Raw genomic sequence first — 126,657 nt, forward strand, 5'->3', positions numbered from 1 at the left:
GGACCTGCCCTGAGGACCCGCCCCACACATTCTATAGATACACCCAGGCACCATACAGCTGCTTTTGCATATAAATGGCCTGTATTGTGGCAGATTAATGAAAGAAATTGCAGCTCCAGCAAAAAACCATCAAGTTCCAAACAAAGAGGACAAAACTGTAGTTCTTGTGGTAGCTCCTGCTGGGTTACCTCAGACAGTAGCTGAACTGCACCCCATTGGAGATCCGGAAACTAGTGTATCTAGTGGTCTGTGTGAAACGACACCAGATTTCAACTACTCTCATAAGGGACACATTCAAGAGGCAGACTCAGTGAGTACCAAAGACCTACAGGAACAAGTCCTCCCCCATAAACATGCCTCCAGCACAGCAATTCTTCCATTATAGACACAGCAGGTCCCCACAGTAAATTGGCCTGGTGGTCATTTTCCTCCAGTGACACCAACAACAATCAAGACTTAACTACAACGAGGGTATACACACAGTCCACAAAGGGGTGCACCAAGAGTGTCCACATCAGGCAACTGTGAGGCTGACCCATTGAACCATATAGAACACCCAGGCCCACAAAGCGACCTACTAACTCAGGGAAACAGTGAAAATGAGGAGAAAAGGAAATAGATGTCAAACAAAAGAAATGGAGAACAAAAGACCTGGAGATAGAGTTTAAAACCACAGTTATAAGTGGTTATAACCACAGTTTTTCAAGAATTTCCTAGAAAAGGCTGATAAATTTAACAATACCCTCGAGGATATGAAAAAGGACCAACTAGAAATTAAACATACACTGACTGAAATAAAAAAAATATTATACAGAGACCCAACAGCAGACTAGAGGAACATAAGAATCAAGTCAAAGATTTAGAATACAAAAAGGCAAAGGACAATCCTCTGCAGAAGCAAGAAGAGAAGAGAATCCAGAAAGCTGAAGATAGTGTAAGGAGTGTCTGGGACAACTACAAGCGTACCAACATCAGAATTATGGGGGTGCCAGAAGAAGAGAGAGAGCAAGATACTGAAAACCTATTTGAAGAAATAATGACTGAAACTTTCCCCACCTGGTGAAAGAAATAGATTTACAAGTCCAAGAAGTGCATTGAACCCCAAACAAAAGGAATCCAAAGAGTACCACACCAAGACACATCATAATTAAAATGCCAAGAGCAAAATACAAAGAGAGAATATTAAAAGCGGCAAGAGGAAAACAGTTAGTTACCTACAAGGGAGCACCCATATGACCATCAGCTGATTTCTCAACAGAAATCATGCAGGCCAGATGGGAATGGCAAGAAATATTCAAAGTGATGAACAGCAAGAACCTACAACCAAGATTACTCTACCTAGCGAAATTATCATTCAGAATTGAAGGGCAGATAAAAAGCTTCACAGATTAGAAAAAGCTAAAGGAGTCCATCACTACCAAACCAATATTATATGAAATGCTAAAAGGTGCTCTTGAAAAAGAGGAAAAAGAAGAAAAAAGTAAAGACAAAAATTATGAACAACAAATACATATCTAGCAACAAGTGAATCTAAAAGTCAAGTGAATTAAAAATCTGAGAACAGAATAAACTGGTGAATATAATAGAATCAGGGGCATAAAATGGGAGGGGATTGACAATTCTCAGGGGGAAAGGGGTGTCTGTGTGAGGGATATGGGAAGAGACTGGACAAAAATCATATACCTATGGATGAGGACAGCAGGGGGTCAGGGGGAGGAGGTAAGGGCAAAGGGTGGGGTTGGGACCAGGTGGAGGAGAGCTATGGGTGGGTGGGGGGAGAAACAATTGTAATAACCTGAACAATAAAGATTTATTAAGATTAAAAAAGAAAGAAATAAATTCACAGCTCCTGGCCAGACCTTCTGCCCATGGTCCTAAGGAGCCCCACCTTTTTACCTCCCCAAGAATATTACCTCAGGTTGTATTTCAGCTCCAGGCCCAGAAAAGTAGCAAAAACAGACAAGTGACGCTATGGCAGCCTCAGGACCAGCCTTTACCTCTCAAGTGACTCAACAGGATCGCTCTCTTTTCCTCTTTACCCCTTTATCATGTGCTGTGTCACTAATCTTTTGCAGAGCATAATGCAGGCATTCAGCATTCACCAACCTGAAAGTGGGAGAGAACCTAGCATCAGAATCCTTGAGACTCAGGGTAGACACCCCTAACGATGCCCCCTCTCAGCTGGAAGTAGCTATGGAAGATGGACCTCCAGCCCCTGACCTTGCCCGGATTCTCAATTTTTAAAAATATAATATATCAAAAAGCCTGGGATGTGAGATCCTCCCTCCCCCCAACTGGTGGGCAGAGTTATAACATTACTGGTATCTGCTGCCGAGACATCCCCAAGACACTGAGCTACCAATCAGCGCGTTCCGAGTGCTCTGGGGCCCACCTCTTCCTATTCCGCCTTGGATCCAACCCTTTCCTGTTCCTCCCCTCAAAAGGCTCTTCACCACTTCACGTGTTGCTGTTCTCTCTCCATCTGCGAGTCAGCCCGGTTGGGTCCCTCCTTCCCCGCGCCCCCCCCCCCCCCCCCCCCCCGCCTTTAATCCTGATTTCTCTACCTCCGTAATGAGTCCCGCTCGTTACTGGGAAATAAACCTTCCTTTAATATGTCTTGGTAGTTTCCAACTCCAGTTTCCGGTGCCTCAAACCTTACAGTGGCAGTCAGGTGGTGGCTGGGCAAAAGTCAGTTCAAAAGTAGCTCACTTGGATGCTGGCCGTAGACAGAGCACTTCTTTTTATTTTTTTATAATATATTTTATTGATTTTTTACAGAGAGGAAGGGAGAGGGATAGAAAGCCAGAAACATCGATGAGAGAGAAACATCAATCAGCTGCCTCTTGCACACCCCCTACCGGGGATGTGCCCGCAACCAGAGTACATGCCCTTGACCAGAATCGAACCTGGGTCCCTTGAGTCCGCAGGCCAACACTCTATCCACTGAGCCAAACCGGTTTCGGTGACAGAGCACTTATATCTATGCTGGACATTCTAACCTCTTGGCAGTTGAGGTTCAAGAGCAAGAGCCTCCAAAAGAATAAGGCAGAAATCATATCACATCATTTCTGTTATAGTCATAGGCTGCTCAGGTGAGAGGGCAGGACAGGTGAGTTCCACCTGTCAATGGGACAAGTGTCAAAGTAGATAGATTGTAAGAGCACAGGGACGGGGATATATTGCTGTGAAATCTACAGTATGCCCCGGGAAAGAAGGGTGCTCGGCCATGGGGAGCAGCTTCCAGAAGGACTCTCGCCCAGGCCTGCACATGATAGGGTAGCAGCAGTCTTTTACCCCCAGGTCCCTCTGGTCCACACCTGTGGAAAACTGGTCTGTTTGAACCAGCTGGCATCCTGCCAAACCCCATAACCAGTCTATTCCATCCTATTCCACTTAGGCGTCCACAGACCTTCACTGACCACTGTGGCACCAGCCTTGTCTTGGGGGAGTCAGGGGAGATGATTGTGGGTCCATGGCTTAAAAGAATGCTTAGGAGAAAATGGAGATGGACAGGAGGAAAGCAGCACATGCCAATACACCCCTTTCTCTCTGAGAATTGTCAGTCCACTTCCTTGCTATGCCCCTGATTCTATTATATTCACCAGTTTATTCTGTTCCTCAGATTTTTTGTTCACTTGATTTTTAGATTCACTTGTTGATAAATATGTATTGGTTGTTCATAATTTTTATTTTTACCTTTTCCTTCTTCCTTTCTTAAAAATACCTTTCAGCATTTCATATAATACTCGTTTGGCAGTGATGAACTCCTATACATTTTGGGAAGAAAGTCACATATGGGGACCTTTATGAGTTAGGACCCATTGTCTGGAAAAAGGATACAGGAATGTTTTCTATAAAGATAACTGTAGTAGCTTCCTATGGTGAATATCTGAGCCGGGCAGCAATAGATTATTTGCTGTTGGGGCATAACTACAGGAGTGAGAAATTCAAAGGAATGTGCTGTTCTAATCTTTCTAACAATTCTCAATTGACATAAAATAGCATTCATCAAATTAGGGAAACTATCTCCCAGGTAAAATAATGAGAAGGATTTTTTGGATTTTACTTATCCATGTTAACCTCCCAGCTACCCAGGAGATTAGAATTCTTTTTGTAGGTATTCCTTTGAATTTTTCTCATGTTTATTTTTGTAGTCTGATTGCTTGCTATTGTATAGGAAACAGGCCTCAGTGATCCATCTCCAACATAGTCAACTTTATTATTTTTTAAATTTAATAAATCTTTATTGTTCAGATTGTTACAATTGTTTCTCCTTCTCCCCTCCCCCCATAACTTTCCTCCACCTGGTTCCCATACTCTGTTCTTGTCTCCCCCCACCCCCAACCCCCAGTCCTCATCCATAGGTGTTCGATTTTTGTCCAATCTCTTCCTACATCCCACATACAGACATCCCTTTCGCCCTGAGAATTATCAATCTATTCCCATTCTAAACCCCTGATTCTATTATATTCACCAGTTTATTCTGTTCCTTAGATTTTTAATTCATTTGACTTTTAGATTCACTGGTTGATAGATATGTATTTATTGTTCATAATTTTTATCTTTATTTTTTTCTTTTTCTTCCTCTTCTTAAAAAATACCTTTCAGCATTTCATATAATACTCATTTGGTGGTGATGAACACCTTTAACTTTTTCTTGTCAATGAAGCTCTTTATCTGCTCTTCAATTCTGAATGATAACTTTGCTACGCAGAGTAATCTTGGTTGTAGGTTCTCCATATTCATCACTTTGAATATTTCTTGCCACTCCCTTGTGGCCTGCATAGTTTCTGTTGAGAAATCAGCTGATAATCGTATGGGTGGTCCTTGTAGATAACTGTTTTTCTCTTGCTGCTTTTAATATTCTCTCTTTGTCTTTTGCCCTTGGCATTTTAATTATGATGTGTCTTGGTATGGACCTCTTTGGATTCCTTTTGTTTGGGGTTCTGTGTGCTTCCTGGACTTGTAAGTCTAATTCTTTCACCAGGTGGGGAAAGTTTTCAGTCATTATTTCTTCAAATAGGTTTTCAGTGTCTTGCACTCTCTCTTCTTCTGGCACCCCCATAATTCTGATGTTGGTACACTTGAAGTTGTCCCAGAGGCTCCTTACACTATCTTCAACTTTCTGGATTCTCTTCTCTTCTTGCTTCTGCAGAGGAGTGTCCTTTGCCTCTTTGTATTCTAAATCTTTGACTTGATTCTTGCGATCCTCTAGTCTGCTGTTGGGTCTCTGTATAATATTTATTTCAGTCAATGTATGTTTAATTTCTAGTTGGTCCTAGTTGTTAAATTTATCGGCCTTTTCTAAGAAATTCCTGAAAAACCTTATAACTGTGGTTTTGAACTCTATTTCCAGTCTTTTGTTCTCCGCTATTTCTTTTGTTTGACATCTATTTCCTTTTCTCCTCATTTTCGCTGCTTCCCTGAGTTGGTAGGGTGACTTTGTGTGCTAGGTGTCCTATAGGGTTCAATGGGTCAGCTTCCCAGTTACTGAGGTGGACACTTTTGGGGCACCTTTTTGTGGACTGTGTGTACAGCCTTGTTGTAGTTAAGTTTTGATTGTTGGTGTCACTTGGGAGAAATGACCTCCAGGCCAATTGGCTGTGAGGTCCTGCTATGTCTATAATGGAAGAATTGCTGTGCTGGAGGCACGTTTATGGGGCAGGACTTGTTTCAGTGGGGCTTTGGTGCTCACTGAGTCTGCCTCTTGAATGTGTCACTTATGGATGTAAGTAGTTGAAATCTGGTGTCATTTCACACAGACCACTAGATACACTAGTTTCTGGATCTCCAATTGGGGTGCATGTCAGTTACTATCTAAGGCCACCCAGCAGGAGATACAGCAAGAACTACAGTTTTCTCCTCATTGCTTGGGATTTGGAGGTTTTGGAGTTGTTTGCCTGGAGCTGCAGTTTATTTGGTTAAGCTACCACAAGGCTGGCCATTTATATGCAAAAGCCGCCGCTGGGAGCTTGGGTATGTTTGTAGACTGTGTGAGGCAAAGTCTCAGGAAGTCACTAGGCTGAGGCATGGCAAACAGTGATGGCTGCAAGTCAACCGTCTTTGCCTTTCCGTGTTTCCAAGTCCCTGCATCCTGTGCCGCAATAAACAATGATTGCTGGGCACTCCTCTGCAAGAAAGTCACCCTCACTTTTGGACTTGATGGCCAATAGACCAGCTTCTCCCCATAGGCACCTGGGTCCCCCGCATCTCCCCAGAAATTGGATTTCAGAGTGATCAGGAGATTGTCTACCTGTGGGTTGTAAAAAAGCAGTACTCCCAGTCTCCCGCCATCAGCCCGATTTGAGTGCCTCTGTACCTCAGCTTTTCAGCACTTGTGCTCTCTTTCCTTCTAGTTGTAGAACTTCCACTCAGCCAGTTTTCCCGTGGTTCTGAGTGACAGACATTTTGTCCTTTAGTTGTAGTTTTGAAATTATTGTGCGAGGTGGCAGTTTAGCTGTTTACCTTCGCCACCATCTTGAATTCTCCCCATAGTCAACTTTTAATGAAAATGGTTACTGAATTTTTCCCAGGGCAAACAGAATGTAGGGAGGAGGGAAGAGGCTATAAGAACAAAGAGCTGTGGACATGAGCCAGCATCATGGTGGAAACCCCTGAGGTGCCTGTCTCAACTAGACAGAGGGAAGTAGAGGCAACTAGAAAAGGCCTCAACCTAATTTTTAAAAAATGACCCAATGGGAGACAATAAGACTTGGTAACATGTGAAGAAACAGGTAACCCCATAATACTCAGCCAATGAGGAACCTGAGAAGGGACTGGATAAATAGGCTGTGCTCAGTACTACAACTGGACAGACACCTGCTCTTGAGAACATATTAAAAGTCTAGTTTTCTCCATACTTGTGAATTCGGACAGGTGAGCATTTCTCACATGCTATATTCAATGTATTCCTCTTTTTTGATTTGCTGTATTCCATTTTCAAATTGCTTTCAAGGCAGAAGCAAATGCAATCCAGCAGGATGAAACTTTTAACCTAAAACTAATCTCATAGATATGAGATGATAGAAATAGCAGTGGTGAATATCAGAGGCAGAAATAGAATAGTGGGTATTAGATATAGATATAAGAAATATTAATCATGCTCTGTTAATCATGATCTGTTCTGATTAGAGAAAGCACATTCTGACCTGGCTCAGAGTTGTAAACCCTGGGACTTGGGAGCTGACCTCCAAAGGCGGTCCATTCACCTTAGGTGATAACTACTTATCATCATGGAAAGATTAACACCCTTGTTGCTGAAACAATGGAGTCCCGGAGGCACTCACCCTTTGCAACCCCTACTCTTCCCGAGACAGAATTGCCTATAATCTATAGCCATTTCATCAATTCTTATTCCTTTTGCCTACTTCCCCATGTAAGCAGCTGGATTATGGGGGAGGAGGGTCAGAGCAGAGTTTCTTGGATGACCTGCTGTTCTCTCATACTACCAGCATTATTGGAATAAACACTCATACATGATTCAATCCTGCTTCTGCTTAATTGTCTCAAGTACTGACAGGCAGCCTGGACCCATTTGTTGTCCTATTTCAATAGGGGTGTATCTATTCTTTCAGATTAGACTTTCAAGTTTCTTCAGATAAATTCCCAGAAGTGGACTTAGTGGGTTATAAGACAGTTCCATTTTTATTTTTTGAGGTAATTCCATACTGCTTTCCACAATGGCTGCACCAATTTGCATTCCCACTGAAGCATATTAATCCCTCCTTTGGAAAAACTGCTGTTTGAACTATTCTGTTATTCTCTGTCTCTTATTCTGTAGGTCAATTCTGTTATTTTTAGACTATAAAATGACTTTGTTTTTAGCTTGAATAATAGAAAAGGTAAATTAAACTGATTGACCTTGCAAGCTAGCCACCAAAAGGGGCTGATACACGGATACTGATAATAATTCCCATATTCTACCAAGTATTTGTTCATCCAAGGTTACATGCTACTTGATATCAAACTATATTACAAGGCCATAGTAATCAAAACAGCATGGTATTGGCATAAAAACAGACATATAAATCAATGGAACAAAATAGAAAGTCTTGAAATAAACCCATAGCTGCCGAAACCGGTTTGGCTCAGTGGATGGAGCATTGGTCTGCCGCCTGAGGGGTCCAAAGTTTGATTCCAATCAAGGGCATGTACATAGGCTGCAGGCACATCTTCAGTAGGGGGTTTGCAGGGGGCAGCTGGTCGATGTTTCTCTCTCATCGATGTTTCTGGCTCTCTGTCCCTCTCCCTTCCTCTCTGTAAAAAATCAATAATATATATATATATATATATATATATATATATATATATATATATTTTTTTTTTCTTTTTAAAGAAATAAACCCATAGCTTTATAGAGGAAGGAGACAAAACCATACAACAGGCTAAAAATAGTCTGTTCAATAAGTGGTGTTGTAAAAATTGGACAGATATATGCAAAATAAAAAAATCTTACTTATTTTAAAGTCCCTGTGTTATAAACCCAATATCTGGATCTCCTCTTTCTATTACTTTTTTTGTCTTAAGATTTTGGGTCAGTTTTTCCTGTTTCTATTTTACTTTATTTTATTCCATTTAAAATAATTCTTTTAAAAAATAAATTTTTATTGCTCAGATTATTACAGGTGTTCCTCTTCCCTCCCCCCATAGCTCCCCTCCACCTGATTCCCCACCCCACCCCATGCCCTTACCCCCTGCCACTGTCTTCATCCATAGGTATAAGATTTTTGTCCAATCTCTTCCTGCACCCCTTCCTCCTGAGAATTGTCAGTCCACTCCCTTTCTATGTCCCTGATTCTATTATATTCACCAGTCCATTTTGTTCTTCAGATTTTTTATTCACTTGATTTTTAGATTCACTTGTTGGTAGGTATGTATTTGATGTCTTTTTATTGTTCATAATTTTTACCTTTACCTTTTTCTTCTTTTTCCTCTGCTTAAAGAATACCCTGCAGCATTTCATGTAATCCTGATTTGGTGGTGATGAACTCTAGCTTGTTCTTGTCTGTGAAGCTCTTTATCTGACCTTCAATTCTGAATGATAGCTTTGCTGGGTAGAATAATCTTGGTTATAGGTTCTTGCTATTTATCACTTTGAATATTTCTTGCCACTCCCTTGTGGCCCACATAGTTTCTGTTGAGAAATCAGCTGATAGTCATATGGGTGCTCCCTTGTAGGTAACTACTGTTAGCTGTTTTTCTCTTGCTGCTTGTAAGATTCTCTCTTTGTCTTTTGCTCTTGGCATTTTAATTATGATGTGTCTTGGTGTGATCTTCTTTGGATTCCTTTTGTTTGGGGTTCTGTGCACTTCCTGAACTTGTAAGTCTATTTCTTTCACCAGGTAGGGAAAGTTTTCTGTCATTATTTCTTTCAATAGGCCTTCAATATCCTGCTCGCTCTCTTCTTCTGGCACCCCCATAATTCTGATGTTGGTTCACTTGAAGTTGTCCCAGAGGCTCCTTACACTATTCTCACACTTTTGGATTCTTCTTTCTTTCTGCCTCTCTGGTTGAGTGTTTTTTGTTTCCTTATATTCCAGATCTTTGGTTTGACTCTTGGGGTATGTTGATCTACAGTTGAGTTTCTGTATATTCTTTATTTCAGACAGTGTATGTTTAATTTCTGACTGGTCCTTTTCCATTTTTTTGGCATTCCCATTAAGGTTTTTGAAGGTCTCACTAAGCTTCTTGGAGGTCTCATCAAGTTTCTTAATGGTTTTTAGAAGATTCTTGAGTAACCTTACAAATGTGATTCTGAACTCTGTGTTGTCTAGTAGTTTACTTTCCTCCATCCTCCCATTCGTGACATGCTTCCATGTTTCCTCATTTTGGCTGCCTCCCTGTGTTGAGGAGTGGCTTTGTGTGGTCAATGACTTATAGGGCCAGTAGTTCAGCTTCCCTAATCACCTGAGATGGTCGTTCCTGGTACACCCCTTTGTGGGCTGAGTGCAAAGTCTTGGTGTAATTAAGCCTTGATTGCTGTTGGTACCCTGGGAGGAATTGACCTCCAAGCCAATTGGCTGTGAGGATCCACTGTGTCTATAAAGGAAGAACTATTCCACTGGAGACATGCTTATTTTGGTGCTCACTGAGTTCATCTCCTAAATATGTCACTTATGGGTGTGAGGAGTTGAAATCTGGTGTCTCACACTGACCCCTGGGTACCCTGGCTTCTGGATCTCCAATGGGGTTCAGTTCAGCTACTGTCTGAGGTCACCCTCTAGGAGCTACAGCAAGAACCACAGTCCTCTCCTCCCTGCTTGGAGCTTGGAGGCTTTGGAGCTGTCTGCACCAAAGTTTTAAGTTTGCTAGGTTATACTGCACTAGAGAAGGCCATTCATATGCAAAAGTCGCTGCTTGTAGCTTGGGTGTGTTTGTAGATTTTGTGGGGCGGAGTCTCGGGATGGAGTCTCAGGGCATCACTAGGCTAGGGTGTGGCCAACAGCGATGGCTGCCTTGCTGTCTCTGCCTGCGTCCTCGAGTCTCACGCCCCCGCACAGCAAACAATTATTCTTGCGCACAGCTCTGCAAGCAAGCCACCCTCACTTTCCGACCCAATGGCAGTCTAGCTTCTCCCCAGAAACTGGACCTCAGAGAGATTGGGAGCTTGTCTCTCTTCAGGTTAAAGAAAGCAACACCCACCTCCAGCCAGGATCTGCAGCCAGCCCGTATCACGCCCCTGTACCTCGGTTTTTCAGTGCTTGTGTCCTGAATGCTCTTCTCTCTCTCAGTCTAGTTTTGAGCTTCTTCTCAGCCAGCTTTCCTTGGTTCTGAGTGATAGATATTTTGTCTTTTAGTTGTAGTTTTGTAATTGTTGTGCCTGGCAGCAGTTTAGATGCCCACCTACACCACCATCTTGGATCTCTCTAAATAATTCTTTATTGTTTAAAGTATTTCATATGCCCCCCCATATTCCCCCATTAACCCCCTACAGCCCACCTCTGCCCCCATCCCTCAGACCCTCACTGCCCCATTGTGTCTATGGGCCATTCATATATGCATACAAGGTCCTTGGTTGATTACCTCCCCCACCCAACTACCCTTCCCCACCTTCCCTACAAGATTCCGTACTCTGTTCCATGCTTCCAGTTCTCTGTATCCACTCAGTTTATTAGTTTATTTTGTTACTTAGATTCCACATATGAGTGACATCATGTGATACTTGTCTTTCTCTGACTGACTTATTTAACTTAGCATGATATTCTCCAGGTCACTTCATGCTGCCTCAAAGGGTAAGAGATACTTCTTTTTATAGCTTCATAGTATTCCATGGTATACATAAATGTTCTACAAGTTTTTATACACTTATCTACTGATGGACACTTGGGTTTTTTCTGATCTTAGCTATTGTGAATTGTGATTCTATGAACATAGGGGAGCATATATTCTTTCTGATTGGTGTTTCAAGTTTCTTAGGAGATATTCCTAGAAGTGTGAACACTGGGTCAAATGGAAATTCCCTATTTGATTTTTGGAGGAAACTCCATACATTTTGCATAATGGCTGCACTAGTCTGTATTCCCACCAGCAGTGTACTAGGGTTCCTTTTTCTCCACTTCCTCACCAGCACTTGTAATTTGTGGACTTAATGGTAGCCATTCTGACAGGTGTGAGGTGATACCTCATTGTTATTTTAATTTGCATCTCTGATGATCGGTGACTTTGAGAATTTTTTCATATGTCTCTTGGCCATCTGTATGTCCTCTTTGGAGAAGTGTCTATTTAGGTCCTTTATCCATTTTTTAATTGGATTATTTGTATTCCTTTTGTTATGTTGTATGAGTTCCTTATATGTTTTGGATATTAACTCTTTATTAGATGTATCATTGCCAATATGTTCTCCCATACAGTGGGCTCCCTTTTCGTTTTGTTGCTGGTTCCTTTTGCTGTGCAGAAGCTTTTTATTTTGATGTAGTCCCACTTGTTTATTTTCTCCTTAGTTTTCTGTGCCATAGGACAGTGGTCAGCAAACTCATTAGTCAATAGAGTCAAATATCAATGGTACACCAATTGAAATTTCTTTTGAGAGCCAAATTTTTTAAACTTAAACTTCTTCTAATGCCACTTCTTCAAAATAGAATCGCCCAGGCCATGGTATTTTGTGGAAGAGCCACACTCAAGGGGCCAAAGAGCTGCATGTGGCTCATGAGCCGTAGTTTGCTGGCCATGGCCCTAGGAGCTGTATCTGTACACATATTGCCAATGAGAGATTTTTGCTGCCTATGGTTTCTTCTAGGATTTTTATGGCTTGCATTTAAGTCTTTTATCCATTTTTAGTTTATTCTCATTTTTGGCGTAAGTTAGTGGTTTAGTTTCATTTTTTTTTGCATGAATCTGTCCAATTTTCCCAACATCATTTATTAAAGAGACTCTCTTGACTCCATTGTATGCTCTTGCTTCCATGTCAAATATTAATTGAGTGTAATGGTTGGGTTGACTTCCGGGGTCTCTGTTCTGTTCCATTGATCTATATGCCTGTTCTTGTGCCAGTATCATGCTGTTTTGATTATGGTGGCTTTGTAGTATAACTTGAAATCTAGTATTATGGTTCCTCCAAGTTTGTTCTACTTTCTCAAGATTGCTGCACCTATTCAGGCTCTATTTTTAGAGTATTTCTTCTAGATCTGTGAAATATGCTGTTGTATTTTAATAGAGATTGCATTGAATCTGTAGATTGCCTTGGGTAGTATTGACATTTTAATGATGTTGATTCTACCAATCCATGAACATTGTATATTCTTCCACTTTGCTTATATCTTCCTCTATCTCTTTGTTTCAACATCCTGCAGTTTTTTCTTTATTGATTAAGGGATAACACATGTGTCCTTATCCAACCATTGCCCCCTACCCCACCCCCTACTCATGCCCCCCCCCGCCCCCATATCTGTGTCCATTGGTTAGGCTTATATGCATGCATACAAGTCTTTTGGTTGATCTCTCCCCCTTAACCACACCCTCTCTTACCTTCCCTCTGAGGTTTGATGATCTGATCAATGCTTCTCTGTCCCTGGATCTGTTTTTGTTATCAGTTTATGTTGTTCATTATATTCCACAAATGAGTGAGATCATGTGATATTTATTTTTCTCTGGCCTATTTTGCTTAGCATAATACTCTCCAGTTCCATCCATGCTGTTGCAAATGGTAAGAATTCCTTATTTTTTTAAAATTTCTTTATCAACAGCCCATTTCTTTTTTTTATGTTTTTATTTTTTATTTTTACATATTTTATTAATTTTTATTGCCCCCCTTCCTCCCTCAGACACATCCCCTCCCTCCCCAGAGTTTTGTGTCCATTGGTTGTACTTATATGCATGTATACAAGTCCTTTGGTTGATCTATTATCTCCTCCAGATCTTCCTCCCCTCCCCACTGTTATTTGACAGTCTGCCTGTTGCTTTACTTTCTCTATATCTGTCTCTTGGTTTATCAGTTTATAATGATCTTTATCATCCACCAATGAGTGAGGTCATGTGGAGTTTCTCCTTCATTGATTGGCTTATTTCACTCAGCATGATGCTCTCCAATTCCATCCAGGTTGCTGCAAATGATGAGAATTCCTTCTTTTTTATGGCAGCATAGTATTCCATTGTGTAGATGTACCATGGTTTTTGGATACAATCATCTGCTGACGGGCACTTGGGCTGTTTCCAAATTCTGGCTATTGTAGATTGTGCTGCTATGAACATAGGGGTGCATATATCCTTTCTGATTGGTGTTTCTAGTTTCTTGGGATATATTCCTAGAAGTGGGATTACTGGGTCAAATGAAAGTTCCATTTTCAGTTTTTTGAGGAAACTCCACACTGTTCTCCACAGTGGTTGTACCAGTCTGCATTCCCACCAGCAGTGCACGAGGGTTCTTTTTTCTCCGCAACCTCGCCAACACTTGTCGTTTGTTGATTTGTTGATGTTGGCCATTCTGACAGGTGTGAGATGGTACTGCATTGTTGTTTTGATTTGCACCTCTCAGACAATTAGTGACTTTGAGCATGTTTTCATGTGCCTTTTGGCCTTCCTTCTGTCTTCTTTTGAAAATGTTCTATTTAGGTCCATTGCCCATTTTTTAATTGGATCATTCATCTTCCTTTTACCAATATTTGTATAAGCTGTCTGTAAATGTTGGAGATTAAACCTTTATCGGTGGTATTATTTGCAAATATGTTCTCCCACACCGTGGGCTTTCTTGTTGTTTTGTTGATGGTTTCTTTTGCTGTAAAAAAGCTTTTTATTTTGATGCAGTCCCATTTGTTTATTTTCTCTTTAGCTTCCATTGCCCTAGGGGCAGTATCATTGAAGAAGTTCTTTTGGCATACGTCTGAGATTTTGCTGCCTGTGGATGCTTCTAGTATTTTTATGGTTTCCCGTCTGACGTTTAAGTCCTGTATCCATTTTGAGTTTATTTTTGTGAATGGTGTAAGTTGATGATCTAGTTTCCTTCTTTTGCATGTGTCTGTCCAATTTTCCCAACACCATTTATTGAAGAAACTGTCTTGACTCCATTGTATATTCGTGCCTCCTTTGTCAAATATTAATTGAGCATAGTGATTTGGGTTGATATCTGGGTTCTCGATTCAATTCCATTGATCTATATGTCTGTTCTTGTGCCAGTACCAGGCTGTTTTGAGAACAGTGGCTTTGTAATATAGTTTGAAGTCTGGTATTGAGATCCCTCCTACTTTACTCTTCTTTCTCAGGATTGCTGTGGCTATTCGGGTTCTTTTATTGTTCCAAATGAACTTTTGGAGAGTTCTTTCTAGGTCAGTGAAATATGTCGTTGGTATTTTAATGGGGAGTGCATTGAACCTATAGATTGCTTTAGGAAGTATGGACATTTTGATGATGCTGATTCTACCAATCCATGAACATGGTATGTTCTTCCATCTCCTTACATCTTCCTCTATCTCTTTTTTCAGTGTCTTGTAGTTTTCTGCAAATAGATCCTTTACTTCCTTTGTTAAATTTATTCCTAGGTATCTTAATTTTTTTGGTATGATGGTAAATGGAATTGCTTTTTTAGCCTCTGTTTCTGTAGTTTCACTGTTGGTGTATAGTAATGCCATGGATTTCTTGGCATTAATTTTGTATCCTGCTACATTGCCAAATTCATTTATTAAGTCAATTAGTTTTTTAATGGAGTCTTTTGGGTTTTTTATGTACAATATCATGTCATCTGCAAATAAGGATAACTTTACTTCTTCTTTTCCAATTTGGATGCCTTTTATTTCCTCCTCTTGTCTAATTGCAATGGCTAGTACTTCCAGTACTATGTCAAACAGGAGTGGTGAGAGTGGGCATCCCTGCCTTGTTCCTGTTCTTAGAGGGAATGGTTTTAGTTTTTGCCCATTGAGTATAATGTTGGCTGTGGGTTTATCATATATAGCTTTTATTATGTTGAGGTATGATCCTTGTACTCCCACCTTGTTAAGAGTTTTTATCAGGAAAGGGTGTTGGATTTTATCAAATGCTTTTTCTGCATCAATTGATATGACTATATGATTTTTATCTTTCAATTTGTTAATGTGATGTATCACGTTTATTGATTTGCGGATATTGTACCATCCTTGCATTCCTGGAATAAATCCTACTTGGTCATGGTCAACACCCCATTTCAACCCCCACCCCTCCCAACTCATGCCCCCACTCCCCTATTGTCCATGACCACTGGTTGGGCTCATATGTGTGCACATAAGTCCTTTGGTTGCTCTCTCCCTTTTATCTCCACCCTCCCTTTGAAGTCCAACAGTCTGACCCATTGCTCCTTATCTCTAGGTCTGTTCTTGTTAATCAGTCTATGATGTTCGCCATTTCCCCTAGATGAGTGAGATCATGACCTACTGGAAATATAAGAATCAAAAATGAGACAAGCAATAATGGTTATGCTGAAAGGCAAATGAAGCAGTCTCCAGTGAGTTTCTTTCTGGGCCAACAGTTCTTTTGAGACCCAATTTCAATGTCAAACAGTTCCTTATGTCAGCAATAATATTTCAGTTCTGGATGGTGGACAACTGGTGGTAATGCAGGTCCGACCCTCTTTGGTTGGTCCCGGGCAACCTGCAGTGAACACAGCTGCTGACTGCTATTATTGCTAGGCGACGTCAGTGTCTTCCATCTCTGGACTGATTCTCTTCTGTCTTCATGATTGGAGTAGTCCTGTCAATTCCTCTCTGTTGCGGAATCCACATGGTCTCGGATTTGTTTTCTGAAAATATACAAACATATACTCGACCAAAAGTTAATAAAGAAATATTTCCTATAAATTTGACTTGGGATCCTTTTTCAATTTTTGTCCAAATGATTTTCTTCTGGCTGTTTGTTTTTTAAAAATAAATATTTATTGTTCATATTATTACAAATGTTCTTCATTCCCCCCCCCCTGCCTCCATTGCTCCCCTCCACCAGGTTCCCACCCCACCATCTGCCCTTTCCCCACCCCCATTTTCCTCATCCATAAGTGCACAGTTTATGTTCAGCCTCTTCCCGCACCCGCCCCCCCACTCCCCTTTTCCCTGAGAATCGTCAGTTCACTCCCCTTCCATACCTCCGATTCTATTATATTCACCAGTTAATATTGTTCATCAGATTTTTTAATTCTTTTATTGATAGTTAAGGTATTTGTTGTTCATAATTTTTATCTTTTTTTTTTTCCTCTTCCTAAAGAACCCCCTTCAGCAATTCATATAATTCTGGTTTGGCAGTGATGAACTCCTTTAACTTTTTTTTTTATTATTATTATTAGTGAGGCTCTTTATCTGGCCTTCGATTCTGAGTGATAGCTTTGCTGGGTAGATTATTTTTGGCTGTAGGTTTTTGCTATTCATCACCTTGAATATTTCTTGCCATTCCCGTCTGGCCTGCATGGTTTCTGTTGAGAAATCAGCTGACAATCTTATGGGTGCTCCTTTATAGGTAACTACCTGTTTTTCTCTTGCTGCTTTTAATATTCTCCCTTTGTCTTTTGCTCTTGGAATTTTAATTATGATGTGTCTTGGTGTGGTCCTCTTTGGATTCCTTTTGTTTGGAGTTCTGTGTGCTTCCTGGACTTGTAAGTCTAATTCTTTCACCAGGTGAGGAAAGTTTTCTGTCACTATTTCATCCAGTATGTTTTTGGTATCTTGCTCTCTCTCTTCTTCTGGGACCCCCATAATTCTGATGTTGGTTCGCTTGAAGTTGTCCCATAGGTTCCTTACATTATCTTCAACTTTCTGGATTCTCTTGTCTTCTTACTTCTGCGGAGGAGTGTCTTCTGGCTCTTTATGTTCCAAATCTTGTACTTGATTCTTGCGATCTTCCGTTCTGTTTTTAGGACTCTGTATAATATATTTTTTTAAATTTCAGACAATGTATTCTTTATTTCTAGTTGATCCCTTTTTATTTCTAGTTGATCCATTTTCATATCCTCATAAGTCTTATTTATTTTATTGGCCTTTTCTAGGAAATTCTTGAAAAACCTTATAACTGTGGTTTTGAACTCTATATCCAGTCGCTTGTTGTGCTCCATTTCTTTTGTTTGTAATCTGTTTCCTTGTCTTGGCATTTTTGCTGCTTCCCTGAGTTAGTAGGGTGGCTTTGTGTGTTAAGGTGTCCTATATGGTTCAGTAGGTCAGTCTCCTAGTTACCTGAGGTGGAAACTCTTGGTGCCCCCTTTAGTGGACTGTGTGTACAGCCTTGTAGTAGTTAAGGCTTGATTGTTGTTGGTATCACTGGGAGGAACTGACCTCCTGGTCAATTGGCTGTGAGGATCAATTGTGTCTATGCTAGGAGACAGCCTTATTTGACTAGACTTAGAAAATTGCAAAAGCCTCTGTGCTCAGCTTGGATGGGGTGGAGTTTCAGGGTGGAGCCTACAGCCTTTGCTTCCATCAGTCCCGCCCTATGAGGTTCCTGAGTCTCAGTGTTCCTCAGTGTCCTTTGGTACTCACTGCAAACACCTCTGAGAGAAAGGTGCCCTCGAGTTTCACCTGCTACCAAACAGTCAAGGCTCTCCCCCAATGAGTCCGGAACTGGGGTTCAGAGCAGTTGGAAGTGGGGTTCAGAGCAGTCTGGAGCTTTTGTCTCCTTCCCGCTAGGGCAATCCAGTGGCACAGTCAACAGTCCATCCTCTGCATGCAACATGTGCGCCTCTGGGACTGCCTTTCGCTGCTCCCCTGAGCTTCTGCCTTACAGCCCAGACTCTCTGTATGAGCCTGGGTCCTCAGGGTCTCGCCCAGAACTGGGGTTCAGTGCAGTCGGAACTGGGGTTCAGCACATTCTGGAGCTTTTATCCCCTTCCAACTAGGGAATGCCAGCCAGGCACTCAGCCTCCCCCTCCTCTCCGACTCCATCCTCTCCCCATGCACACACTGTGTCTTTGTACCTTAGGCTTTTACAGCTCCTCTGATTTTCCTTCTGGTTTTCTCTTTCCTTCTAGTTTTAGAATTTCCAGTCAGTCAACTTTCCTGTAGTTCTGGATAATGTCCATTTTGTATTTTAGTTGTATTTTTTTGAAATTGTTTTATGAGGATGGAGTTAGGTGTTTACCTATGCCATCATCTTAGTTTCTCCTGTCCTCTGGCTTGTTTTGACACCATGTGTGTTTTTCATAGATGTCTTGCTGTTAGCATTACAATTAATTTTCTAAAGTACAAATTTTCTAGATGTAATTTACTTACAGGATATTTTTCCTTACATGATATTCTTCTACTTTCCCCCCTTTCTTGATTTAAATTTTAGGAAGCTTTTGAAAATTTTATAATGTAGTCTTGATAGCTTTTAAATTTAATTTTTTGCAGTATAATATGACTGCTTTAGGTTCATTTCCTGTTGTATAATTTTATCATGAGATGAACTGCCAATAAAATTTTAGTTAACACCTTAGGAACAGCTTTTTGTCCAGTACAATTAATTTTTCTAGAATATTTGCTTATTTCAATTAGCCAATTTAAATTAGCCTGGAAACTTGTCTACTATTTTACTGTCAAATCTATTACTCTAAGCGTCCTCAAACTTTTTAAAGTTGGGGCCAGATCACGGTCCCTCAGAGAGCTGGAGGGCCGGACTATATGAACTACTAATTCCTACTGTAACACCTTGGCTGCGCTCACTGCTCAAAAAACCTGGCGGGCCGGATCAGACTCCTCTGTGGGCCGCATGTGGCCCACGGGCCGTAGTTTGAAGACCCCTGCAGTCTAAAACAACCTTATTTTACCCTGGAAATATTAGTGGAAAGGATTATTTGCCTTCTTGAATAGGCCCTGAGCATTCCTGGTGGTAGGCTGGATTTAGATATCAAAAACCCACTTCCCCACACCATGGGTACAAGACAACTCAAACAAGTCTTGTAGTGAGAGGGCAGCTGCTGTCAGCCAAGTCTCTGTCTGTTACCCAGGTCCCAATTTGAGCTGGGCATGGGAAGTTAAGCAGCCATGGGGGTAGGATGGTTCAGGAAGTTAAGTAGCAGGGGTGAGGGTTCAAGCCCCTGCAAAGTTGGGGGGTGAGGGTCTGTGCCCCACCTCAGTTGACCCCCAAGTTCTCTCCTGATAGCCCCTCTTTGATTGTGCCTATCTTAGGTTGTTCCTTCCCTAAGGAATTTTACCTGTCTCTGGCTAACCAGCCATCCTCTGGGGCCAAGCAGAGTGATGTGAGATTCAGTTCTGTCTCCTTGGTACCCTATGTCCCTGTGGCTTCCACACAAGAATTCCTTCATTTTTACTGCAGTGTAGTATTTCATTATGTAGATATATCATCCTACAGTTTTTCTGAATATAGGTCTTTTAGCTCCTTGGTTAAGTTTATTCCTAAGTGTTTTAACATTTTTTTAAAAAATTTATTTTTATTTATTTATTTATTTTAATATAATTTATTGATTTTTTTTGCCCCCATCCCTCCCTCCCACACATCCCCACCTTCCCCAGAGTTTTGTGTCCATTGGTTGTATTTATATGCATGTATAACAGTCCTTCGGTTGATCTATTATCTCCCCCAGATCTTCCTCCCCTCCCCACTGTTATTTGACAGTCTACTTGTTGATATACTGTCTCTATATCTATCTTTTGGTTCATCAGTTTATAATGATCTTTATTATCCACAAATGAGTGAGGTCATGTGGTGTTTCTCTTTCATTGATTGGCTTATTTCACTCAGCATGATGTTCTCCAATTCCATCCAGGTTGCTGCAAATGATGAGAATTCCTTCTTTTTTATGGCAGCATAGTATTCCATTGTGTAGATGTACCATGGTTTTTGGATACAATCATCTGCTGATGGACACTTAGGCTGTTTCCAAATTCTGGCTATTGTAGATTGTGCTGCTATGAACATAGGGGTGCAAATACCCTTTCTGATTGGTGTTTCTAGTTTCTTGGGATATATTCCTAGAAGTGGGATTACTGGGTCAAATGGGAGTTCCATTTTCAGTTTTTTGAGGAAACTCCACACTGTTCTCCACAGTGGTTGCACCAGTCTGCATTCCCACCAGCAGTGCACGAGGGTTCCTTTTTCTCCGCAACCTCGCCAACACTTGTCGTTTGTTGATTTGTTGATGTTGGCCATTCTGACAGGTGTGAGATGGTACCGCACTGTTGTTTTGATTTGCATCTCTCGGACAATTAGTGACTTTGAGCAGGTTTTCATGTGCCTTTTGGCCTTCCTTCTGTCTTCTTTTGAAAATGTTCTATTTAGGTCCATTGCCCATTTTTTAATTGGATTATTTATCTTCCTTTTATTTAGTTGTATAAGCTGTTTGTAGATGTTGGAGATTAAACCTTTATCAGTGGTATCATTTGCAAATATGTTCTCCCACACTGTGGGCTTTCTTGTTGTTTTGTTAATGGTTTCTTTTGCTGTAAAAAAGCTTTTTATTTTGATGTAGTTCCATTTGTTTATTTTCTCTTTAGCTTCCATTGCCCTAAGGGTAGTATCATTGAAGAAGTTCTTTTGGCATACGTCTGAGATTTTGCTGCCTGTGGATGCTTCTAGTATTTTTATGGTTTCCCGTCTGATGTTTAAGTCCTGTATCCATTTTGAGTTTATTTTTGTGAATGGTGTAAGTTGGTGATCTAGTTTCCTTCTTTTGCATATGTCTGTCCAATTTTCCCAACACCATTTATTGAAGAAACTGTCTTGACTCCATTGTATATTCGTGCCTCCTTTGTCAAATATTAATTGAGCATAGTGATTTGGGTTGATATCTGGGTTCTTGATTCGATTCCATTGATCTATATGTCTGTTCTTGTGCCAGTACCAGGCTGTTTTGAGAACAGTGGCTTTGTAATATAGTTTGAAGTCTGGTATTGAGATCCCTCCTACTTTACTCTTCTTTCTCAGGATTGCTATGGCTATTCGGGGTCTTTTATTGTTCCAAATGAACTTTTGGAGAGTTCTTTCTAGGTCAGTGAAATATGTCGTTGGTATTTTAATGGGGAGTGCATTGAACCTATAGATTGCTTTAGGAAGTATGGACATTTTGATGATGTTGATCCTACCAATCCATGAACATGGTACGTTCTTCCATCTCCTTACATCTTCCTCCATCTCTTTTTTCAGTGTTGTATAGTTTTCCGCATATAGGTCCTTAACTTCCTTAGTTAAATTTATTCCTAGGTATCTTAATTTTTTTGGTGCGATGGTAAATGGAATTGCTTTTTTAGTCTCTGTTTCTGCAGTTTCTCTGTTGGTGTATAGAAAAGCCATGGATTTCTTGGCATTAATTTTGTATCCTGCTACATTGCCAAATTCATTTATTAAGTCAATTAGTTTTTTAATGGAGTCTTTTGGGTTTTTTATGTACAATATCATGTCATCTGCAAATAAGGATAACTTTACTTCTTCTTTTCCAATTTGGATGCCTTTTATTTCCTCCTCTTGTCTAATTGCAATGGCTAGTACTTCCAGTACTATGTCAAACAGGAGTGGTGAGAGTGGGCATCCCTGTCTTGTTCCTGTTCTTAGAGGGAATGGTTTTAGTTTTTGCCCATTGAGTATAATGTTGGCTGTGGGTTTATCATATATAGCTTTTATTATGTTGAGGTATGATCCTTGTACTCCCACCTTGTTAAGAGTTTTTATCAGAAAAGAGTGTTGGATTTTATCGAATGCTTTTTCTGCATCAATTGATATGACTATATGATTTTTATCTTTCAATTTGTTTATGTGATGTATCACGTTTATTGATTTGCGGATATTGTACCATCCTTGCATTCCTGGAATAAATCCTACTTGGTCGTGGTATATGATCTTTGTGATGTTCTTCTGGAGTCGATTTGCTAGAATTTTGTTGAGGATTTTGGCATCTATGTTCATGAGGGATATTGGCCTGTAATTCTCTTTCATTGAGTTGTCTTTATCTGGTTTTGGTATTAGGGTGATGCTGGCTTCATAGAAGGAATTTGGAAGTGTTCCTTCCTCTTGGATTTTTTGGAATAGTCTGAGAAGGATAGTTTTTAGTTCTTCCTTGAATGTTTGGTAAAACTCTCCTGTGAAGCCATCTGGCCCTGGGCTTTTGTTTGCTGGAAGCTTTTTGATGACTGTTTTAATTTCTTCCCAAGTCACTGGTTTATTGAGATTTAGATTCTTCCTGATTGAGTTTTGGAAGATTATATTTTTCTAGGAATATGTCCATTTCCTCCACTGGGCTTTTCTTGCTGCTCTTTTTCTAACTCTTTGAGTTGTAGAGTTAGATCATTTGTTACACTTTTTTCTAGTTTTTTGCAATAGGCTTGTAAGGATATGAACTTCCCTCTCAAAACTGCTTTTCCTGTGTCCCATAGATTTTGGATTGTTGTGTTTTCATTGTCATTTGTTTCCAGGATGTTTTTAATTTCTTCCTTGATTTCTCTGGTAACCCAGTCCTTGCTTAATAGCATGCTGTTTAGTCTCCATGTGTTTGATTTCTTTGGATTATTTTTATTGTAGTTAATTTCCAGTTTTATGCCATTATGGTCTGAGAAGATGCTTGATATGATTTCTATCTTCTTGAATTTGAAGAGACTTTGCCTGTGTCCCAAAATGTGGTCTATCTTTGAGAATGTCCCATGTGCATTTGAGAAGAATGTATATTCTGTGGCTTTGGGGTGGAATGTTCTGAAGATGTCAATTAATTCCATCTGGTCTAGTGAGTTTTTTAGGATTGATATTTCTTTGCTGATTTTTTGTTTAGATGATTTGTCGAAGGGTGACAGTGGGGTATTAAAATCTCCTACTATGATTGTATTGCTGTTAATCTCTCCCTTAATGTCCTCCAGCAGTTTTTTTTTTTTTTTTTGGGTGCTCCCGTATTGGGTGCATATATATTTACCAGGGTTATTTCTTCTTGTTTGATTGCTCCCTTGAGTATTATGAAGTGGCCTTCATTGTCTCTTGTTATGTCCTTCACTCTGAGATCTAATTTGTCAGATATAAGTATTGCTACCCCAGCTTTCTTTTCATTTCCATTTGCCTGGAAAACCTTTTTCCATCCCTTCACCCTCAGTCTGTGTGCATCTCTTTTTCTGAGGTGGGTTTCTTGTAGACAACAGATGTATGGGTCTTGTTTTCTTATCCAATCTGTTACCCTATGTCTTTTGATTGGAGCATTTAAACCATTTATCAATACATTTAATGTTATTAATGATAGGTACTCATTTGATGCCATTTTTATTCTATACCCCTGTGTTCCTTCTTCGCTTCCTATTTCTTTATTTTTACAGTAGACCCTTTAGCATTTCTTGCATTGCTGGTTTGGTGGAGATAAATTCCTTTAGTCTTTTTTTGTCTGTGAAGCTCCTGATTTCCCCTTCAATTTTGATTGATAGTCTTGCTGGGTACAGTATTCTTGGATTCAGACCCTTTCTTTGCATGACTTTATATATTTCATCCCATTCCCTTCTGGCCTGATAAGTTTCTGTTGAGAAATCAGTTGTTAGTCTGATGGGGGTTCCTTTATATGTAACTTTCTGTCTCTCTCTGGCTGCTTTTAAGATTCTAACTTTGTCATTGGTGTTTGCCAATTTAATTATAATATGTCTTGGCGTCGGTCTTCTGGGATCCATTTTGCTTGGGACTCTGGGAGCATGTTGGATTTGTGTGGGTTTTTTCTTCTCTATCTCAGGAAAATTTTCTGTCATTATTTCTTGAAATACGTTTTCCATATCTACCTCGGTTTTCTTTCCTTCCGGAACCCCTATATTCGAATATTGTTTTATTTTGCATTGTCCCAAAGGCTCTCCTCCTGCTTTTTAATTTTTTTTTCTAGAAGCTGCTCTAATTGGGTATTTTTTTCCATCTTGTCTTCTAGCTCACTGATGCGATCCTCTGCTTCTTCTAGTTTGCTCTTGATGCTTTCTATTGAGTTCTTCATAGTAGCGATGTCATTTTTCATTTCATCTTGAGTCATCTTCATTTCCTCTTGGGTTTTTTCATTTCCTCTTGGGTCTTACTCATATTGTCAAATTTTTCTTCCATTCTTTTTAGCCATCTTAAGATCGTTACTCTGAATTCTTGCTCTGGTAGGTTGCTTGCCTCTATATCGTTCACTTCCTTTTCTGGTGAAGCCTGCTTTTCTTTCATATGCGGGCTGTTTTTTGGTCTCCCCATGATCTAGGATGTCTGGTTGTGTAGTTCTCTCTCCTGCTTTGATTTAAAGGCACAAAATACAACACAACCAGGTACAACACACAAGGCACTGAATAGAAATGTGTTTGCAATATTAATAACCACCAATAAGGGTGACTAGAACAAAAACATACAATCAAACAGAAAGCATAGGCAAATCAATCTTATAAAAGAAAAGCATACAACTTCAGTAAAGTTAACATTCAACATACAACTTCAAAGAGTTAGAGAGAAAGACTGTTTTGTTTTTTTTGTTTTGTTTTGTTTTTAGGACAACTGCGAGGGAGGTGTGAATGGGTTTGGAGCAGGTAGTTGGAAATTAGATATATACAAGTAGGGTGAAATTTTAGGAGGGGGTAGACAGAAGGAATGGGGGAAATCTAGAGCAGGAAAGGGTTAAGATAAACAGGGTATCAAAGGAAAAGATTGGAAAGAGGGTGAAGGCATAAAGGTAGGGTTGAGATAGAATAAAGCGTTGGAGAAAGGATAGATAAAGACTGTAGAACAGTAATCCTGAAAGTTAAAAAAAAAATATATATATATATATATATATATACAATATATATATATATATAAAATCAAATGAAATAAAAATAATAAAAATAAACAAAAGAAAATAAGATGAAAAAGGTAAATTAGTAGTAGTAATAATGTTGATTACATATACAATGTAATAATTATCAAGATAAAATCAAGTGAGGAAAAAGAAAAAAAATAGTTTCTTGAGTAAACGTTGCAAATAATGAAAACAAAAATAAAAAACAAAAATTAAAAAATTTAAAAAAATAATAATAAAATTTTAAAAAATTAATTAAAATTTGCAGTAATGAAGGTCATTCGCTTCCTCTATTGTTATGATCTAGTCCTGATTTTTAGGCAGGTTTTGCTTTGTTTTTATTACACTAGAGCACATGTGTCAAACACAAGGCCCGTGGGCCAAATCCGTCCCGCCAGGCCTTGCAATGTGGCCCGCACCAAGCTGTCATCACTGCACTCCGCTGCATTTCCATCACAATGACAGTTTATGACTGTTCAGTAAACCATTCAGCCAGTGATTTAGGCTGGATTTTAGATTTTGGCCCATTCTCTGATTGAGTTCGACACCCCTACACTAGAGTCAATTTGTGAATTAGCCTCTGGGGGCAGTGTTTCTAGGTTGACTTCCAGACTCTAGACTAGAGCCTCTCCAGGTTTTTTTTTTTTTTTTTTTTTGTCCTCTCTGAAGCTGGAACTACGGAGGGGGGAGGGGGCAGGTCTGAGCAACTGGAATCTCCCGCAACTCTCCGATATCCCTCTGAGCCAGATCCAAATGTGTTGCTCTTTAGATATCTCCCCTGTTAGGAGCCCAGTCCACTTTCAAGGGTGACAACAGCCCAACAGCGGGGGCTTCTACTTGTAATCACCGCCCTTGTCCTCCAGCTTCCGCGAGCGTGCTCTGTGCGCGCAGGCTTTTTGTTTTCGCCGCGAGCGCTCTCCACCCTCTCCCCGCGAAATCTGACCTTTTCGCTGAGCAGTGGGGCAATCCTGTGAGGGCAGGTGTTCGCGCCGCCTGGGATCCGCGTTCTGGGGGTCACAGATGCTTGGTGGTCTCTGCGGCTGTGGATATTCAGGCCTCTGACACGATCCTATCTTCCTCTCAAGATGGCGAGGTTTCCCCCATATTTTAACTTTTTTTTATTGCAATGGTAAATGAATTGCTTGTTTAGTTTTTCTTTATGAGAATTCATTATTGGTGTATAAAAAAGCTATTGATTTTTGGGTGTTGATTTTGTATCCTGCTACATTGCCAAATTCATTTATTACATCTAGTAGTTTTTTGGTGGAAAATTTGGGATTTTCTATGTACAATATCATGTCATCTCAAATAATGAGAGTTTTACTTTCTCCTTTCCAATTTGGGTGCCTTTTATATTTTCTTCTTACCTGATCACTGTAGCTACAACTTTCAGTACTATGTTGAATCCAAATGGTGAAAGTGGACATCCTTGTATTGTTTCTGTTCTTAAGGGAAATTGTTTTAGTTTTGCCCATTGAGTGTGATGTTGGCTGTAGGTTTGTCATATATGGCCTTATTTTTTTTGCATATATTTGATATGCCACATCTATTCCCACTTTGCTGAGAGTTTTTATAAAAAATGGGTGTTGAATTTGGTTTAATGCTTTTTTTGTATCAATTGATATGGTCATGTGCTTTTTGTCTTTTATTTATGTGATATATCATGTTTATTGATTTGCCAATATTGTACCAGCCCTGCATCCCTAGAATAAATGCCACTTGGTTATGATGGATGATCTTTTTAATATATTGCTGGATCATATTTGCTAATATTTTGTTCATAATTTTAGCATCTATGTGATGATTTTAACATCTATGTTCATCAGGGATATTGGCCTGTAATTCTCTTTCTTTATAGTTTTGGAGTTAGCATAATGCTTGCTTCATAAGAAGTGCTTGGAAGAGTTCCTTCCTCTTGGATTTTTGGAATAGTTTGAGGAGTATAGGTGTTAGTTCTTTTTTGAGTATTTGGTAAAACTTCCTGTGAAGCTGTTTGGACCCAGGCTTTTGTTTTCTTGCAGGGTTTTTTTTTTTTTTTTTTTTTTTTTTTTTTTTTTTTAAATTACTGCTTCTATTTAATCAGTTGTTATTGGCCTATTCAGGTTTTCTGATTCTTCCTGATTCAGTTTTGGGAGATTATATTTTTGTTAGAATATGTCCATTTCCTCCACATTGTCCAGCTTGTTGGCATATAGTTGTTCATAGTATTTTTTTTTGAAGGGAATTCTGGCCTTCACATTTATATATATATATATATATATATATATATATATATATATATATATATATATAAATTATTGATTTTGTACAGAGAGGAAGGGAGAGAGTTAGAAACATCGATGAGAGAGAGTCATCGATCAGCTGCCTCTTGCACACCTCCTACTGGGGATATGCCCACAACCAAGGTACATGCCCTTGACCGGAATCGAACCTGGGACCTTTCAGTCCCCAAGCCGACGGTCTATCCATTGAGCCAAACCAGTTTCGGCCATAGTATTTTCTTATAATCCTTTGTATTTCTGTGGTGTCAGTGGTTATTTCTCTGCTTTTCTTTTTCATTTTGTTTATTTGGGTCCTCTCTCTTTGTTTCTTGATGAGTCTGACTAACAGTTCATCAATCTTGTTTATCTTTTTGACGAATCGGCTCTTGTTTTCATTGATTTTTTTTGGTATTGATTTTTTAACCTCTATGTCATTTATTTCTGCTCTAATCTTCATATTTCCTTCCTTCTGTGTACTCTGGGCTTTTCCTTTCTAGTTCTTTAAGTTGGAGGGTTAAATAATTTATTATTGATTTTTCTTGTTTTTTGTTTTGTTTTTAGGTAGGCCTCTAGTGCTATGAACTTCCCTCTCAGGACTGCTTTTGTTATGGCCCATTGATTTGGGATAGTTTTGTGTTCATTTTCATTTGTTTCCAGGAATTTTTAAAAATTTATTTCTTGACTTCATTTGTAACCCGTTCATTGTTTAATAACATGCTATTTAGCCTCCATGTGTTTGAATGTTTTTGAGTGTTTTTACTATAGTTGACTTCCAATTTCATTCCATTGTGATCTGAGAAGATTCTCAATATGATTTCAATTTTCTTGAACTTGTAGAGACTTGTTTTGTGTCCTAACATGTGGCCTCTCTGAGGATGACCCATGTGTAATTGAGAAGAATATATATTCTGTAACCTTGGGGTGAAATGTTTTATAAATGTCAATTAAATTCATCAGATTCAGTGTGTCATTTAGTTTCTATTTCCTTGTTAATTTTTTTGTGTGGAAGATCTATCCAGTGAAGTCAGCAGGGTATTAAAGTCCCCTACTATGATTGTATTGCTCTCAATCTCTTCAGATTAGGCATGTTTCTGCCATTATTTCTTTAAACGAGTTCTCTATACCTTGTTCATACTTTCTTCTCCTTCTGACATACCAATTATGTGAATATTGTTATGTTTCATATTGTCCCACAGCTCCTTTATGCTGTCCTCCTGGGTTTTATTTTTCTTTTTGGTTCTCTGATTGTTATTTTTTTCTACCATGTCTTCTAATTCACTGATATGATTCTAATCTGCTATGTATACCTTCCATTTTCTTTATTAGTGTTATGTCATTTTTAATTTCTGGCTAGTCTTTTTTTACAGTTTCTTACATATTTTTTCTGATTCTGTTGAGCATCCTTTTAATCATTATTCTGAACTCTATATTTGAAAATGTTATCTCTACTTTACTAGGTCTTCTTCTGGAGAATTCTTTTGTTCATTTCAGGCTTGAGTTTTTGTCTCCTCATTTCAGCTGCCTGTTTGGGTTTGTGTCTGTGTATTAGGTAGATATGCTACAACTCCCAGTCTCTAGTACAGGGCAAAGTCAAATGCTGATTCTAACTAGCCCTGAATACCTATGAACTAGCCCTGGTACTCTTTTGGTGCTATCAGCAATCCACAGCTGTGACTCCCTCTGCTGGCTCAAGATATGCACCAAGATATGCACTAAGGCCTGCTTTTCCTAGCCTAGGGCAAAGGAGATCAGGCAAAGATCTTGCAGTGCTGGTTTGGTGGTGAAAAGCTCCATTAGCCTTTTTTTTTCTTCTTCTTCTTCAATCTGGGAAGCTCTTTATTCAGTACCTATTCCAGATTGCCTCTGCCTGCAGTCTGATATTTATTCAGTTTTGATTAGTCTTAGGATAGCTACCACAGCGAGGCATAGACTCCACAGGGTGGTGTTAGAGGTTTTCCAACTGGGTGAGGCAATTCCTCCTCCTGCCTCTCCCAAGGCAAACCAGGCAAACAAGGCAAAAGCTGCCCAGATGGTAATGGTCTGCTGGAGAAAGAAGTCCTCTGCAGTATGAGGGAATGACCCAGCACTGGAGACTGGAGTGGCTGCTCTTCAGGCTCCAACCACAGAGCTCCCAATCCTTCTTCCACTGCTCTAATCCACTATCTCTTCCCTCTGCTGGAGCCCAAGGTGAGTAGCTGCATACAAAATTTTGTGTGTTGGCACTTTAAGAGTGTGCCTGCATTTCCAGCCATCTCTCCTTGGCAGATAGTAACCCTGCTGCTGTTCACAGTCATATGTTATGTGGACACCTTTTTCAGTTCTGGTTCTTGGCTAGGGAGCCCAGATTGGAGTTTAGACTCAGAATTCTCCCTGGCAACCCCACACATATGAGATATCTCTCCAGTACTTCAGCTGCTATCTATGGGAACCCAGCCAGCCCTCTTGTGCCTCTACACTTCCTACCAGTCTCTATGCCATCTCCACTTTATATCCTTGGTTATCAGGGCTCTCTATAGCTAGTCTTCAATTGATTATTCAGGATTTTTTTTTTTTTTTTTTTTTTTTTTTTTTTGCATTTTAGTTGTAATTCCAGTTTGGTCCTGGGAGGAGTGTAGCTTCCACTTACACCACTGCCATTTTGGAACTCCTGGATGGGGAGTTTCTTAAATGTCTGTTCTATCCATTATCTAAAGTGGGATGTTAAAGTTCCTGATTATTAATTGTCTACTTATCCTGAGAAAGCTAAAAAGGGCTAATTCCAATATAACTTTGATATTTGGGGGCTAATGATCTGAACCCATGCCAGAAAGCTCAGTGTACATTCTTGATAAGCTATAATTAAGTCACTACCTCCTTCCCAGATACTGGTCTTGCAGAACCTGTTACAGAGGCCATAAAACTGTGGCAGTGCACTGCCCAAAGGGAAGGTTATTAACGCTGAAGCCAGGCCAGACCATCAGATATGGCCTGAAGACCCCCAACACCTGGGGCCTTCTGGTAAGGCCTGTGAAAAGGACCGGAAGCATAATCCATATTTGCGGGACAAAGACCACAGAAAGATATAAAGAGAAACCCCCTTCATGTTTCTTCACTCAGATTTGGAAAGTTATTCCCTGAGTCCGCCAGCATATTACACAGTGTCCCTCCTTTTCTTTAAAGCATCACTTGGTTTTCTTGGTCTTCTGCAACAATCCCTTCAATTCTATTAATTTTTGGCTTAATGTATGCTGGTGCTGCTCTGTTTTTAGGCATATATCTTACCTAATATTAGACAAACACATAAATTGACCTTAACTCCGCTATGCCTCGAGCCAATCAGGACTGATATGTAAATTAACCCAACAAAGAGGGTGGTTAATTTGCATACTCAGGTGCTGAGTGACAGGGCGGGTGGGATGCTTGTGTCGTCATGGTGACGGAGGCATTCTTCCCCATCCCCATTCTCTCAGGGCCTCTAGGCAGTGTGGGAAGGTGGGGCTGAGCAAAAAGGGGCTGGGATGGAGTGGAAAGGCAATGTGGGCAGCCAGGGAATCTTCGTGCATTGGGCTTCTAGTATGTTTATAATTGTTAAATATTCCTGATGAATTGGACCTTTAATCATTATATAATGGCCTTCTTTATCTCTAGTTACATGTTTTTTATAAATTCTAGTTTGTCTGATATTAGTATACCCACTGAGCTTTCTTTGTTTTTTTTTGTTTTTGTTTTTTTTACATAAAAGATCTTCATTCATATCTTTATTTTCAGTCTACTAGAATCTTTTTTTCTTTAATTGATTCTAGAGAGAGAGAGGGAGGAAGGAGAGAGGAGAGAGAAACATCGATGTGAGAGATTAATATCAATCAGCTGCCTTCTACATGCTCCCCAAACAAGTATTGAACTTGTAACCTATGTAAATGCACTGACTGTGAATTGAAGTCTCACCTTGTGGTATACAGGACATCATTCAAACCACTGAGCCACACCAGCAAGGGCCATCTTTTAGTATCTTTGAATACAAAGTATGTCTGGTAGTCAGCAGAGTTGGATCTTGTATGGCCATCTCTGTCTTTTGGTCAGATTGTGTAATCCACTCGCTTTAGTAATCCTATCTAATAAAAGTAATATGCAAATTAACCACCACTCTGCTACACCCACAAGCCACACCCACAAGCCATGCCCACCAGCCAATCAGGAGCGATTAGGCAAATTAACCCAACCAAGATGGCTACAACTATGGAGACAGCAGGAGGGAGGCTTGGGTTTTTCTGGTGATGGAGAGGCCCAGTGCATGAAAATTCATGCACTAGAGGGGGGTCCTTCAGCCCAACCTGTCTCCTCTCACAGTCCAGGAGCCCTCAGGAGCAGAAAGTGACCTGGTGATCAGGGGAAGACGATGCCCCATCACAGTTCTGCTGCTGCCACTGCCAGTAGTGCAAGTCTCATCAATCCCTGGTTACTTGAGTCTCTGGTGGCCCTGGGCAGCTGGGCAGCTGACACCTGAGGCTTGCCTGCACTTCGGGCCGGCCCTGGGAGGACTCAGCCACGTGCATCAGCCAGCCCTGTGGGGCTGAAGGGATTGGGTGCCCTCAAAGATGGTAGCACCCAGGGCCAATAAGGAGGGAATACGCTAAATTATGGCCCTGCCCTCAAAGATGGGAGTGCCCACAGCCAATATGGAGGGAATATGCTAATTGACTGTCACACTCTCCAAGGTGGTGGCACACACAGCCACAAGATGGCGGCACTGGGCCTTTAGTATGTTAATATCTACCTAATAAAAGAGTGACATGCTGATGGAGAATCCAAGATGGTGGCATAGGTAACACCTAACTGCAGCCTCACACAACAATTTCAATAAAATAACCTAAAATACAAAATGGACATTACTCAAAACTACAGGAAAGTCAACTGACTGGAAATTCTACAATGAGAAGGAAAGAGAAAACCAGAAGGAAAATCAGAGGAGCTGTAAAAGCCTAAGGTAGAGAGACATGTTGCGCACGCAGAGAGGACAGAGCCGGAGAGGAGGGGAAGGCTGAGTTCCTGGCTGGTGTTCCCTAGCTGGAAGGAGATAAAAGCTCTGAACTGTGCTGAACCGCAGATTCGACAGCACTGAACCTAGTTCTAGGCCAAACCCCAGGGACCCAGGCTCATACAGAGGGAACCTAGGCTGTAAGGCGGAAACCCAGGGGAGTGGCGAAAGGAAGTACCAGAGGCGCACACATTGCGCGCAGAGAATGGGCAGTTGACTGTGCCGCTGGATTGCGCTAGCGGGAAGGAGACAAAAGCTTCCGGCTGCTCTGAACCCCACTTCCATCTGAACTGAACCCCAGTTCCGGGCTCATTGGAGAAGAGCCTCGACTGTTTGGTAGCAGGCGAAACTCGAGGGCACCTTTCTCTCAGAGGTGCTTGCAACAAGTACTGAAGGACTCTGAGGAACACTGAGACTCAGGAGCCTCATAGGGTGTGGCTGACAGAAGCCAAGGCTATGGTCTCCACCCTGAAACTCCACCCCATCCAAGCTGAACACAGAGACTTTTAAGGCTACCAACTCAGGGAAGCTGCGAAAATGCCAAGACAAGGAAACAGATCACAAACGAAAGAAGTGGAGGACAAAAAGTGACTGGATATAGAGTTCAAAAACCACACTTATAAGGTTTTCCAAGAATTTCCTAGAAAAGGCAGATAAAATATATAAGACCTAAGAGGATATGAAAAGGGAGCAACTAGAAATAATAAGGGATCAATAAGAAATAATAAGGGATCAACAAGAAATAATAAGGGATCAATAAGAAATAAAGATTACATTGTCTGAAAAAATATTATACAGAGTCCTAAAAACAGAATGGAAGATCACAAGAATCAAGTCAAAGATTTGGAACATAAAGAGCCAGAAGACACTCCTCCGCAGTAGCAAGAAGACAAGAGAATCCAGAAAGTTGAAGATAATGTAAGAAACCTCTGGGACAACTTCAATCGAACCAACATCAGAATTATGGGGGTCCCAGAAGAAGAGAGAGAGCAAGATACCGAAAACATACTGGATGAAATAGTGACAGAAAACTTCCCCCACCTGGTGAAAGAATTAGACTTACAAGTTCAGGAAGCGCACAGAACCCCAAACTAAAGAAATCCAAAGAGGACCACACCAAGACACATCATAATTAAAATTCCAAGAGCAAAAGACAAAGAGAGAATATTAAAAGCAGCAACAGAGAAACAGGTAGTTATCTATAAAGGAGCACCCATAAGATTGTCAGCTGATTTCTCAACAGAAACCATGCAGGCCAGACGGGAATGGCAAGAAATATTCAAGGTGATGAATAGTAAGAACCTACAGCCAAAAATAATCTACCCAGCAAAGCTATCACTCAGAATCGAAGGCCAGATAAAGAGCTTCACTAAAAAAAAAAAAAAAAAAGCAAAAGGTGTTCATCACTGCCAAACCAGAATTATATGAATTGCTAAAGGGGATTCTTTTGGAAGAGAAAGAAAATAAAGATAAAAATTATGAACAACAAAAACATAACTATCAACAAGTGAATCTAAAAACCAAGGGAATTAAAAAACCTGATGAACAATATTGACTGTTGAATATAATAGAATCAGAGGTATGGAAGGGGGGGTGGACTGATGATTCTCAGGGAAAAGAGGAGTGGGGGGTGTGGGAAGAGACTGAACATAAACTGTGCACCTATGGATGAGGACAATGGGGGGTGGGGAAAGGGTAGAGGGTGGGGTAGAAACCTGGTGGAACTTTTGTAATAATATGAACAATAAAGGTTTATTAAAAGTAAAAAAGAGTGACATGCTAACTGACCATACCTTTGCAACACCCACCAACCAATCAGAAGTGAGTATGCAAATTAACCCAACAAACATAGCAGGTTAATCTGCACACATGGGTGATGAGAGGCTTGGGGCAGGGTGGGACTCTTGCATTGTCACCATGGCGATGATGCAGGCATTGCACACCACCCCTGGCAGCTCCGGGCCTCTGAGCAGCATTGGAAGGCAGAAAGCCAGCTTTGGGCCAGAGCGGAAAGGCAGCTTGGGCTGGAGCGAAGGTAGTGCCGGCAGCTAGGAAAAGAAAGGTCCATTCGGGCAGGAGTCGTTGTGCATTGGGCTTCTAGTATTATCATATTCTAGATTGCACATTGAAAGGAAATTAATTAGAAAGTGGCTGGCAGGGTGGGACTGAGCAAGACGGGCTGGCGACTCCCTGGAGCCAACCTCCCGTGGTCCCTCCCTGGCCAGCTGCACCTGGGGTGGTGTCGTGGCTCAAAGGGCATCTGCGGAGTGAGCAGGGTTCCTCCAATAGGTGGGGTCCCTTGGCCTGGCCAAAACTGGCTCTCAAACATCCCCCAAGGGGTTCTGGATTGCCAAAGGGCAGTTCTTGGGTGATGCACTCCAGAATTGGGCTCCCTCCTCTTTGTTTCCAGAGTGCGTCACCCAAGAATAGCTATTGCCACGTCACCACAGCTCGGCAGCTCCTGCATTGAGCATTTTCCCCCTGGTGGTCAGTGCTCATCTTACCTACCAGCCAGTCGAACAGTTGCTTTATATATTTCTATATATATATATATATATATATATATATATGTGTGTGTGTGTGTGTGTGTGTGTGTGTATATGTTTGTTTATATAGTCATATGTTTATATATTATATATAATGTTTATATGTGTCTATATAAGTCACAAATCCAAAAATACATTGTTATTATTCATATATTTGTATTTTTTAAGAAGCAAAGAGAAGAAAAATGGAAGTATATATTTATAGAGTTTGTTATTTACCAACTAGAGCCCAGACCACAAATTCATGCACCTTGAACTGTGGGCTACGAGGCTACAGTGGGCACAGGGGCAGGTCTCGGCCCATCCTCTGTGCTCCTCCTGCTGTGGCCCCTGGTCCCCAGTAGCCCCACTCCTGCCACCGTTGCTCCCATGCACTGATGGCGCTGGCCCCAGTCACACCTGCTGACCTTGTGGAGCGACAGGGGATGGCGCCATCAGGAGTGTGAGAGAGGTCAGTGCCGTCAGTTGGTTTGAGCAGTGGCTGCGGCTCCAATTGCCCCTCAGGAGTAGGGGGAGGTGGAGAAGCCCTTAGGGGTGATCAGGGCCAGCAGCTGCCACTCACACCTGCCAACAGTGCTGAGTGATCAGGGCCGGCACCAGGCACCAGCAGGGGGTGCGAGTGGCAGCTCTGGCACTGGCAGCAGGTGTGAGTGCTGGGTGGGACCATGGTGTGCAGGAGCAAAGAATTTTCAGTAACCACCAGAGGCTCGCCCTGATGACAGTAACCAGCGCCCCTCCTTTGTCTGCTGTCCTTGCTTACTTGCTCCACCATCCCACCACGGACAATGCCCGCTATGTTCTGTGCTCTGCTTCCTGTTGCCAATGCCTGCCATGTTCCACACATGTCCCATGGTGGTCAGCGCACATCATAGCAACCGGTTGTTCAGTTGTTCTGCAATTCAGTCTATTTGCATGTTAGGGTTTTATATGTATACTAGAGGCCAGGTGCACAAAATTCATGCACGGGGTGGGGGGTGGGGGGGGGTGGGGGGAGAAGGGGCGTCACTCAGCTCAGTCTTCACCATCTCCAATCTGGGATCCCTTTCACAATCCAGGACTGCTGGCTCCTAACCATTCACCTGCCTGCCTGCCTGGTTGCCCCTAACTGCTTCCACCTGCTAGTCTGATCACCCCCTAATGGCTCCTCTACTGGCCTGATTAACACCTAACTACTCCCCTGCCAGCCCAATCATCCCCAATTGCCCTCCCCTGCCAGCCTTGTTGCCCCCAACAGCCCTCCTCTGCCAGCCTGATCTCACCCCCAATTGCCTTCCCCTGCCATTGCAATTTTGCCCCCAACTGCCCTCCCCTGCTGGCCTGCTGGCCTCCAACTGCCCTTGCCTGCCAATATGATCGCCCTTAACTGCCTCTGCCTGCCTGATAATCCTTAACTATCCTCCCCTGCTGGCCTGATCTTGCCCCTAACTGCCCTCCTCTGCAGGTACTATCTCCCAGGGAGGGCCATGAACCAAGGGGAGGGAAGGGACAGGCTCTCCCAGGCAGGAGCAGCTAGTGGGGATGTCCTAGCCTTCAATGAGAATCTGCATTCTAGCCTCCAGAGCATTCTGCACCTGGCATCTGACTTCAAAGGCTCCCCTGAACTGGGCCTGGCCCTGTTCCTTCAGCTCTCTAAACCTGTCATGATGGGTGCTCAACCCAGGAGTCTCAGGCGCAGCATGGTAACTTGGCCAATGCCATGCTGCAGCCAGTGCCTTCTGGGCAGGTTATTCAATACAAGGAATTCCACAAACCTGAGCCCTTTGCTGAGAATGTGTGCACCCATGCCCCATCTGTCACCTCCTGCATTTCTGAGAGGGCTTTGGGCACATATTCAAAGACCCCCTTGGCAATCTCTACACCCCTAATGGGCTTCAAGGGGCCTCCTGTGGGCATTGCACTCTCTTAGGTTAGGTGGAACGAGGCAAAAATAGCAAAAAGGCTGTGTCCCTGTCCTCCAGCTAATTGGAATGAAAAATAACACTGGCCAAGGGTCCAGTAATAAAGCTGTGAGAGCCTCAAGGACATGTCTTTTAGCTTGGTCTTGGTAGTGATCACACAGGTGTGAACATGCACATGCACATGCAAACTCATCAAGCCATCCACTTAACATATGTGTACTTTAATATACATATATGTTACACTTTAAAAATTTTAATTAAAAATTTTTAAATATATATGTTAATGTAGCCTTGGCCTGGAATATTCTGGCTCATCTTCCTCTGGCCTCCTGGTCATTCATCTTCCTTATACTCACTTCCTAATAGTCCCCTTTCCCCATCACTAAGTTAGGCCCCATGTTTACCCACCTCAGAGTACTGATACTTCTTCTTCATGGCACTTATCAGTGTCTTCTTCCTTATCTGATAAAAGCCTCTCTTTCCCACTATATGGTAGGCCCCTGAGGGCAGGGAGCACATCTTCTGTTCCCCACTGTATCCCCAACACTGAGCACAGTGCCTGCCACAGGCATGTGTCCAGTGAAGATGGATCGAATGGATGAATAAATAAATAAAGCATCACATTATTTTACTTGATTAGGCAAAGCCCTTAAGTTGCCACACACTCTGTCCTATTCAGGTGGAGCAAGAGGATGTGGTGCAGAGTGGGCTGTAGAGATGGGTAAACCAGGGCCTGCCCTCCAGCACTGCTGTTTACCCGCTTGGGCCTCTGAGTAACTTCACTGCTCTGAGCCTCAGTTCACACGGCAGTAAAATGGGAACAGTCCCACCTCAGGATGACAGGGGAATTACAGTCGTATGCAAAGGGCTGGCACACAATGCTCAGTCTTCTTTCTAGGACGCTCACGAGAGGGGCGTGGCCACATCCCAGGGCCTCTCATCGCCTGGGCAGGGTCCGCTGCTGCAGCCCAGAACAATGGTGGGGATTGTTCTGGTGGGACTGCTCTGGAATTCTCAGATCTGGTGCCGGACCATCTTTGCTCTCAGTGGTCTCAGAGTCACAAGCAAAGGGCACGTTTTACTATCCCCATTTTTGACTGAGCTGCATGGGGCACCCTCATCTACTCCAAGCCGGCCTGCTACCCTCACCGGTGCTCAGGTGACTCTAGCTCTGCCTCAGGCTTGTTGGAGAGAGGGTTCTAAGTCCTTGCCATTCCTGTGCCTTTGTCAGCTTGCTCAGTTAAAAAGGGGGTAACTTTTTCTCATACCCCTCTCTCCTGGAACTACCAATAGGGATAAATAAATAGAGAAAACCTGACATGATTGAAGAGCACTTCCTGGCACAGACTTATGCCAGGTAAGCCTTATCTGTTTCACTGTGAGATGTGAGACCGTCGGTCTAGGACAGTGTTTCCCAAAGTGTGGTACGCGTACCCCCAAGGGTATGGGAAGAGTTTGGTGGGGGTAGCGTTGTGCAGAAGTTTGGTGGGGATATGCACTGCACTGTGCTTAGCTGCGCCTAATTCTACATTCTCATGAGTACGAGGGGTACTCAGCATTACAAAAATTATAGAAGGGGTACACATATGTCAAAAGTTTGGGAAACACTGGTCTAGAATATAGTATCTGAGCAGAAGGAATGGGGGTGCCAGCCCCTGGGCCATAAAAAAAGTGACTGTCCTCAAGGGGTTGGCACTTGAGTCATCAGTGAAAACCCCTGGAGTACCTTCAGGATGTGTTTAGAGCTACAAAATGCACAATCCAGTACCTGAGTTTTCCCAGACTATTTCAAGGGCCAATGTTGACCCTGCCCATTCTGGTAAGCCTCTCCTTCCTGCTCTGGATCACCTGAACCCTCAAACTAAACCCATTAGCTTTGGGTTCTGCAGAATAGGGGTCTTCCTGCCTCTGTCTTATATGTCCAAATTCAAAGCCAGACCCAGAACCTGGGCCAGAAGTGCTATCTTCTGGCAATGCACCCCCTTTTGCCCTCTCTACCCTTTTAAAAAATATACTTTATTGCTTTTTTACAGAGAGGAAGGGAGAGAGATAGAGAGCTAAAAACATCGATGAGAGAGAAACATCGACCAGCTGCCTCCTGCACACCCCCTACAGGGGATGTGCCCGCAACCAATGTTTGACCAGAATTGAACCTGGGACCTTTCAGTCCACAGACTGACGCTCTAACACTGAGCCAAACCGGCTTTGGCATCTCTGCCCTTTTTACCAACACCCACAACACCTTTAGAATTCAGCCCAGGTAGAACTTCCCCAGTAACCCTTTCTCATTCCTCTGACCTCCTCTGCAGGCTGGTGGGTTGTCCTGCAAGGCTCTCTTGGCACTTTCAGCTACTAGGCCTCTCTAGGTTGGTCTATCTGCTTCACTGAACTGGAAGTGCTCTGGACAGTGCCTGGAACACAAAGTTTGGAAAGTGAATGAGTACAGGAAGGTTAAGCATATATGGCAATGGGAATACATGGGAACGGTTTTTACTTTCTGCTCAATTTTGCTGTGAAACTAAAACTGCTCTAAAAAAAATAAATAAAGCTGATTTTTTCAATTAAAGTTTACATTTAATATTATTTCATACTAGTATCCTGATGCATAAATTCATACACATTGAAAGGAAATTAATTAGAAGAGATATTTTAATATTGCTATTCGCATCTTGCAAATGAAAAAATAGGATTCTACCAAGTCTCCTATCTACCTACTCCAGGACTTCTGTGAAGATCAAATGAAATGAAGCATGGGAAAATGCTTCACAGACAGTTGGTTCAACTGTAAAATGTTTCCACTTGGCTATAAAGCAAGTCGGGTTCCTGGGCTGAAGAAACTCCAAGGAGGCTAGGCACTAGGGAGAGGAAGCTGGGCGATGCTATGTGACATGATTACCCAGTGCCCACAGTAACTGTTTCTGGGCTGGGCTGGGCTGCGGGGTCTTGGCAGCATTGGCTGCGATTTGGTGGGGTGTCGCTCGGGGCGGTGGCAGACCTGTGCCCTTGGGGGAAGCTGAATGTTGGTCTGTTGGTACCAGGTCTATGGTGCCGTTTATTTTTAAACTAGAGACCCGATGCATGAGATTTGTGCATTTGGGGTGTGGAGGTCCCTCAGCCTGGCCTGCGCCTTCCCCAGTCCAGGGCTTTCACAGCCTGGACCCCTCACCCCTTACCGCCCACCTGCAGCAGAGGTGGGATAGGCTCTTGCCACAGCTACTGTGATCACCAGCCATGAGCAGGGCTTCTGGCTGAGGAGTGCTCCCCTGTGGGAACACACAGACCACCACGAGGAAACTCCTGCATTAAGCGTGTGCCCCCTGGTGGTCAGTGAACGTCATAGCTACCTGTATGATGGATGGACACTTAGCCTTTTATATATAGACTAGAGGCTGGTGCACAAAATTCTTGCACAGGGGGGAGGGGAGAGTGGAGGGGAGATGTGTCCCTCAGCCCAGCCTGCACCCTCTCCAATATGGGACCCCTTGAGGGATGTCCAACTATCCAATTAAGCCCAATCCTATTGGGATTGGGCCTAAATGGGAAGTTGGACATCCCTCTCACAATCCAGGACTGCTGGCTCCCAACTGCTTGCTTGCCTGCCTTCCCGATTGCCCCAACCGCTTCTGACTGCCAGCCTGATCACCCCCTAACCACTATCCTGCCAGCCTGATTGATGCCTAACTGCTCCTCTGCCAGCCTGTTTGCCCTAACTGCCCTCCCCTGCTGGCTTGGTCACCCTTAACTGCCCTCCCCTGCAGGCCTGGGTTCCCTCCCTCTCCCAAATGCCCTTCCTTCAGGCCCAGTTGCCCCCAAGTTCTCTCCTCTGCCAGCCTGGTCATCACTAACTACCCTCCCCTGCAGGCTTGATCGCCCCCAACTGCCCTCCCTTGCAGGCCTGGTCCCTTCCAACTGCCCTCTCCTGCTGGCCATCTTGTGGTGGCCAGCTTGTGTCTACATGGGGGCAGCCATCTTGTGTGTTGGAATGATGGTCAATTTGCATATTACTCATTTATTAGATAGGATAGAGGCCTGCTGCATGGGTGGGAGCAAGCTGGTTTGCCCTGAAGGGTGTCCTGGATCAAGGTGGGGGTTCCTTGGGGTGTGGGGCGGCCTGAGCGAGGGGCTTGTGGTGGTTTGCAGGCTGACCATGCCCTGGTGACCCAGGCAGAGGCCCTGGTATCTGGAATTTATTTATCTTCTAAAATTGAAACTTTTAGCCTTGAGTGGAGCCAAGTCTCCTGCTCGCTCTGTGGTGGCAGCCATTTCTGTTGGAATTTATTTATCTTTTATAATTGAAACTTTATAGCCTTGAGTGGAGGCCTGGGCTGGCCAGGGTGTGCAGAAAGCTTGGCTTCCTCCATTGCTAGGGAAATCCAAGCCTCCTGCTTGCTCCATAACTGTAGCCATCTTGGTTGGGTTAATTTGCATACTTGCTCCTTATTGGATGGTGGGTGTGGCTTGTGGGTATAGCAGAGTGATGGTTAATTTGCATATCACTCTTTTATTAGATAGTATTAGTTTCAGGTGTACCACATAGTAGTTAAAAAATCATGTACTTTACAAAGTGTTTCCCCTGATATTTCAAGTACCCACTTGGCACCATACATAGTTATAACATTATTATTGACTATATCCCTATGCTGTACTTCGTTGTTGTTTTTTAAAATATACTGTTATTGATTTCAGAGGGGAAGGGAGAGCGAGAGAGAGATAGAAACATCAGTGATGAGAGGGAATCATTGTTTGGCTGCCTCCTACACAGCATGTGCCCTTGGCTGGAATCAAAGCTGGAACCCTTCAGTCTGCAGGCTGACACTCTATCCACTGAGCCAAACCAGCTAAGGCCCTATGCTGTTCTTTACATCCCTGTGACTATTTTGTAACTACCAATTTGTACTTCTAAATACCTTCACCTTTTTCACCAAGCCTCCCTCTCATCTAGCAACTATCAGTCTGTTTTCTATATCTATGAGTCTGTTTTGTTCATCCATTTATTTTGCTCTTTAGATTCTACATATAGTGAATTCACATGGTATTTGTCTTCTCTGTCTTTAAAGTCTATTAATTTTTAATTTTTAAAAAATGAATGGAGGTCCAGGAATAAAGAAACATAGTCAGCCTTTGATGATGCAACATTGGCCTGCAGAGGCCTCAGCTTGGTGCCAATTCTCTGCTCATCCACCTGTGATGCAATAAGTCAAGGGCCCTACAAAGGCCATCTGAGCTTTGGACCAGGCCCTCCACTATCTGTGCAATGGCAGTTGACCCACCCCTGAATGCCAGATTAGCCTGAGACTCACACCCTTCATATATTTATGATCCTGCAGACTGTCTGCTCCGAACCTGGAGTATTCCAACTTCCAGACCACCACAGTCTCTCCAGAAGCTCCACAGAGACTGAGCTGGAGTCACGGCAATATCTGTAGACCAGGGGGACGCTCCTGGCTCCAGGATATTTGCCATTCAATTTCTCGGTCTTCCTGTTCTTCAGTCATAGAAAGGGGACAACTCAATGGATGACCTGTTTTTACTAGAAATCCCCTGCTGTGGCCACTGCTCCCCTGGAGGTCCAGGGAGTTCACGGAAGATTGCAAAAGAAGACGGGGGCATCCACCATGTCCCAGCTGCCCCCCTTCCCTAGCCACTGCTCACTTGCCAGTCCTGAGAGAGGCCATACAGAGACTGCAGGGACAGCCTGGCAAATGGTCAGTCACATTCCAAGACCAAAGCCATCCATCTGTTTCTCCACTTGGTCTCTTATTTTGATCTTCCTCCAAAGCCCTGAGCCTGGAGGCAGTGTGACCCACAGAGAGAACAAGAAGACAACAGAGCTTCCCCGCTTAAAAGCTGTGAGACCTCCAGGAAGTTAAGAAATCCCTTTGCCAAGGCCAGTTTGGCTCACTGGATAGAGCCTCAGCCTGTGAACTGAAGGGTCCCAGGTTCAATTCTGGTCAAGGGCACATGCCCTCTCTGGCTGCAAGCCCAATCCCCAGTAAGGGGAATGCAGGAGGCAGCCGATCAATGATTTTTTTCTCATCATTAATATTTCTATTTCTCTCTTTCCTCCTTCCTCTCTGAAATCAATAAAAATCTTATATAATAAAAGGTTAATATGCAAAGTGTCTCCTGGACTGGAAATTCGACCAGGAGTTCAACCAGGGGGCGGGGCTGGTTGGCCAACCTCCCTCGGCCCCTCCCCTTGGCTGGCACAGCCCGTTTGGACCCCACCCATGCACTGGGCCTCTAATATATTTCTACTCTCCCCTACAATATATATTAAAAGAATTCCCTTGGAGCCTCAGTATTCTCATCTGTCAAATGGGGCCAATAATGTCCTCCTTAGAAACTGCTATGAGGATTACATTATAAATGACTAGGAGCCCAGTGTATGAAAATTCGTGCCTTGGGGGGTGGGTCCCTCAGCCCGATCTGCACCCTCTCCATCTGGGAGCCTCAGGGGAGCCCTCACCAATCCGGGAGTTTCTGTCTGTCTCTGCAATCATATGAGCGAATTGTCTGAGACCCCAACCCACTTTGGTTTGGTGCTCATAGAATAATATAGATTTTGCCGGGACCGGTTTGGCTCAGTGGATAGAGCGTCGGCCTGCGGACTGAAAGGTCCCAGGTTCGATTCCGGGCAAGGGCATGTACCTGGTTGCGGGCACATCCCCAGTAGGGGTGTGCAAGAGGCAGCTGATCGATGATTCTCTCTCATCGATGTTTCTAACTCTCTATCCCTCTCTCTTCCTCTCTGTGAATAAATCAATAAAATATATTTTTTTTTTAAAAAGAATAATATAGATTTTTTTTTTCTTTGCTACATTGGTGGAGATTTCCTAGAAGTTGCAAGATATATTCCCTTTAATTTTTCTTAGACACTGTGACTTTACTTATGTCTCTCACCTTTGCGTTCCCTCCATCCCACCCGCAACAGTAACTCGCTCCAGGTGTACTTCCCTCTGGTGTTCTGTATGTAAGATGACCACACATACAGATTTACCCAGGACAGACAGACCCAGTTGATGCATATCATCCTGGCACAATTATTGTCCCTTTGCTCTCGTGTCTAGGAGATTCCACAATGCGTCTGCCACCAGAACTACGATTCCCAGCATTCCTGGTGCTCCCAGCACTCTGGGCTTCCGCTTCTGGTCGAGGAGCTGCATAAACCAAGAGGACTGTGAACTCCAGCTGCCCCAGGCTGGGCTGACAGGACTGGACACTCCAGTGGTGTCCCCGGGACCCCAGCTGCTTGGGGACAGTGCACGTGTGCACTGGCCACAGGCTTAAAGCAGGTGGGAGTCCCTGCGATGAGGAGGGTGAGTGGGCATCCCGTCCCAACCCTGATCGCTCTGCGCCTGTTGCTTGTGCGCTGCCCACAGGCCCACCAACTTTGTTGGGTTAGTTTACATACTCACACCTGATTGGCTGTGGGTGTTGTGGAGGTACAGTCAACTTACATATTTGTCTATTATTAGTATAGATGGTTGTTACCTCATAGGGCATGGTTGTTGAACTGTACTTCCCTCTGGTGTTCTGTATGTAAGATGACCACACATACAGATTTACCCAGGACAGACAGACCCAGTTGATGCATATCATCCTGGCACAATTATTGTCCCTTTTGCTCTCAGCAGTGTCCACTTTGGACAATAAAATATATGGTCAGCCTACCCAGACCGTTTTTTAATTTCCAACTCAAGTCTGGCCTCTGTGAGCAGCACCACCCATTTCTTTTCTTTTTCTTTCTTTTTAAAAAAATATAATTTATTGATTTTTTACAGAGAGGAAGGGAGAGAGATAGAGAGCTAGAAACGTCGATGAGAGAGAAACATCGACCAGCTGCCTCTTGCACACCCCCTATTGGGGATGTGCCCACAACCAATATACATGCCCTTGATCAGAATCGAACCTGGGACCTTTCAGTCCACAGACTGATGCTCTACCACTGAGCCAAACCGGCTTTGGCAGCACCACCCATTTCTACTCTCCCCTATGACAGGCCATGTCTTGGTTCACAGTTAGAAGAATTTTTATATTCTCTCTGAGCCTCAGGTTCTTATTTTTTAAATGGGGATAGCAATGCCTACTTTGGAGAATTTTTAGGAGAATTAAATGAAATAAGGTATACAAAACTCATATCTGGCACAGGCCAGGTGCCAGATAAATATGAGTTCCCTAATATGGCCTTCTCTCCCAGGTTCCTGTCATGCCAATTTCTCCCCTCGAGTGGAACTCCAGAACTCAAGAGTACAATTTTTCCACCCTACCAAGAGTACAATTTTTAGAAGTTACAGGTGACATGTCCCGACCTGCGGGGCAACAACGGGGGCACGCAGGAACCACCTAAGAGAATGAAGCAAACAAGGAACGCGAAAGAATGGAGGCAAGACAAGGTTCTGATCAAGCCTCAATTTTATTCTCTGAAATGGCTGTATTTATACAGCAGAAACAAAGGGGGGCAGGGTTGTCTATGCAGAACATTCCAAGGTGCAACATTCCAAGGCTGGGCTATCTAAGGGGAAGAGGAAGTGGCAGGAAGATGCTAAGCAGGAAGATGCTAAGTTGCAGGTTAATCTTATCTTCTGGCCAAGCCCTCAGGGCACCGCATAACTTCTGCTAAAAGGAACTTAATTCTATTTCCTTAAGACTGAGTTGCTTGTCCCAACTCTGATGGCTCCCAACAGTGACATATCAAGCTCTTAAGCTATGATCTTTCCCAAGAACAAGTAATGATTTTCACTCATCCCCACATTCCATTACAGGCTTTGAGGGGTGGCCTAGCTTCACCTTCCTGCATGCATCCATTTGTTTTTGATCATGCTGGCTGCTTCCAACCCCATCTCTCTACTCTGAACCCTCCAGCCTTCACCTATTTTTTCAGGCAAGAAAAGGTACCTTTGGACTCTCCCTACTCTTATAGGAATCCAGAGGCCTGAAAGAGGGTCTGCAGGGCCTCCAATATCCAGCAACTTGCCATGTGGGCCAGGAGGCAAAGGTAGCCATATACTCCCAGAATGTAAAGCCACCATCATTTAGGCCATTGCAGCAGGTGATGTCATGCTCCCAGATTACACCTGGATTATCAGCACATCATCCAAAGGCCCTGAAACTCAAATCTCCCATCTGCTTCTTGCCCTCATACCTACCGACTCCTAGCATTCCTTTGCTATTAAACAACAGGCAGTTCTGGCCAGATTCTGCCCATTGCCTTGCCACAAGAGGTACCCCAATTGCCTTGAACATTGTAGAATATTTGATTCCACCAGGAAGGTCTCAATGTAAACAGCCTGTCAGTCACTAGGATCTGACTCCAGGGTTCTTTATTCGAAGGCAGTTGTGTGACATTTTCGTACTGTCCTAGAAAATATGTATGAAGGAAGCTTTAAGAAAAAGGTAATGAAGCTAATAAATTGGGGCTAAAAAATCAGGTATCTGGTGATGGTGGTGTGTGTGGTGGTGGTGGTGGTGTGTGTGTGCTATATGTGTGTGATGGTAGTGTGTACATGTGGCAATGTGTGTGTGGTGGTGTGAGTGTGGTGATGTGTGTGTGTGGTGGCCGTCTTTGTGGTGTGTGTGTGGTAGTGTGGGTGTTTCGTGGTGGTGGTGATGTGTGTGGAGATGGTGGTGACTGTGTGTGTGTTTGTGGTGGTGTGTGGAGATGGTGGTGATTGTGTGTTTGTGGTGGTATGTGTGGTGGTGTGTGGTGCATGTGGTGTGTGAGTGGTGGTGGTGATAGAGTGTGTATGTGTTTGGTGGTGGTAGTGCTATATGTGTCTGGGGATGGAGGTGTGTGGTGGTAGTGGGATGTATGTGGTGGTGGTGTGTATGGGATGTGGTGAAGGTGGTGTGTATGGGATGTGGTGGAACTGGTGTGTATGGGACGTGGTGGTGGTGGTGTGTATGTGACGTGGTGGTAATGTGTGGTAGTGTGTGTAATAGTGGTGTGTGGTGGAGGGGTGTTTCAACATATTCCAAAGGGTAAATGCTAATGAGATGGGAGCTTGGTTCTAAGACAGCAGCCACCTGTTTGGTAGTTGTAGGGCAGAAAGAGTGACCCTGACATTCCTGTGTATAAAATGGAATTAAATATCCTAGTTAAGTCTATCGTGGTTCTGTTGTGTTAGGAAAGTGAAATAAAATCAAGGAAACTTTTTGTAGTACAGGGAATACACAACATATACAGGGTTTACCCCCCAAAATTATTCAAAGTTTGTGTATACATTTTTGGGACACCCTATATATAAAACCTAATATAATCTGGGGCTCCCTGTGGCTCAGTACTGCACAGATCACACTCAAAGAAGCACACACTGGCAAAGGAACCTAAAGGATCCCAATCTTTACTTGGGTCTCTTGAAGAACATCAAAGTGTCTCCAACTCACAATCCTCAGCAACATTCATCAAAATGTCCCTTCATACCCCAGACCCATCTTCTTGTCTCTCTTAGCAGCTCTGACACTCTACCAGCTCATCCCAACTGTGACCCACTCCTGGCTGCCGACATGGCTCTGCTGCCACTCCCTGAATGTAGGCTCCTCTCAGCATTTTGAGTTAATAGAGTCTCTCTTGCTTTAATTTCTTACCCCCTTTTCCCATTATCTCAATCCGCCAAGAAAAGATGACTCTAGGACCAACCCCAAAGTAGGGCTCCTTTCTTCTTTCTTCCCATCTTCTCAGTTCTGTACCCCAATTGGCTTTTTCTTATTTTATACTACAAAACTAGAGTCCCAGTTTAGGGGGATCAAGCCTAAATGGGCAGTGGGACATCACCCCTCTCACAATCCAGGACTGCTGGCTCACAACTGCTCACCTTTCTGCCTTCCTGTATGCCCCTAACTGCTTCTGCCTGGCAGCCTGATAACCCCCTAACCAATCCAATGCCAGCCTGATTGATGCCTAACTGCTCCCCTGCCAGACTGTTTGCCCCCAACTTCCCTCCTCTGCCAATCTGGTTACCCCTAACTGCCCTCCCCTGCAGAGTTGATTGCCTTCAACTGCCCTCTCCTGCTGGCCTGGTCCCTCCCAACTGTCCTCACTTATTGGCCTGATCACCCACAATTTTCCTCCCCTGCCAGCCATTTTGTGGTGGCCATCTTGTGTCCACATAGGGGTGGCCATCTTTGACTACATGGGATTGGCCATCTTGTATGTTGGAGTGATGGTCAATTTGCATATTACTTCTTTATTATATAGGGTATAGGATGAGAAAGTGGCACAATGGGTATCAGCCTGAGTTGGCCAGGGAAGGCTTTCCAAAGTAGGTGCTACCCAGACTCACAGAGCATGAGTAAGAGTCAGCCAGGTGAAGCACGGCCTTCCAATTAAAGCATCAGCATGTGCAAAGGCAAGAAGCAACAGGACCCCATCAAGGTTGTCCTGTCTGGCAGGTTGTCCAGTCTGGGTTAAAGGACAGGGGACCCTGCAGGGCTGGTGTGTGATAAAGGGTGGAGCTATTCTAGAAAGGTGGGCAGGGACCAGGTATGCCTTACCCAGGAGTCAGGGCCTTACTCTAAGGCAGTGAGGAAGCGGCAGAGGGACACATGAGCTGTATGGAGGAAGAACTGACAGCCCAGTGTGGAGGCTGGGTCCTGGCTCCTTGACCAGCAGCAGCCCTGGCAGCCTACAGAGCCTCCATCCAGGCCAGGCGTCTTCAAACTACGGCCCACGGGCCACATGTGGCCCGCAGAGGAGTCTGATCCGGCCCGCCAGGTTTTTTGGGCAGTGAGCGCAGCTGAGGTGTTACAGTAGGAATTAGTAGTTCATATAGTCCGGCCCTCCAGCTCTCTGAGGGACCGTGATCTGGCCCCCACTTTAAAAAGTTTGAGGACGCCTGATCCAGGCTGTCAAACAAGAGTGCAAACTTCAGCTGAAACCGGTTTGGCTCAGTCGGTCTGCGGACTGAGAGGTCCCGGGTTCGATTCTGGTCAAGGGCATGTACATTGGTTGCGGGCACATCCCCGGTAGGGGGTGTGCAAGAGGCAGTTGGTCGATGTTTCTCTCTCATCGACGTTTCTAGCTCTCTCTGTAAAATATCAATAAAATATATTTAAAAAAAAAAAAAAGAGTGCAAACTTCAGACCCAAATGTTCAATCCCGTCAAACTCCCAGAATTGTATAAAAATCATTAGGGAAACTAGCATCTTCTCTAAGAAACATTTTTGCCCAATGATGACAACTTTAAGAGCTTTAACTCTTACTGGGGAAGCCGTGCTTATCACTCCCACCTCAGCACCCCTCTGGCAGATGGGGCCCAGGTAGTACAGCTCAGGCACTACATAGCTGTGGGAACAACTAGGCTCTTCAACCCCAGCCTGTTCATTCAGACTTCCACGCTAAATGGGCAACAGGGGTGCAGGACTGCCACAACGAAGTGGCAGGCTCCAAGAGATTGTGTCTCCAGCTGGCCCACATCCAAAGGAACATTTCTTTCCTCCCAGCTAACAAGGCTCAGTCTGCTCTAAGTAGCCACAGCTGTTTTGAGAGCTATCAGACAAAGGCCTACAAATGTCTCTGCTCCTGTGACCTTTTATTAAAAATAAGTATTTTGTAGCAGGACTCCTGGGCAACAGCCTTCCCAAAGAGTCCAGCACAGAGCCTCTCAGGAAATGGTAGCAGTTCCTATTAAAATTGGAAAGCCTCACCATTTGTTAGCAGGGTCCTGAAGGAAAGGAAGGGGCATGTGGATAGGAAGAGAGATGTTGGAAACCATGTTAAGTGGAATTTTGGGACTGTCTCTGAATTTCAGTCACTCAGGCTCTCTCCACACCCACGACCTCCAAACCAGCCAAACAGGCTGGTTCTTGATGCTGCCATTTTAATTATATTTTCTTTAAGGTCCAAAGGCAGTTTTATCCCAAAGGGTCACTTGATTAAGTCAAGTGCTATAGAAATAGAGGCTCTTGGAGGCTTTGGGAGGCCTCGGTTCCAGCCAGGCCTCCTGGTGCCCCTTGAAGGCATGCATGGTCTGAGGGCATGCATGGGGTCCCATTCACCCCTGGCCTGGAAGACAATAGAACGGGAAGCAAGCCCTAATCTCAGCTCCAAGTAGGAAAACAAGCACCTCCCCAGTGCAGCCATCAAACAGCAATTAGGTCAAAGGCAGGAGAAGAGTTTCTAGGGCTGAGCATTGTGTCTAGAGCCTGCTTCCTCATCCCTGCATGTTGTTGGGCAGTGGGCGGGTCCTCTATCAGGCCACCATCTGAGGTGTAGCAAAATTGAGGACACAGGCCTTGGCTGGTGTGGCTCAATTGGTTGGACTGTCATCCCATATATCAAAAGGTCATAGGTTCAATTCTCAGTCAGGTCTTATGCCTGGGTTGTGGGTTTAGTCCCCAGCTGGGTGAGTACGAGAGGCAACCAATCGATGTTTCTCTCACATTGATCCTTCTCCTCCTCCTCCTCCTCCTCTCTCTCTCTCTCTCTCTCTCTCTCTCTCTCTCTCCCGGGGTGAGTACGAGAGGCAACCAATCGATGTTTCTCTCACATTGATTCTTCTCTCTCTCTCTCTCTCTCTCTCTCTCTCTCTCTCTCTCTCTCTCTCTCTCCCGGGGTGAGTACGAGAGGCAACCAATCGACGTTTCTCTTGCATCGATTCTCCTCTCTCTCCCTCCCTCTCTTCTCTCTCTCTCTCTCTGTCTCTCTCTCTCCCTCTTCTTCCTCCCTCCCTCTCTCTAAAATCAATAAACATGTCCTCAGTGAGGATTAAGGGGGAAAAAAACACACAAGAACAATTGAAGACACCAGGAAGCAAGGGGACTGAGTTCCAGGACAGACTCCAACCCTGCTGGCGTGTGCCTGTCACTTGCATAAAGGGCTACATCTGCTAAGGGTCAGGATTTTATTTTCCCCAAAATGAGACAGTCTATTTCAGTAAATGCTAGGACCATTCCCTGACACACACACACACACACACACACACACACACACACACACACACTCACATGCTAGGACCATTCGCTGATACACACACAGCTTTAACTTCCATTTATTTTACATTTATTATGGAGGAGGCACTCAGGGGGGTGGTTATTCTACACAAATTATCTCATTTGATTCTCTTAATAACTTTGGAAGGGTAGAGTAATACAGATGAGGAAAGTGAAGGTCAGAAAAGCTGAGTCCTGAGCCAAAGTCCCACTGCTAGCAGGTGGTAGAACTGGGATTTAAAGTAGGGGCTGTCAAAAAAAAAAAAAGTAGGGGCCGTCTTGCTTCAGAGCCCTTTGCCCTTAACCACTGTATGGCATGGGCCTAACAAGCACCAGAGCCTTCCTCACCCACACCAAGCAACACCCCTGATTTCTGAGACCACATATGGGCCGTGAAAGAAGGACAGAGTCTCTCAAAAGGTCACTTTATTTCCCAGTATCCCCAATCTTACAGCACGGCCAGGGTCTTTCAAACTTACAGGCTTTCCTGACTCTGCAGGGCAGCTGACGTTCCAAAGGCGAGGCCAGGGGCTCACCACCCCGGGAATCTCCAGCTGAGACCATTTCTAAAAGTGGTTCCTGGGCACAGTGTAGAATCAGGTTGGCCAGTCACTCCTCAGTCTCCTCCCAGAGGCACAGGGACATACAGCAACTTGCCCCTCTGGCTTGCTGGAACCATTCCAGGAAAAGGAGGGGGAGGAACTCCAGATAGCAGGGAGTCTCCTGGCTGAAAGAAGTTGAGAACTGGGCCTTTGGTCCAATTTACCTTGGGGCAGGTCGGGCCTTCGGAGACTGTGGAGCAGGCCCAGGCTAGACCCTTACTCCGCAAAGGTGAATTCTCACCATACTTTGCCAGTGTCCACCTTCACTGACACGGCCTGAAAACGCACTGGGTGCAGAAGGACACACATGAGATATCCTGGGTTCAACTCTGCTGAAAGCCAGCGTGCTGGGAGAGAACTTCCTTCACTTTGTCCACAATGGTGTCCACCTCAGCCATGGCCCCCAGACCTAGGGAATAATGTTCTGCTGTGACCCTGCAGACTGAGGCAGGGTACCACCCCCACTCCCATCCCACCCTGTACTCCCCTGAGGGCTCCACCCAGACTGCAGTGCCTGAGAAGGCCAGGACCTTCTGCCTGAGCCAGTCCCATCACATCCTTCTGAAACCCAACAGGACAGGACCCGGGAACAGTTATAGTAGCTGTCATGAACTATGCATGGACTGCATGCTGGATATCAGGCACCTTACTTGAACTATCACATTTAATCCTAACAACCCGAGGGGGAAGGAATTATGATATCCAGCCTCCAGAGGAGAATGGTTTTGCCTGAGGTCACAACAGGCTGGGATCTTAATCCAGATCTGACCATGGGCCGTGAGGACAGGCTATAGGCCTGGCCAGATGCCCACCTTGGTCTCCACACACCAGCTTCTTGGCCACACAGGGGATCTCGATATAGCCAAAGGCCTGGAGCTGGCCCACCTGCTGCGAGGTAAGGGGATGCTCCCACATGGCAGTGTTCATTGCTGGGCAGAAGAGCAGGGGCTTTCTGCGGTCCCAGGCCCGGATGACACAGGTCTGTGAAAAAGGGTGGGGGAGGGGTGCATGATGTTCCACCTCCCGTCCCTCCCCAACCCTTCCAAATCCTACATACCATCCTCTGGGTCACAAGCAGCCATGAGGTTAGGATGACTGAGGGCTGCTATCTGCAGTGAGCGGTCTCATGTCCCTCTAGGACAGTAGATCTCAACCTTCCTAATGCCGCGACCCTTTAATACAGTTCCTCATGTTGTGATGACCCCTAACCAGAAATTATTCTCATTGCTGCTTCATAACTATAATTTTGCTACTGTTATGGATCGTAATGTAAATATCTGATATGCAGGATGTCTTAGGCGATCCCTGTGAAAGGGCCGTTCGACCCCCAAAGGGGTCGTGACCTACAGGTTGAGAACGGCTGCTCTAGGAAAAGAGAGGGGAGTCCAGAGAACAATGAAATGAAGAGGCCAGGACCAAGGCCACCCTTCTCAGTGACCCTGCCCTCTCCTGGGGACAGGAAGGAAGTAGGACAACACACAGCCTCTAGATCTGGCTGTTTGCATCGTCCCAGACACTAGCATTTGTTTCCCACCAATGTCTCTCAGAGTTCATCAACCGGGCTATGAGTGGACAGTTTCGGTCGCACTTCATCTTGGCCCTATGACATCTGCTGCTTCTGCAGAAGCCATGAGTATACCTAGAAGAGCACCCTGACTGCATGTGGGGTGGGGTGGGGCTGGGCTGGGGTTTCTGTATTCTCAAAATAAAACACACTGACCAGAGCAGAAACCAAACCCTTCCATGTCCCACACTCTCTTGTTCTTCTCTAAGCTCAGGTTTCCTGGACTTTTTTCAGAGCTCCTCCAAACTTTCTGGCAGCAAGGGGCATGGAAGAAGGCAATAGTTCCCATTATCACTTCTGATTGGCCAAAACTGTATTCAGCCAAAACCGGTTTGGCTCAGTGGTAGAGTGTCGGTCTGTGGACTGAAAGGTCCCAGGTTCTATTCCGGTCAGGGGCATGTACATTGGTTACGGGCACATCCCCGGTAGGGGGTGTGCAAGAGACAGCTGGTCAATGTTTCTCTCTCATCGACGTTTCTAGCTCTCTATCTCTCTCCCTTCCTCTCTGTAAAAAATCAATAAAATATATATTTTTTAAAACCCAAAAAACTGTATTCAGCAACTCTGGTTCTGCCCCTGGGAATCTGCTTGGGCAAAGAGAAGGCCTGGATCCCGATCAGAAGACCAGCTCCCAGCTAGACTGGTGACCCAAGGAAATCTTTCTGGGTCTGCTTGGCTGTTTAGCACAAAGAAGGGGCCAAGAACTGAGTAGGCCAGAGGGCGGTCATATGACAAAGGCCCAGAGGCCAGCACACAGATTCACACTCAGCACACTGCTCTAATAGCACCACAACTTCTGGGCACTAAAAAGGAAGGAAGGAGAAGTGAAGGAGAGAAGTAGCAGGGTGAGCTTCTTTTCCAGGATAAAGGATAAAGGATAAAGGATATAAGGATAAAACATCTTTTGAGAGAGGACAGAGCCACAGAGCAAAGATGGTGACAGTTTATACATTGTAAGATTTGCAATTTCTTAAAATATCTGCCTTTGCCCAGCCAGTGTGACTCAATGGTTGAGCACTGACCTATGAACCAGAAATCAAGGTTTAATTCCAGTCAGGACACATGCCTGCATTTCAGGCTCGATCCCCATGCAGGAGGCAGCCGCTTGATGATTCTCTCTCATTGGTGTTTCTCTCTCTCCCTCTCCCTTCTCTGAAATCAACAAAAATATATTTTTTGTTTAAATTTGCCTTCAAGTGAAACCTTTTGAGGAAAATTATCTGGGGGCTGGTTTTAGAAACTTATTCTACTGCTCAGCCAACTCAGGAGGAGGGCATCTTCAAGGAAAAAAGGAAAGCAGAACTTTCAGGAGGAAGGAGGAAGCCTCGGAGAGCAGCCTAGGCCGGGGCTTAACCCCTAGAGCACATGTGTCAAACACAAGGCCCGCGGGCCAAATCCGTCCCGCCAGGCCTTGCAATGTGGCCCGCACCGCGCTGTCATCACTGCACTCCGCTGCGTTTCCATCACAATGACAGTTTATGACTGTTCAGTAAACCATTCGGCCCACGATTTAGGCTGGATTTTAGATTTTGTCCCCTTCTCTGATTGAGTTCGACACCTCTAGGGCCTAGAGCTTGGTGTGCTGACTAGCAGTGGGAACCCTAGAGGTTTGGTAACACAGTGCTGGGCACATACAACTCTGACCCACATAAATGAAAGTGGCAGGAGGCTCACAGGCTCTAGCTGCCCTGTCAGCCTTGGCACCAGCCCCACTGGGAAGCCTTCTGCATTCCCTTACCATAGGCTCACCCATCTCTGCACCACCTTACCCTGCTCCTGGCCACACAATCTGTGTGCTGCCCTTCTTCTGGTCACCTTGTGTTCTTATTCAAGTGATGCTGAAATCACTAGTAGATTCTTCCAAAAGTGCCTTAAGTGCTATCAACAAGATAGGAGGAGACTAACCTATCTGACCCCCAAAAATATTGACCCAGCTTCATTATTCACTTCTTTACCATATTAGACTCTGAAAAACTCCTGGCTGTTTGTCACAATAAAATTAGTAATTATCTCATACATATAGCAAGTATATGCCTAGCACTTTGCAAGGTGGTGACTCTATTGTCAAAGGACTGACTGGGAACATTTAAGACTAGACCACACACCAGAGCATGCTCCCTTCTCGCCTGAATGGGTGAAGAAAAATCCTCTCCTTCCAGACTGTGAGTTCCCTGTGTCCTGTGTGTTTCTCAGCATGGGTCCAGTTCATGTAGGTAAAAGCTCAATAAATGAGGAAAGGGATGGTAATAAGGCAGAGGGAGGAGAGAGATCATGCCTAACTCTTCCCAGGATGATCAAGTACACAAAGGTTCTTTAAGGACAATAGCTCCCTGGAGGTCTATCAACCCCACCTTGCACAGCTGAACTTCTGCTCTTCTCCTCCATCACCCATAAGCTCACACTCTTGCCCTGTCTTTCTATTTTCCTCTCTCAGCTTTCCATGACATGAAAACTGTACCTCCACCTGTGACTAAAATACAGAAGAGATAAATGTGTGTGAAACATCCATGAAGAATTAACACTCTTATCAGTTGCCCATGTGGATATCCAGATCCCAGTGAGAAGGCAGGAAATGGGACTAGGCCAGGAAATCGACAGGATGGCAGCCCATGAATGAAGGACAAAGGGAGAAGAGCTGAACGTCAAAGAGCAGGTGAGAAATGGACAGCCTCAGAAAGCACCCACAGGTTGAGTCTATCCATCAGGACCACACATTCTGCCCACTTGCCAGAGCACAGGTGAGATAGGTAGGGGCAGAGGGACAGTGTTCTGAGCAAACTGGACCACGATCAAAGGATTCCAAGGTTAGAACCTTGTACACAGGTAGTCTGTAACTCAGCAAACTGGGAGAGAGGTTCAGAGAGGGAGGAGACAGGATTCACTCACAAGCAAGTTGTCACAGATGCCACTGGCCACCTTCCCCAGAGTGTTGGCATCAAGAGGAGCCACCAGCATAAGGTCTGCCCACCTCCGAAGGTCAATGTGGAGAACTGGGTCAGACCGGCACTTCCACATCTGGCAGAGAGAAAGAAATGGGGTCACTGGGCAGACAATTCTGTTCGTAGAGGGAAGGAGGTGTGTTGGGGGTTGGGGGGTGAGGGAGGCAACAGGGGCCAAGGACACTAAGTCAGGAACTGGAGGAGACTATCTGATGAGCAACCCTGCCCAAATCCACTGTTACCCCCTCCACAGCTAAGCTGGTGAGAGCATTGGCTGCAGTCAACAGCATGAGAGAAACCAGGCCTGAGAAAACAAACGCCCCTTGTCTTTCAAGCTATTCACTTTATGGTTTGGTTTTCAAGAGAACTGACATCTGGCAGGAAATTCCTGCCCTGTCTGCTTGAGGCAGATGCTTGGGTTGTCTAAGCCAGTGGATAGTGAGAAATGTCTGGGGCAGTGAGAAATGGGGGAGGGAGAGAATTGGGGAAGATGGACCAATCAGAAATGTTCTAGGCTGAGAATGTTTAAAAATGCCTTTCAGGGCACCCCTGTGAGGCCCACACTCAATGTCTGCTGAATCAGCTGGTGCCCACCTTTCTGAGGGAGAGCAGATGCAGGCTGTGGGAAGTGAGGCACTCTGGACAGTCCTGACATTGGGACCCATGGAGACAGGGTGAGGGGAACAGAGCTCTTCTGTGGTTATATCAGCCCAGATAAGCCCAAGGGCATTCAACTTCAGGCTCAGGGCCAAAGCTGAGCGCTGCCTGGGGTAGGAGGAGACTACAGGCCTCCCACAGGCAGAAGCTAGACAATTGTTTTCTTCATCAACTCTGCCTTGAGGGCCCTACCTGCTGACTTGAGCCTGGTGTGTCTGCTCCAGCCACCAGGACTATGGGCTGCAGGAGTACAGTCCTGTGCTGCTGGTAGACACATGATGGAACACAGCCCTGGGGACCGCCAGCACTGACCTCCCATTCATCCGCATCGCTGTAGAGGGTGACAGGAATGTCCTGGGGGCTGTAGAAATGTTTGGCTCTTTCAGTTGTGACCACTGCTACTTCCAGCTGTCACCAAGAAAAAATGGGGGTTGGAGATGAGGGTGGTGAGACATGTTATAAGAGTCACTCCTGGAGGCCACGTGGGACCAGGCCAGGCAAGAGCTTTCTTCATAACCTGGCTACAGAGAGCACTTCTCCCTCCTTGGCAGTTTGCATAACTACTTCTACTGTCACCAAAAGTTCAGGCCCACCAGCTGTGGCTGTTTCACTTCCATATCAAGGAGCTACTGTGGAATTAGTCATTAACTGTGCAATGTATATAAAGCTGCAGACTGCCACAGGCTCCTGCCGCTCCTGCAGAATGAGGCAAGAGGCAGAGCCAGACGGGAGAGAAACTCAGGGTAAGAGCATCCCAGGAGCCATGGCTGGCAGGAAGGACCATCCCAAGGAGGCTCACAGGTAGCGAGCTCTCGACCACATTGGAGCCCTGCCCTCTGCAGGCCAAGGCACTGGGATCTGGGGCCCGGCACAGGGTGTTTGTATCCATGCCCCAGCGAGAGAGCAGGCAGTCTCTTCTCATACTTCTAAGAACAAGGACTCATGGGCTCTGGCTGCAGACAGGCTCCAAGAAAACCAAACCTATGAAACATGCCGACACTCATGGGGCAAGAACAAAGTTTACCTTGATACTACTCATTTACTAGATAATGCAAACAAGGGGGATGGTCACGGTGCTTAACACAATGATGGCCTTGAGAAAGAGTACATGGTAATGTGAATGGAACTCAAGGTAAAGGGGCCCAGAAGAGGTGGCTGAGAGAAAGATGTAGGAAATCGTAGGAAATCACACCTTTGGGGGATATTTATCCAGAAGGGAGAAATGTCAAGAGTAACAAAGACAGAATCATTGACTAATCAGAGGAGGGGTCATAGGTGGCAGTGTATGGGCCAGCTCCAGTCTGCAGATATGTTGTCTGGCCTGCATGGGGTTATAAACATTTTGCAGCCAGTATATACAAATAAAAATATTTCACATAGAAAACTTGTTTTCCTGGCTTCTCTTGAAAATCAGAAGCTCTGGCAATCCTAGATCCACATTCCTATTGATAACGACTTAGTGGGATTGAGTGATGGCTGCCTCTTTGAATGAAGTGTGCCTATGCCCATTCAACCTAGTCAACAGTTCTCTCTATCGTCTCCCGAAGGCCTTCTCTCACTTCTTTCCTGCCTGGCATGGGGCAGTATTCTACATGGCACTTCAGAGCAAAGTAGAGGAGGATCCAAGATGGCTGCTCGGGTAGACACCTAACCGCAGCAGCACACAACAATTTCAATGGAATACAACTAAAATGTAGAGTGGACATTGCCCAGAGCTATGGGTAGTCGACTGACTGAAAATTCTATAACAAGAAGGAAAGAGAAAACCAGAAAGAAAGTCAGAGGAGCTGAAAAAAAGCCTAAGGTACGGAGACATGCTGCGCGCTCGCACGCAAGCGCGCACGGAGAGGTCGCAGCCGGAGAGGAGGAGAGGGCTGGGTGCTGCCTGGCGTTCCCTAGCCTGGGCTAAACCCCCGAACCGGCAGCGCTGACCCCCAGTTATGAGCCAGACCCTGAGGACCCAGGCTCCGGTGGGGGAGACGGGGCTGTGAGGCGGAATCCCAAGCGAGCAGCGAAAAGCAGGGCCCCTGGAGTTGAGCGCACTTTGCGCGCAGAGGACTGAATGTTGACTCTGATGCTGGATTACCTTAGCGTGAAGAAACAAAGCCTCCGGCGGTGCTGAGCCTCAGTCCGGACTGCTCTGAACCCCAGTCCTGGACCAGACCCTGGGGACCCAGGCTCGGGCAGGGGGAGACGGGGCTGTGAGGCGGAGCCCCCAGAGTCGAGCACACTGCGCGCAGAGGACAGTCTGTTGACTCTGATCCTAGACTCCCCTAGCGGGAAGGAGAAAAAAAAAAAAACCTCCAGACTGGAGGAATGCGACAGGGAGCAGGAGCCCCTGCCGGACACCAGCCAGCCGGGCGCCAGCAGGGAGCCGGATGATGGGGCCCCCAGGGGGGGGGTGCCCCCCGAGCCATCGACCTCTGAGCGCGGGCAATGGAGCCAAGGCTGGAGGCTGCTTCCTGGGCGGCACCGACCCAGGCAACAGGCTGGAGCAGCGCGGGAGCCCGCGGAGAACAAAGGGGTGCCACAGGCCAACCTGCTGAGCTCCCATGAAAAGGAGGAAGAAACCAAAGTTCTCAATGTGAAGAAATCAAGCGAGAGCAAAAGATAGTAAAATTACTTAAGAAAGAATACAAAGAAGATCTTGAAAAAATCAAAGACTAAGTCAGAACTCAACTCACCAGCCAACATTGCAACATAAATGCGTTAAAAAAAAAAAAAAAAGGACAGAATGTTGGAACAGCGGCGGCCAGGCCTAGAGTGCCCAGGCACAAAGCAATGGCAACCGGGCCCGGAGCAGCAACGGCCAGGCCCCAGAGCAGCAGCAGCCAGAACCAGAGCAACAACAGCCAGCACTGGAGCAGCCAGACCTGGGGCAGTGGCAGCCAGGCCTGAGGCAGAGGCAGCCAAGCCCAGGGTGGCCAGTCCAGGAATACCCAGACCCGGAGTGGCCGGACCCGGAGAAGCTAGGCCCAGAGCAGCCGGGTTGGGAGCAGCCAGGTCCAGAACAGCAGTAGCCAAGCCCGGAGCATCCAGGCTGGGAGCGGCCAGGCTGGGAGCAGCCAGGTCTGGTGCGGCCAGGCGCGGAGCAGCGGCTGCCCGGCTAGGAACGGCCAGGCCCAGAGCAGCTGGGCCCAGAGCAGCCAGGTCGGGTGCAGCCAGGCCCAGAGCAGCAGCAGCCAGGTCCAGAGCAACTAGGTCAGGAGCGGATGTGACCAGACCCGGAGCAGCTGGTTGTGGAACGAACCAGAGCAACAGAGGCCAGGCCCGGAGCAGCCAGGCCCGGAACAGCTTGCTTCTCGCCTGCCCCTACCCAACGGCTGCCTCTCAGACATGGCTGGAAACTTTTGTGGGAACTTGAGGGTCTGCTGAATCAAGTGATGAAGGCTTAGATCTGGATGTGTTGAGTTAGTATAGGGCTGGGGTGTTGATCTGTGAGTGCCTTGGGTGGGGCCTGGATGAGGCTGGTTGACCTATTTGGAAATGTCTTTTGTGTGAAATGTATCATTGGGTATGTGGTGGTATTATTGATATGAGAAAATGCTAAGTAACTGATTTACTATCTGAAAAGGGATTTACTATCAGGGAAAGGCAGGGAGGAAGAGACTGAATATAAACTGCACCTATAAATGAGGACAATGGGGGATGGGGAGGGGGCGGAGGGTGGGGTGGGAACCTGGTGGAGGGGGGAAGAAATGAGGAACCTTTGTAACAATATGAACAATAAAGATTGATTAAAAAAAAAAAAGAGCAAAGTAGAGAACAGAAGTCTCAGAGAGGCAGCCTACAACAGAACTTCAGAAGCTCTTGTGTCCCCAGTTCTACTTGAGAGCTCTTGGACTTGTCCATTCTCTCTCACTCCCCTATAAGAATCTACCATACTCGGAACTTGCTCAAAACCTCAGGGACCTTTTAAAAAGTTATTTAAATCAAACCCCCACTGAGCACTGGAATCCCCTCTAGGATAGCCCTGAACAAGCCTTGTCCAGTTCTAAACAAAATGGCAATTGGATGGGGCTGCCATTTGATTACATCAAAACCTTACCTAAAATCCAAAAAAACTTTGTCTAATATTTAAAAAATAAACTAAAATGGGTATGCCTTATCCCCTGTGAGCCCAATCAAGCCCAGTGACAAACCATTTCCTAAGTGCTGTTTTAAGTGCTTACAAGCCTTGTCTATAGTAATTTGTGGAGCCTACCTCCTTTGTCTTTTTGCTAAATGGATATTAGTCATCTCTAGGCCTCAGGCCCTCTGCTGTCACTAATGCATCCTGTAGGTCACCAACTATAACCTCAGCAATGCAGGAGAACTTGCCATGGTCAGAAGATGAATCACCCAACTTGGGGTTCATGTCCCTCCTATCACCACCTGTCCTACTTTTTTCAAGTTCAAAAGAAAAAATGGAAACAAAATAGGACTCAAGTCCCTCCTTTCTGTCCATCCTAATGATATGCCATTGGCCTCCAGCACAAGGCATTGTTTTGTTCTTTATCCAAATACATGGAACACAAAGAATCCAAGATGGCTGCACAGGTAAACACCTAACCGCAGCAGCACACAACAATTTCAATAAAATACAACTAAAATATAAAATGGACATTACCCAGAACTACAGGAAAGTTGACTGACTAGAAATTCTACAACAAGAGAAAACCAGAAGGAAAATCAGAGGAGCTGTAAAAGCCGAAGGTATGGAGACACGCGGTGCGCAGAGAGGACAGAGCCAAAGAGGAGGGGCGGCTGAGTGCCTGGCTGGCTTTCCCTAGAGGGAAGGAGATAAAAGCTCCGGACTGTGCTGAACCCCAGACCCGACTGCTCTGAACCCTAATTCTAGGCCAGACCCCGGGGACCCCGGCTCAAACAGAGGGAGCCTGGACTGTAAGCGGAAACCCGGGGGAGCAGCGAAATGCAGAGCCCCCGGAGGCATGCACATTGCATGCAGAGAAGGGACGGTTGGCTGTGTAGCGGGATTGCCCTGGCGGGAAGGAGACAAAAGCTCCAGACTGCTCTGAACACCACTTCCAACTCCACTTCCAAATGAACTGAACCCCAGTTCCGGGCTCATTGGGGGAAGAGACTAGACTGTTTGGTAGCAGGCGAAAATCGAGGGCACCTTTCTCTCAGAGATGGTTACAATGAGTACTGAAGGACCCTAAGGAATACTGAGACTCAGGAGCCGTATAGGGCGGGGCTGACGGAAGCCAAGGCTGTAGGCTCCACCCTGAAACTACATCCAAGCAGAACACAGAGACTTTTAAGGCTACCAACTCAGGAAAGCTGTGAAAATGCAGAGACAAGGAAAAAGATCACAAACAAAAGAAATGGAGGACAAAAAGCCCTTGGATATAGAGTTCAAATCTATGCTTATAAGGTTTTTCACGAATTTCCTAGAAAAGGTTGATAGACCTATGAGGATATGAAAAGGGATCAACTAGACTTAATAAGGAATCAACAAGAAATAATAAGGGATCAACAAGAAATAAAGAATACATTGTCTGAAATAAAAAAATATTATACAGAGTCCTAAAAACAGAATGGAAGATCAAAGAATCAAGTCAAAGATTTGGAACATAAAGAGCCAGAAGACACTCCTCCGCAGAAGCAAGAAGGCAAGAGAATCCAGAAAGTTGAAGATAATGTAAGAAACCTCTGGGACAACTTAAAGCGAACCAACATCAGAATTATGGGGGTCCCAGAAGATGAGAGAGTAAGATATCGAAAACATACAGAAAGAAATAGTGACAGAAAACTTCTCCCACCTGGTGAAAGAATTAGACTTACAAGTCCAGGAAGCATGCAGAACCCCAAACAAAAGGAATCCAAAGAGGACCACACCAAGACACATCATAATTAAAATTCCAAGAGCAAAAGACAAAGAGAGAATATTAAAAGCAGCAAGAGCTAAGCAGGTAGTTACCTATAAAGGAGCACCAATACGATTGTTGGCTGATTTCTCAACAGAAACCATGCAGGCCAGACAGGAATGGCAAGAAATATTCAAGGTGATGAATAGTAAGAACCTACAGCCAAAAATAATCTATCCAGCAAAGCTATCACTCAAAATCGAAGGTCAGATAAAGAGCTTCACCAATTAAAAAAAAAAAGCTAAAGGAGTTCATCACTGCCAAACCAGAATTATATGAATTGCTGAAGGGGGTTCTTACAGAAGAGAAAGTAAATAAAGATAAAAATTATGAACAACAAATTCGTAACTATCAACAAGTGAATCTAAAAACCAAGGAAATTAAAAAAAAAATCTGATGAACAATATTAACTGTTGAATATAACAGAATCAGAGGTATGGAAGGGGAGTGAACTGACGATTCTTAGGGAAAAGGGGAGAGGGGGGTGTGGGAAGAGACTGAACATAAACTGTGCACCTATGGATGAGGACAATGGGGGGTGGGGAAAGGGCAGAGGGTGGGGTGGGAACCTGGGAACCTGGTGAAGGAGAAGGGGGGGGGGGAGAGAAACATTTGTAATAATATGAACAATAAAGATTTATTTAAAAAAAAAATACATGGAACAGCCCTCTTGGTTGTCCTGAGTTTCACTGCAAGCTTCAGCTCCCTCTGGACCATATACAACCTTCATGTTTACTTACATGTCCTCCTTTCCAACTGTTTTCTCCCCCAACCCCCCAACTGATTTATTTATTTATTTAATATTTATTGTTGAAAAAATGTCACCCTTTTCCCCCTTCATTGTCCCCTTCTATCCCACTTCCACCCCTTCTCCAGGCTTTCACTGCACTATTGTCTATATCCATGGGCTATGCATATACGCCTGTCAGTTCTTTGGTTAATCTCTTCCCCTCCATACTTCCCTCTAAAATATGTCAGTCTGTTGCATGCTTCATTGTCTCTGGTTCTATTTTGTTTGTCAGTTTATTTATTCATTAGATTCCATATATGAGTGAGATAAAGTGATATTTGTCTTTCTCTGACTGGCTTATTTCACTTAGCATGATACTCTCCTGGTCCCTCCATGCTGTCTCAAAAGGTAAGAGATCCTTCTTTATTACAACTGCATAGTATTCCATTGTGTATATGAACCACAGTTTGTTTTTATCCATTCACCTACTGATAGGTATCCGGGCTATTTTCAGATCTTAGCTATTATAAATAATGCTATGAACATTAAAAAATATGGAATGCCTCACGGATTTGCATGTCATCCTTGCGCAGGGCCATGGTAATCAATCTATTGTTCCAATTTTAGTATACCGTATTTTTCCATGTATTAGATGCCATCTAGACTCACTCGCCGCCGACGGCCCGCCTCACCGCCCGCACGCCCTGCCACTACCCCGCAGAAAATGCTTCGATTACACACAGTCCTTCGCCAGATGAGGCCCGTGTCCAGGGCACTGGCTCCTCATCTCACTCGGGCTTATGCTAAAGATGTAAAATTTGGTGCAGAGGCTCAAGCCTTAATGCTGCAAGGTGTAGACCTTTCAGCCAACACCGTCGCCGTTACTATGGGGCCAAAGGGAAGAACAGTGATTATTGAACAGAGCTGGCTGGGGAAGTCCCAAAGTAACAAAAGATGGTATAACCGTTGCAAAGTCCATTAACTTAAAAAAATATAAAAACATTGGCGCCAGACTTGTTCAAGGTGTTGCCAATAATACAAACGAAGAGGCTGGGGACGGCACCACCACTGCTGCTCTGCTGGCACACTCCATCGCTAACCCGGTGGAAATCAGGAGAGGTGTGACGTTAGCAGTTGATGCTGTAATTTCTGAACTTAAGAAGCAGTCTAAACCTGTGACAACCCCTGAAGAAATAACTCAGGTTGCTACAATTTCTGCAAATGGGGACCAAGAAATTGGCAACATAATTTCTGATGCAATGAAAAAGGTTGGAAGGAAAGGAGTCATCACTGTAAAGGATGAAAAAACACTGAATGATGAATTATAAATTATTGAAGGCATGAAGTTTGATCGAGGTTATATTTCTCCATACTTTATTAATACAGCAAAAGGTCAGAAATGTGAATTCCAACATGCATACGTTCTCTTGAGTGAAAAGAAAATTCCTAGTGTTCAGTCCATGGTACCTGCTCTTGAAATTGCCAATGCTCACCGCAAGCTCCTGGTCATAATTGCTGAAGATGTTGATGGAGAAGCTCTCAGTACACTCGTTCTGAATAGGCTAAAAGTTGGTCTTCAGGTTGTAGCAGTCAAAGCTCCAGGTTTTGAGGATAATAGGAAAAACCAGCTTAAAGACATGGCTATTGCTACTGGTGGTGCCATGTTTGGAGAAGAAGGATTGACACTCAACCTAGAAGATGTTCAGCCTCATGACCTAGGAAAAATTGGAGAGGTCATTGTGACCAAAGATGATGCCATGCTCTTGAAAGGAAAAGGTGACAAGGCTCAGATTGAAAAACGTATTCAAGCTGAGACCGGTTTGGCTCAGTGGATAGAGCGTCGGCTTGGGGACTGAAGGGACCCGGGTTCGATTCCGGTCAAGGGCATGTACCTTGGTTGCGGGCATATCCCCAGTAAGGGGGTGTGCAAGAGGCAGCTGGTCAATGACTCTCATCGATGTTTCTAACTCTCTGTCTCTCTCCCTTCCTCTCTGTACAAAATCAATAAAATATATTAAAAAAAAGAAAAGAAAAACGTATTCAAGAAATCATCGAGCAATTAGATAGCACAACTAGTGAATATGAAAAGGAAAAACTGAATGAACGCCTGGCCAAACTCTCAGATGGGGTAGCTGTGTTGAAGGTTGGTGGGACAAGTGATGTTGAAGTGAATGAGAAGACAGAGTCACAGATGCCCTCAATGCCACTTGGGCTGCTGCGGAGGAAGGCATTGTCCTGGGAGGGGGCTGTGCCCTGCTTTGGTGCATTCCAGCCTTGGACTCAATAACTCCAACTAATGAAGATAAAAAAATTGGTATAGAAACTATTAAGAAAGCACTAAAAATTCCTGCAATGACCATTGCTAAAAATGCAGGTGTTGAGGGATAGTTGAGAGTTGAGAAAATTTTGCAAAGTTCCTCAGAACTTGGTTATGATGCCAGGCTTGGAGAATTTGTGAATATGGTGGAAAAAGGAATCATTGATCCAACTAAGGTTGTAAGAACTGCTTTACTGGATGCTGCTGGCATGGCCTCTTTGTTAACAGCAGCAGAAGTTGTGGTCACAGAAATTCCCAAAGAGGAGAAGGACCCTGGGATGGGTGGGATGGGTGGAATGGGAGGAGGGATGGGAGGCGGCATGTTCTAGCCCTGGAATAGTGCCTTACCTTCTTACTGAGAACTGAGAGGAAGCTCAGGACATCTCCTCACCTATTACTTCAGAGAAGTCAGTTGAAGGAAATGACTGAAGAAAAGGCTGGCTGATGTTCAAGAAAATCACTAACCATAAGTTACTGGTTTCAGTTGACAACACATAATGGTTTACTGCTGTCATTGTCTATGCCTACAGATAATTTATTTTGTATTTTTGAATAAAAATACATTTGTACATTCCTGATAAGTGCAAGAGCCATGTACAAATGTACTGCTTTCAATGTAAATCACTGAGGCATGTTTACTACTATTCTGTTACAATCAGGATTTCAGTGCTTGCCATTACCTGATGAGAAGTGAAGAAGCAGCCTTTCTGTGGAGAGTAAGTATAATTGTGTACAAAGTAGAGAAATATCCAATTATGTGACCTTTGTGTAATAAAAATTTGTTTAAAGTTAAAAAAAAAAATGCCATCTATAAGATGCCCCTCACTTTTCCAATCCAAAATTTAAAATCAATATTTTAAACATATTTTTATTTAGTAATTTCTGCAGGTAATGTTTACATACCAGTACTATGATATTATGCAGAACACATTTTTATTTAGTAATTACTGCAGGTAATATTTACATACCAGTACTATGATATTATGCAGAACATATTTTTATTTAGTAATTACTGCAGGTAATGTTTACATACCAGTACTATATTATGCAGCATATCGCTTTATTCAGCCTCTGTTGCAACACTGCTCTCTTCTTCATTATTAGTTCTAGATATATGAAGTTCTTCAACTTCTATTGTATCACTGCTGTCTTCTAAGTCATTACTCATAAGCTGGTGGCATTTTCTGAGCTAACTTTGTTCGTGTTCTCATGGCCAACCTTTCTCTCCTCATGAAACTGAAGCAACATTTTATCTTTCCTGTAAAATCAACAATGTTCATTTCACTTGCAAACACTCTTGCCTGACATTGAATAAGCTTGGTTGACACATATACTCAGTAAGCCACTTTGGCACTGCTCCGTAATCCAAGTCTTAAGCCTCTGCGCTAAGTTTGCCCATTTTGCTGGTTTTCCTCTTAAGGCCTTCTTCCTTTTTTGCATCTTAAAGAGTTGTTCTTCCTGTTTCTCCACTGTATGATCATACACTCAGTGGGAGGAGGTCCAAATTGCCTCTCTGCAACTCTATTTCCATGCTCTTTTGCATAGCTGATTACATTCAGTTTGAATTTTGCAGAGTAAGACAACCGCTTATCAGTATTTATCTTTTTATTTTTTGACATCTTTATCGGCTCAGAATGCTCAGATCCCTGTTGCATCTGTACACTCCAGTTCCAATTATGGGATCAGCTGAGGTCAATAACAATAAGGCTCATGCTTGGAGGAAGCCTGTTTGACAAGCTATGGGCAGCCACGAACCCCTGTGGCAACCTCTTTGGCTGACTTCCATGTATAAGATGCTCCTCAATTTTCAGTATAATGACCTTAGGAAAAGCACCTTATACACACACACAAAAAAAATATGGTATGTGCTGCTGAAGTGAGCACCCAACCGTTTTCCAATCTCTGTCAATAGGGGGCTTTCCAGATACTTATCTCAGTTTCTAGTCATTGCCTTCTTTTCCTCATTGGTACCACTTTCTCATTTCTAAGAGCTTTCCAACCATCTTGAACAATTTGCTACTTAAGAATGTCCCAGTTTATCCTCTTTTATCCTAAAATTTTGAAAGCTTCATCCTGAACATCTATTGTAGTTTCCCTACTCTTCCCAACTCCCAAACTGCCTGCCAGGTCTTCAAGTGAAGACTGTGCGTGGGCCCAGCCCTCAGTAGCGTTCTGTTTGGTAATGGCTGTGTTTAGGGGCTCCCTCCTCTCTCAGCTCTACACTTTCTTTCCTTCTACATCACCTTCAGGGCCTCAGGACCTTCATTCAGCCCGTCCTTGGCCCCTCGAGGGTTCCAACCAGGGACCCAGATAGGGCTCCCACCCTACTTAACCCCTGCTTGAGATCTTCCCTCTAAGCTCCTCCCCCAGTCTCTCAGTTGATCCCTCTCTGATTACCTTCCCAGGGCACACAGTTGTTAGGGAGTTTCCTGGGGTCACTGTCTTTACTTAAAGAGTAATGTGGAAAGTATGTGATGGGTCCTACCTTGACCCTTCTGAAGTAGCCACCTCTCCTTGGAAGTGACCCTGACCCCAGTGCTATCCAGCAGGCCCAGGCCAGTTTTTCTGGTTTCAGAGAGATGTCACTTGATCTGATTCATCAGCCCTTGGACTTTGTTCTTTCATTTTTTTAAAAAATATATATTTTATTGATTTTTCCCCCCTCCCTCCCTCGCACATATCCCCTCCCTCCCCAGAGTTCTGAGTCCATTGGTTGTACTTATATGCATGTATAAAAGTCCTTCGGTTTATCTCTTATCTCACCCAGATCTCCCTACCCTCCCCGCTGTAATTTGACAGTCTACTTGTTGATATACTGTCTCTATATCTATCTTTTGGTTCATCAGTTTATAATGTTCTTTATCATCCACAAATGAGTGAGGTCATGTGGTGTTTCTCTTTCATTGATGGGCTTTTTTCACTCAGCATGATGTTCTCCAATTCCATCCAGGTTGCTGCAAATGATGAGAATTCCTTCTTTTTTATGGCAGCATAGTATTCCATTGTGTAGATGTACCATGGTTTTTGGATACAATCATCTGCTGACAGACACCTAGGCTGTTTCCAAATCCTAGCTACTGTAAATTGTGCTGCTATGAACATAGGGGTGTGGGGGTGCATATATCTTTTCTGATTGGTGTTTCTAGTTTCTTGGTATATATTCCTAGAAGTGGGATTACTGGGTCAAATGGGAGTTCCATTTTCAGTTTTTTGAGGAAACTCCACACTGTTCTCCACAGTGGTTGCTCCAGTCTGCATTCCCACCAGCAGTGCACGAGGGTTCCTTTTTCTCCGCAACCTCACCAACACTTGTCGTTTGTTGACTTGTTGATGTTGGCCATTCTGACAGATGTGAGATGGTACCGCATTGTTGTTTTGATTTGCATCTCTCGGACAATTAGTGACTTTGAGCAGGTTTTCATGTGCCTTTTGGCCTTCCTTCTGTCTTCTTTTGAAAATGTTCTATTTAGGTCCATTGCCCATTTTTTAATTGGATTATTCATCTTCCTTTTATTTAGTTGTATAAGCTGTTTGTAGATGTTGGAGATTAAACCTTTATCAGTGGTATCATTTGCAAATATTATATGTTCTCCCACACCGTGGGCTTTCTTGTTGTTTTGTTGATGGTTTCTTTTGCTGTAAAAAAGCTTTTTATTTTGATGTAGTTCCATTTGTTTATTTTCTCTTTAGCTTCCATTGCCCTAGGGGTAGTATCATTGAAGAAGTTCTGAGATTTTGCTGCCTGTGGATGCTTCTAGTATTTTTATGGTTTCCCGTCTGACGTTTAAGTCCTGTATCCATTTTGAGTTTATTTTTGTGAATGGTGTAAGTTGGTGATCTAGTTTCCTTCTTTTGCATGTGTCTGTCCAATTTTCCCAACACCATTTATTGAAGAGACTGTCTTGACTCCATTGTATATTCGTGCCTCCTTTGTCAAATATTAATTGAGCATAGTGATTTGGGTTGATATCTGGGTTCTTGATTCGATTCCATTGATCTATATGTCTGTTTTTGTGCCAGTACCAGGCTGTTTTGAGAACAGTGGCTTTGTAATACAGTTTGAAGTCTGGTATTGAGATCCCTCCTACTTTACTCTTCTTTCTCAGGATTGCTGTGACTATTCAGGTTCTTTTATTGTTCCAAAAGAACTTTTGGAGAGTTCTTTCTAGGTCGGTGAAATATGTCATTGGTATTTTAATGGGGAGTGCATTGAACCTATAGATTGCTTTAGGAAGTATGGACATTTTGATGATGTTGATTCTACCAATCCATGAACATGGTATGTTCTTCCATCTCCTTACATCTTCCTCTATCTCTTTTTTCAGTGTCATGTAGTTTTCTGCATATAGGTCCTTTACTTCCTCAGTTAAATTTATTCCTAGGTATCTTAATTTTTTTGGTGCGATGGTAAATGGAATTGCTTTTTTAGCCTCTGTTTCTGCAGTTTCACTGTTGGTGTATAGAAATGCCATGGATTTCTTGGCATTAATGTTGTATCCTGCTACATTGCCAAATTCATTTATTAAGTCAATTAGTTTTTTAATGGAGTCTTTTGGTTTTTTTATGTACAATATCATGTCATCTGCAAATAAGGATAACTTTACTTCTTCTTTTCCAATTTGGATGCCTTTTATTTCCTCCTCTTGTCTAATTGCAATGGCTAGTACTTCCAGTACTATGTCAAACAGGAGTGGCGAGAGTGGGCATCCCTGTCTTGTTCCTGTTCTTAGAGGGAATGGTTTTAGTTTTTGCCCATTGAATATAATGTTGGCTGTGGGTTTATCATATATAGCTTTTATTATGTTGAGGTATGATCCTTGTACTCCCACCTTGTTAAGAGTTTTTATCAGAAAAGGGTGTTGGATTTTATTGAATGCTTTTTCTGCATCAATTGATATGACTATATGATTTTTATCTTTCAATTTGTTTATGTGATGTATCACGTTTATTGATTTGCGGATATTGTACCATCCTTGCATTCCTGGAATAAATCCTGCTTGGTCGTGGTGTATGATCTTTGTGATGTTCTTCTGGAGTCGATTTGCTAGAATTTTGTTGAGGATTTTGGCATCTATGTTCATGAGGGATATTGGTCTGTAATTCTCTTTCATTGAGTTGTCTTTATCTGGTTTTGGTATTAGGGTGATGCTGGCTTCATAGAAGGAGTTTGGAAGTGTTCCTTCCTCTTGGATTTTTTTGAATAGTCTGAGGAGGATAGGTTTTAGTTCTTCCTTGAATGTTTGGTAAAACTCTCCTGTGAAGCCATCTGGCCCTGGGCTTTTGTTTGCTGAAAGCTTTTTGATGACTGTTTCAATTTATTCCCAAGTCACTGGTTTATTGAGATTTTTAGATTCTTCCTGATTGAGTTTTGGAAGTTTGTCTTTTTCTAGGAATATGTCCATTTCCTCCAGGTTGTTCAGTTTGTTGGAGTAGAGTTGTTCATAGTATTTTGTAACAATCCGTTGTATTTCGGTGGGGTCTGTTGTTATTTCACCTCTTTCATTTCTGATTTTGTTTATTTGGGTCCTCTCTCTTTGTTTCTTGGTTAGCCTGGCTAGAGGTCCATCTATCTTGTTTATCCTTTCAAAGAACCAGCTCTTGGTTTTGTTGATCTTATGTATTGTTTCTTTGGTCTCTATGTCGTTTATCTGTGCTCTGATTTTTGTTATTTCTTTCCTTCTGCTTACACTGGGCTTTCCTTGTTGCTCTTTTTCTAACTCTTTGAGTTGTAGAGTTAGATCATTTGTTACCCTTTTTTCTAGTTTTTTGCAATAGGCTTGTAAGGATATGAACTTCCCTCTCAAAACTGCTTTTCCTGTGTCCCATAGATTTTGGATTGTTGTGTTTTCATTGTCATTTGTTTCCAGGATGTTTTTAATTTCTTCCTTGATTTCTCTGGTAATCCAGTCCTTGTTTAATAGCATGCTGTTAAGTCTCCATGTGTATGATTTCTTTGGATTATTTTTATTGTAGTTAATTTCCAGTTTTATGCAATTATGGTCTGAGAAGATGCTTGATATGATTTCTATCTTCTTGAATTTCAAGAGACTTTCCTATGTCCCAAAATGTGGTCTATCTTTGAGAATGTTCCATGTGCACTTGAGAAGAATGTATATTCTGTGGCTTTGGGGTGGAGTGTTCTGAAGATGTCAATTAATTCCATCTGGTCTAGTGAGTTTTTTAGGATTGATATTTCTTTGCTGATTTTTTGTTTAGATGATTTGTCGAAGGGTGACAGTGGGGTATTAAAATCTCCTACTATGATTGTATTGCTATTAATCTCTCCCTTAATGTCCTCCAGCAATTTTTTTTGTTTGTTTGTTTGTTTTGTGTTTTTTTTTTTAATGTATTTGGGTGCTCCCGTATTGGGTGCATATATATTTACCAGGGTTATTTCTTCTTGTTTGATTGCTCCCTTGAGTATTATGAAGTGGCCTTCATTATCTCTTGTTATGTCCTTCACTCTGAGATCTAATTTGTCAGATATGAGTATTGCTACCCCAGCTTTCTTTTCATTTCCATTTGCCTGGAAAACCTTTTTCCATCCCTTCACCCTCAGTCTGTGTGCATCTCTTTTTCTGAGGTGGGTTTCTTGTAGACAACAGATGTATGAGTCTTGTTTTCTTATCCAATCTGTTACCCTATGTCTTTTGATTGGAGCATTTAAACCATTTACATTTAATGTTATTAATGATAGGTACTCATTTGACGCCATTTTTATTCCATACCCCCGTGTTCCTTCTTCGCTTCCTATTTCTTTATTTTTACAGTAGACCCTTTAGCATTTCTTGCATTGCTGGTTTGATGGAGATAAATTCCTTTAGTCTTTTTTTGTCTGTGAAGCTCCTGATTTCCCCTTCAATTTTGATTGATAGTCTTGCTGGGTACAGTATTCTTGGATTCAGACCTTTTCTTTGCATGACTTTGTATATTTCATCCCAATCCCTTCTGGCCTGATAAGTTTCTAACAACTGAGAAATCAGTTGTTAGTCTGATGGGGGTTCCTTTATATGTAACTGTCTCTCTCTGGCTGCTTTTAAGATTCTAACTTTGTCATTGGTGTTTGCCAATTTAATTATAATATGTCTTGGCGTTGGTCTTCTGGGATCCATTTTGCTTGGGACTCTGCGAGCATCTTGGATTTGGGTGAGTTTTTTCTTCTCTATCTCAGGAAAGTTTTCTGTCATTATTTCTTGAAATACGTTTTCCATGTCTACCTTGGTTTTCTTTCCTTCCGGAACCCCTATTATTCGAATATTGTTTTGTTTTGCATTGTCCCAAAGCTCCCGTAGGCTCTCCTCCTGCTTTTTAATTTTTTTTTTCTAGAAGCTACTCTAATGGGGTATTTTTTTTCCATCTTGTCTCCTAGCTCACTGATGCGATCCTCTGCTTCTTCTAGTCTGCTCTTGATGCTTTCTATTGAGTTCTTCATAGTAGCGATGTCATTTTTCATTTCATCTCGAGTCATCTTCATTTCCTCTTGATTTTTTTTCATTTCCTCTTGGGTCTTACTCATATTGTCAAATTTTTCTTCCATTCTTTTTAGCCATCTTAAGATCATTACTCTGAATTCTTGCTCAGGTAGGCTGCTTGCCTCTAACTCGTTTACTTCCTTTTTTGGTGATGCCTGCTTTTCTTTCATTTGTGGGCTGTTTCTTTGTCTTCCCATGGTCTCTCTTCAGGATGTCTCTCTCCTGTGTTGATTTATCTCTCCTTCCCGTGGATGATTGAAGATCTCCCTTGAATCCATGCGTTTGCGCTAATTGGGGTGTCTCAGCTCCTCGATGGTCTCCTCCGAGGTGGTTTTTCCAGGCCTCCTGTTCCAGTCTTGAGACCTTCCTTCTTAATTTCCCAACATTTCTCTTGTGGAATCTCCTTTGCTCACTATTTATTGGTTCTTCTGTGAATACCTGACCCAGATGACCCCATGAGTCCTTTTCCTGTAGTTTTGGCCCTTATGTGGAATCAATATCTACAAAGCCCTTTTGGTAGGTCTATGTCTTCCTGCTGGTAACAAAGAAAATTACTTCCTGGCAGGCCAGAGATCTCACTGAGGAACTTGGCTGGCCAGGGGCCTGTCAGCTAGGGGCAGCTCCTGCATTGAGTATCTGCCCCCTGGTAGTCAGTGCACATCATAGTGACCAGCTGTTCTGCCAGTTGTTTCAGCATTCAGTTGATTTGCATATTAGGCTTTTATTCTATAGGATTTTCCAATTCTTGTCCACACTGTATTTTCTTCTTTTTTATTCACTCTCCTCTCCTCATTCCCATGCTGAGCCACGCTCCTAGATGACCAAATGAAAAATCCCGGAAAGAAACAATTCCCAGATTTCACACCACGTGCAGCTCCGGCTAGCGGGGTGAACTTCCCGCCATCCTGCCTGTTCTTTCATTTTCATTCTTTCTGTCAAAAGGTCTGGGAGCCAAAGGCTGGGCCCCAAGTTTGCACACATTTGAAGAAAATAAAAAGCAAGTTGTGTTACCTTCTAGATATTAAATTACTCAGACTATTGACTCATTCAATCTGACTCCTAGCAAATGCCAAGGAGTCCTGGCAGGGCAAAAACTACTCCTGAGGGCAGGAACCCTCCTTGGCTTTCTCTAACACTTCTAGGTCCTGGTAGAAGGAGGGCTAGATTAAAACAATCTCCACACACTACAGAACTCCTAAAAGGCAATTCTGTGCAGTCTCCTGGCAAGATCACTGCGAACAGTTTTTATACCTAATGTTTTTAACCTGAACTTTGTGTGATGTGACCAATGCCTGGCCACACCCCTATATGAGCTTCCTGTCTGTATTTTGTCCAATATTCATAGTGATTTCCTTCTAAAACCAGTTGGCAAGTCTGGTTTCCTTTTCTCTGCTGAAGAGACATCAGCAATCAGAAATGAAAACAGATTGGGGTGATACCTTCTTTTCTACTTTAGGCCCATTGTCTGACCCACATTACTTCTGGAGCAGATTGAGAGACCTGTGGAGAAGTACTTCCAAAGCCACAGGACGTGACAAACTCCATGGCTTGAATTTCTACCTCCATGATTATCTCTGGCCTCTACCCACTATAACCATGAGCTAGTGGCATGCCCTCTCCAAGTTATGACAACCAGAAATGTCTCCAGACATTGTCCACTGTCCCCTGGAAGGCAAAACCGCCTCCTCCATGCAGTGATGGAAATGTGTCACATCAGTGTTGCCCAGGGCAGCCACAGCCACATTTGGCTACTGAACATCTGAGGTATGGCTGGTATTACTACAAAACTGAATTTGTGGTTCATTTAATTTTAATAATTTTAATTTAAATTTGAATATGACCAATAGCTGCCATATTAGATAGCACTGCTCTGGTATACACAAGCGAAGAAGAGCCACCCAGCTGAGTGGCTGGAAAAGACTAAGTGTTTCTTGCATGGTATGTGATAATAGCTCCAAAGACTGATGAGGATTCTAAAGTGGAAGCACCAGCCATGGCATAACCTGCCACAAGGCGAGGAGCCCTGAACTTTGGTGCATCAGACTTCTGGGTTGGCACACATAACAAAGGCTGACCAGTATTGATAGTGCCCAGGGCCTGGAGGCCAGCCAAGAAGCTGACATAAACCTAAGCATGAGGGTGGAGTTATACTCCAGGAGAAAGGAGTTTTGGTGTCCAGAATAGACAACACACGGTGTGGGAAGCTGTGGAGGAGGTAGCATTGTTAACAAATCCTCAAAATGTTTCTAGTTGACTCATTGGGTGTTCCAATCACTCCATGTCTCAACTGGCAAACATTTACCAAGCCTACTATGTACACAGGAGCCAGAGCTAGTAAGGGCTCAATTTAATAGGTAGGTGGGTATATATAATCCCTGACTATAAAGCAAGGCAGACCAGGCAGGAATCTACAGTTCCTGGAGATTCTCATCCTCACAAATGGGGTTAGCTTGAGCAAAGGATGTCCCAGCTCCAGATCTGAGCTGCTCATGTTCACTCCTGCTGAAGGAGCAGATCTGAGCTGCTCCTTCCCTCCAGTACCTTCTCTCAAGCTGCCTTTGGGCCACCAGTTCTGCTAACCTACTAGCTGGAGGATCTCAAGCAAATCCCCCTTCTCCTCTAAACCCAGTTTTCCTCGCTGAGCCAAGAGCCATTTGGACCACATGGCCTCCAGTAGCCAAACCAGCCCACTGTGCCATCCCAGCCCTCTTGTTACCCTTGCCATTTCCTACCAGGCTCTGCCTCCAAAGGGGCCTCCTGGGAGAGCTGGTGTTCTGGTTGCACCAGCCCTTTTAGTCACTCAAGCAGGACCAGCTGCCAATCCCTCTGTGCCCTTCCCCTGCAAGAGAAAACTCTCAAATATGAAACCAGAGAGACAGACTGCACAGGCTCTACATGGGGATATTGTTCTGAGTATCAAGGAAGGCTGCTGCGGTCAGGACCCCGCAGACTGGGCTGACTGCTTTTTACCAGCAGTCTGCAGAGTTCACTTCCTAGGGGAGCAGGCCAGCGAGGAAGGGGCCAGCCTAGCCAGCAGAGGCTCAAACAACTTGGAGCACTAAAGATGAAGGGACTAGTTTCCACAGCAGGACTACAGGACAGGCAGGTACCCCTGCCTGGAAAGATATACCTCAAACCAGGCCTTGTTTCTCCTGCTTGGGAACATTAAAAAAAAAAAAAAAAAAGGCATAAAGTTACAAAGAATGTTCCATAATATCCAAACTGTAATCCCCAACTGACTTTAAAAATAAAACAGATATACACAGAGGGTAGATGCTCAACCCCTGAACAACACTGGCCAGGCAAGGCCAGATACTACTTTAAACTTTGTCACAACTACTCAACTCTGTAGCAGCAAGATTGCAGCCATTGGCAAACACAAATGAGTACATGCGACTGTTTCTAAAAAACATTATGGACCCGTGAATATGAATTTCCTATACTTTGGTGTAACACAAAATAGTCTCCTTTTGATTTTTCTAACCATTTAAATATGTGAAAACCATTATTAGCTCACAGGCCATACAAAAATGACCCATGAACCAGGAGATCATGGTTCAATTCCCACTCAGGGCACATGCCTGGGGTGTGGGCTCAATCCCCAGTAGGTACAAGAGACAGCGATCAATGATTCTCTTTCATTATTGATGTTTCTGTCTTTCCCTCTCCCTTACTCTCTGAAATCAAATTTTTTTTTTTTTAAATGTAAAGGAAAAAAACAATAAAAAAAAAAAACAAACAGGTCACAAAACAGGATTTGTCCTGGGACCACTGTTTGCTAAGTCCTGTACCTTGCACATTCATGTGTATCTTAAGGATTGTCCCACGTCAGCACACAGAGATTCATTCATTCATTCATTCTTCTAAACTAGGGGTGTCGAACTCAATCAGAGAAGGGGCCAAAATCTAAAATCCAGCCTAAATCGCGGGCCGAATGGTTTACTGAACAGTCATAAACTGTCATTGTGATGGAAACGCAGCGGAGTGCAGTGATGACAGCGCGGTGCGGGCCACATTGCAAGGCCTGGCGGGACGGATTTGGCCCGCGGGCCTTCTGTTTGACACATGTGACTTAGATAAAGAGCAGAGAAGGACTGCTTCAAGGGACAAAGATTGCTCCGGGGTGTGTGTGTGTGTGTGTGTGTGTGTGTGTGTGTGTGGGCAGAAATGAGGAGATCAGTGCCATCAGAGAATGTGGAGAAGTGCTACCTCAGGGCCAACACAGGCAAGCCAGGAATCTCCCTTAGTTACCAACACCTCACAAGGGACCCACCAAGCAAACCCAGGCTCTTTAAGGAGTTGTCTACCTGCAGGAAGAGAGAGCCAAAGGTGACATGAATGTGGACCCTCTGCTTGAACAGATGGATTGTGGTTCCCATGACTCTTCCCACTGGCTGACCCAAAGAACATAACAGTTTAAGGGGAAAGAGAGTGAAGGACAGGAAACAAACACTGTTAAATGCTTTCATGTGCCAAGAGCTGTGCCTAGCTTTTGGCACAGATGACAAGCTGTTTCATCTGTGCCCCGCTTTCTCAGCCTTGACAAGAGCACAAAGGAATGGGTGAGAGTGGTCATCCTAATTTTAAACCAAAAAAAAAAAAAAAAAAAGCAGGCTCTAAGAAGCTGAGCCAGGTCATCCTTCTTCCCAGGTCAATGCCTTTCTGGCTACCTGTCTTTTGGCTTCAACTCCAGCCAGAGAAGAAAAACTGAGTCCTGTTCCAGATATAGCCTGTCCCTCAGCAGTCTAAACTAAAAAGCCTGGAGTGGGCTGGAGAACCTTCGGGTTCCAGGCAACCCTTTCTTCATACCCCTATAAATGCTGGCTGTGTGGAATGGCAGGATGTGTGGAGTTCCCGTTTCCCTTAGCTCTGAAACTGCCCATCTGTTTCCTGGGATAAGACTTCCTGCCACCAGCCAGTCTGGAAATGTACTTGCTCTGGGGCTATGAGAAAGGGGAACCACATGTCTTCCTCCCATTGACCAATGGCAGAGGCTGCTCCTACTGTAACCCCTTCTAGCCTCCCACCCTCAGGGCTCTGCTGGCCAGCTTCTACCAACAGTTTAGGGCACATAAGGGTGGCAGGCCCCAGGTAGCCCTGCCCCAGCAGTACCAGTGTCCAGACTCAGAATAGCCCTGAGACTCTTCTCTCTTTCCCCATCTGGCCTAGCTGGCATCTATGGCTGCCTGCTTTACTGCTTCTCCTGGCCTGAAAGAGGTGAGGTGAGGGGCTAATTTTCTGGGTAAAGAAGTTCATGGAAAGTTAAAGTGAAAGATTTCTCAGCCCTGGAATCTCAACATGGTCATCTGCTGATGAGCACTGCTCCCTGCTGGACACACCGGTACACCCACCTGTTCCATCCCGCATCAGGAGCTATGCAGATAACAATCAAGGAAAAGCATTACCTGAGCCCCAGAGGCTTAACACCACTCCACAAAACTAGTCTCCAACAACACAAGCAGTGTCAGAGGCAGTTGATGGTTCCATATCTTAATCAAGATTCTCTCCTTGAAGACCCACCTCAGAACAAGGGACTCACACAGACTGAAAGTGAAAGGATGCGCCGAAGCCGGTTTGGCTCAGTGGATAGAGCATCGGCCTGCGGACTGAAAGGTCTCGGGTTCGATTCCGGTCAAGGGCATGTACCTTGGTTGCGGGCCCATCCCCAGTAGGGGCTGTGCAGGAGGCAGCTGATCAATGACTCTCCCTCATCAATGTTTCTGACTCTTTGTCCCTTTCTCTTCCTCTCTGTAAAAAAATCAATAAAATGTAAAAAAAAAAAAAAAAAAAAGAAAGAAAGAAAGAAAGTGAAAGGATGCAAAAATATCTATCAGGCAAATGAAAATGAAAAAAAAAAAAAAAGCTGGGGTAGCAATACTTATATCTGACAAAATAGACCTCAAAGTAAAAACCATAACAAGAGATAAGAAAGGCCACTTCATAATTCTAAAGGGATCGATACAACAAGAGGATATAACTTTGGTAAACATATGTGCACCCAATATAGGAGCACCCAAATACATAAAACAACTTCAGGAAGATATCAGGGAAGAGATTGACAGCAACACAATCATAGTAGGAGACTTTAATACCCCATTAACATCACTGGATAAGTCCTATAGACAAAAAAATTAGCAAAGAAATGTCAATCTAAACGATTCATTGGATCAGATGGACTTGACATCTTTAGAACATTCCACCCCAAAACTACAGAATATACATTCTTCTCAAGCACACAAAATGAGACATTTTCAAAGATAGACCACATATTGGGACAAAGGCAAAGTCTCCAAATTCAAGAGGATTGAAATCATATCAAGCATCTTCTCAAATCATAATGGCATAAAATTAGAAATCAACTACAGTAAAAACAATCACAAAAATTCAAACAGTTAGAGGCTGAATAGCATACAATTAAACAATGAGTAGGTTACCAAAGAGATCAAAGAAGAAGAAAAAATCCTGGAAACAAATGACAATGAAAACACAATAATCCAAAATCTTTGGGACACAATGAAAGCAATCCTGAGAGGGAAGTTCATAGCATTACAAGCCTTCCTCAAAACAAACAAACAAACAAACAAACAAAAAAAGAAAAACTGGTAATAAACCATCTAACTCTGCAACTTGAAGAATTAGAAAGAGAGCAACAAGAAAAGCTCAGTGTGAGCAGAAGGGAGGAAATAAAGATCAGAGCAGACAGAAATAAATGACATAGAGACAAAAAAAAAAATACAAAAGATCAATGAAACCAAGAATTGGCTCTTTGAAAGGATAAACAAGATTGATGAACCTCTAGCCAGGCTCACCAAGAAGCAAAGAGAGAGGACCCAAATAAACAAAATCAGAAACAAAAGAGATGAAATAACAACAGACCCCACAAAAATACGAAGACTTGTAAAAAAAAAAAAATACTCCAACAAACTTGTCAACCTAGAAGAAATGGACATAATCCTAGAAAAATACTGCCTTCCACTCAACCAGGAGGAATAAAAAAATCTGAATAGGCCAATAACTATGGAGGAAGTTGAAGCAGTCATAAAAAAAAACTTCCAACAACAACAACAACAACAAAAGCCTTGGACCAGATGGCTTCACAGGGGTGTTTTACCAAACATTCAAAGAAGAAATAAAACCTACCTTCCTCAAACTATTCCAAAAAATTTAAGAGGAAGAAGTACTTCCAAGCTCTTTCTACGAAGCCAGCATTACCCTAATCCCAAAACCAGATGAAGATAATACAAAAAAAGAGAATTACAGGCCAATATCCCTCATGAACATAGAGGCCAAAATCCTCAAGAAAATTCTAGCAAATCAAATTCAGCATTACATTGGAAAGATCATACACCATGACCAAATAGGATTTATTCTGGGGATGCAAGGATAGTACAATATCCACAAATCAATAAATGTGATACACCATATAAACAAACTTAGAGACACAAACTATATACCGTATTTTTTGGACCATAAGATGCACTTTTTTTCCCCCAGAAGTGGGGGGAAAAGGTCCCAGCGTCTTATGGTCCAAATATAGCCTACACATATACTTTAAAAAAAAAGTTTTTTTACTTGCCCGGCTCTGTGTGGTCTCTGTGTGCTTGCCCGGCTCTAAAATGGTTCTAAATGCTGCTGTTTACTTTACAGCACACATGTCAAACACAAGGCCCGCGGGCCAAATCCGGCCCGCCAGGCCTTGCAATGTGGCCCGCACCGCGCTGTCATCACTGCACTCCGCTGCGTTCCATCACAATGACGCGCGGTGACATAGGAGGCTTGTGATCTCGCCGGCCGCCTCGCAGGCCGCCGTACTTGCTATCTATTACGCATGCGCATAGATAACAAGTCACGCGAGATTCAGGAGGCGTGACCTATAGTCCGGCATCCAGTGTGGTTGTGCGGGTGGCAGAGCAGAGGAGAGAGTGAGCGTGCGGGCATAAAAAATACACAGCAGAAGCTGCCAGTTCCTGGCATAAAGTGCAGGCATAAAAATCGCAACAGAATCTGCTATCTGTACCCAGCCAGGCATTTATTACTGACTTTTTTTTTCTCCACTCCATCTGCCAAATCAAGCTATCCCTGTGCAGTTTTCAACTTTTTCCTTCTAACGCAGATTTCCAATAAACTACATCTTTTACTGCCAATATTGATCCCAAAATGTCCAGGAAAAGAAAAGTTGACGGTGAAGGCAGACAATTTAATGACAAATGGGAAAATGAATACATGTTTGTGCTTAGAGAGGGCAAACCAGTGTGTATATTGTGTTATGAGACAGTGTCGGTGATGAAAGAGTACAATATACGTCGTCATTTTGACACCAAACATAATGTTAAGTATGGCAAATATACTTTGGAAGAAAAGCATAAAATTGTTAAAGAACTAAAAGGCAAACTACAATCACAGCAGCAAATGTTTACAAAGGCTACAGCGAAAAATGATGCTGCAGTGAAAGCAAGCTTTATAGTGGCTGAAGAAATTGCCCATACTTCAAGGTGTTTTTCAGAGGGTGCCTTTTTGAAGCAATGCATGCTAAAAGTGTGTGAGCAAGTATGCCCAGACCAGATACAGAGTTTTCAAAATGTCAGTTTGTCAAGAAACACCATTGCAGATAGAGTTCAAGAACTCTCAGGAAATCTATCATCACAGCTGGCCGAACAGGCATGCAGTTATCTCGCTTTTTCACTTGCTATCGATAAAGCACAGACAACACTGATACAGCGCAGCTGTCCATCTTTATACGTGCTACGAAGACCGACCTCTCTGTCACTGAGGAACTTTTGGATGTAGCTGCCATGCATGGGACGACGACTGGTAGAGATATATTTGAGGCTGTGGAGAAATCTATAAATAATTTTAAATTACCCTGGGAAAAGTTGGTGGGGCTAACTACCGATGGCGCACCTTCAATGTGCGGAGAAAAGAAAGGCTTGGTTGGACTAATGAAGGAAAGAATGCAAAAAAGTCACTGCCACACACCCTTGATTACTTATCATTGCATTATCCACCAAGAGGCTATGTGTGGAAAAGTTCTGGACATGAATGACATAATGACCACAGTCATTAAAACTATTAACTTTATACGGGCACGTGGCCTGAATCATCGCCAGTTCCAGCAGTTTTTACAGGAGGTGGGTGCAGAGCATGGAGACGTGCCATACCACACAGAAGTAAGATGGCTGAGCAAGAGCACAGTCCTCAAAAGATTTTTTGAGCTCAGAGAACAAATTGCTCTTTTCATGGAAAGTAAAGGAAAGCCCTTGCCTGAACTGTCGGATCCCGCCTGGCTATGTGATTTTGCTATGATGTGTGACATATGTGAGCATCTCGCCCAACTGAATCTGAAGCTGCAGGGACGCAAACAAGTCATCACGAAGATGTCTGACATGATCACAGCATTCCAGCGTAAACTTCAACTATGGAAGTCCCAACTGGAACAGGACAATCTTGCCCACTTTCCCGTTTGTTTGAGTATCTCAACCACTATTTCTGGTACTTTTCCTTGCAGTCGGCTGGCTACCAAAGTTAGCCGTTTACTAAGTAAATTTGAGTGGCGCTTCTCTGACTTTAGAACACAGCACTCAGGCTTTGACATCTTTGCCAGTCCTTTTACAGTTGATGTCAACAATGTGCCCCATCACCTTCAGATGGAGATAATCGAGCTTCAGTCTGACAGTGGCCTGAAATCAAGGTTTCAGGATGTTGAAATTGAGGACTTCTACCCTCTACTGCCCCCTGACTCAATGCCAGAGCTCCGACTTCATGCTGCCCGTATTCTATCTATGTTTGGGAGCACCTATCTTTGTGAACAGATGTTTTCAATAATGAATCTGAACAAAAACAAGCACAGATCACGCATTACCGATGACAACCTCCATGCTGTTTTGCGGGTTGCTACAGACCAAGAAATAAAACCGAACATTGACTCATTGATCCGGGGAAAACGGTGTCAGACATCTAGCCAGAAAACAAAACAATGAGCATTTTAGGTACATTCCAATATTACTGTTTTGCTTGATACCAATATTACTGTTTTGCTTGATAGCATGTGAGTTGGTTAACAGCACTGTTAAGGAAAAGATTGTTCCACTCATTTTAAATTCACATTTCTGGTTAACATTGTCAGTTTATGACTGTTCAGTAAACTTCGGCCCGCGATTTAGACTGGATTTTAGATTTTGGCCCCTTCTCTGATTGAGTTCAACACCCCTGCTTTACAGGGTTGATTACATGTGTTTATGACTGTGATGTTGGGTTTTAATGCACAGAAAATATTTTAGGACACTATTTGTTTCAGAATCTTTTTTTCTTCATTTCCCTTCTCTAAAAACTGGTGCGTCTTATGGTCCGGAGCGTCTTATGGTCCGAAAAATACGGTAATCATATCCATTAATGCAGAAAAAGCATTTGACAAAATTCAACACCCTTTCTCGATAAAAACTCTCAGCAAGGTAGGAATAGAAGGATCATACCTCAACATAATAAAAGCCATATATGACAAACCTACAGCCAACATCATACTCAATGGACAAAAACTAAAACCATTTTATCTAAGAACAGGAACAAGACAGGATGTCCATTCTCACCATTCCTGTTTGACATAGTACTGGAGTACTAGCCATTGTGATCAGACAAGAAGGAATAAAAGGCATCCAAATTGGAAAAGAAGAAGTAAGTAAAACTGTCCTTATTCGAGATGACATGATATACATAGAAAACCTCAAAGACTCCATCAAAAATTATTAGACTTAATAAATGAATTTGGCGCCAAAACCGGTTTGGCTCAGTGGTAGAGCGTCGGTCTGCGGACTGAAAGGTCCCGGGTTCGATTCCGGTCAAGGGCATGTACCTTGGTTGTTGGCACATTCCCAGTAGGGGGTGTGCAAGAGGCAGCTGGTCAATGTTTCTCTCTCATCCACGTTTCTAGCTCTCTATCTCTCTCCCTTCCTCTCTGTAAGAAATCAATAAAATATATTTTAAAAATAAATAAGTAAATAAAATAAATGAATTTGGCAATGTAGCAGGTACAAAATTAATATCCAGAAGTCTATGACTTTTCTATACACCAATAATGAACTCACAGAAATATAAATTTAAAAAGCAACCCCAGCCCTAACTGGTTTGGCTAAGTGGATAGAGTGTCGGCCTGCAGAATGAAGGCTCAATGAAGGGTCCCGGGTTCAATTCCAGTCAAGGGCATGTACCTTGGTTGTGGGCACATCCACAGTAGGCAGTGTGCAGGATGCAGTATGCAGTTGATCGATGTTTCTCTCTCATCTATGTTTCTAGCTCTCTATCCTTTTCCCTTCCTCATTTTTAAAAAAGGAATCCCATTTACCATTACAATAAAAAATTAAGATACCTAGGAATAAACTTAACCAAAAAGACAAAGGATCTGTACTCAGAAAATTTCAAGATACTAAAAAAAGAGATAGAGGAAGACATGAACAAATGAAGAATATACCATGTTCATGGATTGGTAGACTCAACATCATTAAAATGTCCATAATACCAAAAGCAATCTATAAATTTAATGCAATCCCCATAAAAATACCAATGGCATACTTCAAAGACCTAGAATAAATTCTCCAAAAATTCATCTGGAATAAAAAAGACCTCGAGTAGAAGAGAAAGAAGAACAATGTTGAGAAAGAAGAACAATGTTGAAGGGATCACAATACCAGATATCAAGCTATACTACAAAGCCACTGTTCTCAAAACTGCTTGCTACTGGCACAAGAACAGACACATAGACCAATGGAACAGAACAGAGAACCCAGAAATCAACCCAAGCCAGTATGCTCAATTAATATTTGACAAAGGAGGCAAGAGCATACAATGGAGACAGGACAGTCCCTTCAATAAATGGTGTTGGGAAAACTGGACAGATACTTGCAAAAAAGAAATAAAGGAAGGAAGGAAGGAAGGAAGGAAGGAAGGAAGGAAGAAAGGAAGGAAGGAAGGGAGGGAGGGAGGGAGGGAGGGAGGAAGGAAGAAAGGAAGGGAGGGAGGGAAGAAGAAAGGAAGGAAGGAAGGAAGGACAGAAAGAAAGGAAAGAAATTAGACCTTTCACAGCAAAAGAAAGCATCATCATCATCATCAACAACAACAACAAAAACACAAGAAAGCATGGGAGAATATATTTGCCAATGTTATCTTCGATAAGGGTTTAATCTCCAACATTTACAGGGAACTCATACAACTTAATCAAAGGAAGGTAAACAATCCAATCAAAAAATGGTCAAAGGATCTAAATAGACACTTTTCGAAAGAGGACATTCAGAAAACCAAGAGACATATAAAAACATGGTCAAAGTCACTAATCATCTGAGGGATGCAAATCAAAACAACGAGGTACTACCTCACACTTGTCAGAATGGCTACCATCAATAAATAACAAATGACAAGTGCTGGCGAGGATGTGGAGAAAAAGGAACCCTCCTTCACTGCTGGTTGGAATGCAGACTGGTGCAGTCACTATGGAAAAACAGTATGGTATTTCCTAAAAAAATTAAAGATGGAACTACCATTTGACCCAGTAATACCACTTCTAGGAATATACAAAAAACAAACAAACAAACAAAAAAAAAACCAGAAACACCAATCAGAAAGAATATATGCACCCCTATGTTCATAGCAGCACAATTTACAATAGCTAAGATTTGGAAACAATCTAAATGTCCATCAGCAGATGAGGGGATTAGAAAACTATGGTACAACTATACAATGGAATACTACACTGCTGTAAAAAAGAAGTAATTCTTACCATTTGCAACAACAGCATGGATGGAACTGGAGAGCATTATGCTAAGTGAAATAAGTCAGGCAGTGAAAGATAAATACCACATGATCTCACTCATTTATGGAATATAAAGAACATGATAAACTGTAAAATAGAGGCAAAGAAGCATGGAACAGACTATCAAACTATAGGGGGAAGGTAGGGGAAGCTTGGGTGAGGTAAGAGATCAACCGAAGGACTTGTATGCATGCATATAACACAACCAATACTGGGGTGTGGATGTGAGGGCAAGTACCAGGGTGTAAGAAAGGCCAGGGGGAGGTCAATGGGAGAAAAAAAAGGAGACATATATACAATAATGGGAGATCTATTCCTATGGCGTAACACAATTTTCACCGTAAGTCAGAACCCACCTACATAAGCACCCACCGGGTAGTCGGACATCCCTCTCACAATCCAGGACTGCTGGCTTCCAACTGCTCACCTGCCTGCCTTCCTGATTGTCCCTAACCATTTCTGCTTGCCAGCCTGATCAACCTTTAACCACTCCCATGCCAGTTTGATTGATGTCTAACTGCTTCCCTGCCAGCCTGTTTGCCTCCGACTTCCCTCCTCTGATGGCCTGGTCATCCCCAACTGCCCTCCCTTGCAGGCCAGGTGCCTCCTATCTGCCCTCCCCTGCTGGCCATCTTGTGGTGGCCATCTTGTGTCCATATGGGGGCAGGATCTTTGACCACATGGGGGCAGCTATCTTGTGTGTTGGAGTGATGGTCAATCTGCATATTACTCTTTTATTAGATAGGATGGGAGATGGCGACCTAACCACAAAACAACGTACTTCAAGTCCAACGTAACCCGAAGACTGCCTGTACTACTATTTGTAATACCTTAAACAGTAAAATAAATAAATAAAAAAATTCTCTCCTTGAGGAAACTGTAGTGAGCTACTTTTTTGACTTGGCCTGCCTTTGAGCCTTGTCCTCAAGAGCAATAATCCTGTTAGTAAGTTGTTCTCCAGAAGCTCCCACCCTCAATATCTGACCATCCTGAATCTCATTAGGCTTCTCATCCCAGATGATGTCTGATCACCCTGCCTACCTTTAGCAAGAAACCTGTTGGGACAGTTTAGCCAGAATGTTTCCTCTGAGCAATTTTTCCATTCACTGACCCCCACACTGATACTTGGCTATAAATTCCTACTTTTCCTTGTTGTATTCAGAATTAAGCCCAGTTCTATACTGAGGCCTCTCTTCCCTTATTGCAATAACTTTTCTGAATAAAATGTTCTTACCATTTTAATACATTAAGTGAGTTTTAACAGGGAGCAAAATCACATGGGTTGAGACTGGCCATAAACTATAAAATAGATAGAGGCATTTTTTTGTGCAGAAATTGGGAAGACAGAGAGGGCAGTGCAGCCCGGCAGAGAATGGCCAAAGCAAAGGCCTTCAGAATGGAATGTGGGGCAGTGGGAGATCAATGAAGACACTTGGATACTGGATGAGGAAATGGGTTATTACCTGCTGGATTTCACACTGTTCAAAGCCTAGAATTTTTCCCACAGAAGAATCTACCCCAGAGGCCCAATATATTAAACTGACTAAAATTGAGATGGTCTGGCCCTGTGGTCGGCAAACTGCTGAGTCACATGTGGCTCTTTGGTCCCCTGAGTGTGGCTCTTCCGCAAAATACCACAGCCTGGGCTAGTCTATTTTGAGTAAGTGGCGTTAGAAGTTTAAGTTTAAAAAATTTGGCTCTCAAAAGAAATTTCAATCATTGTACTGTTGATATTTGGCTCTGTTGACTAATGAGCTTGCTGACCACTGGTCTGGCCAATGGCTGGGATTAAACCCCTCACACCAAACACAATGCGGTTGCCCTTGGGCATTGCTGAACACTTGAAGGAGCAACATTTAAACCAGAGCTGTGAACAATGCACTTGGACCGATAGGACAGCCATGGTATCTAAGGAGGGAGAACAGAACCACAATGTACAAGACAGAGTGAAAGCAGGGACAGGGAGCCAAAGCAGAAGGGGACACAGGGAATTTGCTGCATTTCTCTAGCTACCCTCCTCCCACACCAAGACCTTAGGGAATCTGAGTCAACATGTGGAAACTCAATGCCTCCACTTATCAGTGTTCCTTTCCCAGTCTTCCCTTAAACTCTGTCCAAACTACCTAATCCAGATCCTGGTTATACTGGCAAATACGGCCTCTGTGTCCTGTGTTCCCCTCATACCAATGTACACAGACTGCCACAAACACCGTAATTAAGAAAAAGAAAACCCTGTGCACTGCACAAAAGTGGGCTGGCCACAGAACCAGCAATTCTCTAATCTCAGAGGTCACCATGCTTGTCTAGTAAGGATACTCACGCCAGAAATGTCCAAAAGCTTTGACACCAGAAGAGGTAACTTCAAGGCTGCAACACTCCCAGTAACACCCACAAGAACATGGAACTGTCTTGCTATCAAGGGTTCAGCAGCTGGACATGAGGCCCGTGGTTCCATGTGGGATCTGGTGGCTTCAAGTCCTGGAAGCCTGCCAGAACTGGGCTCCATAAAGCTGTCAGGATTTGGGATCTAAAAGCAGAACAAGGGGTGCCCACTTCATTCATACATTCAAGCAAAATGTATTGAGCACCCAGTTAGACCCCCCAGCTGCTGGGGTTCCTGAGGGATCAATAGTCCCAGCTTCTGGGAGCATACAGTTTGATAAGAAGGCCAGACACCCTCACCACACATAGGTCAATTACAATGTAATGTGGCCAGCACTGTGAGGAAGGTTGACACCAGGAACTATGGCTGCCAGTAGTAACTATCTGAGGAAAAATTAACATTCAAGTTGAGTCCTAAAAGACAAATAAGTTTTCCAGAGAGAGAAGGAAATAACCTTGCAAGTTACTGACAATGGAGCAATCTTACATAGATGAAAAGGCCTAAAGAAAGGTGGTAGGCTTGGCAAACAGGGAGTAGCTTAGTAGTAAAGCTAAAGGGTAATGGGGGAGGTAAGGCTGTATAGTCAGGTCCAAGGCAGTATCAAGGGTGGTGAGGTCAAGGGTGAGTTTCCATCTTAGAAAGATGGTGTTGATGACAGTGTGAAGGGGGTCCTGGTGGTGGTGAGATTGGAGGGGCAGGGTAAGGAGCTACTGTAGTGGGCCAGGCTGACAGACTGAAGGGAGGGACAGAATGCCTGTGAGGTGGAACCTTCAGCAACAAGAGGGCTAGAGGGCTTCAGGGAGCTAAGACATTTGCCTCTGTCCCTGTCGCTGTAGATCAGACTGGGCACCACTCTACAAATCCAAGCCCAGGAAGAGACAAGCATAAAGGGATTTAGGTCACCCTATGAGACCAGCTGATTGGTTTATTCCTTATCCCTCAGATGTTGCTGGATGTGAATGCCCATGATAACATGAACATACTAAATCCTGTATTCTGAAGACTGGGACAGAAAGACATATTCCATCAGCAACAATCTCTAAGGACCAAATTACATCTAACACTGGGCAAAGGACTGTAGAAGACAGATGCTGTCTTCAGGGATCTGTAGATGAGTTTAGAAGAGAGGAATTACATCTGACATCATTTAAGATGGGTCCTTCTCTGGGATGCACTTATTTGATAATCATTGATTCAATTTGTTCATCAGTTTCCTTGCCTCTCCCTCCCCACTCCCCACCACTACCACTGCCGCCAGCAAGTACCCTCCATGTGTGCCTCGGTATAATCACCAGCCTTCTGGTAGGTCCTAAACATCTGCCGAACAAATAATAAACTGCACCCTCTGAAACAGGGTGAGGCAGAGAACAGAAACCTGGCCAGTGAATCAGGAGCCCTGGGCCCTGTCCATTGTGTGTGTAATCCTGGCCAGGGTACTTTCTTCCCTGGACCTGTCTCTTCATCTGAAGATGCAGAAATAGGACCAGGTGATCTTTGAAACTTCTTCCAGCAGAAACATTTGAATCAATGCAGGAAAGACAGTGGTAATGGCTCTCTGTACTAGAGGGTCTTCAAATTGGGCAGAATCAGCAGGGGAAGAGACACTAAAGTAGACTCTGAAGAGGAAGTGCCTGTAAGTTGCCCGATGGCTACCTCTGTGATTGTGCGCCCATAGGGGCCTCCTCTTCACATCACAGGCCCCTTGGCTCCATAGGCCTCTTGCCCAGTATTTGCTTTCAAGGGTCTGGCACATGAGCTAAGGATCACATTTAGGTTCATTATCCCTCTCCTACCTGTAAGGGTCTCCCAGTGGCCCAGACCCTCCTCAGCAGGGGTTAAACACAGGCCAGTTCCCTTCAGTAAGACTCCCCTTAAGTGCCATTTACCAATGATCTCAATCTTTGCTCTACACCAGGACCTCAGTCAAAGCCCTTCTTGCTCAGAGCAAAATGGAGTCTACTCCAGTGCCTGGAGAACCCTGTTAGCAACTGGCAAGTCTAGAGGGCCTACTATCCAGCTTTTTCCCAGAACTAATCAACAAGCTGATCAGCACCCACAGTAGGTGATGGAAGCACACATCTTACTCTCCAGGGAAATCTACCTACCAGATCTCAAATCTTAACCCTCTCCCACTCTAGCCAACTAATGCTAGGACAGAAAGATTCCTGCAAAACCAGGTGAATTTTACCTCCGCAGCCCCTGAACCTCCACCACATCAAATTGGTATCATCCCTAAGGAACACGTTTCTGAAAGCAATCCATGAAACTTAGGGCAATCACCATGTTGGTGATTCCTACTATTCCCTGGCAGTAGATGCGACAGCCCAAGATTTACTACTAGGCCTCCTGAGCTATCTTTGCTAAGGACTCAAACTTATCTACCTTTCTAGAAAAGGTGGGGGTCAGGGAAAATTATATTTGAGGACTAGAAAGTGGATAAATTAACCAACGTTTATTTGAAAGCAAGGTCAAATCAATTCAATCTGATAATTCCATGGAGGATGACAACTTGCAGTTTTTTGTTTATACTCACAAAAGATCAAATCACAAACTAGTAAGCCTGCTACTCTCTATCCAGTTCCTGTTAGAACCACCTATTTGCATAGCCAAGGTAGCTTGGCTGTCTACACCTCATTTCCATGGGCTCTGAGTACTCATAAGGAACTCTTGAGCAGCAGAAAGAGTTGGCAGGCAGAGGTTACAGGGCTGAAGGCTGTGATTACTGAACCTCAAGCTCCCAGGGCACAAGCCATGCAGGTAAGCCACAGAAAGAAAAACGGCAATTCCTCTGTCCTTTAGAGTAAAGGACAGTTTGCTGCAGGGTCCTGGTGTATAAACCTCCTAAGATGAGTTTCATTATGGCAGAGTTAAGTAAAGGTTTCAGGGAGCTGCCAATCACAATAAGGGCAGGGGTAGAGCTAGAGAAAAACCAGGGCTAGGAAGGGGATGGACAGGGTATGAGCCCAGCCCACGATAGGAATGATGAAGTGCTGGGGCCTAGGACCAAAGCAGAATGTAATTCAGGTGTGGATGGGCAGAGCACTTGAATCCTTTAGCCAAATGTCCAAGCCCCTCACTATTGGCTCCAGACTTTTGCTCTAGCCCCATCTCCCACCAGTCAACATACTCTACTCTCCTCAGTAATAATGAACCACTTGTTGCTTCCTAAAGTGTCACCTTGTCCCCAAACCCAAATTCATTAAAAGGAGTGTCATGGCCTGGCCGGCATGGCTCAGTAATGGAGTATCCACCTATGAACCAGGAGGTCTAGTTTGATTCCCAGTCAGGGCACAAGTCTGGGTTTTGGGTTAGATCCCAAGTGTGAGGTGTGCAGGAGGCAGCCAATCAATGATTCACTTTATCACTGATGTTTCTCTCTCTCTCTCTTTCCCTTTCTCTCTAAAATTAATAAAAATATATTTTTAAAAAAGGAAATCTCGTGGCCACAGAGGTACTTTAAACCCACTCCCCCAAGGAAAGGCAAGGTACTCTTCAGGCATTCAAAGCACTCAAGACCTTGGCAATCAAAGACTAGTCTCACAAACCAGAGGCCAGCATACTTGACTTTGCTGCATCTGTAATCTCATTAGGAGAAGTTCCTCAACATTGTATGTTAAGGAGATAGACAATATTCACATGCACAGGCTACTAGCAAGAGACAGTACTGCCAACTCTCAGCCACAAGGAGAATGTGGAAAACATATACCCGGTATGGTTGGGGGCTGGATCCCCAGTGTGGGGCCTAGAGAAAGTAGTGGATCAATGAGTCTCTTTCATTATTGATGTCTCTATCTCTCTCTACCTCCCCCTTCCTCTCTGAAGTCAATAAAAATATATTTTTTAAAAAGACAGTAGTGTGTCCTTTCGGCAGTCCCTATTCCTTTTTGGAAGCAGGATCATGATTCCTTTTTTTTTTTTTTTAAGGCAAATGGTAAGTGTGGGGAACTGACAGGGTCCCCATTTAAACTAGATTAAACAGCACTGGACTATCATCTAGCAGTGCAAAGAGGGGATGAGAACGCGATACAAATTCCCCACTTCAGGCTCTAGCCAGAAAGAGGTCCTTAATGCTCCGGTCCACGAGCACATACAGGAAAATTAAGTCCCCATAGGCTCCACAGTCCGTACATGCTGATCCACAGTGCAAGCTGAGCTTCACAGACAGATAGGAAAACGAGGTGGATACACGCGCGCGCACACACGCACACACACACACACACACACACACACACACGAAAGTGAGGACATAGGCCCAGCCACAGAACCACTGTCGCAAGCGAAGCTTTTCGGGCCTGACCCCCCTCCTGTTCGAAAATCCAGTCTCCGACCCCTTACCCGGTCCCGTTTCCCAGTTCCTTTTGACTCCTCACCCTCGCCAGGGGCGTCTAGGGTAAACCCCAAATATCGCACTATCTCCGTAGGTTTAGAGCTGATTCTAATTGGCACACAACTTCACGTAAGCATCATCTGACAGCCTACGTGATCGCACAGCCTTCTGGGAGTTGTAGTCCACTTTCTGCTTTGTGGTAGTTGTAGTCCACTTAAGGGAATGCAGCGGCCAAACCTTGGCTAATGGTTCTTGATTTTTCTGGTGTTCTCACCTGGGCTTCGTCTAATTGTCCGGCCTCCTCCCTCTACACTTCCATCCCACACATAGACACTGCTCATCGTGGGGCATTTAATTTTGAATACTTAGCGAGCCTCTTCTGTTTTAAGTACAAGGGTTACAGAGATAAATCAGACGCATCCCTGCTCTTGAGACAAGCAGGAACACAGGACATTACAGAATAAGGTCCCCCATGAAGAAACAGAGGGGCATAAACACAGAGGCAGGTAAGCCCTCTCAGAGGAGTCACTCGGGGTGAATCCTGAAGGATGAGCAGGTGCATAGACTGCCAAAACAGTAGTCCATATGGTATGCATGACAACAGGAAGGCATCTGGAGCAAACAGGTGAAGGCAACTTCGCCCAGGAGGCTGCTCAGTCAGCTGCCAGTCTCCATCCTGAGAGCTGTGTGGGGCCCTCTGTGCTCTTCCCTTGCCCTTACCTGCAGGGACTATCTGGACCAAACCACCTCACCCCCGCTAATCCAGCCTTCTACTTCCTCCTGCGACCACCCTACCTCCACACCCACAGCCCACAGGTGAGGCTCCACACAAACCCAGATGAAAACACATGACACAGCAGGATACACAGGGCCAAATGTTCCCATTTATTATGGTTCATTCAGTTACCACAGACACTGGCTCAAGCAGGTCAACTGCCAGATGGAGAATGGTCTATGTCTCCCAGAAATAAGACTACAAAAACAGGTCACTGGCTGCAAACCTGAGGATTCAAAAAACTGATCTGGGCTTTCCTCCCCCCCCACCCCCACCCCCCCCCGACAATCCTGCAGAGATGAATCCGTGCCCAGCCCCCACTTTGCATACTAGAACCTTCACCAGAAAATGCATAGCTGCCTGGAGATGCAGCATCCGAGGGCCTGGACAAGCTCAGCCACACACAAGTAGCAGGCCTTCCCAAGGGCAGTCAGGCATGGTCACATAGGTCTTGGGCCAGAACATAGGAAAGGCAGGAAGAGAAGGACATTGACTAGAGGTGGTAACCAGCAGGTCCTGGATCCTTGGCTTGTAGCTGAAGCACAGGCCTTCTGGAGCTACCACAGAGACTTAGAGAAAGGGAGCCAGAGGTCTGGGCTTGAACCTAGATGTAGTGTACTACGGGCTGTAACAAATGCTTTTTGGAGAGAAAGTGGTAGAGGAGAGAGCCAATCACACTCTGGCCCAAGCCTAAGGGACCATGAGAAAGAGAACTTCCCAGAGGCCCTGGCTCAGTTTTAGGAAAACGAAGTACCTGGAGCTCAAAGCTCAGGATTGTAACTGGAAGCCCAGGTGTTGGGTTCCAACCTGGAGCCAGTCTGCAGTGGCCAAGCAGGGTTTGGTTCTTCAGGCCAAATACCCAGGTAGGAGAAGGGCGTGTGGGAAATGAGCAGCTACTCCTTGAGTGAGAATCCACTCCCCTCCAGGCCTCAGAGAGCTAGGGTCTTTACCAGCAACATTCTCATAATGCTTGGAGTAGAATAGCCCTATAACCCTGAAATCATTGTCCTGGAAGAGAAAGGGGTCTGAAGGGTGAGGAAGGGCCAAGAACCAAGGCCAGCATGCAGAAGGTAGCAAGTTATCTTGATGTGAAAAAACAAACAAAAGCCAGAGAGGCTCCCTTCCCACCAATACTAACCTGAAAAGATTGGCCCTTTGCATCTTCCTGGGCCCTAAGTTCAAGTGCCCAGAATTGCCATGACCAAGAGCAAGCTGGCAATGGCCCTCTCAATGGGCCATGCCTGCCCTCTCCTCTGATCGTCCCTCCAGACCCAGCCCTCTGAGCCTATCCCTTCTACCAGAACCTCACAGAATAGCTACTACTGCCAGGAATCCAATGGTCAGTCACTCAGAGACACCTAATACCTCCTGGCTTGAACCAGCCAGACCTCACCCAGGAAACAATAATTATTTACATGTCCTCTACTTCAGCTGTACCTTTGCCTGGATACCACCCAGTTCTTCAGAGAAGGCAGGGTAGGATGGCGGCATCAGGCCACAGCAGCTTGGGATTTAGGAAGAGCCTTAGGCAGAGGAGCTTAAGGTGTCTCTTGGAAGAGAAGCAGGGGAAGCAGGATAGGAAAAAGAGGAGCCTGCCTCTACATGCTTAGCTCTGAGAGTCAGGGAGATGACCCTGCAATGCCATTCCCTGGGAGTCAGGTGTCCAAAGGGCTCTGCATCAGTGTGCCCTCCCACATCAGGCCTAAGGCTCAGCATTCCTATCTGCTTCTTTGATCTGGGAAGGGGTTCAGTCTCAGGATCAGATACTACTGTGACACTCAGCACTGGGGAAGCCAAAGAAAAGCCACATGGAGAAGAGAAAAATCCTGGGCAAGAGAATAGACCACAGGGAATGTGATAGCAGAAAGAGAGGAGGGGAAGGGAACTCAAATTAGGAGCAAGGAAAGATCCGCAGCCTGCCCTACTCTCCCACCCACTACCACCACTACCGTGAATGCTAAATAGTATCACTTCCCAATAAAACCAAAAGTGGAAACATTTTCAACTCATAACCCTGGGGTGGTGTGGAGGGTTTGGGGGTGGACAGACTCTCACTGCTATGCCTCCTGTCCCATGAGGGGTCCTTGGGCCAAAGTCAGAGGGAGTAGCCAGATGGAAGGTGGGGAGCTGATTTAGTTCTAAACATACATCTACCACCACAACAGAAACCTCCACTGCATACTACTTTAGATGGGACATGGACACAACTACTACTGCAACATGGGCAGCTCCATGTGCAGCCTATAGCTCTCAGAATGCTCAGAGCAAAATCCAAGGGACAGGGCATATATATATATAATCTTTTTTTTCTTTTCTTTGTACAAAGGAAAGGAGAAAAGGGGGAGGAGAAAAGGAAATGAAGAACCCTGCTTGGTCACCACAACAGATTATGTGACTTGAGTCCCATCCCATCATCCCCCAGCCCTGCCTCCCAGTAGGCTTGGCTGGCTCACATCTCATTAGAGTATGTGTAGTTGGGGGTGGCAGAATATTGAGTCTGCGGTTGATTCATGGCACCCTGGGCCGCCCCCATGGCTGCATTCTGGGCTGCTTGTTGCACGTGTGGGTTCTTCCATGCCCCCGTGGTCCACTCCTCCTGAGCTTTGCTGAAACTTCCCCCACTGCCCCGGTAGAATTTATGAACCTGGAGGAGGAGGAGCACAAGGAAGAGTTAATCAAAGCTAGTCCCCCACTCCCACCTGTGCTCTGTGCATCAGAAGCAAAGTCCACCAAGCCATTCCAGTTAGTCCCTGAAGAGACTTCTGGGTCATAGCCCCTTTCCAAAGCCACCCCCCTCTCACCCTTGAGGTAACCACGTACCATGCTGAGGGCAATGAAGGAAAAGACAGCCACAACTGTGAACATGATGGTGGGAATGAGCATCACGACCGCTGAGCCAACGTTTGTTCCAAAGAAGGAGATGGTGGCAATCCAGCCGCTGTAGGAAGAGGCCAGCTGTGAGGCTACCCAGCATGGTGAGGGGTACCCAAAGCCATCCCACTATGCACTAGAGCAAGGGACCGTCTCACTGTTACATGGAGGGACCATATTATTGGGTTCAAAGGAACCATCTTATTTATACCCAAAGGGCCTATGTCAGTGGTTCAGAAAGAGTTCTCCCCATGGCTCAGGAAATGAACTCCTCAGACATGATGCTTCCTTTCCTTGGGTTCCCCCATGATTTTAGACACTCCTCAGCCCCCAGAAACCACTGTAAGGTCTTCTTCTCCTCAAATACTATGGCACTGTCTACTCCACTAGCTTGAATCCTGTCATACTTTCTATAATTCATAGTGTCCTCCCAGGCCAGGCAGCTTAGCATATGGACGTAAGCAAAAGACATAACAAGGTGCCACCTACACTAGCCATGGGTCAGTCCCAGATACCTCAATCTCTTACCAGATACCCCAGCCTGGGATGCCCACAGCCTGGATGATGCTGAGGACCAGCTGGGCCATGAAGGTGAAGAAGAATGCCATGAAGCTAAAGGAGCTGTCAGTCCTGCAACAAAGGAGATAGCTCCCATCAGCTGGGCAGAGGGTCAGGGATTCCCTGCCTTTAAGGCCCCCAAGCCCTTCCAAGTTTAAGTGAGTACACAATGGACAGAGGATAGTCAAAAGCCTTAAATGAGAGGCCAAAATGGGACAGTGTTTAACTATGGATCTTTGCAGGATTCCATGTTAGGTCTGTGTGTGCAGCATTAGATAGGGAGACATCTCTTCATGAATGGACTACCCACTGGTACATTGGTTTTTGGCCCAACTTGCACAAAAATAGATGGGCCCATTGTGGCTGGAAAAAATAACACATTGTCAAGAGGATGGACAATTCCATTGGCACCAATACTGCTAGCTCCACTGGCACATGGATGAATGATCCCATATGCTTAGAGACAGAAAGTCCCACTGTTACTAAAATCGATACCCTATTGGCACCAAGACAGGAATTTAATTGGCACATAGTTAGATAGTCTGGATGGCAAAGACATTTGAGGCACCGGGGATACTACAATGGCATCAAGACAGATAGCCTTGTTGGTACAATAGTCCAACTGGCACAAAGATTGAAAATTCTATTTGACACAAAGTAGACATCCATGGGCACCAAGACAGCGAGCTCAACTGATACCTGGATGTGTTGTCTCTTAGGTACAGAGTTGGATGACCTCATTAACACATAAACAGTATCACTAGAATATGGATGGTTAGTTCTACTGGTACATGGATAGATGGTTCACTTGGCACTAAATCAGCTCGCCCTATGTGAACAGGATGAGCATCTTCACCACGACAGGTAGCCCCATTGGCAACATTTAACATGCAGCTGCCTGGGGAAGGAAAAACTAAAATAGGCCTGGTCTCTACTCTATGTTGCCCACACCTAAGGGCAGAGTGATGAAGAAAGGAACTAAAAGGAAGGCTCTGACTCCCGGCCCTTTCATCCCAGCCTAGAGCTCCCAGGAAGCCCAAATCTTACCTGCCAGTCTGAGTTGAGGGTGAATAGGGAAAGTAAGTTTGGGAAATGGCAAAACAAACAAAAAAGTGAGAAAATATGTAGAGAAGAGATGGGGAAGGTAAGCAAAGAGGCAGGGTTAGGAGCCGGGGACAGCACCAACCACTTACTTGAAGGCCTTGTAAATGGGCCGAAACCAGCAGACGTAGGAGCAGGGTGTGAAGAGGATGAGCCAGAGAAAGGCGAGGCCAAAGTTGGTGGCTCCCCCACCTCCAATCAGCCATGCGAGACAGCCCACCAGGTTCACCGCCAGCGTGACGCTGTTCACTGCAGACCCAGGAGCACATGCACACACAGAGACATACACCAGACATGAACACAAACACCAGGCCCATGCAGAGATACATGAGCACCCAGACAGATACACACATCCATAACTCAAGACATAACAATCAAACCCATGCAAACAGAGAGATACAGACACACAAATACACATGCATACCACATTTATACATATTCACACCCATCACACACACACACACACACACACACACACACACACACACACACACAAGTACAGACTGTAAGAAAGAAGTCTGAGAGCTCAGACCACCCCTCCCCATATCCAGTTCTAGGGAATCTGAGAAACCCAGAGAACAAAGAGTCTCCAGAGCAGGAATCCAGAGCTTCAGCCCAGCAAGCCCCACTGAAGGGCTCCAAAGCCTCAGGGTAGTAGAAATGCACTTTTCCTTTTACGAACAACCTCAGCCCTGACCCTGCCAGATCCAAGGCATAGGAAACCCACCTTACATCTTCTCTTGCAAGGTAGGGGCACAAAAAGGGGAAAGTAAAAGGCCTTGTGGAAACATCTATTCAAGCCACTGCATAATCTGCCCTCTACTTAATGGGGCAGGCAATAGTGACTGGAATCTCAGTCTTTAATCCATTTTTTAGACAACTATCATGCTACCCACTCAAAGAAGCCTTCCTTCACTACTGTAGCCTCATCTCCCCTCCCTCTGATCTCTCACAGACCTGGGTTGCTCTATGGTTCCTCAAGTACAAATCCCAGCCCATCAACCAACCTAGAAGATCCCTAAGAGCAATACCCAGGCTCCCCCTCCTCAGTGCCCACATAATTTAGCTGAACCACAGAATCACAGTATCAATGAGTCACAGCCAGTCAGGATCTCAAAGATTCCTTCCTCACCTGATGCTGGCATTAACACACACCCAAGTCTCCTGACACAAGGTAATACCTTCCTGGAACATTAGGCTGGATCCTTACGGCTCTACAAAGACCTGCTGAATAAACAATGGAAGAGGGGCTCACACGGAGCTTCAAATACCCATGCATCTACCATACTGGCTTCTGAATAGAGCCCTTAAGCATCTCGAGGGTTATATACATTCTTTGGGAGCAAAGCATCTGGCAGACACCTAGAGAAGACTTAGGAAGATATTTATAGCCCTTATATCCAGCTCCTAATTGAGATCTTCTCAGGGACAGAATTCTCAGAGCTCAGGGTCGAGTGAAATACTCCCCAAGTCTGCTCTGACAACACCGACACTCTGCAGGTACACCCATCTTGGTTCCCTCATAATAAGAATGAATATTTCTTCCTATACATTCAGCTGCCCCCAAATTTCCTGGAACCTTGGTGTTTTTTTTTTGCTCTTTACATAAACTAGACCTTAACCTGTTTTAATGGTGATTTACACCTCTTTTCCCAGTCCCATCTCTCTCTAGCTCAGTTGGTCTAGTTGCATCTCCTGTTATTATTCTACCAGTTCTTTGGAATTCATATCCATTGACTTGGCTACTTTCTCTCTAGCCATCAACTTTTTTCTATCTCCACTCCTCTCTTTATCTGGCTTAGAGGCCATACTTCTCATTTTCTTATTCCCTCCCTGCCTTGTCATCTGATCACACTCACCCTGGATGAACACAACTCCCAACTGGACCTGAACTGACTGGTACTAGGAAAAAAAGGAGACCCCACCCCAAAGGCCTGATAGGACTATAAATTCATGGCAATCAATCTCAAATGGACCCATGCATGGCCAATAAATTTTGAATAGTGTCCCTATCCTGTGTCCACAAACATGCTGTCATTCTAATCCCAGTCTCCTCAAATCTCCTAATCCCACTTCTACATTCTATTTTAATGGGAAAATTCTCTTCAAAACATCTACAGACCTACCCACACCTGCCCCATCCCTTCTTTCTCTCATGTTACATGGGTGGAAATGACCCCAGAGCCACCCAAAGGTTAAGCCAGGACTTGAAACTGAGTTTGTCTGTCCTCATATTCTTTCTACCATTCTATGAAGGACCTGTTGCAAAGACAGTATTCTTTATCACTTTCCTGGCACAATTAATCATCTCCCCACAGTAAGTGGCTAAGTACAGGCCTGACTCAAGGCAACATCACTTGTGGCAGACCCAGGTTAAGGTCACCCTGCGATGTCTGGCATTCCCTGAGACTGGTACCCAGCATAGGACAGCCAGACTTCTCTCCTTGCACATGCCGAAAGGTACCTGTGACCCAGCCCGAGCACATCCAAGTCTCATCTCCCTAAGATGATACCTTTCCCACCAACCTGCCATAGATCAGAAACTAGGGCCTTTAAATACTTGACCTCAAAGTCTTAGAACATTAGAAGTTCTAAGAGTCCATACAGAGCTCTATCTACGTGGAACTACAGCAATCACTAAGACAACACCCTCTTCTACAAATGAGAAACCTGTTGCCTGGAAAGTAGAGCAACCAGCCCAGCTTGATCTCCAAGGAAGCAAGAAAAATGAGGCTTAAGGGAGAACCCTCTCTAATCCAGAATCCTGAGGTTCCCTAGAAAACTACTCCAGTGGGAAAGGAAAGGGAGAGTAACAGACAAAGACCCTTGTCCAAATAGTCTGTGAATGGGAGATGGGGATTGGCGGGAGGAAAGGCCTAGATCTTGGGGTTGAGGAAAACTGAGGCCCATCTGGGGAGTGAGCCCTTGAAAGGAGCCTTTTGGGAGAGGGGGTGGGATGGGACGGGGGTGGAGAATTATTGGCCCATGCAGATGCTGCAAGTGGAGCTAAAAAGATAGCCATCCTGCAGGTACCCCACCCTAGTGCCCCATCTGGATCCCCCATCCATAGCACTCACACATCCAGAGGTAGTAGAGGCGCTTGGTCATGCTGAGGTGCTGGGGAGGGATGTCTGCCTCAAAGTCTTGGTAGAAACATGGCTTCAGTGGGATGAATTTGGGCAGTGGTGGGAAGTTGTTCACTCTTTCTGTGGGTAAAGCACATCACATGACATCACCTTGAATGTTCTCCTCCCCGAAAATTCAATATCATCACGCTTTCCTTGGCCTAGGCTGCCCTGAAGGCCTCTGTGACCACAGGCCACTTTGCTAACCTTACCCAACAATCCATGCCTTCTCCAGGATGTGCGAGGTTCCCAAAGTAACCAAAAGCCTCAATGTAGTATCACTGCCTCTCAGAAGAAAAACAGTAAATGCTGTCAATCAGGGGTTCAGCATTCTCCTCAGCAGGGAGCCATTTCAGGCAGAAGTAGGAAGGGTTAGTCTGGAAATGGGGGTTCTAGCCTCAACTCCAATATTCTGCTCTTGAGCCAGTCAGCACCCCTCTTCAGATCTCAGTTTATCCAGTGGGATGAGTGAGGGTTGAGCTAAATAGTCCCTAAAATTCCCTGCAGCTCTTGCATTCTGAACCTGAACCTTGGAAAACCAAACAACTCAGAAACTAGAAGGACAAGGTCTCAGAGTAATAGAGAACAATGGCAACAGAGGGGACAAGGACAGTACCCCTCCATGCCACTCATCAATCCAATGGCCAATAGGACCAGGGCATCTGATGCTTGATCCCTGTCCCCCAGGGTCTGAAATCTGATAGAGGGCTATACAGTGTCATGTTCAGGGTCACCGATAGACAGACCCAAGTGGGGAACCAAGGGAAAACCTGTGGACAAAAGAACAGAAAGAATCTGTCCTCCAAATACTAGGGAAGATAAAGGGACTAAGAAGAGGTCCAACCACCCTTTGCTTACTTGAATGTTTTACCCACATGGCCTGCCCTCTCCTTACCTGCCATGATGGCACCAGCTGGCCCAGGCTCTTTGTTCTGAACTAGAAGGAAAGAAAAGCCAGAGAAGGATGAGGATCATGGCCCATCCTAATGAGGTCCTTCTCTCAGCCCCAGCCAAGCTGGTCGCTCCCTGGGGCAGGGCCCTGTTCCCACTCTCACAGTGGGATGAACCCAATGGAGGCATCTCTCACCTCACAGAGCAATCATTCCACCAGCTACCTCCTTCCAGATATTCCTGCCCTTTGCCACATGGCACAAAGTCTAACCACAGAAAACCCTATCTAAGGGTAGGAAAGAAACCTAGAAAGGGGCCATGAAGGGAAAGGCAAGTGACAGAAAGGGCCTAAGGGTAAGAGACTTCTGAAAAAGGAAATTCTACTCCTTGACACTGAACACAGCAGAGCCTTTGGCCTCAGTCATAGGCTGAGCTCCTCTCCCTCCTGCCTTTGCCTTCGGTCATTTGTTCACTTATTGGGGATTATAATCTGTCAGGCTCTGGGGGGAAAGCATGAATAAGAAAGATGTAGTCCCTGCCCTTGAATGAAACAGTCAATAACCTCTGCAATAAATAATATAAAAGGGAAGGATGGCTGCTATGAAAACATACACTGCATATATCAAAGTGATCTAACCTGGTCTGGAGAGTCAGAGATTAAATATAATCAGTAAAAGGTGACCTGAAGACCACAGAGGAATTGCTCAGGGCAGGGCAGCCTTCTGGACAGAGAGGAAAGCTCGCAGAGATCCTGATGAAGGATCTCTCACTTTTAAACAAAGGAAAGAAGGCCAAGGTAGAGTGCAAATGAGGAACAGCAGGAGTGTGAGGCTGGAGAGATGAGCTGGGCAGGGGGTGATACTTGAGGCCCATAGGAGCAAGTGTGAAGGGGCCCTGAGATGGATTTGCGAATTGAGGGGAGAGAGGCCATCAAGATTTCCTGCCAGCCCTCACCACTTAGGCTCAGCGGATAGAGTGTTGGCCTGAGGACTGAAGGGTCCTGGGTCTGATTTTGGTCAAGGATACATACCTTGGTTGCAGGCTCAAACCCTGGCCCTGGTCTGGGCATGTGTGGGAGGCAACCAATCGATGTGTCTCTCTCACATCAATGTTTCTCTCTGTCTATCCCCCTTCCTTCCATTCTCTCTAAATACCAATGGAAAAATATCCTCGAGTGAGCATTAACAAAAAACAAGAAGAAGATTTTCTACCAGCTTCAACACTGGGGGAAGGAGGCCTGTTAACAGAGAGTTGCATCATAGGAGGCAATCCTGGGGAAGATGCAGGATCCTGGGGAAGACAAATAGCTGCCACTGACTTGCCAAGTCCAAGGTGTTGTGAGACCCCAAACAGGCTGCTTTGTAGGCAATGGGGATATTCCAGTTGGAAGTTTCAGCAGGAGGCCTGTACTGAGACATACATAAGGCTAAGGAAGTGAATGAACACTAAAACAGTAATTGGTAAAGCTATTATACAATACATGCACCGTCAAAATCAGAAAATGGTCTATGACCAAGCGCTAAGGCAATGCAACATTTAAAAATTGGATAGAACCTTCAGTCCGCAGGCCGACGCTCCATTCACTGAGCCAAACCAGTTTCGGCTAGAAAATTGGATAGAACCTGACCAGTATGGCTCAGTGATTGAGCATTGACCTATGAACCAGGAGGTCACAGTTCAATTCCCACATGCCCAAGTTGCAAGCTTAATCCCTGGTGTGGGGAGTGCTAAAGGCAATCTATCAATGATTCTCTCTTATCACTGATGTTTCTCTGTCTCTTCCTCTCCCTCCCTCTTTGAAATAAAAAATATATTTTAAAAGTTGGATAGAGATTTCTATAACGTTTAAAAACAAACAAAACAGCCGAAGCCGGTTTGGCTCAGTGGTAGAGCGTCGGTTTGCGGACTGAAGGGTCCCAGGTTCGATTCCAGTCAAGGGCATGTACATGGGTTGCGGCCACATCCCCGATAGGGGTTGTGCAGGAGGCAGCTGGTCGATGTTTCTCTCTCATCGACGTTTCTAGCTCTCTATCTCTCTCCCTTCCTCTCTGTAAAAAATCAATAAAATATATTTTTTTTAAAAATAAAAAAATAAAAAATAAAAACAAATCTATGGTTTTGGTGCTGGTTACAAAGAGGTGTTGGTTTTGTGAAAATTCTTAAAATATACAATTACAATTTGTATACTTTCCTATTTGTTATATTTCAATTAAAAGTTTGCTTTAATTTTTTATTTGTGTGTGTTGTTGTTAATTCTCACCAAAGGATATTTTTCCATTGATTTAGGAAGAGTGGAAGGAGAGGGAAAGACAGAGAAACATCAATGTGAAAGCAGCACATCGCTTGGTTGCCTCCTGCAGGAGCCCTAACCCTGACCAGGGCCAGGCTGGGGAAGAGCCCAAAACCAAGGAATGTGCCCTGACCAGAATCGAACCTGGGACTCTTTGGTCCACAGGCCGATGCTCTATCCACCGAGCCAAACCAGCGAGGGCTAAAAGTTTGCTTTAAAAAAAGAAAAACCCTCCTAGAGCTCCAGTCATATTTCTCTGGGTCCAATGAAAAGTTTGGGCAATTATAATCTTTTGTGGCCCCTTTGTGATAAAATCAAATCCTATATAATAAAAGCCTGCCCTAGCCGGCTTGGCTCAGTGGATAAAGTGTCATCCTACAGACTGAAGGGTCCCAGGTTCAATTCTGCCAAGGCCACATGCAGTGTGTGCAGGAGGCAGCTGACCAATGATTCTCTCTCATCAATGTTTCTCGCTCATCATTGATGTTTCTCTCTCTCTACTCCTTTCCTCTCTGAATTCAATAAAGAATATAAATATATTTTTAATATATATTTTATTGATTTTTTACAGAGAAGAAGGGAGAGGGATAGAGCTAGAAACATCGATGAGAGAGAAATATTGACCAGCTGCCTCCTGCACACACACCCCCACCGGGAATGTGCCCACAACCAATGTACATGCCCTTGACCAGAATCGAACCTGGGACCTTTCAGTCCACAGACCAACGCTCTATCCACTGAGCCAAACTGGTTTCGGCAAGAAATATATTTTTAAAAAATAAAAAATAAAAGTCTAAGGTGGGGGCTTGCCTGGGTGGGAATGGATATGGGGGGTGTTTAACTGGGGGAAAAGGAGACATATGTAAAACTTTAGACAATAAAATAAAATAAAACAAAATAAAAGCCTAATATGCTAAGTGTCCAATCATCCAGTTGGCTGTAATATGTTAATGATATGCTAAGGCTGCTCAACTGCTCACTGTGATATGCACTGACCACCAGTGGGCAGTCGACTGGTTGACCAGTTGCTATGACCTGCACCAGGGGACAGACACTCTGACCCATAGGTTAGCTTTTTGCTGGGGTCTAGCCGAGTGGGACTGAGAGAGATGGGCCGAACATGCCCTAGGGCCCTCATACAGTCCCTCCCAGCTGGCCAACCTCCCACATCACTCCCCAGCCTTGATAGTGCACTGGTGGGGTCCCTCAGCCTGGTCTGCGCCCTCAAAATCTGGGACTCCTTGGGAGAGCTGGTTTTGGCCAGATGGCGGAATGACCAGGCACTATGACATGCACTGACAGTCAAGGGGCAGACACTTAACGCAGGAGCTGCCCCCTGGTGATCAGTGTGCTCCCACAGGAGAGCTCCACTCAGCCAGAAACCAGGCTCACGACTGGCAAGCACAGTGGCAGTGGCGGGAAAGGGTGCAGCAGAACTAAGGATGCCCAACTGAAAGCTCCCAGACTGCAAGAGGGTGCAGGCTGAGCTGAGGAACATCCCCCAAGTGCACAAATTTTGTGCACTGGGCCTCTAATACAGATATAAAAACCCAAAACATCTACCACAAAAGGAAAAAAAGACAAGCATGACAGGGACCCAATGAAATGATACCCTAACACAGCTGCATTAATTGTAGCATTGTTTGTAAAACCAAAAGATTAGAAACAATCTGTGTTATTAAAGGGGACTGATTAAATAAATGGTACAGCCATACAATAGACTGCTCTGCAACTATTTTAAAAAAATACTGATATGGCCTTAGCCAGTTTGGTTCAGTGGATAAAGCATCAGCCTACAGACTGAAGGATCCCAGGTTCGATTCTGGTCAAGGGCATATGCCAGGGTTATGGGCTCGATGCCCAGTAAGGGACATGCAGGGGCAGCCAATCAATGATTCCCTTTCATCATTGATGTTTCTATATCTCTCTTCCTCCATCTCCCTTCCTTTCTAAAATCAATAAAAATATATTTTTAAAAAATTATTTTAAAATACTGATATGGAAAGATCTCCACAATTACTACTCATTTAAAAAATGTGAGATGTTGAACAGTCTATATAATATGCTACCATTCACATTAAATAAAAAAAGGGGGGATGCTTGGTCAGGTGGCTCAGTTGGTTAGTGTCATCTTGTACATTGAAAAAATGAGGGTTCAATTTTCAGTCAAGGCACATATCTATTATAGGTTGCGGGTTCAATCCCTGGGGTAAGTATGGGAGACAACCAATCAATGTTTCATTTTCACATCAATGTTTTTCTCTCTCTCTAACCAATAAAAACATGTCCTCATGGGAGGGTAAATAAATAATTTTTTAAGAAATTAAAAAAACAGCCGAAACCGGTTTGGCTCAGTGGATAGAGCGTTGGCCTGAGGACTGAAGGGTCCCAGGTTCATTCCGGTCAAGGGCATGTACCTTGGTTGCAGGCACATTCTAGGGGGGTGTGTGGAGGAGGCAGCTGGTTGATGATTCTTTCTCATTGATGTTTCTAACTTTCTATCCCTCTCTCTTCCTCTCTGTAAAAAATCAATAAAATATATTAAAAAAATAAATAAATAAACAAAATATAGACAAGTATAAATAGTATGCCACCTTTTATGTAAGAAATAAAGAGAAAGAAGAAAATGCATATTAATCAGCTTATTTTTGCAAAAGAAACATAGGAAGAATAGATCAGAAACAAATGACACGGTAACCTATATGATGGAAGGGCTGGGAGGAGTCATGAGACTTCTCTAGGTAAAGATTTTTACATACTTTTGTACATATGTCTTACATATTCAAAATCTTACACCAGAGCCGAAACCGGTTTGGCTCAGTGGTAGAGCGTCAGTCTGCGGACTGAAAGGTCCCGGGTTTGATTCCGGTCAGGGGCATGTACATTGGTTGTGGGCACATCCCCAGTAGGGGGTGTGCAAGAGGCAGCTGGTCGATGTTTTCTCTCTCATTGACGTTTCTAGCTCTCTATCCCTCTCTCCTCCTCTCTGTAAAAAATCAATAAAAAATATATTTAAAAAAAAAAATCTTACACCAGAAATAAACCCTAAAGTTGAAATAAACAAAAACAAATGAAGTTGACACAACCATGGAAAAAAAAATTAGCCAAGTAACTTGTCACAGTACTCTGTGTTCTCTCAGAGAGATATATCTCAATGGCAAAAATCACTGGAAAAATATCTTAGATATGAACAGGTTTTCTGTTATTGTTGGTACTGATGTGGTGATTCTGAAACTTTGTCATGTGTACCATAGGAGAAAGCTATGGTAAGTGTGTGTTAATGGGAACCTGGGTTTTCACTGTTAGAGTATGAAGACAGAATATAGAATGTGGGAAGATAAAGAAGATCCCTGTGATGTTGGATTTGAATTGAAGGTATCAGTATGACTTTAAAAATATCTATGGCTGGTCCCAAACCAAGACAAATACAAGGTTAGCCTAGAACATCTTGTAATGCCAGAAATGAGTTATTCAATGAATGGAGGCATGAAAAAAGGACACCAGTCTGAAGGGGCTATCACCAGCTAAATTTGGGACCATTAAGAGTATCAAAAGTAATACTAACAATAATATAATGTACTGAATTTTAAAAAATAATTTATGAGTCCACAGTGACACTCTTATTTTTAAAGGAGAGGGAAAAGGGAAAAAGAAGCTCTTCTTTGCAGAAGAATGCTAGCTATGAATGTAAAAGACTCTCCCAATTTTGTAATCACTAAGGAAATAGCTGATCAGGCAAGGATCATCAATAGATGCTAAACCTTTCACGGGGTGACTGTTCACAGAAAGAGTCAGAGTCTCAAAGTACTAGGCCAGAGATCTTTGAATTACAAAAGGAAACATGCACTTACCTGAGAAGAAAACTAGAGAAGCAGATGATCAAACTAAACCTCACCAATAATGAGACAAATGGACACCATGGCTCAATGCGATGCAGGGAGACTGCACAGCATCATCTGTGTAGTATTCAGGCCCCAAAATGTTTAATCTGAATCTAATCATGAGGAACAATCAGAAAAACCCAAATTGTGAAGCATTCTAAAACCTACACTGACCCGGACTATTAAAAAATTGCCAATATCTGAAAAGAAAAAAATAAATTTTAAGAGATAAGGGACTAATGGACACTAAAAGTATATGGCAATGAAAACCAATGTATAAACCTTGATTAAGGGAAATACTATAAAGAATATCACTGAGGGGGGGAAAAATCACTGGAGTAACAAAGGAAACTTGAATATAGGCTCTAAACTAGATAATATTGTGCCTATGTTACATTTCTAGGGTGGATAATAGTATCAAGGTTGTAGGACATGCCCTGTTCTTAGGAAAGATGTGTTCAAGTGTTTAGGGGGAAAGTATCATGATGTTACTTCAAATAGTTCATAAAAGAAGAAATGATAAAGAGATAGATATAGACAGAATCAAAGCAAATGTAACACATGTTCACAACTGGTGAATCTGGGTGAAACTATATAAAAGTAAAGAGTGCCCCTTCTGCAGGCTTTCACTTGGGTATATGGTAACTGCACAATAAAGCAATTCACATTTAATATTATTATTTCAGTAGGACCAAAAGTTGGTCAATTAAACAAAAAGTCAGAAGTCTCATTTAAAATATGTATCTGGCCCCAGTGGGGTTGGGTCAGTGGATAGAGCATCGGCCTTTGGACCAAAGGATCCCAGGTTTGACTCTGGGCTCACACGTTGGTTATAGAGTCCTACCCAGCCCGGGTCCTGGCTGGGCGCATGCAGGAGGCAACCAACCAATCTGTTTCTCTCATGTCAATGTTCCTCTCTGTCTTTCCCTTTCTCTTCAACTCTCTCTAAAAGATCAATGGAAAAATATCCCTGCATGAGGATTAACAAAAATAAGTAAGTAAGTAAGTAAATAAATAAATAAATACCTACTCATTATTTAAGAAAAATAAATAAATAAAAAGGTATGTATTTGGTCTGACCAGTGTGGGTCAGTGGTTAAGCGTCGACTTATGAACCAGGAGTTGACAGTTTAATTCCTGATCAGGGCACATGCCTGTGTTTTGGGCTCAATCCGCAGTAGGGGGTGCGCAGGAGGCATTGATGACTCTATCTCTCTCTACCACTCCCTTCCTCTCTCTGTAATCAATAAAAACATTTTTTAAAGTGTTCCTTTTTAATATTTCTTCATGAAAGTTGAAAAATATGAATAATGTTCAGTCATAGGTGAGTTATAACACATTGAATGAAAATAATGTACAAGTCTGGGGTGACATACAAAAGAAAGGGAGAGAAGAAAGGGAAAGTTCTAATAATAGAAAGAATCAGAATTTTTTAAAAATCACCATTTGCAGCCCTTGTATAAGAACTGATACAAACAAGGATGATCAATAGCTTTTAATAAGAGAATCAGCCAAAACCAGTTTGGCTCAGTGGATAGAGAGTTGGCCTGTGGACTGAAGAGTCCCAGGTTTTACTCCAGTCAAAGGCATGTATGTATCTTGGTTTTGGGCACATCTCTGGTAGAGGGTGTCCAGGAGGCAGCTGGACAATGTTTTTCTCTCATCGATGTTTCTAGCTCTCTATCCCTCTCCCTTCCTCTCTGTAAAAAATCAATAAAATGTATTTTAAAAAAAATAAAAAAGAGAGAATCACACAGTTTGAGTACCACCCCCTAGATTAGTTATAAATCACAACAGAGAAAAAGTAGTTAACTAATGAGAAGATCTGGTAGATCAAGTAACTAAATTTAGCATTTCTGGTAATAAGACCAAAGGGCATCATGCATTTACTGACACACAGAAAGACACAAGAATATCTATGTAGTGTTGTTGCCAAAATGTTTACTTGTAAAATAGTATGAAAAAATACCCTGAAAAATCCAGATTATGGAAAATTATCTAAGACAAATGTTAATGTCATGAAAGACAAAAAATTGGTAGGGGGATTCATCTAAATTAAAAAAAAGACTTAAGAGACACATAGCCAAATGCAATGAATGATCTTTTAGTGAACCCTAGAATTTTAAACCACAGCTCTAAAGGACATGTTTAGGACAAGTAGAGAAATCTGAAAATAGATTGCATAGTAGATATCATTATTCAATGTTAAATTTCTTAGGTGTTGTGGTTACCTAGGAGAATATTTTTGTTCTTAGGAGACACATGCTGAAGTATTTACAGGTACAGTGTCTTGTCTGCAATTTACTTTCAAATGGTCTGCAAAAAAAAAAGGAATAAAAAAGATAAATAGATAAAGCAAATGTGACAAAATATTAATTGATGAATCTAGGTGACATACCTTAGTACAGGTGTTCACTGCCCCGGTTTTTAAACCTTTCTGTAGCTTTGAAATTTTTTAAAATAAAATATTGAGGGGGAAAAATACACACACACACATACACATACACATACATGGTGGGACAAAAGTAGGTTTAGAGTTGTGTGTATAAGAAACACTAAGTTTATTCTTACACTATTATTTATTAACTACTGGCCCTGCACACAAATCTGTGCTCGAGTAGCTCACTGCCACTTGCCTCAGCTGGCTGCTCTGCCCACTGCAGCTCGCAGCTCTCCCCTGCATGTAGCTGCTGCCCCACCCTCCTACTGATCAGTCATCATAGCGCACTGCCATTGGCGTATTACGTATATAGGACTAGAGGCCCAGCACACCAGGAGGCACCCCAGGGGCTGCCAGTGCGGGCTGCTGGGATCCACGTCTGACTGGCATCGCGGGCGGTGGGACCGTGCCTGACTTCCACCCCAAACCCTCCTTCCCCCACCCCTGCGTGTGTTCATTCCCGGGCTTGTGCAGTGGCTCCACCAACCCCAGGTCCCCCGGCCCTCCTGCCTGTGTCCACTCCTGCCGGCTTGGGCGGGCCCGTCTCTGTCTCCGTCTCCCTCTCCACTCTGGGCCTCACCTGCGCATGCAACCTCCTCTGTCCAGTCATCACATTACAGCATCCCAATCTAATTTGCATATTACCTCTTTATATATTAAGATCATTGTTATTTTCCATATGAATAACCGTAAATCTACTTTTGCCCCACCCTATATGTATTCGGTAATATATAACCAAAGAATTTCTAGTAGGATATCAAGGAGGGGAGAAATGTGGCTCCCTGTAGGACAGAGAAACTGAATAGATGTGGAGCAAGTGGGGAAAAAGAATTGTTACTATGTATCTATAGACTACCTACCCCAAGACACCATGGATTTAAGAGTGTTAATTTTATTTATGCACAAAAAGAAATACTGCCAAATTATAATTTTAAAATGTCAAAATTTTTAAGACACAGACATTAAAATGTTTTCTGAAATATCAAAATGTTCATTTTAGTACTGATCAAATTTGAGACATCTTTTCAAATTATGAATCATGTGAATGTAATTATTACCTGTTTGAAAAAATAAAATAAAATAAAAAGTCAGACAAAAGAGGATGAGCTGGCAAAGAATGAAAGGAAGCAACTGATGAGGCAGAAGAGAGTGGAATCTCCAAAGTCAGTAGACAGTGAACAAATACAACAGTAGGAAAAGGGCTGGGCTGAAAATGTTCATTATACTCAGTAACATCAAATCATCTGTGATCCCAGAAAGAATTGTTTTGGAAAGATGGGAATGGGTGTGGCAGCCAAATTAGATCTATAGTTGAACAGGTAAGCAGGTGTAGACAGCTCTTTGAAAAAGGCTGCCTATGCCCAGGAAGGGAACAGAGAGAGATAAGGCACTAGCAAGGCGGGATATAGGGCCCAGGAAGAGATGTGGCTGATGGCTGTTTAAGATGGAAATAAATAAGCTAGAGATGTGAAGGATCCAGGGGGAAATTTGCAATTACAACAGACAGAAGTTAACCCTTCAAAGAGGAGAAGCATGGGACCCAGTGCAAGGAGGTAAGACAAGCCTCAGTCCTAAAAGGAAGGAAGAAGAGCATGATGCAAGCTGATGCAGGCAGGCTTAAGGCCTCGGAAAGGAGAGTGAGAGTCCCAGGTATCTGCTTCACCTTTTCTGTAATATTGGAGACATATTGGAGTTGAGAGGAGGAAGTCAGAGTAGAGGGTCCAGCTAAGTTCATGAGCAATTACAACATAGCCCGAGAAGTGCTCTGGGAGAGCAAGTACAAAGAGCTGTAGGAACACAGCCGAGCGCCTCCCTGACTTATTCTGGAGGAGCCATGGAAGGCTTCATACAGGTGAATCCTAGAGGCTGAGTAAGAGATGGCTAGGGAAAAAAAGAATCAGAAAAACAGGTGTGAAGATCTGGAGAACAAGAGCCTTGTATATTCAAGGAACAGAAAGAAGTGGAGCCAAGATGTGGGAAGGACAGAAAAGGCAAAAATAGGGTTGATAAGGGGGAGGGGGAGGGGTCATCAAGGCCTTAAAGGCCATAGGCAGGATTTGAGCTTTCTTCTCAGAGTCCTGTCAGCCACTGAAGAATTCTATTCTTCTTGTAAAAAATATAGCTTTAGTCTGGCCTGTGTTGCTCAGTGGCTGAGCACTGACTCATGCACCAAGAGGTCGCTGGTTTGATTCTGGGTCAAGGCACATGCCACAGGCTTGAGCTCCAATAGGGGGCATGCAGGAGGCAGTCAATTGATGATTCTCTCTTATAATTGATGTTTCTATCTCTCTTCCTCTCCCTTCCTCTCTGAAATCACTTAAAAAGTATATTTTTAAAAAGATTATGTTTTCTTTATTTTTTATCTTTCTTTTCTAATATTTCTACAATGGTCATATATCATTTTTGTAATAAGACAAAGCCTCTGGTTTAAAACAGCAGCAACTAGTGGAGAACATGGGGTTAGAAAGGTTTTCCAGATAGAAGATGAGCTTATTTATAAGCTGGTACAGTTAGAAGGAAAAACAGCTGATGAACATTAGTTTCTCAGGAGACAGAGGGCCAGCTTCCATAGCACAGAATAGCCATATTAAGAGTAGGATCCTTCCTTCTGCTGAGATTTAAGAAGTGGAGAAACATGGGTATGGTTCCACTTCTCCCAAAACCCCCAGCCAGCCTTTCCATAAATAAAGGGTTTGGGAACAGTAGCCCAGTTTGGAATACTCCTCCCATGAAATGGAACTAGGAGTTGTTGGGAAGAGGGAAAGGATTTCTTTCTTTTTTAAAATAATCACAAAATTTTTATTTACTTTTTTGCAATAATCATAAAATCATGCTGACTTAACATTTCATCATTTATTTATTTCTCATCTGATGTATTCTTATTAATCTGTTACATTTTGGTGTTCATCTTTTATTAATTAACTCCACTATGTCCTCCTCAGCCAAAGGTGCTATGTCTTTCATTTAGTTAATATGATATCGTTTCATAGGCCAAACAGTAAGTGTAATGCGTGTCGTAAGAATAGAATTACTGCATCTTGTGGGAAGAGCTGAAGCAGGCGCTCTTGGCTCGGCGCAGCCCGCTGCAATCCGTGGAGGAACGCGCCGCCGAGCCACCATCATGCCTGGGCATTTACAGGAAGGCTTCGGCTGCGTGGTCACCAACCGATTCAACCAGTTATTTGACGACGAATCAGACCCCTTCGAGGTGTTGAAGGCAGCAGAGAACAAGAAAAAAGAAGCCAGCGGGGGCGGTGTTGGAGGTCCCGGGGCTAAGAGCGCAGCTCAGGCCGCGGCCCACATCAACTCCAATGCGGCAAACAGCTGCGCAGAGTCCCAGAAAGAACGCAAGAACCCGCTGCCATCCAACATCGGCGTGGCTGACAAGAAAGAGGAGACGCAGCCGCCCGTGACGCTTAAGAAAGATGGATTAAGACGTGTTGGAAAAAGACCTGATCAACAACTTCAGGGTGAAGGGAAAATAATTGATAGGAGACCAGAACCGCGCCCACCTCGTGAAAGACGATTTGAAAAGCCACTTGAAGAAAAGGGTGAAGGAGGAGAATTTTCAGTTGATAGACCAATTATTGACCGGCCTATCCGAGGCCGGGGTGGTCTTGGAAGAGGTCGAGGCAGACGTGGACGAGGAATGGGCCGAGGAGATGGATTTGACTCTCGTGGCAAACATGAATTTGATAGGCATAGTGGAAGTGATAGATCTGGCCTGAAGCACGAGGACAAACATAGAGGTAGCGGATTTCACAACGGGGGAACTGTCAAAGATGAATTAACTTGGAGCAACCAAATGTGACTGAGGAAACACCTGAAGGTGAAGAACATCCAGTTGCAGACACTGAAAATAAGGAAAACGAAGTTGAAGTAAAGGAAGAGGGTCCAAAAGAAATGACTTTGGATGAGTGGAAAGCAATTCAAAATAAGGACCGGGCAAAAGTAGAATTTAATATACGGAAACCAAATGAAGGTGCTGATAGTCAGTGGAAGAAGGGATTTGTTCTTCATAAGTCAAAGAGTGAAGAGGCTCACACTGAAGATTCGGTTATGGATCATCATTTCCGGAAGCCAGCAAATGATATAACGTCTCAGCTGGAGATCAATTTTGGAGACCTTGGCCGCCCAGGACGTGGTGGCAGGGGAGGACAAGGTGGCCGTGGGCGTGGTGGACGTCCAAACCGAGGCAGCAGGACTGACAAGTCAAGTGCGTCTGCTCCTGATGTAGATGACCCAGTTAAGCTCTGGCTTAACTGGATGCCATAAGATAACCCTGGTTCCTTTGTGGACCCTACTTCTCTGAGGTTTTGCATGCTTAAGGATCCCAACAGTCTAAGAAATTAAAAAAAAAGAAGAAAAAAAAAGACTGTCATTCATACCATTCACACCTACAGACTGAATTTTATGTTTTGAAAATGAACTTCTCTCGCTACACAGAAGTAACAAATATGGTAGTCAGTTTTGTATTTAGAAATGTATTGGTAGCAGCGATGTTTTCATAATTTTCAGAGATTATGCATTACTTCATGGATATTTTGTATTGCTGCTTGCAAATATGCATTTCCAAACTTGAAATATAGGTGTGAACATGTGTACAAAAAAAAAAAAAAAAAAAAGAATAGAATTACTGTTCACTATTGTTAGGGAGCATGATCTTTGAGGATGTCTGGAAATCAGATCTCCCTTCAAAATTTGACAAATCATAAGTTACCTAATTGACAAATGATTTGAACCTAAAGTGAAGTACTACCTAAATTTAAATAACATGGAAATCCTGTGTATTTGGCAAAGTTTCTCTATGCTATGACTTACATATATGTAGCTATTTAATTTGTTACTGTTTGGTCATACCATTGGTAAACATTTGGACTTAAATTTCAGGCCCCTGACACTCTAAACCAGTGGTTTTCAACCTTCCTAATGCCGCCACCCTTTAATACAGTTCCTCATGTTGTGGTGACCCCCAACCATAAAATTATTTTCATTGCTACTTCATAACTGTAATTTTGCTACTGTTAATGAATCATAATGTAAATATCTGTGTTTTCCGATGGTCTTAGGCTCAACAGATTGAGAACCACTAGCTGGGCTGCCTAAGACCATCGTAAAACACAGATATTTACATTACGATTCATTAATAGTAGCAAAATTACAGTTGTGAAGTAGCAACGAAAATAATTTTATGGTTGGGGATCACCACAACATAAGGAACTGTGTTAAAGGATTGAGGCATTAGAAAGGTTGAGAATCACCACAACCACTCAGTAAGTGAGTATTCTCCATCTTGCCTCCCGACTCCTACTTAAATCACTAAAAAAATACCTTTATCTTTCATCTAGTATTCTCTCTACCTTCCTCCTTTCTCTCAAGAGTCCCCAGTGATGAGGGAAATGATTTCTAAAAAATGGTGGAGAGACAGCTGAGGCTGGAGGTCCTCCACGGAAGTAGAACAAACTGCTCTGGTATGTGAATTGGGACTTCTGCTGCCGGGTTGGGACACACAGGCAAAGTGGCAGGTTAGTTGAGGGCAAGGGCCACAGAATGGTTAAAATCCTGGACTCTGGAATCCAGATAAGACATAGAAGGTGCGATGCTCATCATATAGGAAAAATGGAGTTATCAGAGAATGAGAGGTCTCTTTACGGTCCCTTTAGGTAAAATAAAAGTTGGAATTTGGTCAGAGCATACTGGAATTTAAGATTTCAGAGGTAATCACATGACAATAATGAGCACACTCAGGAGTACCTGGTAGAAAGGGTGGCAGGAAGAGGCATCACCTCCCATGGGACAATGGGATGTGGAGTGGGAGACTTGTCCAGCACTGAAGTCCTCAAAAAAAATACAAAACACACACACACACACACACACACACACACACAACAAGGCAGAGAGACAAGGAGATAACTGGGTAATAACTGGATTCTAGGAGGCTTAGAGGAGGAGAATCTAATCCTGGCTCCCTTGTCCCAGGCTGTCTTCCAAAGGTGTGCCCATGGTTACAGAGAAGTCAGTGTAGCAAAGTATGGATCACACAGAGTGGGATAAGCCAGAGCTCAGGGCAAGATTGCTTCATTTGTATATGAAGGTTAGCCCAGAAAGAACTTGGGCTTGGGAGAGCTACAGAAGGCTATGGTCACAAGAATGGAAGGCTCCAGGTTCCTCTGCTGTTATTTCAGAGTGTGAGTGTGTATGTGAGTGTGTGTGGGGGGGGGGGGGGGGGGGGGAGGGAGAGAGAATGACAGAGAGACAGAGAGACAGGAACAGAGAGAGAAATGAGTGGCCTCAGCAAACCAAATTTCTTGACTACAAAATGAGAAAAGTAGCAATTCTGTTTCTAAAAATGTTTTGGGTGATGGTTGAGGGTGATATATATATATATATATATATATATATATATATATATATATATATATATTTTTTTTTTTTTTTTTTTTTTTTGGTGTGTGTGTGTGTATATATATATATATATATATATATATATCCCCAAAGTACAGACCTAAGGATAAACTACCTAAGTTATCAACAAGATAGCAAAAAAAAAAAAGAGAGAAAAAACCCTGAGAAAAAAAATAAGATAGCAAATACTACCTGGATTTTGTTTTTAAAACCCAGATTATAATTATTCCATTTCTTACTGTGAAACTGGGAGGATAGATCTCACAGTGGAGATAGTGAGGACCATGGCCAAGAGAAGAGACTCAAGCCTGGACTCAGATTAGGCCAGAGACCTGGGGCTGGTTCCAGGCTGCCTCCTGCCCAGCCCTCCCTCCTCCCCGCAAGAGCCCCTCATCCTTGGCAAAGAAATGGTAATTTTCTTCCTGCCTGCCTAGAGTCCAACATGGAAGTTTTCCCTTCTTACTCAATCTCTGGTCCCCTTATCCCACCACCAACTCTGAAGTTCAGAACTATGAATCATGCTGAGAAAGTAACACTCTCCTGGCATTGCTATCACTATCCTGTGATGACTCTTTAGTAGCCCCTACTGATCCTGTGCCTAGCAAGCATTCAAGGCCTGTGTCAATCAGCTACAAACCTGTCCCACTACCCTTTGCTTCTCTATCACAGGCTGACCTGCTTCCCACACAACCCAGCTTCATTCATGAGATCATGTCTATCTCTGCTTTCAGTGCCCCTAAATAAGAGTTCTGTTAGCTCCTCTACGTCCCATTATTTTCTCATCCTACCTCTCCTGGGAAACCTTTCAGATATCTCTGCTATACTTCCTACTGCTTAAATTCTGAACCAAGTGGTCACTCATTCTCATCCAATCTCTTCCTCAGTCTCTCAGGGGCGGGGTTTCCAGGAGGGACCCAATACAGGGCAAGACACAGCACTGTCAATCTGTGTTCCTGCCTAAGACTTGGATACCCTCCCAAAGGGTGGGAGTGGAGCAACTGATGCCCTGCCGCAACCACGCTAAGCCCACAGCTTCTGTCAACCCTGCTGTCCCACACCTCCAGGAAACCTTCAGACTCCACGCTGTCAGCAGGGAAGAAGTTCAGCCCCTAAATGAAATGTTGTGAGGAGGAGCAGGGAGAGGGAGGTAGAGAGAGGAGAAAAAGAAAAGAGAGAAGAACTGGGAAGGTGGCTCTAAATTAGAGCAAGCAGCTTCCTCAAGAGAGGTCAGTACTTAATCCTATTATTTCATCCCTAAAGAAAGGTGCTGGCAAAAAGATGCCCAGAGAGAGGAATGAACTTGTTCAGACATGGCTAGTCAGCCAGGGAAAGGACTCCATAGGCTTGTAGACCTAAGAAGACCCTCTTTCTGTGGCCCATTCACCTGTGAGACTCCTCTCTCAGCTTTGAAGACTTTGACTTCAGGTTCACCAAACCCAGATAAAATTTCAACTAGTAAGATTGGTATAGCCCCAGAAAATCATTTCTGCCAGTACAGCCCCTGAAAGAACCATCTCCCTCTTTAAAAGCTCTGACCATCAGAGGCAGAGCCAGTAGCTGCAAAATTCTTTAGACTCCCCACCCCAAGGGCTCACAGGCAGGCTCCCCAACAGCTGTGCTTAATTGCCATCTCTATGCTTTTGCCCATACCACTCCCCAGAAATGCCTTCTCTTCCCGTCCAAATCTCACCCCCTCCAGGAAGTCTCTTATTCGCTGGCTCTTTCTCCTTGTGTCCACAGTAAAGTCTGTCTGGTCCTTCCTAAACGCCCCATCTGGAAGCTGGGGCAATTCTCAGTCTCTACTTGGTTCCTCTAACCCCCAGACCAAGAGCTCTCGAAGGCAGGGGAAAGGACAGGTTGCCAAATACCTCACCCTTACCCTCGTGACAGACTCCAGCCAGCGCTGGAATTAGCTACATGCGGCACACCCAACACACCACCTCAGGGGACCCCAGGCTCAAGCCACTGCATTCACCACCCCTTCCCTGCTTTCTCCCCGCCCCCGCCACCCCCTCCCCGCCGAAACCCTGAGGCGGCTAAGACCTGCAGTCCAAAGGTCGGTTGCACTGGGAGGCGGGGGTGGGGTGGAGGTGGGGGAGTAGCAACCTGGGTCCATCAGCAGGCGCGCCTCTAGTGAGGAAGGACGCAAAGGATGCCACAGTTACCCGCCTCCAGACGCCCCCATCCCTATGGCGTGCACCATCCCCAGGAAAGAGAACACCGATTTCTAGAAAACTGAGGGGGTCTAAGGGGGAGGATGGAGGGCCCAAAGCCCAGTCAGGCTCCAGAATCCAGAGGTCTGACGTCACCCAAGAATGCGGGTTTCCTCTAAGGGAGCTAGGGATAGAGATGGTGGGAGCTGGAAGGCCTGGGAGAATCCGGGGCTCCATACAGGAAAGGTGACCTCGACTCTCCAGTATCTCGGCCAGCCTCCTGCATCCAAAAGTGAAGCGTAGTGGGTACAAAGTGGAGAAGGGATGACCGCACCCCCACCCCCCCACCCCCCACCCCTCGCAACTGCGCCCAGCTTCCCTGCAAAAGCCCTTCTCCGAGCCGTCAGGCCCGGACTCACCCGCCGCTGTCTCTCGGAGGCCGAAAGGCCGCGGCGCTGCCCAGGGCTTTCGCTACACCCGGCGATGCGGCGCCAAGCCCGCCTCCAGGCGCTCGGGGTCTGTGAGCAGAGAGCGCGCACCGCCCCTTGTCTCAGCAGCTCTCGCGAGACTCCCGCTCTATTTCTAAGGCTTTTCTCCCTGCTCTCGCGAGAAAGAAGTCCAAGACACCTCCGCACTTTCCCGGAGCTATCCGAGGTCCTAAGTCCTGCCCGACCAGGAGCACGGCGGGGACGTGGAGGAAGAAACCCAGGGATGGGAGCCTGGTACCAACAGCCAGAGCTTCAGCTTCTAAATCTGTGAACTGGAGAATAACCCCACAGCCGGACCCAGAGGCCTCTGGGATTTACCAGGAAAGAGGAGTAAGGGAGTTATGTGAAAAGGAGAATACGGTGACTGATGAAGATCCTTCAGATCCACATCCCAGAGTGACAGCAGGGGATGGAGGACAGAAGATCAGAGATGAGACTTGAAGAGAGAGAGATAAGCACACGAGACACCGAAAGGCAAGAGAGGAGAACCGTGAAGATAGAGATACAGAAACTTAGAGAGAAAAAAGACATGGAAAAAAAGGAAGAGAACATGATGAAATGAAAAAAAGATAATAGAAACAGAGCTGTCCTGTGTCGCTCAGTGATTAGACTGTCAGCCCGCTCACCAAAGGGTCATAGGTTCGATTCCTGATGGAGGCAACCAGTGGATGTGTCTCTCTCACATCAATGTTTCTCTCTCTCCTTCTCTTCCTCTCTCCCTCCCTCCCTAGCATCCTCCTTTCCTCTCTCCTTTTTTTTTTAAACTCTCAACATAGTGTTAATACCTTTTATTTTATTTATTTATTTATTTATTTATTTTTAAATATACTTTTTATTGATTTTGTACAGAGAGGAAGGGAGAGAGATAGAGAGTTAGAAACATCGATGAGAGAGAGTCATCGATCAGCTGCCTCTTGCACACTCCCTACTGGGGATACGCCCGCAACCAAGGTACATGCCCTGGACCGGAATCGAACCCGGGACCCTTCAGTCCCCAAGCCAACACTCTATCCATTGAGCCAAACCGGTCTCGGCCTTTTCTCTCTTTCACTCTCTGAAAAGCAATGGGAAAAAAATATCCTCAAGTGAGGATTAAGTTAACAAAACAAAACAAAACAATTTTTTTTAAGATTAGGGACAGCCCTAACCGGTTTGGCTCAGTGGATAGAGCGTCAGCCTGCAGACTGAAGGGTCCCAGGTTCGATTCCTGTCAAGGGTCCCAGGTTTGATTCCTGCACATCTCCAGTACTGGGTGTGCAGGAGGCAGCTGGTTGATGTTTCTCTGTCATCAATGTTTCTAACTCTCTATCCTCTCCTTTCCTCTCTGTAAAAAAATCAATTATATATATATATATATATATATATATATATATATGTATATATTAAAGCATCTCTGTTTTAAAAAAGAAAGAAATAGGGACAGGAAAGCTACACAAAGGAATAGAAAAAGAGAAACTTAGAAAGAGAAAGAAAAAAGAATGAAAGAGACTATCATATGCAAAGATGAACACCTAAAAAGAATAAAGACCAGCCTTGGGAGTATGACCAGTGCACCAGAAGGTCATGGGTTTGATTCCCAGTCTGGGCACATACCCAGGTTGTTGGTTCAATACCTGGTTAGGGCATGTGCAAGAGGCAACTGATGGTTGTTTCTCTCTCTCTTTCACTTCCTTCTCCCATCTCTCTAAAATAAGCTTTTAAAAAAGAATATAGACCAAGAGGGTAAATCTTTAAAAACTCAGAAGTTACCTTGTCAGTGTGGTTCAGCTGTTGAGCATCAACCCAGGAACCAAGAAGTTACTGATTTGATTCCCAATCAGGGCACATGCTTGAGTTGCAGGCACCATCACCAATAGGGGTGTGCAGGAGGCAGCCAACTGATAATTCTTTCTCATCATTGATGTTTCTCTCTCTCTCTTTCCCTCCCCCCTTCTTTCTCTAAAAATTAATAAAAACATATTTTAAAAAGATAATTAAAGAAAAATAAAAACCCAAAACTAATGATGGCTGAGAGATACCCACTTGGAGAAATTGAACTGGGAATAAAAGACAGGCTTTTGTTGTGAGTGGTGCTTACAATGTAAACCTCCTGTGGGATTTCTTCAGTCAGCACCATCCTCTGTCCTGCCAGCCAATGGCTTTTGCCCTCCACAGTGCTGTTTGCCCACATCACCCCAGGCCTGGAAGGGAGCCTCAGTGGGTGGGAGACACTGCAGGGATTCTTTGCCCAGAATAAGGGCCCATTGTCTGGCTCCAGCCTGTTGGGAGTGGGGCGGGACCTCACTCACACAGCTGGAGTAAAAAGGGGGCAGGAGTTTAAAAAAAAAAAAAAAAGGCAAGAATTATCGAAGGAGAGGGAAGAGAAGGGAGGGAGCTACCTCAGAGGATGTAGCAGGTTGAGAGGTAAGTATAATCTAGCCAACAAGCCAATCATGGGGGAAGAGTCACGGGCTATAGGCAAGACCATGGGGTTCTGGTATTGATCCTGTTCCTGGTTCACCTCCATGGTCCCTGCTCTCTATCCTTGTTATAATACAAGCTTTAGCCTGTTTTTTAGAGCTAGAGGGATGACCCAATGAGATGATGATTGGGAACCTGAAGAGGTTATCAAGCATGGTTTTTACAGGAGAGATGTTTGGAGTCCAAGTGGACCTCAAGAAAGAAAAGTTTACATGAGCCTTCAGAAGAGAAGCCTGAGGACTATAGTGAAGCCTTTTCAACTGTGGTAAGTGTCACATAGACTCACATGCCATTTACCAAGCATGTCTTATGACTAATGGATGGGTAATAGAAATGTCTGGGATCCACATAAAATTTACAGGAGATATCCTGTGGCTCACGCAGGTTCTACAGTAAATGTTTGTGTTCCCCTCTCATGACCACAGATGACTTTTCTTCAAACAGGAGAATCATAAGGGCTACCTACTTGGTTAACAACAGAGGCAGGAAAAGTGCCCAAGTCTAAAGTCAGAAGTCCATCTTTGCCCCAGGGTACAGAACCTTCAGAATTTGGGTAAATGGAAGGGAACAATACTTTAATAATAACAATTATTTAAACAAACTTTTATTCAACAGGAATTTTCTGATCACCTACTATGAGAAACAAGATAGTGCAGTTGTTAAGAACATGGATCTATACATCTACACAATGGAATACTATGCTGCCATAAAAAAGAAGGAATTCTTATCATTTGCGGTGACCTGGATGGAATTGGAGAACATTATGTTGAGTGAAATAAATCAGTCAATGAAAGAAAAACACCACATGATCTCACTCATTTATGGATAATAAGGAACATTATAAACTGATGAACAAAAAGATAGATACAGAGACAGTAAAGAAACAGACTGTCAGATTACAGCAGGGAGGGTAGGGAGATATGGGGGAGATAAGAGATCAACCAAAGGACTTGTATGCATCCATATAAGCATAACCAATGGATGGAAAACTCTGGGGAGGGAGGGCATGTATGGGAGTGGGGGTGTGTGAAGATTGGTAAGGTATGTACACATATAATACCTTAATTTAAAAAAATGAGGGGGAAAAAAGAACATGGACCTAGAAGGCATATTTTCCACATATGTTAGATAAGGATAATGACAGTAGTACCTCTGTCTTAGAGATCCCGTGAGAATGAAATGTAGAGATGTGCAACCCATAGGACAATGCCTGGGCCACAATAAATACTAGTTGAGGGATTCCAAGATGGCAGCAGATTAAGTGAAAGCTACATTGACTTTCTTCTAGGACCAAACTGGAATTACAACTAAATATAGAAAAAACACATCCTGAATAACCAACAGGAAAGAACCCTTATAATCCTTATAACCAAAGACATAAAGTGGAGACTTCATAGAGACTGATAGGAAGTGCAGTGGCATGAGAAGGCTGGCTGGGCTCCCATAGGCAGCAGTAGAAGTTCTGGAGGGATATCTCAGCTGGGGGGGGGGGGTCCCCCCAGAAGTCTTGGATATAAACCCCAAGCTGGATTCCCTGGCCCAGAGCACCAGAACTGAGAATTGCCCACATAACATCTGCCTGTGAAAAGCAGCAGAGGCGAAACCAGTTTGGCTCAGTGGATAGAGCATCAGCCTGGACTGAAGGGCCCTAGGTTCAATTCCAGTCAGGGACATGTACCTTGGTTGCGGGCACATCCCCAGTGGGGGGTGTGCAGGAGGCAGCTGATAGATGTTTCTCTCTCATTGATGTTTCTGACTCTATCCTTCTCCCTTCCTCTATGTAAAAAATCAACAAAATATATTTTTTTTAAAAAATAAAGATTTGGAAATAATTATAAAGGAAAAAAAAAAAAAGCCTTAGCCGGTTTGGCTCAGTGGATAGAGCATTGGCCTGCAGACTCAGGGGTCCCAGGTTCGATTCCGGTCAAGGGCATGTGCCTCGGTTTCGGGCACATCCCTGGTGGGGAGTGTGCAGGAGGCAGCTGATCAATGTTTCTAACTCTCTATCTCTGTCCTTTCCTCTCTGTAAAAAATCAATAAAATATATATTTTTTTAAAAAAAGAAAAGAAAAGCAGCACGGTCTGCCAAGGAGAAACAGCTGGAAATGCAGGCATTCTCTTAAAAGGCCAATGCTCAAAATATCATGTGCAGCCACTCAACTTGTCTCCAACAGAGGGAGGGCAGAGTGGACTAGAGCTATTTGAGGAGAATCTGGGGTTAGTGGCTCTAGGGGTAGAGTTCAAAGTACAGTTGCATGGATCCCTGTGCTGAATTATTCTCCCATATTGCAGAGGACATCTTTCTCAGGCAGATCTTTACCATCTAGACAGCTTTGCCTGGCAGTAGGGGAAGCAATTGCCCCACCCACTGATAAACCTCTGGCCCCATCATGTGGAGTTTATACCTTGCTGTGGTCTACAGTCTGAGGCTCTTGAGTGACTGAAAATAACAATCAGCCTGCAGGAAGACATGAGTCCCCCACAAGAAGAGCCCAAATAAGGTCCATGCCCAGACACATTTTAATTAAAATGCCAAAAATTAAAGACAAAGAGAGAATCTTAAAGGCAGCAAAAGAAAAGCAATCTGTTATTAACAAAGGAGCTCCCACAAGGCTGTCAGCTGATTTCTCATCAGAAACTCTACAGGCCAGAAAGAAATGGCATGAAGTATTCAAGATAATGAAAAGCAAGGGTCTAAAACCAAGATTACTGTACCCAGCAAGGCTATCACTTTGAACAGATGGTGAAATAAATACTTTGGCAGACAATATAAAAGGCTCAAGGAGTTGATTACCACCAAAAGGAATGCTAAAAGCACTGCTGTAATGAGGAGGAGGAAGAGGAAGAGGAGGAGAAGGAGGAGGAGGAGGAGGAGGAGGAGGAGGAGGAGGAGAAGAAGAAGAAGAAGAAGAAGAAGAAGAAGAAGAAGAAGAAGAAGAAAGAGAGAGAGAGAGAGAAACATAGGCATAAAGAATAAAAATAGCAATAAATAAGAGCCTATCAATAATATCCTTAAATGTAAATGGATTAAAATGCTCCAATCAAAAGACATAAGGTACATAATCTCACTCATATGTGGAGTCTAATGAACAAACTAAACTGAGGGGAAAAAGATCCAGACACATATAAGCATATAATAGCCTGTCAAATCTCCCAGGGAAGGTGGTGGTGGTGGTGGGGAATCAACCAAAAAACCTGTATACTTATATGCATAATCTATGAACACAGACAATAGGGTGTTGAAGGACTGAGTTGGGGAGTGGAGATGGGCTGGAATTGATCAATGTGGGGGAAGGGGAACATATACAATATAACACTTTCAACAATAAGGATTTTTTAAAAAGACATAGGGGAGCTGAATGGATAAGAAAACATGACCCATAAATACAAGAGATCCACTTCAGAATAAAAGACTCACACAGGATGAAAGTGAAGGGATGAAAAATATTCTTCTATGCAAATGGAAATGGAAAAAAAGCTGGGATATCAGTACTCATATCTGAAAAAATATAATAGATCTCAAAATGAAAGCCATACAAGTGATAATGGAAGTCACTACATAATACTAAAGAGATCCAAACAACAAGAGGATATATCCTTGGAGAACATATCACCTAATATAGGATCACCCAAATATATAAACAAAACTTCTGAAGGACTTTAAGGAAGACATTGACAGTAATACAGTCATAATAGGGAATTAACACCCTACTGACATCACTGGATAGATTTCAAGACAAAAAAATCAACAGAAGCCGAGACCGGTTTAGCTCAATGGATAGAGCGTCGGCTTGGGGACTGAAGGGACCCGGGTTCGATTCTGGTCAAGGGCATGTACCTTGGTTGCGGGCATATCCCCAGTAGGGGGTGTGCAAGAGGCAACTGATCTATGACTCTCTCTCATCGATGCTTCTAACTCTCTATCTCTCTCCCCTCCTCTCTGTACAAAATCAATAAAATATATTTTTTTAAAAATCAACAGAAAATAGCAATCCTAAATGACACACTAGATCAGATGGAATTAATTGACATTTGCAGAACATTTTGCCTCAAAGCTATAGAACATATTCTTCTCAAGGGCACACAGTTCATTCTCAAGATAGATCACACATCAGGACACAAACTAAGTCTTTACAAGTTCAAGAAGATTGAAATCATATCAGGTATCTTGACACAATGGTATGAAACTAGATATCAACTACAATAAAAACACTCAAAAATGTTCAAACATATGGAAGCTAAATAGCATGCTATTAAACAATAAATAGGTTACCAATGGTATCAAGGAAGAAATAAAAAAAAAATTCTGGAAACAATGAAAATAAACACCTACCCAAAATCTATGGGACACAGCAAAAGAAGTCCTGAGAAGTAAGTTCAGAGTACTACAGACTTACCTTAGAAAGCAAGAACATTTTCTGATACCCTATCTAACCCTACAACTTAAAGAATTAGAAAGAGAACAACAAGAAAAGCCCAGAGCAAGTAGAAGGAAGGAAATAATAAAGATCAGAGCAGAAATAAATGACATAAAAATAAAAAAATAAAAAACAACAATGAAACCAAGAGCTATTTCTTTAAAAAGATAAATAAGATCAATGAACCTTTAGACAGACTTATTAAAAAACAAAGTGAGAGGACCAAATAAATAAAATTGTAAGTGAAAGAGGTGAATTAACAACTGACAACACATTGTAAGAAAATACTATGAACAACTCTATTACAACAAGCTAAACAACCTGGACGAAATGGACAAATTCCTAGAAAAATAGAATCTTCAAAAACTGAATCATG

General features: G+C 43.9%; 3 protein-coding genes and 2 pseudogenes across 12 annotated transcripts; 2 read left to right on the forward strand and 3 right to left on the reverse strand.

Moving 5' to 3' along the window:
• Positions 1-51,177: 51,177 nt before the first annotated feature.
• On the reverse strand, positions 51,178-100,929 carry PPCDC (phosphopantothenoylcysteine decarboxylase). 7 transcript variants are annotated; one of them, XM_036455676.2, is made up of 7 exons: positions 92,442-92,550; positions 89,323-89,330; positions 88,036-88,244; positions 56,843-56,938; positions 55,821-55,949; positions 52,183-52,351; positions 51,178-51,779 (listed from the first exon to the last, which is right to left on the reverse strand). In XM_036455676.2, the coding sequence occupies exons 3-7, from the start codon at positions 88,219-88,221 to the stop codon at positions 51,694-51,696; spliced, it is 666 nt and encodes a 221-aa protein (XP_036311569.1). In that variant the 5' UTR covers positions 88,222-88,244; positions 89,323-89,330; positions 92,442-92,550; the 3' UTR covers positions 51,178-51,693. The 7 variants fall into 7 exon arrangements, with proteins under 7 accessions (XP_036311569.1, XP_045442693.1, XP_036311580.1 ...); XM_045586737.1 differs by lacking the exons at positions 89,323-89,330; positions 92,442-92,550 and adding an exon at positions 100,808-100,929 and having other exon boundaries at positions 88,036-88,242; XM_036455687.2 differs by lacking the exon at positions 89,323-89,330 and having other exon boundaries at positions 88,036-88,242; positions 92,469-92,580.
• LOC118710190 lies at positions 63,679-63,766 on the reverse strand (annotated as a pseudogene).
• LOC118728850 lies at positions 63,799-66,249 on the forward strand (annotated as a pseudogene).
• SCAMP5 (secretory carrier membrane protein 5) lies at positions 93,288-119,472 on the reverse strand. 4 transcript variants are annotated; one of them, XM_036455661.2, is made up of 8 exons: positions 119,331-119,450; positions 110,223-110,233; positions 101,751-101,792; positions 100,808-100,936; positions 97,823-97,979; positions 96,600-96,701; positions 96,021-96,138; positions 93,288-95,844 (listed from the first exon to the last, which is right to left on the reverse strand). In XM_036455661.2, the coding sequence occupies exons 3-8, from the start codon at positions 101,755-101,757 to the stop codon at positions 95,650-95,652; spliced, it is 708 nt and encodes a 235-aa protein (XP_036311554.1). In that variant the 5' UTR covers positions 101,758-101,792; positions 110,223-110,233; positions 119,331-119,450; the 3' UTR covers positions 93,288-95,649. The 4 variants fall into 4 exon arrangements, with proteins under 4 accessions (XP_036311554.1, XP_045442686.1, XP_036311548.1 ...); XM_045586730.1 differs by having other exon boundaries at positions 101,751-101,787; positions 110,149-110,233; positions 119,331-119,382; XM_036455655.2 differs by lacking the exon at positions 110,223-110,233 and having other exon boundaries at positions 119,335-119,472.
• Positions 113,350-114,985, forward strand: LOC123652959 (plasminogen activator inhibitor 1 RNA-binding protein-like). The gene is given in 2 exon segments (XM_045586692.1): positions 113,350-114,148; positions 114,151-114,985. Coding segments are annotated over 2 exon segments (1,266 nt in total). The 5' UTR covers positions 113,350-113,364; the 3' UTR covers positions 114,633-114,985.
• Positions 119,473-126,657: the final 7,185 nt, after the last annotated feature.

This window comes from Pipistrellus kuhlii, unplaced genomic scaffold (assembly GCF_014108245.1).
Source record: "Pipistrellus kuhlii isolate mPipKuh1 unplaced genomic scaffold, mPipKuh1.p scaffold_m20_p_1, whole genome shotgun sequence".
Taxonomy (NCBI): domain Eukaryota; kingdom Metazoa; phylum Chordata; class Mammalia; order Chiroptera; family Vespertilionidae; genus Pipistrellus; species Pipistrellus kuhlii.

Coding starts and splice junctions, on each gene's coding strand:
- PPCDC (XM_045586737.1), bottom strand. CDS start 88,221: ATGGAGCCCAGTTCTGGCAGGCTTCCAGGACTTGAAGCCACCAGATCC. Junction 56,939..88,035: donor AGCTTTTGGACATTTCTGGC/GTGAGTATCCTT, acceptor TCTTGGTGACAG/CTGGAAGTAGCAGTGGTCAC. Junction 52,352..55,820: donor GCATCTGTGACAACTTGCTT/GTGAGTGAATCC, acceptor CCTTTTTCACAG/ACCTGTGTCATCCGGGCCTG.
- SCAMP5 (XM_036455655.2), bottom strand. Junction 96,139..96,599: donor ATCCCAGGCTGGGGTATCTG/GTAAGAGATTGA, acceptor CTCTTCCTACAG/CGGCTGGATTGCCACCATCT. Junction 95,845..96,020: donor CCTTCATTGCCCTCAGCATG/GTACGTGGTTAC, acceptor CTCCTCCTCCAG/GTTCATAAATTCTACCGGGG.